General features: G+C 40.0%; 6 protein-coding genes across 12 annotated transcripts; 5 read left to right on the top strand and 1 right to left on the bottom strand.

The window, feature by feature from the left end:
- Positions 1–51,211: 51,211 nt before the first annotated feature.
- LOC129092555 (arginine vasopressin-induced protein 1-like) lies at positions 51,212–54,841 on the bottom strand. Its single transcript, XM_054600541.1, has 3 exons — positions 54,716–54,841; positions 52,977–53,352; positions 51,212–52,859 (listed from the first exon to the last, which is right to left on the bottom strand). The coding sequence occupies exons 2-3, from the start codon at positions 53,324–53,326 to the stop codon at positions 52,610–52,612; spliced, it is 600 nt and encodes a 199-aa protein (XP_054456516.1). The 5' UTR covers positions 53,327–53,352; positions 54,716–54,841; the 3' UTR covers positions 51,212–52,609.
- A 1,149-nt stretch (positions 54,842–55,990) lies between these two features.
- marveld1 (MARVEL domain containing 1) lies at positions 55,991–56,751 on the top strand. Its single transcript, XM_054600544.1, has 2 exons — positions 55,991–56,086; positions 56,174–56,751. The coding sequence occupies exon 2, from the start codon at positions 56,248–56,250 to the stop codon at positions 56,743–56,745; it is 498 nt and encodes a 165-aa protein (XP_054456519.1). The 5' UTR covers positions 55,991–56,086; positions 56,174–56,247; the 3' UTR covers positions 56,746–56,751.
- Positions 56,752–64,820: 8,069 nt separating this feature from the next.
- Positions 64,821–68,873, top strand: LOC129092143 (phosphoglycerate mutase 1-like). Its single transcript, XM_054599956.1, is given in 5 exon segments — positions 64,821–65,095; positions 65,808–66,082; positions 66,851–66,948; positions 66,950–67,029; positions 67,240–68,873. Coding segments are annotated over 5 exon segments (762 nt in total). The 5' UTR covers positions 64,821–64,956; the 3' UTR covers positions 67,410–68,873.
- A 781-nt stretch (positions 68,874–69,654) lies between these two features.
- On the top strand, positions 69,655–80,849 carry slf2 (SMC5-SMC6 complex localization factor 2). 4 transcript variants are annotated; one of them, XM_054599963.1, is made up of 21 exons: positions 69,655–69,809; positions 70,478–70,512; positions 71,358–71,899; positions 72,063–72,311; positions 72,707–72,752; positions 73,399–74,771; positions 74,883–74,962; positions 75,065–75,178; positions 75,270–75,437; positions 75,881–75,986; positions 76,076–76,163; positions 76,249–76,390; positions 76,503–76,590; positions 76,732–76,908; positions 77,418–77,512; positions 77,625–77,712; positions 77,806–77,922; positions 78,058–78,135; positions 78,268–78,354; positions 79,094–79,162; positions 79,315–80,849. In XM_054599963.1, exons 1-21 carry the CDS (start codon positions 69,775–69,777, stop codon positions 79,855–79,857), a joined length of 4,320 nt encoding a protein of 1,439 aa, XP_054455938.1. In that variant the 5' UTR covers positions 69,655–69,774; the 3' UTR covers positions 79,858–80,849. The 4 variants fall into 4 exon arrangements, with proteins under 4 accessions (XP_054455938.1, XP_054455937.1, XP_054455936.1 ...); XM_054599962.1 differs by having other exon boundaries at positions 71,358–71,959; positions 74,886–74,962; XM_054599961.1 differs by having other exon boundaries at positions 71,358–71,959.
- An 816-nt stretch (positions 80,850–81,665) lies between these two features.
- Positions 81,666–92,439, top strand: washc2c (WASH complex subunit 2C). 4 transcript variants are annotated; one of them, XM_054600159.1, is made up of 31 exons: positions 81,666–81,939; positions 83,191–83,334; positions 83,517–83,681; positions 83,847–83,915; positions 84,076–84,249; positions 84,374–84,467; positions 84,553–84,614; positions 84,718–84,774; positions 84,868–84,975; positions 85,090–85,174; positions 85,351–85,410; positions 85,534–85,658; positions 85,746–85,836; positions 85,946–85,999; positions 86,083–86,283; positions 86,389–86,537; positions 86,665–86,775; positions 87,036–87,128; positions 87,212–87,313; positions 87,405–87,512; positions 87,605–87,777; positions 87,923–88,046; positions 88,322–88,741; positions 88,855–88,983; positions 89,184–89,285; positions 89,467–89,541; positions 89,768–89,827; positions 90,337–90,555; positions 90,663–91,370; positions 91,472–91,643; positions 91,741–92,439. In XM_054600159.1, the coding sequence occupies exons 2-31, from the start codon at positions 83,191–83,193 to the stop codon at positions 91,881–91,883; spliced, it is 4,377 nt and encodes a 1,458-aa protein (XP_054456134.1). In that variant the 5' UTR covers positions 81,666–81,939; the 3' UTR covers positions 91,884–92,439. The 4 variants fall into 4 exon arrangements, with proteins under 4 accessions (XP_054456134.1, XP_054456135.1, XP_054456133.1 ...); XM_054600160.1 differs by having other exon boundaries at positions 81,666–81,949; positions 85,537–85,658; XM_054600158.1 differs by having other exon boundaries at positions 81,666–81,949.
- Positions 92,440–93,203: 764 nt separating this feature from the next.
- Positions 93,204–107,437, top strand: zfand4 (zinc finger, AN1-type domain 4). Its single transcript, XM_054600224.1, has 10 exons — positions 93,204–93,441; positions 95,273–95,584; positions 96,705–96,780; positions 97,518–97,585; positions 97,750–97,936; positions 98,322–98,490; positions 99,017–100,255; positions 101,262–101,316; positions 104,312–104,429; positions 106,370–107,437. Exons 2-10 carry the CDS (start codon positions 95,401–95,403, stop codon positions 106,503–106,505), a joined length of 2,232 nt encoding a protein of 743 aa, XP_054456199.1. The 5' UTR covers positions 93,204–93,441; positions 95,273–95,400; the 3' UTR covers positions 106,506–107,437.
- Positions 107,438–110,746: the final 3,309 nt, after the last annotated feature.

The raw sequence follows: 110,746 nt of genomic DNA, 5'->3' as shown, positions 1-110,746 counted from the left end.
AGAGCAGCAGTAATAATAACTTTGTTACTAGCCGTCCTCCAAGAGCTCTGACAGTGATCCAAATCTTGTGTTTCTACGTGGGTTTTCATTTACAGTGATAGAGGCACATGAATGGATCACTTTCAGACCAAATGAGACTTACTCAGGCCCAGATCCTTTAAATCTAAGGACAAGAAAACTCCTGATGACCTCAGCCATTACAGATTGCATGAATTTCCAATTTTAAAAGCTACTTTCGGTTTGAGTCATGTGCTGTCTATAAATGCAGTGGATAGGCATCACTTCTTTTTTTTTTTTTTCAAACTGGTGGATGTGTCAACTTCAAAACAATCTTTTCGCGAATTCAATATAATCAAAACCTTGAGATGTGGCATGGTTACAGTACAGAAGGTAGCAGAGAAAAGAAAAGCAGCACAAATACTTTTAAACTCCTGCTGTGAAGTGAGGGTCTGTGCAACTTTGTAAATCATCTACTGTTGAAAACATTCCCACAGCACTGAATATTGATGTCAGATGAAGTCCGGAGGTGACAAAAAATTATCTCCTCTGTTGAGTTGGGTGACATGTAGATATTACTTTTTTTATTCTATGGACAGAGAAAAAAGGACAAAAATCACTCCCAAACCATGTAGCAGCCAATGTGCAAATACAACTGGGATGTAATTCAATGCATGCAAAATGTAAAACGTTGCATTCACTTGCCTTTTTGAAACCTATTGCTTGCGCATTTTTGCAATAGCGCTGCTTTCTAGTCATAGCTTCGTCTGCATTACTGCACATGCTTGCACCTGAGCAAAGAGGTCACCTTTACAACATCAAATTCATTCATCAAAAAATCAAAACCTTTTGATACCTAGAATTTAGACCAGCCACTACGGTTATAACACCCCTCATTTTGTGTGTCTATTGAGTGTCTGTAAAGTGAGTTCCAACAATGGTTTGTAGCGTCATAAGATGAACAAACAGATGACACGCTCCACTTTCCTGTGCTGGCACTGAGAAGCATTTCTCTATAAGCTGAGGAGAGGACAGAAAAACAAAACACTCAATGCTAAGCTATCAGCTGTTTGTTTTTTTCTCTGTAAACACATTAAAATGATTTTTTTATTTTGTTCTTTGTTCATTTCATGGTGAAGACAGTTAAATATGAGTGACCTGATTAAAAAAAGTGTTTTTTTTCTTCTGCACACATATTGATGATTAATGGTTTTATGCAATCGCTCTGTAATATTACCAACCATAAAATGAGGGTTTGAAGTGAAAAAGTTTAATAAAGCAAAAAAAAAACAGTTTGTGTAAATAAGCAGTAGCTGCAGGTGAAGTTTGTGTTTTAAGAAGAACAAGAGTTTTGTATTCATAGTGTTTACCTGCACTGGGTTACAAGACGAAAAGGGAAATGGGTTTATTATGGATATTATTGAAAAACACTAAATATGCTGGCATTTAAATAAGAATGAACTGTCTTTTGTTGGGTTCTGTTTCTGAATAAATAACCATCAGTGACAATTAACTCATCATGAACCGTAGAGTCAGTGATGATGGACCAAAATCCAGCATAAGGAAGACGTGATCATAGATCGTTTTCATGGGGACAACCACATTCACCACAGAGATCGTCCCTGAGAGAAACATCTGATATGTGACTGTTCTTCCAGTGGATTCATAAAACGGCAGAAAATGTTGATGCAGGACTACAAGCTGTTGGATTTTAACATGCGTTTAAAATAACCAACTCCTCTGTTGTTGGAAATGCCGTAAGAAAAACACAAAACAAGAATTTAGCTGGCTTGTTTGATGTGCATCATGAGTGTTTTGTTGACTTGAGTCCTTTCTCTCCAGCACTGGTGTATTCACAATAGACACAGCGTCTGTGTGTGTGCGCTGGATAACACAGTCTGTGCAGAAGATGACTGTGCCATAAGTCACATATTTCACCAGATGTTACATAATATATGACAGAGATGTATCTACGAGTAGGGATTTTGTGATATGATGCTTGCGGGTGTGTCTGTGTATGTGAAGCTGTCAACTGCTCTGGCGGTGGGAGACTCGTTGTGACCTGTGTACCATGAGCACATTTGTAAACACACCTGATGATGAATACAATGAAGATGACAACTATATCTATTTTCTCTTGCAAAACCCAGAGCTGTGTTTTTATTTTTCTGTGTTTGCACCACTGTGTAGATGTGTGAAGTTTGCTTTTGCTGGCAGCAATCATCTGTTACCAAACATGCAAAACCTCGAGCTTTGCAGCATCAACCACACAATAATACATACAAAGTAGATTATCGATCTTAATAATTAAAATAGATTATTATAGTACCTCCTCATACTTTGAGTATCTCTTACACTATCATATGGCACCTCAGCCAAAAGTATATTAACAAAAGATATGAGGTATGAAATAAACAGAAAGCAAATGATAGCAATGAATATTTGTAGTTTTAAATTAGGCATTTATAAGCTGGACCAACATTAGGAGATGTGGACAACTTCTGGTGGCACAGAATGTAGATAAGTAATGCCACCGCCACCACAGACGGCAGACAGAATTTTTAAACATCCTGCTAGTCGGTGAATTAATCTCTCTCAGAATAAAAAATAGTCAGATCGCAGCATAGCAATGGAAAGAGGTAAAAAAAATAAGACAAAAACAATAGCATTTATAGTGGCTGATGAAGAACCACGAAAAACCTAAACATGGCGGGAGGCAGAAATGCAACTAAAAAGCAAAGGTGAACATGGACTGTGTAACCCGTTTATGAGGATCTTTCCAGTTATGAGCATATTCAGGATATGATGTTTACTTGTGCACAGAGAATTCGTGTTATTCATATCCCTGCATACATGATAAATACTAGTAAACCCGATTGAACTTGATAACTGCGTTTGATTTGCGCAGTCTCTGTTATGTTTACAAAAAAAACCCAGAGATGAGAGTGACAGATACATTAAACAATACATTGTACTTTTACTACCACTTGAAATTTGACTGCTAAGTTCTTCTCGACTTCGTTGAGATCTCATAGTCACGGTAACCTTCGTTGCTCCAGAAGAGAGTCGCTGTAATAGTGCAAGAGTATCCCGGGTTTCTTTCTGAGTGCTCGAGCTAGCATATTCAGATTTCTCATAAACCTGATAGGTGCTTTACATGTGCCAACGCATAAACAGGATATTTTATAAATGGAACATAAACGGTTCATTAATGTCCATCTAAACACAATGATGGAGAGGATCTACAGGACATTCTAGACTTCTTAAAAGAGAACAACCGCCAGGTAGATCATACTAACCACAAGCTTTTCTATACAAAGCAGAGAATCAGGGAGGCAGAAGGCCGCATTGGAAACCGGACTGCAAACAGTGGTGAGAAATATGCTTAAGGTTCAAACTCCAAATGAGTATCAGCTCGTTGATCAAGAAGGAAGATCAAGGAGACAGAATATAGAGAAAATATATCCAATCTAAATCATCATTACCCAGCTATGATACTGAGCATGTTAAAAGAATACAAGGAACGAAAAAGAGTTTTAAAGTAGAAGAGAATCAGTTTCCAGACTCCCAACCCAGCCAAGGTTATAAACAGAGGTACCAGTTGAGCAAATGAATCACCAAGTAAGTCACACGGTAGGAGAAGGTTTCCAAAAGACAAAATAAAAACAAGTCGGAGGTTATTTTTTGTGATGGAAATATATATTTTATGGAGTAAGCTGTCATGGATCGCCCTGAGGCTCAGAAGCCAGAGGTCTGCTCTGGCCAATTAAAGTGTCAGTTTACAGAAACCTTTACTTTGGAAGCTACAGTTTGGCAAATGATAGGATTACTGCATGCTGACAGTTACATTAGTTCATGTTATCATTCCTTCTACCAGAGAGGTTGTTAGTTTGGATCTTTTTTGGCAGTTTGAGTTTTTTTATTTCATTGTAAAGACGACACGTTAAAAGCTCAGTATAGTCTCCTGCAATGTTAATGGTATTCTTAATCCAATTAAACGCAGTAAGATTCTAAATAAAAAATGGGGGTTGCCATCTTTATTTCCAAAAAGATTGATTTTGAACAGACTTTTGAATAGAAAGATAAGGAGGGCAGATTTATTTTTGCTAAGACGCCAATAGATGGGACTGAAATCACTCTATATAACATGTATGCTCTTCAAACAACTAACTGTATGTACTTGGTATTGGAACAATACATTAAACTGACCATGCACCTATATATATATATATATATATATATATATTATATATATTAGGCTGGATAAGAACCTCAAATCGTACTACATGGGTGATGTTCTCTTTGATTTAAAAAAAACTACATCAATCGCCTTTGCAGTAGGTCTGTGCAAACATATTGATATAGCTTACTATCGTGAAAATGTTTTAAACTATAGTGTATCGATATAACCGCACCTAGTCTGAAATCCTGTTTAAAACTAATTTAAAATGTCCATTAAATTTCATTGAATCCCTGTGTGTCAAACAATCTCCTCCTCTGCTCCTATAATGCCTATTTTTGATTTTAGCTCAATCCAGTCACCTCTCGGCCTGTCACATGACCCAACCAAAATTACAACATGGCATCTCACAAGCAGCGGCTTACTATAGAGCTGCGGTATGTGAACCCAACTCATTCCTGCCGACACATGATGGATGTAGCCATTTAGTGTCTAGGATTTACGAAGAGGTGACGAAACATGTCAAAGCATCGCTCCCCTTGCAGAGAGAGTAGCCCTGACGTGCAATGCTAGACTACTAGACCACCGAGTCCAATGTTTCCATTACGTCCCACCACATCAAGACACTCAGCGATGTTTCTGTCCATCGCTGAGTTTCTAAAAACTGAACCATGGATTAATGGGATATAAAAGGGAAGGACCCAGCCATAGTGATAAAGACCTTAGTGGACTTTATTTATGATGTCTATGTTAAGAAAAGAATACAGTGTGTATTTTATATTAATATGAATTTGTAGTACATTTAAGTGAAAAAGTGCTCAGTGAAAATACAATATGCACTTTACTTCATATCATTTTTATGACATGTGTATTTCAGTTCAATGTGTTCACTGCTGAGTGACTGTGTGCAATGCACTTTTGAAGTAATTTAGCTGCAATTTGTCCGCTGAGATATCAATATGTGATGTACATATCAGACTATCCAGGTGGTACACAGCAAGTTGTAATTTCAGCTCTATTTTCATTAAAAAGTAATATTGCAATATGTATTGTATCGTATTGTATCGCAATATATGTGACACGTGTATTGCGATACGTACTGTATCATGAGGTGCTGGCCAATAAACAGCTCTACGGGATTGTCAAGCCGCAAAACACTACCGTGAGTTATGGGATCGCCAAATATTCAGATTTACTTGAAAGAAATACATAAGGCAAAACAGACCAACTTTAACACACACACATATGCAATTAGATATCAAAACCGATATATGTAGGCTGTATCTCCCAAGAGGCAAATGGTATTGATAAATAATTAGTGGGTATGTTGCTGGCATCAGGGAAAAAGCTCAAAAGATGGATGGTGCATGTTAAGGTTAAGAAAAATCTGATAGTGATAGAAAATGCAATATGTATTATTTTTACATAAGCTTTTTATGATCAGCATTATGAGTCACTAGAGACTTATTTATTGTAGGAGTTATATGATTCCCCGCAACGTATTAAAGTAAAGGCACATCGCCACTGACAACAGGAGAATGTATTACACTTTTATGAAATATAAAATTAAGCTTCTAGGAAAACAAGTTTAAACCATCTTGTTTATAAATTGATGAAAAAACAAGATGCATCAAGATCAGTCTGAATCAGCTCAGCAGGTGACAGTGATTGATCGTTCTCATCATACATTGGCTTTGCAATATTAATCAGAGCAGCACATCACGATCTCAGGAAAACAGACAACCTTCTAAATTCTTAAAAGTAAAAGTAAGAAGAGAGTAAAAACCCTAATTAATTGTATTTATTTGAAGAATGTGTTCCAGCGTTTATTATTAAAAGTGCTCTGTAATGGCAACACTGTTTCCAAATTAGATTAAAAAGATAGCACACAATTTCTTTAATTCAACATTTTCTTACATGCGATATCAAGACATCTGTAACAAGCTAAATTCAGCTGATGCATCATTCATGCTTTAACGTATAGCACCATAAAGCTATATGATGATTCTTTATGGGACCTGCTGACCATCCTCCAAACCACCTTCACAGACTCACAGTATTGATTCAAATCTCATATAGACTCAGCAGGAGATGTTCGTGTCCCTGTCATAACACTGGAGTCTTACACACACACACACAGACACACACACACACACACACACACACACACACACACACACACACACACACACACACACACACACACACACACACACAACATTAGACTTTCACCTTGGTGATAACTTATCATTAATTCATACAGAAAAGTAGGTAGCACATGAAAAGCGACAAGCCTTCAAATGTGTGATCTGAACTGTGAGTGTTGTCATGTCTGTTGATTTGACTTGTTGAATAAAAATCTTTCTTTTAATTTTCCTTGAATGAAAACCAAACTGGTTCTTTGAAAAGAGCAGCTCGGTAAATGCTTAAAAAAAACAATTGCAAGAGAGAGAGAAGAGACAGACGCAAGAGGGGGAGGAAATCAGTGCCAAGAGGAGATGCTGTGCGCCCTTAATGGCCCTCTGTAGTCAACAGGAGATGAGCTAAATAAAACATTAAAGCTGGTATTATGTCGTTTCCTCTGCGCCATCCAACCTCTGTGTATCATAAGTCAGTGGGTGTGAGAATACTAGGCCACCACTCCACTTAGCCCACAGTAGGGCATGTTATCTAGGCTCATCCATATTCATGACCCTATCACTCTAACCCCACGTTCTGCTGGGATGTGCCTCTGCAGAAGGTAATCTCTCTCTCTCTCTCTCTCTCTCTCTCTCTCTCTCTCTCTCTCTCTCTCTCTCTCTCTCTCTCTCTCTCTCTCTCTCTCTCTCTCTCTCTGTACACGAGCTGCAGTTCACAGCTCGGACTCTTGAACTCCTTCGTTTGACAACATTAGCGTGGCTTTGCCTCACTGCGGAGCTCATACTGAATGAGGAACGGTTGATTGTGTAACTGTTTCACACCACATGAAGGAGTATCAGTGAGTCACAGTAATGGTACCCAGAGAACCAGAGTATTGGATGTTACAATTTCCTCTATGTGACCCTGTACAAATGCATCATTATGGGGAGCATTTGTTGAAAATGTCAAGATGGAGATATGTCTTCAGTTGACATTTTAAAAGGACAAAAGGGCCACAGGGGTCACGCAAAGCAGAAACTACAGCGGACTGATGATTTCATTACTGTACAACACTGTCTCTTTATAAGGGTGGAGCGATCGTAAACACTGAGTCACCCCTCCTCACGACTGGTAAATGAACAAAGAAGAATTACTTTCAGACGGGAACAACGCTGGCTGCTTATATTTCTGAACTTCTCTTTAATTCAAGTGTACTTTCATTTAAGAGAGTAATAACAATGCCTGCCAAATGGAAATGGATACCCTGATGACGCTGGTGTAGAGAGGCTGATTTTAATTCATAAAAATCTCTCTAGTTACTAGGGGGAAGAAAGATACGGCTACTAAGGAGTCTGTTGTCTTTAAAAAAAATGATCCTGTGCTCGTTGATTATGTACTAGAGTCTAGTACATAATCAACGAGCACAGGAGAATTTTTCTTTTGGTCTTTGGTTAAACATAAGATACATTAAACCTGCACATTTTAATACTCCCTTCCACAAATCTAAAGACAACAGACTCATTAGTAGGCATATCTTTCTTCCCCCGTCACATGTTGTGTCTGCATGCCCCTAACTGGCTGTTGCCATCAGCAGCGGCGATGTGACCCTAAACGGCCCAGTAGCGACAGATTTCCACTCCGTTGCTCTGCTCCATGCAGCAGGCTGCTCATTGTCAGAGCCTGTCAGAGCTTCCCTGTCAGAAATCAGTGTCGCCATCACAATATTCAGCCCCACAGCCCGGGCTGGCATTTTAGACAGAGGATCACAGGCTGGCGGGTGACACAAGCAGCCAGACACATATGCAGCATGCAGCACTGAACACATCTGCATTAATACCAAAGTACTTTGCAGATGTGCTAATTGTTTAATAGAGAGATGGGATGTTAGAGCAGCAATGTAATGTCTCTGCAAAAATTCCTGACCTGATTGGGTTGATTTATTAATGCAGGGCTTCAGGCTGACCTTAGACCTGGCACACTTCAACTATCCTTTTAAAGGTCAAGGCAGCTGAACCAGGTGAGAAGTAAGATCGAGAGACTAAAATGTTCGGTTCTGGATCACTGTTGTCACAGATGGGACCTTATTAAATTTAACAAAAGTTTCTGATCCAAACCATAATAGTTAAGAAATAAATTGGTTCCAATATGTTGGTTATTTCCATTAAAAACATTAAAAAAGTACTTTCACTGTAAAAAAAAAAAAAAACATGCATTCATTTTTATATAATTTAGTGAGGAAATAAATTAACTTTTGTTCATAATTTGTCCTGAAAAAATGTTATGGCCAATGCCGATAAGTGTAATAAAACCAGAGTCTATAGCAATGTTAGACGCTTTGCAAAATGTCATTATAGTGATAATTTGAGGTTAATGCTAACACCAGCATGCTAACATGTTCACAATAACAATGCTTACATGCTAATGTTTAGCAGAAGGATAGCATGTTCACCATCTTAGTTTAGTGTTTAGGCACGCTAACATTTGGTAGCTAGTACAAACCACAAAGTGCAGCTGAGGCTGATGGGAATGTAATCAGTTTTGTAGGTTTTCAGTCATAAACTGAAGTATCGGACAAATAAAAATGCATGATATATATCTTGCCCGATAACATATAGGGACATTTATATTATGCATTATTCCCATATTTAAATTATAGCCTATAAATTGCCGACCGATAATATGAATCTTCATCAAAGTGCATCATCTTCATGCCCTGAAACAGTAAGTGTTGGTATGCACCTTTAAAGTTGGTGGTGATTCACCAATAAAAAGGCCAAGTCCCACCCTTCACGGTAGACCAACATTGGACCTTATTTTGGAAAAAATCTGTATGGTAGTCAATGGTGAGAGAATGTTATGATCCAGTTTAAATTGTGCCATGAATAACAAATATGATGTTTGTCAATGTAAAAGATAATTTCGCATCAAGACTGTTGCATTTTGTTGTATAGCTGTTGAAGTATAAGACTATGAAAATAGGAAATTAGAAAGACTTCACACTCACACACAGGACAGAATCAGCCTCTTTATTGACACACATACACACTATGTTTGTGTAAAAGGGTCAGCCGGTATTGCGCGACATCACACACACTAGACCTCGACGCTGTTATGTGTTGGCATCACGCCGGCATAAGCCAGTCCTAAATTTAAATCACATCACATTGACAGATTTGTTTTCCCTTGCAAGGAACATGTGATTCAAAACTCAGCAGTGGACCGAATGGTTTGAGTGACAAATACAACAATTTTACAGTCCAGCAGTGTTCAAGGTCAACTGAAAGATTAAAGTAAAATAGCAACACTTATGTCAAATACTGTCTTTAAACAAATGTCCCTGTTGTAAATGTGTGTCCTTTCTGCTTTAGTGGCCATGGCCACAATAGTGACATAACAATGAAATGATATCATGAGTAACCCTGAAAGATTACTCCAGTATTTTTAACCTTGTTTTAAGCTCAAGACAACAAGGCTGTAGCTCCAGTCAAGCAGAGACATTGTTGGGCTTCTGCTATAATTCAAATCTGTCTCTTGCTGTTTCTGAAATGAGGAAGCTTTGCCAATCGCCAAACAGCAAAAAGCTTTTTGGTGTTCCTGCTCCACGGCTGGACAGAGAAGCTTTAATTAAAACTCTGATCTGACTGTTTCAGCACATGATGCAAACAGTGCACATTTAGAGGGGTCTGTATGTGTGTGTGTTATATATGAAAAAATGTGTTTGTCTGCGTGTACATTTGTGTTTGTGTTTAGATCTGTGTTTTAAGATTTATGTTTATTAGTGTTTGGGAAAATATCTCTTCTGATGTGCATGCCGTGCAACCTAAAAAACTCATTACAAGATGCACACTCCATCTAAAATCTATTTCACCATCTGGAGACTCTCATGACAATCAATCTTGTTCGTTCAACGAAAAAGTCATTCAATTGAAATAAAACGAGGTGTCTTCGCAGACCACAGACAAGTTAAAATTTGATACAAAAAAAGGAGAAATTTACTGTCTACCGAAAATCAATTTACCTAGTTGCTCCTTTGCTCCATGATGTAGTTGCTGGATTCTGGGTTTAGATTAAACAAAAATGGATTGCTTGTAGAAAAGGGATCTCCCACAACATTCTTCCAAACTAGGCTTTGCATAAACTGGGCCAGTGAGGCAGCATTTGGCCTAATACCGTATGTATCTGGGCCTCGGCTCAGGAGGGGGGGACAGGCAGCGTAATAAGTCTGTCTGTCAGCTACATCTCATAGTTTCCCCCCTGTGACTACTGTCATCCCAGCATCCTGCTCCCAGGCTGCAGAGCGCGCCCCAAACCGGGCATCTAAATCTGTAACCAGCATGCAGACATACAAACAGATTCATGCACAGACAGCCTGTCTGCCGCTGGAATTAGGTTGTCAAAGCTAACAGGATGCTAGTCAGGTCCTTTGTCTCCCTGTCAACCAAATCCAATCAATAACTGCAATTACTGGAGCAGATTTGCAATGGCCTAAATGTATCTATGAATATTAAAGGGGGGGGGTGTAACTTGTCTCATAATCTAGGAAGTCAACATTTTATTAAGGGTTTCTGAATTTTTTTTTTCCTCCACTGGGGAGACACTAAGGCTTAAAGAGAACTATGTTCAGGGAGATTTTTGTTCCAACTGTCAGGTGCTTGTTAACTCACCGCTCATCAGCTGCATTTAGTTGACTCATTCTTGACTGTCTAAATTTAGCCATCTGTCTTCATTTATCTGACAAGATGGCAGCAAAACTGCGTATCCAATCCAGAATAGGCCCATACTTTTCAGGTCATACTATTCTTCACACTTACATATTTTAGTAGTCAGTATGGGGGAATTAAATGTGTTTTATCATTTTTTTAAACATAAATACAAATAAGATGTGCATCAACAGACTGCAGCTTTGAAAATGTGCTCTGATCAAGATTTAAAGCAAATGTTTTTCCAAAGACATGTCAGAGTCACATTTTTTCTTATCTCTGAGCTGTCTCACCGCTAAATGCAATTTGTCTTAATCTTTTATCTAAAAGCAGCTGCTCCTTTTCCTTAATTGAGTCGTGGGAGAATAGTGTCAATCAACACCACTCCCAAGAGTCAGTCAAAATGTATTACGTAAAGAAACATCTTTAATACACACTGAATATAAAAAAAACACAGAATTAGATTGTACCATCAAATTGGGATGGAGATTCAACATTAAAACATGGATTAAGAAACATATGGGTGATGTCAAACATGCTACTTCCATGTTTTTCCATACACAATATATTACACATGCTACATCTGGTTAATGTAACTAATGAAGATTATATCAATGCACGCCTTTCTTGGTTTGGTGACTTTGCAAAAAATCCAGTTTCAATCAAGAGTTTCAGCTAAGCAGAAAATTACCTTACAATCATGTACAGAGCCAAATTAAAGGTGTGCACAGTAACAGAACAATGCACCGGTTTTATTACAAAGTCAGCAGTATGAGACTGGTTGAGAAAGAAAAAAATGGGGAATGGTCCGGCAGAGAAAGAGAAGGCCTAGCTGTATTGGAATTATATGTAAATTACATATTTTCAACATTTTGAGCTTTTGTACTCCAGGCACATTACATTTAAAGTTTTAAAAAACTTTGAGGTAAAGTGCTGACTTTCAGCTACTTACTTACTTTGAACCCAAACAGTGTAGGAATTGTAGCAATTTACATTTTCTGTTCATTTAAATTTTAATGTAGCAGGATAATGATCCTAAACATACAGCAAAAGCCACTAAGGATTTGTGTTTGTTTATTTAAGTTTGTCTCATACCTTTCGATTCTCTAAAACTGGAGAGAGTATCACAAAGGCTGCATTTTCTACTCCTCTAAAATTAAAGCTGAAAGTCTATACTTTAACCTCAGACTCATAGTTGTGTCAATCCTAATCAAATTTGTTGGAGTACAGACTACGAGTACATCACAACAGAAATGTGTTACTGTGCCTGCTGCTTACAGTGTTTACTGCAGCTGAGCAGCAACAATGAAACTGTTCTCTGGAGCATATTACTAAGTCCATAACAAATGTAATAAAATGAATCATTACATTGACTCAGTGTGAAGCCCTTTACTATATGATTCATGTGTTTAAGGCCTTAAAAGTACCACAAAATGAATAATGAAACGCTTAAATGGATGAACCCTATGTATCTAACGATATACAACCTCTCTTTTCTTTAAAGCAGAATATTAATAGGTCTTGGCCTCAATCAGCCAGAGTTGTAAAAGTGAACCGGATGAGACGGAGTATAATGTAGAGCCATTACAACACTAAAACGCACTTAGCCTTCATTAGGAGGAAAAAGTGGGAAATGACTGCCTGGCAAGCAGACTCATATTTTGTGCTGGAGCTGGGCCTGAGACTTAACGGGCTGAGCTTCCCATGAGGAGACATATATAATCTTTTAGGTCACAAACCAGAGGGCGGCTGTCATCACAATCGCTGTGGGATAAAAAAACACTGCAAGTGTTTGAATAGACTGCTAAAATATCTCAGATCCCAAGGGTGAATGATGTTATGCCTGAAATCTGCAGCTGATCTGACGTCCATTCGAAGGCAGTTGACAACAGCACATATGAATCACAAGCGTCAAACCAAAACAGTGATGCTGATTTGGTTTCCTGGGTTAATCCTAATTAAAATGATACTATTAAGCAAGAAAGCCAAGAAAAGTTTGCAAAACACTTCCTTCTATAAAAACAGTGACAACTGATATGAATGAAAACCTGCAGGATGGTATACATCTTACTCATGCACTGGCATTCTTGCTAACATCATCAGAAAATGCACACACACACACACACACACACACACATATATTAACAGCCACTCCATGACAGGTGCCATCTTTCTGAGTCAAAAGATCCTCTGAGACTAACTGTGAACACGTCAGCTTACAGGCATTATGGCTACCTCCCTGTTCAAAGCTGTATCAATTACAGCCTGACCTTGAACAAAAGCTGCAGTAACATTGAAGTTGAACTGAATCTCATGTGTGACTGATTTTAAATGATCTAGTTTGACGATAAATGAATTAAGGTGAGACCCTACAGACAAAACATTTTAATGCACTGATCAATTTAGTGATTTTTGGGCTAATTTGCTTTCCATGTCTTCTTTCAGACCAGTGGAAAGAAAACAAACCAAAAATGTGCATTACAAATGGCTCATTAGCATATTTAAACATAACATTTCAGAAAACTAGAGGCTAACTGTCTTAATGTTTTTCATTTATCATTCAAAGCCTGATTTAGAGAGACTTTATTCCTAAAAACAAGGCAAAAACATTTATTTCTATGGCTGTAGACATTATTTCTGATTTATGTAGTAATTAGAATAGATACACAAAGATCCTCTGTAAAAACATTTAACTGTAATATTTCAACAAAATGAAACAGGATTGTTGAACCTGGCATTATCCAGTGTCCATAAGTCTGAACTGGAAATGTATGCAAATGAGAACATTTTCCTACTTTCCATATTTTAGCAAAAAATGTCAAAAAACTTGTTATAAAGTATTCAACTGTGGAACTAATACAGTGATATCTATTCGAGTAGTGTCTCGCCTTAGTGCAAATTCGTACCATCATTTGTACCACAACAATGGTAAAACAGCTCATCAATGACAGCATGTTTGTGTGATTACATCTTCTTTTCCAGAACACAAACGGCTAATTGCAAGCATCTTCTGCCAATCATGCCTTTCATTGAAAGACAACTGTTTGGCAACAAGGAGTAGGCAGAGGCATTCATTTGAAAAGTAAACAAGAGGCTCGTTACTCTGGCTCTGCAAATGTGAAAAATTTGCATTAAACAAACACAGCTTCCTACATACTTCTTAATAACAGCTTACTTAAAATGCTGAGCACAGGATTGAGGGAAATTGCATCATCATGTGTGACAGGTGATGGAGCTGCAGAGAGACACGGAGGCAGACGGATGGACAGCAGAGGAACTGTTACTGATTGGTCCGTTCACCCCGTGGGTACAAATAGCAGCAGAGAGCGAGCACGAGAAGGGAACGGAAAGTGTGTTTTCGCATTACAGTTCTGGCCACACACAGGTTTTCTATTAGATGACAGATGACACGCTTCACATGCTGCACACTGCTGATATCACTCAGTACAGCCCTTACCTCCTCCTCCTCCTCCCTCCATCCCTGCCTCCTCCCTCCTCTACCTCACCCCTCCATCTGGCTACTGCCTCATTCACTACCCAATTTTACCCCCTGCCAGGCACCGTCACCACCACCTCACATACATTCATACTATCTCTATTTCTCTATTAGCGTGTTTTCCTGTTCCAGTACAGAAGCTCTAGCCAGGTATGTTAATGAAGTTAATCGGATTGTCGCCTGCGGGGAAGCAGCACAACTTTCACAAAGTTCCCAGTTAATTGTACCTTAATTCAATCAGCAGTTGCCTGTCTTCCTTCCTCTTGTGTTTGTGCGTGTGCATGCGTGCGTGCGTGCGTGTGTGTGTGTGTGTGTGTGTGTGTGTGTGTGTGTGTGTGTGTGTGTGTGTGTGTGTGTGGATGGACGGACATGGGGTGTGTGAGTCTTTGTGTTTTGTGTCTATGCCCTTGGACACATTTTCCACCCTGAGCCGCATTACCAGCAGTGTGGCGGAAATCATCGATAATCATATTTGCCGCTCTCCCTCTTCGTCCGCCGCGAGCAGAAATGTGGGACAGAATTAGCAGCAGGTTTCCTTCCCAGTAATCACACGTCTGTGCTCCAGTCTCCTGACAAAGGAGGAGGCTTAAGTGTCGACACGGACCACTCTTACGGGTTGTGTAAGCGCTGATGAAGGCACTCTGAAACTGACACTGGAGTACATTGCCACAGAATTGCCACTCAAGACATTTAATTGAAAAAAATCGCAAATGTGTTGACCTTGTCTGAGCTAGTCACCGCGGCCGCTCAGTAATGAAATGGACCAGGTGTCAGAGGTCACTAGCCAGACAGCAGCATTAGCTCCCCCATTCCGCCATGCTTGGCAATGAGGGAAACCCCCCTGGGGATTGTGTGGCCCAGAGAAAAGGGTGTTACATATTTCACTCGCTCACAAGTCACCAACACATCCACGCTGCATACCTTTGTCCCACCGTGGTCCTTCACCCCGTGGCCTTGGTCCCCACTGTGCGAGTGTGTGTGGGGATGACCGGGGTTCACTATGTGCCACAGATTTTATAAGCACTGGCAGGTCTCTTCCATATTTATTCTCCCCTGACAGTGACCTTGCTGGGCTGTCCCCCCCCTTAGTCTGAATGCCAGTGCTGTCAATCAAGCAGCCTCCTCACTTCCCCCCAGCGCTACCTGAGGGGCTATTCTAATGAGGTCCATGTTGGTATTAAGGGACAAAAGGCTCCCTGTGAGACTGTTTCATACAAGGGCAGTCATTACAGTGTGTGTGGAGAGAAAAAAAGAGATAGTGATGGCAACTTTAGTTCAGCTGATGGCAAAAAAAATTTTTTTCTCTCTAGTTGTGCAAAACAGCACATAACAAGAGGGCCTATGGCATAGATTTGTACAGCTTTCTGTGTTTAGATTGAACGATTGAGAATTTGGACTTGCAAACCAAATCCAAATTGGTTTGCAGCTAAACATTTATCTGCAAACCAATTTGGATTTTTCTAGGTACAATCCATAATGTCCATAACTATTCAAAGTTCAATATGTTGTCACTTTGTCTCCTCTAAGACTCGGTTTCTGCTGCCAAACATTGTTTTGGGAGACTTGGCATGCATGAGTGCGTTTGTGGATCCACATCACAAACGGTGAGACGGTGGTGCCAGCTGTTTGCAGTCCAGGCATACAGAGGAACAAGCTTCCTGGGAATTAGTGGCTATACTGTTCTCTCCACACACACACACAGCAATTCTCAGACACACAATCAAAGAGGATTTACTGTTGGGAGTGTCAAACCTGCTTTACATTTTTTTTTTTCTGATCTCTCCACACACAAATGGCTCACATGCATGCTCTCACACACACACCGACACAGACACACATAGACACACACATGCACCATAAACTGCATCTTAAAAGGTGGTCGATCAAACATTTAATTTTCCTACAGTGCTGACAAAGGCCTCTCGCCAGCAAACAGAGACAAGCCGTTTTTATCGACTGGCGTCCAGAGGGCCCCAGCAGCTATTATAGCAGCAATGAGTGACTGGCCCAGTCAATAGACTTTCTATTAGTGGACTGCTCCCTCAGCCCCACGCCAGCACACACACAGTGGAAGTGAGAGAGTAAGGAGGAGAGACTTGGGAACTCCATGAAGGTCGGGATAAGGAGCAGCAAACCCCCCTGAGGGAAATGTGTTTCGTGTGAGAGATGGGGGACCAAGAGTAGTTCAATAAGAGGAATAAATAGGCACTGACACAAGGCTCCGATATCAGAAACATGGAAACTAGCAACTCCTAAATACATGGACAAGTCTTTGCTCATCACACATGCATGCAAAAACAAACAGATAACACCATTATTGACACATTAGTGGAGGATGAATGTTATCCACCCACAAAGTCATGTTTATACTGCGGCCCAACGGTCTTAGCTCTTACATATAGTAAGCAGTATGTGAATGTGATGGCAAGGCTTCAGTGACCTTGGATCCCGCCTGCCCGAGGCAAATTTAGACTGATCTAGATGAGCTGTGAGGTTCTCGTACTGCTTCGCTCTAACAGAGGGAGTAATAGCCGAGGATAACACCCACATTCATCTCTGAGCACCTCTCATAATTCCACCTATCATCAACGATGCTACACTGCTTAAACAGACGAAGATTAATCAGGCAGATTAGGAATGAGAGAGGGAGTCAAACAGATAGGAGCTCTTCAGACTTTGAATCAAGCTCCATGCATTGGAGTTTTAGGGCAAGCTGGATACGTTGATATTGTAAAATGTGCTCTTTAAATATGAATTAAGTTGTGTCTGGATTCACATGAAAATACCGAGATTCAAATTTTCACCTAAGTTCATTTCGGATAAGGTAATATATAACTTTATTCATACTGAGGGGGGATTGCTGGAAAATTTCAGTCAGTAAACTCATGGAACAGATTATCATGTGAATAATTAATAACAAAAATCTATGAGCAGCCATGCCACTGTGGACAATCTCCCAAATCTCTTTAATATATAAACAACTCTGTTGCAAATGAAGTTGGAGAGAAAAAGAAGCAAGTCAGCCAGATCATGTGTGAGTGATGGACACTATTGTATCTTACCACAATATCCTTTAAGTGACAAGCCCCTCCTCTGAGTTTTGTTCAGTTTTTTTTTTTAATTTACATTGCTTTAACAGTTTAACTGATAGCATATTTAAACTGTACATTTTTAACATCCTTACTGCTAACTATGCTCTATTTGCATCAGGAAAAAGCAAAGAAAGTTGAAATATTAGCAACAGCATCATGCTGTATGTTTAACAACAACATCTGATATAAAAAAAAAACATGATTTCAAAATTATTGTTAGAACTGTAGTGGTATTATTCATATCGTTACTCAGTAATGGCAAGTACTTAAATGTATGTACTTGCACATGGTCTGAAAAAAGTGGTATCTGTGCATTCCTACTATTTATTTATTTACTTGTTTTAATTTAGAGCTGTTAGTTCACTTACTAAGGATTGTATGTACCTACAGTAGTTAGCAATAGTATTCGTTAAAACAGACAGTTATGGATAATTGAGTCACAAAACCAAATAAAAATAAGTAAAGAATCAAAAAAATAATAATATATATATATATATATATATGAAACACAAGTTTTTTATTTTTTGGATTATCATCCACTATCATTACGCTACCTAACAACTACGCTTCCTTTGATTTTGATTCAGGGGTTCTATTATTGTGTGATCTATGTTTCATAAACAGCAGACATTTTGGCTTTTCGGAAAAGCACAGGCGTTACTGATAACATTAGAGGTGTCCAATCTTTTCATTGAGCCTTAACAGTGCAACAGTGAGGCGGCGTTCACAACAACATGGTCTAAAACTAAAGTAGCTGAACGAACAACACAATTTCAAACACATCAAATTTAAACTCAAGTGTCTGTGGTTTCATGTGGAGAAAGCTAACACCTTCACGGTTTGACAGTGTAGCAGATTCAATGATCATGCTCCATTGTGCCTTTTCATCCGAACAAATCAATTAATACGACATATTAAAAAGAAATGCTTCAGCAAAAGAGAAATCCAGGGTCGACCACACAAATGGAGGAGGCAAAGCAGCCAAGGTCTTTAATAAATAAACGGGAAAAATGTTCCCACACTCAAAAGGCCTTGGCCAAAAAGCGATCGTCTAAATCAAACATTGGGACTTAAAATCAAAAGCTAACCAATTTACTTGAAAAGCAGTAACTCGTGACTAAAACTGATAGAAAATAGATGTGAGGATTTGGAGAAGCACAGATCGCTGAATCGTTGTGAAGCTGCTGTCTCTTTAAAGCCTCTTGATACTTCAGTGTTTGAGACAGATGACCAAAGTCTGACCAATGATTTCAGTCTGTAGATGTAAAATGTCAAGCTGGGATTAAAATACAAAGAAACAGACTGTTGCATTTCAGACTCCCTTCTATGTCCCTTCTGTTCTCTGATGTTGTGCTTCTCTGTGTACAGAGCAATGACCACACTGATATTTGTCACTTACAACTTTTGGGGAATTTTCTTTTACTTAGAAACTGCTCTTCACTATGCAGCATGTGAGGTATTCACTCTAGTGCTGAAAATGGGAGGAACACAACAACCTTGTTCTTGATGTAATTACAATGAATATGCATTTACTTTCAGGGGCCATGAGTGTTTCTTTTACACATAATCGGATGGGGCAGCAAGGCAGCTGAGCACAAGGACAAAATAAACAGGAGCAACATTAGGAAAGACGGAGAGGAGAGAGCTTTCACTTTCGTTTGGATAAGTTGGGACAGTCACCCAGAGCTCTGATGCTGTGAACATACAGCTGCACACAGGACTAAAATAATAGTACTCCTCAAAAATAGAAATGCAGTCATCTGTTCAACGCTGGATCAAGTGCTTTGAACCAAAACATTCAATCAGAGTGTCCTAAACTAATGATACAAGGAGGAAAAATCTGAAATAATTAGATTTCTTTAAGTTACAAATATGAGATATTTAAAGAAAAGTAAAGAACATTTTTTTCCCATTTAAAAAAAAAGGTGGATTGAATGTCTTGGAAAGTGACCTACTGTAGAATTTGAAAAGGATATTTTGAAGTCTGGAGTTTAGGTTTATGCATGTTTAAGTCTCAGTCAGATTTTAGAGCAATCTAAATTTGTGCAGTGACCTGAGGGGAGGTTCAGTGGGACAAATAGCAAGGACAGATTCATGTGACTGGTCCAATCAGGTGACCTGTTATCAAGAATATTCCAAGTTGCATTCAAGACAGTCATTAGAAGAAGAGGAATTATTATTAAGGTAAGTTATTGGTTGAAATGAGTTTGAATCTGATAAACTATCTATCAGATGGCTTCATCTGGGGGTTTCCTTCAGCAGTGTGATGAGACTCAGGAGGAGACCCAAGGAAACATTGGAGGGATTACCAATGTCATTTAGCCATGGGAACACCTCAGGATCCTCCAGAAAGAGTTGTGGATAAGGCTGGTGAGAGGGAAATCTGGGTGACCCTACCAAGCCTTCTACCACCATGACCTGGACTCAGTGATTGAAACGGTTGATTGGGTGTATATCAGGAGGTTTCTGAAGTTTTCTATTGACCTTAGAACAGTCTAAGGGTGTTTCAAACCCATAGTTCATTTGCTCTGGCCCCAATCAGTTATTTAGTTTGCACACAAAGAAAATCACATCAAGTCAAAATACATGAAAGCCAAGTGAGAATGTTGACTCCATTCATTGCATCTGCTTAAATACCAAGAAGGCAAGGTACTTTATGCTTGTCAAGGTCAAACAACGATTCATTCTCCAGTTAGTTGCTAGCAACTGCTGATCACGCTAATCTGCATCCCATTATAGAAAGTCCACCTGAATATGGAAGCCATTTAGAGCAAACCTGCAGAGTACACACTGTAGTTGGTATAAAAACAGGATACAATCACTTTACCACCTGGAATAAACTGCTCAGAATTTGTACTGTATTGTGTTCAGATCTGCCCAAATGAGCAAAGACTGACTAAGCGACTAAACAGCGCTTGTGTGATAACACAGTTATTGGTTCTTGTAGCCAGGATCTAGTGGCCTTTAGTGGACCAGTATCAGAAGGAGACTCTGAGATCGAAATAGTTCCAGTTCAGGGGTTCAATCTTTCTTTTTTGTTGTTTGTCTCATACATTCTCATAAGTTTCAAGCGAACTGTGAGGTGGATAGATAATGAGTGAATAAGAAGATTTATATTTTTCATGTTCATTTCTTTTAGAACCTCCCATCCAAACCCTTTGAATATTATACATGGGAGCCTGGATTGACTCTGGTCTCAGAGGGGTGAATAGCAGTGGTAATCTGCTGAGGTGTTTGGTTCTGTCTGTGTATTCATCTAAGCATGATGGTGCCAGTTGAACTGCCAAAATTAGATATTAAAAGGGAGAAACCACTTGGGAGATTAGCAAACAGATGGATATCATGCCACCTGACACTGGAGAAGTGTTTCTATGGGAGGGCAAGGATAAAGATAACTGTGAAGTACAACTCTGTCTTCAAGGTTTTGTTCATTCAAGTGGCATTACTCAAACACTGGTATTAAGGCAGAAACACACACACACACACACACACACTGCTGCACACACAAATGCTGAAGGCAGGTGCACAAATACAACACTTGCTGAAGTGGTGTTATTGCCAAGACATAAAACATTAGCATTCAGATGGAATTCACACACCGCTAACAAGAACAAATCACACTGTTTTAAACACTTACAATCACAAGGCAACTATAGAATTGATTGAGAGAGATTTATTGTTTTCTTATTGGTATATTCACCAGCATACTAAGAGGAAAGAGTGCACAAACTCACTTTCTCCCCCTTTCTCACATAAACACATAAACACACAGTCTCTTACTGTGTGTGCATATTACTGCAGGCAAAGACATTAGCAGCAACCTTCTGACAGCTTAATCATGCGTCACAAAAATGTGACAGACTCAAATTAGAGGGACAAGTCAGGAACATTGACTTCACAGGACTTTTTAACATGTGGGTTCCTTATGCTTCATTAACACAGGCACCTTACCATAAACACATCATACACACACTTTAACCCCTTACTTACTCTGTGTGCTCGCAGCTTGTGTCTAACTTCAAGGACGTTGAGCCTAGATCTCTAACCTTTAGGTGTTGTAGATCATTTAGGGTAAGGATTGTGGTTTAGAGGTTCATTTTAAACAATGAGCACTGAGATTGGCTTGTTATGTAGAGGGTTATTAAGATCTCTGGGAGTTGGGACAGTGGTTTATGTCTAGCATGCCATTGCAGACTTGTGTGCCTTCAAACATAAAATTGAAAGAAAAAACTTTGGATACACCAAAATAAATTACGGTTATTTGAACTTCTTAGTAGCCAAATGAGTAATGACAAGTCCAAGATGCTCATGCTAGCACAATGTCATCTCATAGCAAACCTCATCACTTTCTCCTTTTAACTTGGTGCCAGGTAGAACAAGTCTTTCTGCAAGTTTTTGCAAAGTCATCATTTCAAGTGCAAAGTCAGCTCAAAAAAGGCAGAGCAGGCTGGTTTGAAAATCAAATTCAGTTATCTGAATTTAGAGAATTTCTGGTTGTGCAAAAAATAACACCCAGCCAGACAGCACGTTGCATTATTGCTGTTTGAACAAGTCATCATACCTTAACAATGAAATGTGTCATTTGTAGGGGAGTTCTGATTCCTGCCCTGTTTGTATAGATTTTAACAGCTAAACACTTAAGTTAAGTTAAGGATCAGATCTGCATCATGTTTTAAGGAAACCAATGACAGTTAACAGCTTTGCAAAAGGGCAAGCACATACAAAGTCACACACTGTGCTGATTAGTGATGGGTGTTTTTTCTTTCCCATAATCTACCATTTTTAACTATTTTCAAAGCTGATTTAACATAGAAGGCATCTATTCTTTAGAGCGATTATCTTATACAGGGTTTCGAGGCCTGGACTTATCCCAGCATGCAGCTGGGTGACAGGCAACTGAGTACACCTTGAGCAGATCACCTGTATATGAAAGAGGTAACACACACATGCTGATGCATTCACACTCACATTCACGACTATGAGAAATATCGCTCTAAGTTTAGCCAAAGTCCAAAGAAATTTGCATTTCTTTGGACTTTGGGAGGAAAGTGAAACAATGACGAATCCACTGCAGACTTGGGGAAAACTTTCTAAATCTAGAAAAATTGAGAAACTATTATTTAAACCAACTGACACTACTCACATTTACTCTGTCATGTGCATTGTGGTCAACCTGCAAACACATCAATCAAACAATGACAATAGGACAATCTTAAAAAAAAAAGAACTGTCAAATCCTGAGGGGTGTCATGGAAATGAATGTGCTTCATGACAGTCTTCACAGGAATACAAATACTAATACAAAGAGTAAATATTTAGGCCCCTTGTATAAAACCACAGAGCCCTTTCCTGAGCTCAGCTGTGACCGCACACTGACAGTAGTTGCCTTTGCTGCTCTGAGAGGCAGTGTACACCACCACTAATCTTGAATACCACCTCAGCAGCTCTCTCTTATTATGGGACACTGGCGGCTGTGCCCTGCTCGGGAAAGTTGGGGGTAATTGTGGTGGGTGTGGGGGTAATCCTTGTGCTTTTGAGACAATTTCCAAAACCCAGATTGGCTTGGCAAAGAGATGGGAGACACTGTGAGCAGCAGGGATTGTGTACGAGTCTGTAAGAAAAGGCATGAAGGAGAAGAAAGGGAGGAAGAGAGACAGAATGGATGGGAGAAAGATGAAGCATGGGCTGCAGAAAAAAAAGAAAGAGCGAGTAGATAGAGAGGTGGAATAATGGGAGGATGAGGCATCCGACAGATGGAGGGGAGAAAGAAGAAAGAAAAGATATGAACAGGAAGAGGGAGCATGTGCCATACATGCACGTGCCAGTGCATGTGAAGTGTGTGCATCTGTGCTTGCTTGCCTGCTCTAGCTTGCGTGTATGAGTGTGTGTGTGTGTGTGTGTGTGTGTGTGTGTGTGTGTGTGTGTGTGTGTGTGTGTGTGTGTGTGTGTGTGTGTGTGTGTGTGTGTGTGTGTGTGTGTGTGTGTGTGTGTGTGTGTGTGTGTGCACCAGACTGAGTAAGCCTCCCTTTATTTGCTGTAAGGATTAAGAGGACAGCTCCAACACATGCACATTCTCCGGCTTAACGCGGTGCCAGACTCTGAGGCACACTCACAACTGTGGGTGTGTGAAAAAACTATGCACACACAGGCAGAGATGATGAGCACATTCAACAACTCTTGTTGAAGGCTCCACCACAGGATCAGAAGTGAAGACAAAGACAGTTTAATACACAGAGCGGGACTCTTAGAAGGCCAATACATACTGTCGACACTTCAAGAGGGTTGTGAAGTGATTAGCATTGGTGTCCTGCGGAAATTTCATATCTCCATTTTTGAAATTGGGGGCTGTTGAGCAAAGTTTCTCCTGTCATCTGATTCGTTGCTTCCTTGAGGAAGAGCTTTGGGCTCCCGCGTGAGGAAGCTTAACCAAGTATGGTCACACAGGTCAAACACTATCATACCAATTCCCTGGGTTTGAGTAGCTGATAATCTCAGCTGGCTCGGGACTGGATTATCCAATTAAAAAACCCTGACCCCTGAAATGACCCACTCAGCACCTAAGCACAGAAGCACATACAACTGTCACTATAAGAGATAAAGGCACCAGGATTGGATTTTTTGGGGGAAGAACAGGTAGATATTGGAAAGATTTTCAGTAATTACGTTCTGCACCGTCTTGGAGATAAAGTGGGTGAAATTGCATCTGAATTTGTTTTCTTGAAATAATTATTTCTAAAGAAAACAAAAACATTAAACATTTAGCGATGAAAGGATAAGTCGATTTAGTCTAATCATCAACTAAGCTGCAATATTTTTATTATCACTGTTAATGATGGATTATTGTGTGATTTTAAAAAAAATCACATGTTCCAGATTCTTCAATGTGAACATCTGTGCTAGTTTCTTCATTTTTAATGATATTAAATTGACTATGTTAAAGCTTTTGGAATATGGGTCAACCCAAAGAAAACATTTGAATAAATCAACATAGGTTATGAAATGATGGGCATTAATCACACATAATTGATGGATCAAGAGAATAATCTGTTGTAATTTTCCCATGTATTTATCAATTCCATTCCAAAACCATTGATAATCATTTAACAAGAAAAGATGGCAACATTTCTGGTTCAAGCTGTTAAAATATAAAGGATGTGCTGTTATTCTCCATTCTATATTATTGTAACTGACATAGTGATTAACTTTCTGTACACAAGGAATTTTAAAGACTCTTTCCCAATCTTAGAGCCTGAACTAAAAGTGGCAATCCTGGAGATTTCACTCCTGGTTGATTTAAATATCTATTTGAGTGAAAACAAAGGAATTGCACTGCGAGTTTAGCAGTAAGGAGACTTGGGCTGCGACCAACATTCCAAAGTAATATGCTATTTATCATAATAGTGTGCATTGTCCCCATTTTTTGTGTGTATAAAATGAAGAAAAACTGAGCCTCCCTTCTGGCAGTGTAGCCACAGACACCCGTTTCTTAATACTGCAAATACATAAATATTGCAATACTTTCATCAGTGAGCCATAGGCTCAATCGCTGCGTTTCCTTCTCCCGCGATAGATAGTAACTTAACAGACATTTATTTTAATGAAAATCTCAAAGATTGCCACTAACTAAGACTAATCGTCAGTTGCAGCCTTACTTATTATCCCAAAGCCATGGGAAAATGTTTTATTGAGCTTTCACTGCAAGATTTGATCTTTGATGTTATCAGTGCGCAGCTTCACAGATTATGAAAGAATAACAAAGGGACTAATCCTCATAAACAACATGTAGGCTGATGTTGTGGATGTCACATCTGAGTCTTGAACTTCAGCTGCAGCAAGCTGCTGCAAAAGTGGTTACAGATGGAAGCTGGTTACATTAGGTCTGAAGTCTGTACTTGAATGAAATACTAAAAAAGGATGCAGTGACACCAACTAATAAAGAATTCTAATACATACCATCTAATCAATGTGTACCAGGCTCGACATGAAAATATTGAAACATTTAAACAGCGGTTACTTGATTAGCTCAACTTACTCATTTGCATAATTTTAAATTCCATCTCTTCATGTTAATTATTTTCTTTTGCCTAAGTAGACATCATTGGTCATCTGTGTCCTCGCTGATTTGATCAGAGGAAATTGTTTTCATTTTAATAATCCAAAACCATTTTCAGAGGCTTCCAACCGATTCACTAAAAGGCTGCTGCTTGCCTTCACTGTGCACTGATGTTTGTTTACTGCATTCACTTCACAGTGCAAGAGATTTGTCAGTCAGACACACACATCATCTTTTCATAAACACAAACTCATATCTGTAACCTATATATATAATTTGGCAATGCAGAAACTCCTTCACCTCAGAATACAAACAGACTGAGCCTCTACGCTACCTCCTAGAAAACAACATCACTGTTTGTAAAATCCTTCCTGATATTAATAGCCATTACCAAAAGATTCATTTCATTTAGAAATACACAAGAGAGAAAGAGAGTTGTACTTTCTTCACTGCTGCCACTATGGGACAATGCTTCTTCTGAGTGGCATTGTTGTACCGTGTAAAACAAATTCAAATTTAAATGATTGCACTGTCTAAGGAGGTGTATTGGTTTTACAGATATGTCCTTCAGCAGCCATGAGGCCTGACTCAGCACCCGAGTCTGTCAACAAATTAGGAATAATTGAGTGTATTTATATAAAATATGTGCAAAATGCAGTTTAATACACAGAGCGGGAGGGCTAGTTCGGATCTGATTCTCATTTTCATTGTACTACTCATACATATCAACGCCCGCATGTTGAACTCACAGCCCACATATTCAAATACAAATTAAAAGGCACTAGGTAGAGTGCAAACCTCCGGCAATGCTGAACAGTACACAGCATCCCAAAACAATTCATGTGTGTTCACTATTTGACTTCCTGACAAAACAACCCTGGACTGAAACGCTCCTTGGCAGCGGACAAAAAAATGATCTGACGTCAGACTTTTCCCAAAGCACACGTATGATAGTAATGGAATACGAAAACTGTAACCGTGTTGTAGCAGAAATCTCATCAGTTGCTCTTTTAGGCCAACATTAAGGGATGAAAATGTGTTTGTGGGCACAAATAGAAACTCAACTCAGGGAAAAGGTACCTATGCACTCTGTCAGGGGCGTGGGCCCGTTCAGCGAGCAAGTTAAATGTGCGCATGAGAGCGTGTGTGTGATGCAAGCAGGATGTAAGCAGAGCTGAGAAGTTTCCTTTAACTCAGAGTGTCATGCTGGCTTCTTGTCCCACACCTTCTTGCATCAGAGGCGAGCCAAGAAGAACAGACGCATGAGATGATAGGGTTGAGAGCCAAAGACAAGAAAAAAACAAAAAACAGATGCAATGCTTTTTCCATGATGGATAGCTTAACCTCTTTCTGTGACTACTGCCAATTTTAGAAACAGCAAGTACAAATACAGTTTTGCTTTATCCTCAAGGTCAATGTAACTGCAGCTTGATAATAGATTTCAAAATAAAGATTTTCCTTGGTAGTTTTTTGAAGAACAGCACAAGCACATGATAAAAAGGTGAGGAAGCCTTTTTTTGTATTAGAGACACGAACATAATATTTGATTAGAGACAAAAATGTGTGCTCTTTCTTCTTAAGGTGCCTTTGATTTAGCACCTTTATAAAATATAGTATTGTAGTGAACAAAGCTCGGCAATTGCTTCCAACCTCTAGTCATAACTGGAGGATTCCTTCCAGCAAAATACGTCTGCCAGAAATTCTTTAACTTTCACTGAAGGTCAGGCCACTCAGAATGAGTTTCAGCCACCTCACAAAGCCCCCAAATAAAGACACAAGTTATGGTTTCTCTATTTTTTGGGGGTCACTGCTTTTATGAGAGCAGGTTTTTGCCCTCGAGGGAAAGAGAGGTAGGTAGTGGACGGTGAACAAAGGAGCCGGAGAACAAATGAATAGAGCAGCTGAATAATTTAATTTGGAGAACGGAAATGTCATCTCAATTAGACCGTGAGATGAACTCAGCACCTCACACGCATACCCATACACACACACGCTGAGTAGCATGTTGCGGGAGATAGAAGTGACCTGAGTCGGAGGGATAGAGGAAAACATTAAGAGAGAAAAAGAGATGGAGAGAGCCATCTGCCTCTTACATTAGTGCATTGGGAATTACAGACTGGCTTCAAGAGAGCAGTGCTTGAAGATAAAACAACACTCACACACTCATCACTCTCAACTGAGCCCAGCACACTAGCGCATCCATGAACACAGACTCACATTGAGAGACCTGTGAAAGCATGTCCAGCCCTCCAGTAATACGCCTCTATTTGACATCTCAGAAACCACATTTACACCATCTCTATCTCTCTCCATCCCTCTCTGGCTTTCAGAGCTCGCTGCAGTATATTTTAGGCAGAGGGATGAGAGGAGCAGCAGAGGATGAATCCTCTGATTAATGCAACTTTCATCCCCACTCTAATCCCTGATTCAAGCACCTGTCAAAACAGGAGATTTCACACGCACTTGTGAAAACCTCCACTTATATCACATACACACACACAGGAGTTCCATATACTGGCTCAACAGATATACAGGGCTGCACACCAAAAGACACAGGCCTAAGATTAAAGGCTTTGTGCGGAGGAGATAACATGAATTCACATCTTGGGGCTACAGAGTTCACCTGGATGTCAAAACCAGCTGACCCTTCTCATCTGGGGCTTCACTTTTATTTATTTAAAAAAAACCTCAAGGGCATTCTCCCTTCATGAATAAGTATTGACACCTTTATTTCCACCAGTCCACGTCCCATTAACTGACCTCAGGAGGGTGTGTGTGCAGAATCCTGTGTAAACACAGGGCAAATCCCAGGCTCTGGGGCAGATTAGAGGCAGGTTACGTTGGCTCCTTGGTGGAAAGGCACAGTAAATCTGAAGCTTTCACAACCCAGCTGGCACATGGTCTAGATCAGTGATGGCCTAGCACAACATTTAGTGAGTGAATTTATGGCCTGGCTCAACAAGCAAGAGTGACGGGGACTTTTGTGCTTTGTTGCCCCCAGCTGTTGACCTTTACATCTGAACATGATCAAGAGAAGAATGCAGGATAGGAAAGCCAACTGAAAGAGGTTAATGAGTATAGAAAACACGCAGGCCATTTACATACCGTTAAGCAACCTCGTTATTGTCAGCTTACTAATGTTAACCAATTTCTTAAATGTCGTGAAAAATCTAGGAGTTATTTGGATAACATTTTGAGTAAAATCCAGACACACACATCTGGAACATGAACTTATGAGCTTTTGTGTAAGGAACACATTGCAGAGTCCAAGTGTTGGATTGTCAGATACATATTTCCCTCCCGAGGGCCATAGCATTAAAAATGCAGAGATTTATTTTTACACTTATTGTTTAAGACGGTTGCTGTAGGAAATTAAAAGCCAATAGACAATAGTAAATCGAGTTGCAGCTCTTCTTAGGCAACTCAGCAGAGATGTGAGAGGAAATCTAATTTATTATTTGTAAAAACCCAGAAGTGATATTCATTTTGCATGCTAGGGGTAATAAACAGAACGGTCACATTACACAAAATACTGAAAACAAGGTTATGAGACTGCCAAACTGCAATATTATACAGAATCTCAAAGAAACAAACGATAAAGTGGAATTACCAGAACTTCTGTTTAGTTGTTTTTTTCTCTGTGATTATGAGCTATAGCGGATGTCACCATGCGGGAGGTGTTTCAAAAGGAGGGGGATGGAGAAGAGAGGGGGAGGGGGGTTGATTTCATGACTAAAACAAGCCCCCGGGGCTCTCCAGATGCCTCATCTGAATATATGAGTCCTTTTAATCAATAAGTCATCTACCCTCTGTGAAGGGTACTGAGGCTACACAATCATCCAAGATAAATACACATCTCATATAAAAGACATTCACGCTCGTGAGAGAAATGCAGACTGCCAAAATCAGAGACAACTGTTTTTATCATGTCAGTGTCTCCCAAGAAAAATGAAGATCCTATTCATATGACGGGAAACAGTAGCTATGGAGGTAGCTTCTCACAAGGAATAATTTTCTTTGGATGATTTTAATTATAATCAAACCTTGTGGGTAGCCACAAAATAGGGCAAGCGCTGTTAATCAGAGCTGGAATTAGAGACTGTAAATAATCAGTCAACGAATTCCTAGAAAAATAATATGACAAGTTCAAGTTCAGTTAAACTCACACAGGGTATTTAATCATTGAGGACTCCCTCACATGTAACAGGCACCACACAACAGCAATTTCAGCATAGCTTCACCCACCTCCTAAGCAGACGTCTATTCAGCCACAATAAATGAAAACACCTGTGTAAATTATTGGCCTTTAGTAATCCAGCTAAGGTGGCCTATGGACTAAAAAGAAAAACGTAAAATGGAGAAATCTGATTATGTTGTGTTTGTGGTTTTCTACATTGATGAATTAACAGAGCACCTTCCTGTCTGATAAATTATGATTTTAACACAAAAACAGGCTAGTTCATTGATAAGGTAGTTTTCAGGTTGTCAAAACAGAAATGGTACTTTCGTAATCTCTGTATATAAAAATATAAAAAATATCAATATGAAGACATAATGTATGATCAATTAATACACATCATTTAATAGTGGGTGTATATAGTATTCATGTGTTTAACAGCTGTTACCATCATGTTTAAATTTACTTCATGTCATTGCATATAGTTGAGCTAGAGTAAAGAGATTGCTCAGGAAATTTTACAACATTTCAAAATTTGAGTAAAGCGGGTATGCCCATTTGATTAATTTCTCAAATTTAGCAGTGCAATCTTCCATGGAGGGCTCAACCTGATGGCCTTGGGGAAGTTTAATGGCTTGATTCTGGACCCGAATGGGGCGATCAACAGACTGAAGTTAACCCTTGATTCCCTGACAAAAACAGGCTTTAGACACAAGGAACATTTGTCATGAGTGATGGCAGAGCGGGTGCTGGACAATCCATCAGCTAAGACACTTCATGTCTTGGACACAACGGGCAAACAACAACATAAACCAGGGGATGTAAAAAGTTAATCAACACCGCTCAATAATTGTAAAGAGTTAGCTCCCCTTCACCTATGGTCGCTCTAGGTTTTATGGAAAAGTAGTTTTCTCCCTTCCACCTCTCTCCTTTTTTTATTTGGGCCAGTTAAAATATACAAGGGTTCAGTAAATCTGATCTACTGGGGTCCAGTCGGTGAGAAATGTTAAGTTGAACACTGCAGGTACAGATATTTTGCCATCTTACAGGTTTAGCAATGGATGGTCAATGCACAAGCTGAAAAACTTGTGACCATCTGGGCAAACCAGCCATCCTTTGCGTGCTGAAATTCAGGAAGACATGGGGTCATAGGGAATGTGTTTTTGTTATTGTTCAATTGAAGTTCAGAATAATGTTGAATGAGTCAACTCATTTTTTTATTTAGAGGTAAACTCAACTACACTGTGTGATATTTTTCAATTAGAAAGGTTTATGATCATCATGAGCAGTTTTTTTTTTTCAATCATCTTATCATGATATAAATACAGCCGTTAGCAAATAAGCCCTTTATTTCCATCAGGTTACAGATAATAAATATATTCTAAAAATGTATTTATAATATACAGTCAGATTCCCCCCATTAATCATCCATTAAGGAAATGTATGACTGATAAACATGTTGATTTCCTTAAATTAAACAACTAATCTTTAAATAATGTCTCCACTACTTCCTTTGTCAGAGTCCTGCATTATCACTTCTAGCTCCACTGGTACTTTAAAAGGAGGCTCTGCTCTTTATTTACCTGTTGCCATGGTGAATCGTAGTAGCAGAGCTCAATTAGTAGCGTTTTCTTTTTATTCTCCACGCATGTGCTTAACTTAGAGTGAACATACTCAGGGTTGATGAACGTATCCCTGTCTGATCAGCTGTTCTGAAACCCAAAACTCTGAGTTTCCCATCTTACCCAGTGTTACCAATATAAACCATGACAGTTTCATGGAGCCAGCACACACAATTTACAAGGACCCTGACACTGAAGCAGCTAAATGGAATTCAGCCATCATTAATTTTTATTATTTACACCTGTGCTTCTCCTACTTTGACATGTCAATATGTCTCCTATGGAAAAGGTCTGTTTGACTGATAATATCCCCCTGCAGGATTTACAAACTAACACCAAAATAAACCAGGCCAAGGTATAAACATGCCAAGAATTATTAAAAAGACGAAGAAGCAATCCACCTTTGTACTAAATATAATAGGGGTTGTTTTTTTTATTTTTATATTTCACTATTATTTCCAGTAAAAAAAAATGTGGTTTCTGGTTTTAATGACAGTTGTATTAACAGAAGCATCGTGTTCATGTTAAATCATTAAAATACATGTAAATACATTTATTTATGCAATATTATTGGAATCAGAATTGACCTTCACTGAATAACTTATATTCACCACATTGTTTTTTAAATAAATACTATGACAACAAAAAACATATCTAAGATTTATCCTTTACTATCCGACCATGTTTGTTTACTAAATTGGGGTTTTTTGAAATCACAATGATTAAAAAACATGATTTACACTTTCATTTGATTAAAGAGTCAGCAAACTGTGACTGTGGAGAATTAATATTCCCCTCTTGGTGTTTGGAAGAACTTTTCAGTGTTCCAGTATAATGCGGCTATTAAACTGAACACAGCTGATCTACTAGTTGAACCCCTTAAAAAGCACTCAGAGTCCTCCATATACTATCTCCCCATAATGCAGCAGCTCCATGGCTTTAAAGCTATTTTGCATTTAATTCACCTTCAGTTTGTCAGCTGGGATGGTGCAAAATGTTTTTTACTTGCTGCCATAGAGATATCACCAATAGTCCTGAAGTGACAGCTGCCGGGGAAACAATGGAAAGAGAAGAAGAGAGGAGGAGTAGGAGAGGAGGAGGAGGAGAGATATGGCAAAAGACAGACAGTTTTAAAAGAGGTAAAGGGATGAGCTATTTCTCATAGTCTGTTCTTTTGTTTCAAATGGCCAACAGGTGCAAGAGGATTGCAGCTGTCAGGAAGGTAAGGCACCAAGGAAATGGAGGCTTGTGTCAAAATGACAACTGTTATCTTCCCCATCCTCATCGCTCCCTCTCCCTCTCCCTCTCTGTCTCCCTCTCTCTCTCGCTCGCTCAAAGAAAGCGCTTTATATTCATAAATATTTCATTTTCATACTTCTGCAAAAGAGAAGTGTGCCGTTTGTACTTCCGCTGCTCTGCATACTAACGAGAAGCTTTTCCCTTTTCGTGAAAAAAATAAAAAGAATCTGGTGAAGTAAATGGATGTGATGAGGAATGAGGATGAGAAATGGAGCAGGGGAGGGAAGACAGGGTAGCCTCATCAGTGAAATCATATTTGCACTCTGTACCACTGATGGAACAACTTTGCAGCATTAATCTCACTTTATTGTAAAGGTAGCCCCTGAGTGAAACCCTTCCCTGCCTGGGAGGGACGGAGAGTTTTAGATGAAAACTCACACCTCGTAAATCTCCAAGGCCAGTTTAAACAGTCCCGGCTTTGATTGGGATCATGCCCCGTCTGTGTCACGCACAAGGACACTGAGCTATCTCCCTTTTGCTTTAAATAAAATTCAGGGAGAGTTTTAACTTTAAAAAACTGCAATCCATCACTCTTGTGTCAAGATGAATGCAGCCTTTTTTTTTTGAATAAATCCTACCTTACATACATGCACTTACTTATCAGCAGTAACCTTCGTCTCTTGGTCAATCTGAATGAGCCTTTATGTACAAATCTTGGAATGTAGGAGACAGCTGTTGTAATTTCCTATCTGCATTTGACCCCACTGCAAGACTTTTTCCCCTCTAAATTATGTTCTAAGATCTGCCTTTATTCCCTGTACACTTTTCTTGCAAAGCACTCATCTTATTTCAGAGGTATTAGGAATGTGATTCATAAAACATCCAAGGACATCCCCATGTGTGGGTGTGTGCGTGTGTGTGTGTGTGTCTTTGTGTGTGTCCAAGGAGAAGACCAGCATGGTGCTGCTGAGGCCGAAATCTGTCTCTAACTCTTAATTAAACCCTGGGCTCCAGTGGCCCTAACTTATTAAAGAACCAGGGTGTGTACATCCACACGCACACATCTAACACACACGTACATGCAGAAACACACACACACACACACATAACCAGGCCAACCTCCTCAGACACTTCCTTTAAGCTCGCAACATCCCACCTTTAAGCTACGAATGATTTAATACATCTCAATATTTCACCTTCCGCTGCTGCTTAGTGACCCACTTGCAGAGAAATAAATTATTTCCTGGACTCTTTTAGCACTTGCTCAAAATATCAAAAAAAAGATTCTGCAGGATGGTTACTGGGTAGAGTTTGCAGTATTAATGGGATTTGTGCTTTTTTTACAGAGCTAGGAAAGTAGCAAAGAAAAATAATAGAGATGGAGAGTATATAACAACCTTAACCTGTACAAAAACGCAAAATATGATTATGGAAAAAGGCAATGCTGTCTAGATGCAAATGTCTATGTTCACTTCTAGAAAGAGGCACAGTGACAAACCAGGCTACCAAAGGCAAAAGCCTACCCACAACTCTTACCTCTCACATGTATGAATACGACCATACTTCCTGCTCTGAAACCTAATGTTGCCATTTAGGTCAATCATTACTGCAAGAATACATTTTTATTCAGTGCCCACTCTTAAATCAATCCACAGGAGATATAGCTTATAATGGATCTACTGCTGCACACTGTACATTAAATACAATTTCCTTCTGGAGTAACAGTGAAATAGCATGTGGTAATATCATCAGTTCCAAAGCTTCAATATTCATTCAAATCACATCAAATAACATGATTTATCTGCTTCTTGACTGTCACTATCAGCTGCAGTTAGTTACAACGAAATCTGGAAATTTGAAGAGAATATCTTTTACACGTACTCACTGCTTTCTTTGTTATTGTATTATTAAAATGAGAAACTTATCCACAAACTTACATAGCACACTGTTCAAACAGAACTTTTCTGATATTATAATGATTATTAGTATAATTTAAAGTAGCTCTCAAATCAACAAGATCCTATGAATCAACAAGATGAAGGCATATTTAATCTCATAAAGCCATCCCTGAGAAAGATGCAATGCAATATAATGAAATTACTGAAAGTGCCCACACACTTTAAATATCCATATTGTGTCCTTGAAACTGTAGAACAAAAAAACACACAAAACTAGAGCTGCCCTGATGTCCACTTCATTTCTGCAGAGGCCATCTCTAAGGCTCAAATATAGGAGATGAGGTTTGCCAACCACAGCTCAAAAACACAAAGCTAACAAACACACACACACACACACACACACACACACACACACCGGTAACGTCTACCTGACACTGATAATGTTATTAAATCCCTGCTGTTTACCAAAGATAACATACAATACAGCTGCGTGGTGCAAAAACACATCCAGTGATGTTTTAATAAAGGATTTAATTTGTAGACTTAATTCAGCAGCAGTGGACCATCAAAGGAAACTTCATCTATACACACCGGTGAATCAGTCACCATACATCTGTTGGCAACACCTCTGTCAAACCTGAAATACACTGACAACTGTGTACATAGACAACCAATTAGCAATGCATTTATGACAGAGACAATACAGCTTTTGCACAGCTCACGAAACCAGCAATACACATTGAAGCACTGTAACAGAGCGGGCTGTCTTAGCTGAAACAAGGTGTTGGAAAAGTTGAAACTTTCATCACAGGTAGATTTCACTTGTCACCTGTCAACAGTGCTAATGTTAGCTAACATTAGCTAGCATCAATGGAGGTTAAAGTTATATTCCCACCACCTCGTTGTGTTGATTCTTCTTCTTATAGCGCTTCTTGGTCGTTTCCTAATTTATTTATTTTAATTCTCCAGCTAGCATGTTTCCACCAACTTGGATTTAGTTAGCCTGCCAACTGAAAGCAACCGGAAGTTCTTCTTCTTCGTCTTTTTCGTGTTCTTTGTCTTTTTCGTCTTTTTCGTGTTCTTCGTGTTCTAATTATTCTTCTTCTTCTTCTTCTTCTTCTTCTTCTTCTTCTTCTTCTTCTTCTTCTTCTTCTTCTTCTTCTTCTTCTGTTTCTTCTGCTTCTTCTGCTTCTACCTACCGTACAAAAGTGTTTTACCCTATTTCTTAAATTCTTTTCACCAACCAGCAGATATGTTGTAAAAGACACAACAGTAAAAACACAGGTGATAATAATCAAATAATGAATTCCCTATTTCCATTAAGCTGCTTTTTTGGCTAAATGGCTGACAGTACTGGGACATTTTATTAGATCAGAGCCACTGTTAATTGAATGTGAAACACCTGTGCCTTTCCTACTATGTCAGTCAAAGCGACTGCTGTGAAAAACGCTAATAGAGGGTTGTACCTGGTTTGAACAGAGACAGCATGCAATTTGTGCTGTATTATCTGAAAATATGCATTCTTGGATGTGCAGCAGCTTGTGAGTTATTACAAGGCATATATTACATTAGGCAGTCAGATGTTATTTATAACACAGCACCTGTCTAAACCACAGCACACATCTTGACTACAATGCACATGACTATCATAGCAACCAAAGGTGTAATTAGAGAGTTATGTGATTGCTGAGCTTTTACTCAGGCACATGAATGTAATGGATTATTGTCATTGTAGTAGCCCAACACCTGTTATTTCCCTGCTGTAAAAAAAAAAAGGCCCAACAGTGAAAGAAATCCATTCATATTTATCAGTATTGAACAAGTTAAACTATGTCAACTTTAATAGGTAAAAGTACCACAATAAATACAGAAACAAACGTGTTTTAAAAACCCCATTCACTGCATTGTTCACTCAGCCAATAGATACATTTGCAGGTTATTATAAAGCCATCCAACCGCATGCCAATCAAGTGCTTCTCTAGTTATAATTGCCTTTCAAAATAAACGTTGCCCCTTAGTATTGACCCTCTGCTGAATGTGTAGTAAATAACTTGATGTCAAAGGATGAAGGAAGATGTCCAGGTCCGCTGATGCAGTTTCAACAATTTCTTTATTGAATCAATGCATCAGAAATCATCCTGCGCAGAATGGAGCCCATACAGAGATTCAGCATAGACTGAGGCTCTCAGCCTTCAGTTTGGACTTATATCTGCGTTGTGCATCCCTCAATGTACACAAAGGCATAAAACATGTTGAGTAGTACATACATCATTCAGACATCTTAAAACATACACTTTTTAAAATAGTTCCTGAGAACCTAGACTCACTTCCATCTGTGTGAACATCACTATAACAAGGTTCTCATGTTCGTTTGCGTAAACATCACCATAAACAAGGCTGTCATGCCATACGTTGGTCATGACGTCATTGTTAGGGCAGCTCTTAAGAACCCTAACTGGTCAACATCACACAGCATGCAACAACTTCATGGCCTCATTAAAAACAAGGTATAACAGAATATGATAAAATACACTACAAATGCCTTGTAATTCAGACAGCATGAGGCTACCAGGGATGGCTGTTCTGTGGAAGTAAACTGATTTAGTACTATAATAAGTACAAAAACTGAGGCCTTCCTCTATGAGCAGGCTGAATTATTTTTACAAATTCTACCTCATTAAACTGGTGAGCACAATCAAGTGCAAGCAATCAAAACTAATCAAACACTATAATAAAGTAGGACACATACAGTGGGTACGGAAAGTATTCAGACCCCTTTAAATTTTTCACCCTTTGTTTCATTGCAGCCATTTGCTAAAATCGAAAAAGTTCATTTTTTTTCGCATTAATGTACACTCAGCAACCCATCTTGACAGAAAAAAACAGAAATGTACCCACTGTACATGACAAGTTTCAAAGGAAAGGGTGTGCCAATCTAGATAATCTGAATCACATGTTGCAAGAATATATTAATGTTATTGACAGAGAAAAAAGTGAACACAAATTTAAATGTAATGTGTAACCCCTCCTGGGCTCATCAATAATAACCTCAGCTCATTTATAAAAAAATAAAAAAAAACTCCAATCTCCATTCCAGGAATAACACAAACACATTTTAGTATTCATTAAACTTCTGACAGATTTGCAGGCTCTGATTTCCATTTTCTCATTTTAAAATCAGTCGCAGCCAGAGTGTCAAAGGCGAGAGAGGAGATGGAGAGACAAGGAATGGGTCCACAGGGAAAATTGACAGACCCAAAGATGAATCATCTTTGCACCAAGAAGGAATTGGCCATTTAGCTCCATTTGTGTTGAGTGGGGATGCTGTTTGTGTGTTTATGTCTGTGTGTTTGTGTGTGTCGTGCTAGTGCTAGAGGAGACAGCAGCATTTGCCCCGTGACGAGGCCGTGCAGATTGGTGTGAAGTGAGAAGCCAGTTCAGATCTGCGTGGCAGCACTGTGCATGTCACATTGGATCTGATGGCATTGAGTAAAAGGGGAAACAGTGGGGCTGTCACATTTAATAGCCCCTCAGTTCTGCAGATGAGGATGGAGGGATAAGTTCAGCAGAATACACACTCTGTCCACCAGGACAAGCCGGAGGTATGAACCTCTAGAGCTGCAGACAAGGTGAAAGAGACCAAAGTAATACAAAATAAAACTGTTGTAAGCAGTGGTTGAAAGTAACTAAGTAAAGCTACTCAAGTAGTAGACAGAAGCAGAGGTGCTGGTACTTTGCTTGAGTTTAATTTATACCTCATTAGAATGAATTACTTTGCAGATTTTGCACAGTATAAAGTATTTACAATCTGCTCCTCCTAAACCAGTAGCAAAAGTATAATCCTCCATTCATCTGTAATATTAATACAATAATGTGACATACATAATAACACTCTGAATGGGGCCATTCCGTATAATGAGTACTTTTGAGACTTTAGGTACATTTTCCTGATAACATTTTTGTAGTTTCTCTTTACATCTAATAATATTCTGCTTTGAAAATAAACTTGTCATATGAGTTTTTCCCAGAAAAGTTTGAAGAACTATTCTCCTTCTCTGTCTTCCCAGAACTTTTGGGTTGGCATCTATTTATTTTTATTTTCTATTTCAGGTTAAAATAAATCACTTGAGAGATAAATGTATATATCCAGCATCTATTCCAAGCTTAACTGTCAAAAGTGCAAAGCTGGGGAATCATGATGCAATTATGTGAAAGCTCACAGCTGTCAATCATACCGCTGACAGAGAAGAAAGAGATTGAGTTGGAGTTAGAGGGAGAGAGAGAGAGACAGAAAGCTGAAGAGACTGATCAAAGAGGCATAATGGAGGAGGAGAGAAGAGAGCATCAGTTGTTGTGCTGACTATTCAGATATGTACAGTGGAAAGTAACAGAATGTGAGCAGCTGATATGAGGCAATGGGCCCAGCTGCAATGCAATCACATGCTGGTGAAAAGAAACCACTGGCTCTGCCCTGCTGGTGTCACTGATCAGAGTCTGAAGACTCAAGATCACTCTGATCGTATAAACACGAACTGAAATGAGCTGGAAATGCACCATCTATAAAAATTGTTTTATAAATGTCCTTCACGACTAAACTGTTTGTATTCAGCCCTCAACCTTGTTGCGTTTGTTGTGTCCTCTCCTTTGAGGCTGGCTGCTTCCCTCTCTGTGATTAAAGTTGTGAATGAACTGCTCCAGCTCCTGCCAGAGAGCTAATGAGGAAAGAAAGTTCAGTATTCATGTTCACTTGCAGACCCGTGGTGATGCGTGCCCTCGTCCATCATTTGACGACATCACGGCCACTACACAGACGGGGGGGACATTGAGATTTCCTGCTCTGCCAAAACATCCTCAGAGAAACCCCGGAGATTTAATTAATCTTCATTTCCCTCCTGCTGGCTTGTGCTGTGTCCCCATCTCCCTCCTCAGCATCACCTCTCTCCATCTCTGAAATGAAATCTCATGTGGAAAAACTTCCCGCTGAGTGAGGTTGACACACGGTGCGTGTTGGTGTAAAAAAGAACCAGCCTGTGTGCATGCATTAGCAAACTTGTGGACTCACATCACCGAGCTGGTGAACACGAGCCATGAGTCTGAAGCAGTCATTTAAACACACTTCTCAGGCAGAATTACAAAACCGGATCGGATTCAAGAGCGTGAGGACTTTGTGCGCTCAGAACAGGAGAGAAGCTAAACATGGGAGGAAGTTATTAGTCATTGCTAACAAAAATAGCACCTGTCATCTGAGCGCAAGGGTTTAGTCACAACATTAATATGCATGTAAGTCTCAGCGGCTTTCTGCTTCCCACCTCATTAACTATGAGGACAAGCAGCAAGAGAACAAAATGAGAAACTCAACCCAGTTCTTGTCACGCCTTCTGACCTTTCACCTGCACCTTTCTCACCACCTGAGAAACTAAAATATCCATCACATGCGAATCAGATCCTCGGGGTTCACCACTGCATCCGTCTCTCCACCCTCTCGACCTGACGTTGCCGTCTCCAGTGTGGAACCAGACTGAATAATTGAACAGTGAGAAGAAGATTCATGAAAAGATTGTCTGCCAGAGCGAGCTCCGGGGGCCCGATGCTCAACACAAATCTCCAGAAACTGTGAGAGAAAGCAACAAACTCATCCATATTTACTGTCTCCTCGCATTGCTGTTCGCTCGGGGAAGGAGAGGGCTGTGTGCTTCAACGTATGAAGGTACAGGTGATCCGAAATTCTAAAATACGCCGTGTTAGCTCTCCTGCTAAAGTTACTTTTAGCTATCTATTTACAAACATGACCACATGTTCAACTGTCATATTAGTATTTTGTCCCACAAAACTGCCCTCTGATCTCCGCAAACAATGACAGTTCTACTAATCTGACTTCTCCATTACGAAACACGACAAACACAGCAAATCCACAGGTCAAAGATACACAGCAAGGAGATCCCACCAGAACAGGCGTACGGACTTCATTCGAAGTGAATGGGAGAAGGTGGATGGAAAACAATGCCAGCTTTATTCTTATTGTTTGTGCCACTGAGAGATGCAAAAAGAAAGCAGTGATTATGAGAGACGGATTGAAAGAAAAAGAAGTGGGAAAGTAAAAGAAAGACAGCATGTAGAGAGGGGGCAAACATCTTGCCACCCATTAGCCGATATTTTTGTTCCCCTCCTTCAACCCCTCTCTCTCCTCCCCTCTGTTTATAACCCATGATCAAAGTTTGGCCCCCTGAGTCCAATCCACACATAGCTTTTCAAGCTATTTTTCAAGCTATGTGTGGAAAGCACATAGCTTTTAAAGGAACTGAGCTTCATCATGTTTCTTCTGCTGATTCACAGAGTTTAATGAGCCACAGTCAGAAGAATAAATCATTCACACACATACAATTTCAGTATATTTAGAGCGGATCTGGTGTGAAATGCCACAGTAATGGAAAGGTGTCATGACAGAAATTTAAGAGGAGAGAGACATATGGACAGAGAGAGTGAGAGAACGCTGACACTGTCATTTGATATTTTGGCTTTGCATCTGAGTGTGAAGTCAGTCAGGCAGAGTTACTGCTACTTATGAAACCAGCTAGCTGCCTAAGTTTAAAGCTTATGGCATGTGTGTGTATATTTCTCAGTTTGTAACTTTATAAAACATCTTTAAATAGCTCACACTTCTGTGTTTCTATGCATAAATATCAGACCAGTATAATGGTGGGAAAGCAAATTATAATGAGAAACCGGTGGAACCCAAGTAAGCCCTCTTTTCTGGAATGGTTCACATAGTTTGCAAAATTGGCATCAAATGAACAAATATCTTCTAGCTCGAAGGACAGGACTGAGAATGAGTGAGTCCTTGAAAGACTGTGTTAATGTTGACGGATCTTGGAGTAAAGCACACACCAACACAGAATGCTCACATGAACAACACACACACACACACACACACACACACACACACACACACACACACACACACACACACACACACACACACACACACACACACACACACACACACACACACACACACACACACACACTTTTATTTGTCTGATAATTTGTTGCTTGTTTAATGGATTAGATAATGGTGCAGGATTAATGTGGGAATATATTATTATTAATAAATGAACAAAATACTAATTTAAACAAAAAGAAAACAGAAAAGGGACAGGTTTGGGTTCAAGTGGCCGGAAACAAAAGTTGTAAGCCTCATTGGCGTTTTGGGAAAGTGTGGATAGTAATGGGCTAGTTCATATACTGCCAGGCTGATTAGGGAAAGTAGGAGCAGGTGTGTAATTGGGCGTGGAAGTTCAGGTGTTTGAAAAGGCGGGAAAGGGGTAAATGCGATGCAGAAAGGAGTCGCTGTGTCTGAAGTGACAGAGGACCGGGACAGTTGAGAAAGTATGAGGGCATCTGGTGGATTGATGGAGAATGGCCATGCAGGCGGCTGGAGAAGTGAGAGTGTGGCTAAATGGAGGGACTGAGGACGATGAGTGATAGTTTTTCAAACTCGAGAAAGTGTACTGGAAAAAAGAGACCAAGCCCACTCAAAGAAAAACAACATTATTGTCATGATATAAGCTTTTAATTGACACCATTAAAAAGCATCAGTTTAAAATCCATTCATATGAACACATTCTTCACATGATGGCCTGTTGCAATAAAGGGGGACTTGAGTTCATCTGATGGCTCTGTGAGGAAGCACCTGCCAAAAACAGTTTGGGAACCACTGCTTTAAAATGATTTATTCACAGAGCATAGAAATGTTATATATTTTTAATATTCCTAATTTGAAGACCTACCGTCGGTGAATGCGCATGTTCACTGATGCTCATGATCAAGGACACTTGTTCAGTGGTTTAACTGAAATGACTGCTGACTGGCACTGAATCTGGGACATTTGAGTTATGCAAGTCTTTCATCCGCACATTCTGTTAATAATCACGATACATTATTTGTTGAAAAGCACAAACTCCTCTCACTTCATTCTATTTTCTTTTTTTGTGAAGCAATGTGTGAAAATGAACAATTATGAAGTCCTAAGTAAACTTGCCATTGACTAATCAATGCAATGTGTAATTTCTGTAATTGTGCCTTGCTCATCAGCCACCTACTCGTTACTGCCTGAAACAGGCCATCAGTCGCACACTATTGTGTTTCAGGGCAATTCAAAAACACTCAACGCCATCACAAATTATTCTCTTTGTGGGATGACAGACTGAATTGAACGCGATTGGATTTTTTAACGTCTCTGCAATAGGGGAATTTAATAACATTTCAAGAGTAAAAGTAATTCTAGCGCTGTTTGTAGTGAAGACGTAGTTATTACTTGAGTTGGTTTGAACACAATATCTTATCTTCATAATAAACCAAATGAAATGCTGCAAACCTCCTTGTAGAGAAGCTGATAACTGCTCATGGTGAAAACCTGCTAACCTTGAAATTACTGTGAGATGACAGCTTCCTCCATTCCCTTTAGTCCTCATTCGCTGAACATGCTAATGTCTTATAGGCCTATATGATAGCTGAGTCTAATATTGATTGATGCAGCTCACTAAGAGCTACAGAATAATAAAGTAATTGTCATAATTAATGCAAGGATCCATTAGAGCCGTCTTAGTGGTGTCAAAACTTAGATTACGGATGCATTAAATCAGTTCTACCAGAGGTGATGAGAGTTGAACTGGGACATGACCTACTCTCTTTCCAAATGATTCTCTAAATTATAAACCCACCTGAACTCCTGCGGCTCTAAATCCTGATAAAAAACAACAGCAGACTTTCTAACAAAGCTGTGCAGTTCAGTTCCAGCCCTCGTCTGTCAGTTATTAGTTACACTGGACACTTTTTTCTCTTCTTTACAGATCAGACCGCTCACAAACAATTATATGTATCACATGCGACATTCTGCCAACCTAGGCCATTTACTGTTGTTTAAGAGCCATTTTTGGCACCAAACACCCACTTGTCTTCTTCGCTGCATCTCAAATAAGTTCCCTTTCTCAAAGTGACAATGCCTGCCGGGAAGTGTGCTCAGACATATTTGCGTTTGTAGCATTTGAATTAGCCCCTTTGAAGAGAGTAATGTAAATGCAAAGTGATGGGGAAGGAGAAGTTTGCAAAGGTGCAGGCTTTCATCTGCCGCACATGTTCTCCGTGTCCTCACATCGGATCGGGAGAGTCGGAGGGCTTCAGGGGTCTTTTTCCATTAAGGATCTCATTCGTTTTAGCCCTCCGTCACGTCCTTCTTTGGAGCTACGGATTGACTTCAAAGCTGCTGGTGGAAACCGTCTTAACTGGGTTATATTCTTGAACCTCTAAGTGCTGGCTTAGCATGTTATAGAAAACACACTCACACTCAAATATTTGCTCTTGTTCTTATTTCTGAAATGAATTAGAAGTCTGTATGTGACAAGAAGAATGTTCACTATTATATAGCTTCCTGCATGCGTTGAATTTACTTCCTCAGACACAACAATGGTGAGAGCAATGAGTGGCTATATGATCCCACTACGTGTTTAAACACCTTGTTACTCCCCATAACAGCACAGAAGAGACTGAGGAGTGACCTGAATAAATCCTTTAAAAAAGCATCAGAGCCTGACACCAACCTCTCCTGTTCTAATTTTTGCCCCTTACTTACTTATCATCTCATAATTTTATTTATTTATATTTCTTTTTTTATATAGTTCCAGTCTTTCCTTTGTGTTGTCCATGTAAATATGCTCCTTCAGAGGCACATCTAAGAGCTGTAGCTCTGGAGTATAATATAGAGGGATAATGAGATGACAATTATGCCATTCATTTTTTTGCTTTGTTCTTTATCTATTTTTTCTGTCTTTAATGTTTGTCCTTGTCTAATGTACTTCTGGTTTTGATGTAGAGATTAAGGCGGTGATGTTTAAAATGTGGGCCAGACAAAAAAATATCTGGTGTATTGGATCCATGCTCTGTCTTATGGTGTACAGAAATACTGCAAATGGAGAAGGGGGATAAATGAAAAACAAAATTCTCTGTGAAACTGCTTTTTATGTTTGCTACTCTCGTCTTTTCCCATAAAAATATATTGCATAAAAGGAAGAAGAAGCAATGAAAATGAGACACCCCTCTCAACCAGACACTTGAGTCTGCCAGTAAGCACTTTCCGTTTCAACTATTCAGCTCCACTCCCCTCTGAAAAAGACCTAAATCATCACACCTACCGAACCACTGCAGAGCTGTTTTTGTACTCACACGAGTTCATGCTTATGTTTGGATGAATTTGTGTCACTGGGTGGGTAGGTCTGCATGCAAGCATCCACTTACTGTATGTGCGTTGCAAAATGTCCCCATCGCTGTGGTTTCGTTGCTGCGACAGACTCTGGAAAATTAAAAAGGTCACTGAACAAACTTCTGTCCTGTGTTGTGCTGTGCTCTGTCACATGTTGAACTGGTATCATCCCCTCCTCAGGAGAAAACAAAGTTAGAGGAATGCTGAACTCTCTTATATAGCATGAGGGTGTGAGCTGCATGATTTGAAATCTGTTCACCCATGCATGTTACTGCATGCGTGCTAGCAAAGGGCACCGTGCCTGCATGCCACGTTCTTCATTAACTCCAGGTTACTCCGTGAATACTGTGTCACTGGCTGTGAGGTCTGTTTTGAAATGAATTATTCAGATGTGCATTCCCTCTTAGTTCCAACCCAGTGGTATATGTTAATGTGAAATTAGTCCCACTTTACCGTGCTGATCTTTATGTACACATGCTGTTATTGCACATCACAATAAACCAGCCCCTGCAACCAGATCTCTAAATAAATCAAGTTTGCATCATCTCCAGTTGTGTGAGTTGATTTGATACGAGCAAGTTTTCTCCTGATGTTGTTTCGCCTGAAACTATTAGTGCCGGCAGGCAGTTAAGTATGTTAACTATTCAGTGTTCATGTTTGAAATTAACACAAAAACAAACACCATGAAATGTAGTGTGAATTAAACTAGGGAGGTCACACAGGGGTATTGCACTCTGCACTGTTATTCCACTATGAGCAACTCTCCTCTGTTAAAATATAAATCAAAAGTACAGCATGCACACCAACAAACTTACTGAGTGCCTCTTTTTTAAATCTAGCTTGAGCTGAAGGTTGTGAGGCTCAGGAGTGATTGTGCTTGGTATTCTTAGAGACCTCAGCAGCATAAGGCTCTATGGCAAAGGAGTCCAAGAGCTAAAAGTGTGCCAGAGTAAGACTGGAGATGATGCTTATTGAGTAACATGATTCATTATATAGCCCATGCTGCCCCCACATGTAGAAAATGGACCCCATGAGAAGCAATCCAGCAGGCAAAGGTGCCACTCAAACACCTGTTCTGGTTTTTGGAAGTGTGTCGTCACCACTCGTGGCATGTTTGGTGGGGTGTTTAAGCTTACTATACAAACAGTCAGGGATTTTCAATGAGCCAATGTTCCTTACAAAAGAGATCACTTTTAGACAGAAGAGAATGTCATTCGTGTCATTTATTTTGGCTCTTGGTGTGAATACTAAGGTCTACAAGACTTGTATGACCAGATGTGATTTAAAAAAAAAGGAGAGCTTCTCTTTACCACAGATATGCTTCTCCATATCTTTACCACCAGTGATTCAATGCATCTTGACCATTAAAGTTTACTATCTTAAGTTGCACATTGTTAAGTAACATATCCAGCCGAGGTCTGGGGCTTAGGGTGTGATTTGTTCACATACAGTGCTCTTGGTCTTAGATATGTTTATATATAGTTACCCATTCAAATGCTGTTTGGAGCTCTTTACTAAGGGTTGCAGTGATTTTCTTTACTGTGAGTGCACACATACAGAGTGTTTAATTATCTGCATACATAGACACACATGCTTCTTTAACAGCAAGTGGAAAACCATATACAAAAATATAGAAGAGCAGTGGTACAAGCAAGGAATCCTGCAGAATCCCACATTTCCTGTCTTACATTTGAAAAGCTTTCATTAAAATAGACCATCTTTTTTCAATTCGTTAGCTAATGGCTTTCTATCCATGCTAAGGCAAGTGGAATAAAGCAATACCACTTTAAATATTCCTCAGATGGTGTTATAAATGACATCAAAGACAGAATTAGCACTGCTCCTACAATATTCTTTTGATCAACATATTCCAGCCAATCATCTGTCATTTGTCTGAGTGCTACACAGGTTGAGTGCCCTTCACTATATTCTCGAGATTATTCATAGAAATATAGCCTGGTTTCTGGTCAAACACAATTGTTTCCATAATTTTGTAATTATAACGAGTAACAGGCTAATTGGTCTGCTGTTGGAGCAGTAAAGGCAGCACGGTCCTCCTTAGGTGAGGGAATTATCTTAGCCTTGTTCCAGTTTGGCAAAAATGTAATACTATTAAAACACTATTACACCTCTTCTGCAGTCACTTTACAGAATTGAAAAGTGCCAACCAGATAGGTGACCACTCTTATTTGCCACTCATTTTGCCTCATCTCTCATTGTAATTAGCCACATTAACATCAAGGCTACTCCATTAGATGGGAGTTTGAGCCAAGCCCCACCTGCAAACAGTCAATGACCTCAAGCTGCTGAAAATGGCAAATCAGTGGATTTGGATCAAGAAAAAAGGACTCCACCTGGGCCACAAGAGATTGGTGGCATCTAGGAAGTGAGCATGGAAGGCAGAAAATCACTGCTGAGATCCCTGAAGGTGTTGTGGGCAAAACATCAGTGAAACATAGTAAAGAGGGGGCCCACTTGATAACCTGCTATTGCTCATCCAGGCAACATGCAGAAGGTGTGCAATTTAAGGGAAACCAACAGCTAGTCCTAGAGAACAGACCTTCTTCTCCCCATTTTATGATCAGAAAAGACGAGTACCTAACAAAAGGAACAATTGCATCTTTAATGTGGGTTCAGAAAAAGGACAAAGAGCAAAGCAGCGACACAACCACCTGACACGTGACCCTATACCTATAAAGGTACAGGGACGCTGCTTTAAAAGCCCTTCCTCCCCTGCTATGCGAATGGCTCAGGCTACCGGTGAGGGCAATGCAACGTAATATGATGTGATGTGAAGTTGGCTCTACGTTTTTCTCCACAGCCCAGAAGGCAGCAAAGCATTAAGCCAGACAAAAAGGTCTCAGATGTGGAAAGCAGGTTGACCTTGTGCATACATATCGAAGGCACAGGGGTTGGATTTCATTTTATATTGGTTTAATTTCATGACCAATGGTTCAATTTCAGCTTGAAGTCTTGTTTTCATAGTTTCAAGGAAATGATCTTTCTTCAACATCAATATAGCAGTTTTCATTTCTAAAGAGTTTTTGAACTATGAGTCCCTTTAAATCGAGTAAACTGAAAAGGTGCTGGCCCCGGCTCAGCAGGACTCTCTTGTTGAATCATGTTTGATGTTGTGCGTTCACCTCAAAAGGGGGGCAGGGAGGCAGTGTTTTGAGATGTCAGAAGCAAGCGAGAGCCTGGGTTGTACAGTACTGAGAAGAAGAACAAAGGCACACAATGACACGGAGGAAGGAATAACAATGAGGGCCGTGCCGCAGTGTTGTGTGATTCTAGCGTGGCACAGGGGTTTGGGATTATTATCAGAGCAGAAGGAGCATGTACTGTATATATCATTTCACTAATTACTGTTCCGCGCTCTAATTACAATGCAGCAGGGACACATTCAACTCTCAGATCCTTCCTAATGTAAAATCTCCATACGGCTTCCAGTTGTCAATCATACACAATCCCAGACACGATCCCAGAAAAACCCAGAAAAAAAGCTTGTTTCTTCTTCCCCCTGTCTTTCTTTTGAATATCAGATTTGCTCCCCGTGTTCTCCGTACAGCTGTCACTCCTCTCTTTCTTCATCTTTTGTCAGCTTTACCTCGACTCACCCTGGCTGAGATATCTGGAAAGCAGTATCAAAAAAATGCGATAAGCATATATGAAATATGAGAAAAAGCTTCTGTTAAAAGGACAAAAAACACATATTTGGCTAATTTAGGGGACAGGCTACAGAATCTATATATAATACATGATCACCTAAAAAAGAGGATTCAATCAAGATGCAAAGTAAATGTAAAGTTGATGGTTCACTGCAGTTTTAATGGATAAACTGTAACCTGGGCAGCGAGCTTTAATCATATTCTGAAGAAGCTGACACGAGGGACATGAGGCTGCAGACAAACACAACAAAAGATCTGATTAGAAATACATATATTTCACTGCACAAGCACTGAAAAAAGCCTTAATAACTAATTTTATATCCCTGTATTAATATGTGTGGACAGGAAAAGGGCAGAGCAGAACCTGCAAATACTTTGTTTGGTTTTGGCCAAAATGGCAATTGTTAACCACAAAGGACTTGACTGGACCCTGAGTGCCAGAAATTCATGTCATTTAAAAAACCTTTGCACAGAAATTTCATCTTTTATTAACTACCAAATTGGCCTCATAATTTTAGAAGCAAAAAGACATTCATTTATATGCACATAACTTAGAAAAGTGCTAAGATGTGCATGTTGCCTGAAAGGCAACAATGTACCACAAAGGAATCTCAGTTTGCCACCAAGCTGCTGTTGTACACATAACTATAATAGCTACAAGTACAGAAGTCAGCATGATTAGATTATTTCTGCAACTCTGTTATAATTCAACCTAGATTTAGATGCTACTCTGTCTCCATTCAGTGTGACTCAATGCAACGTTTCGATTTAATTCTACATCTACATCATTCTACATCAGATTAATTCCTCAAGTAAAAGGACCAGCACCACTATGTTAAAATACTCAGCCAACACTCACATAACAAAGGTCCTTTATTTGAAAAAAAAGTACAGAATATTGTAATAATAATAATAGCTAAATGTACTTAAAGAATGAAAAGTAAAAGTACTAATTTGCAGAGAAATGGCTCCTGTGAGTATGCTTTTTTATAAATCGTCATATTTAACAATGCCTTGTAAGCTTATTTGTTTTGGTTAATGTAAAATCTTAATTTAGTGACTATAGCTGCCAAATACACGTAGACGAGTAACTATTTTCTACCACTGAAATGCAGTGAAGTAGAGTGAAGTAGCATAATGTATATTCTCAAGAGAAGCAGCTCAGAGTTTCCACCACTGAACAGTGAAGAATGAGCTGAGGCACAATGAAAACCACTATTCCAGCTACAACTATATTACTGCTGGATCATCATTCCACATCTATAGTCATAAGATTTATGGAGTGCAATGAAAAGTTAAGATAAACTATATGGGCACTAAAATGAGTTTTTTTGTGCAATGAGCTTATTTTACACAACAAGGTGAGGCTCAGCGATTTGGGGATTAACTCAGAGCCAATCGGCTGCTTTCTCTGCACTGAGGGAGCCTGCTGAGGATTCAGCACATTATAAAGCTGCCTTACAGATGCCTCAGTTTGCCATTGCACCAGTCTGGTACTACTGAGTAGATCCAGAATACACAGTAAGGGCTTTAGCTCCCAGATTGCCTGTGATTCACTTTGCATCACCCAGGAGGAGATGGGGGAAACTGAACATCTGGTGGATGCAAGGTAATCCTAGCCCAAATATGCAACTTCACAAGTCATCTAAAAGATAATGATATCCTCAGTAGTGCTTCCTCATTTCTCTGCTTTCTGACCTGACTGGGCTGTAAGAAACTGGATGGAAGGATGGATGAAGTATCATTTGTGGCTGCATGTACTGATCAGACTTGTTGAAATAAACCAAAACAGCTTCTGAACCTGAACTGGACAGACAATAGGTCCGTACAGTCTAATATATTGTTCAGTTACAGTGCTGCCTGATGGTTTGGACATTAGCAGTGGGGATGAAAGCTTTAAAACATGTATAGATATAATAACGTATTCAGGTGATTTGGTAAACCTGTAAGAAGTTAAACAAGCAAGGATCAACAAGATCACCTATGTGTCTATTAAAATGATTCTGCCTTTAAGCTCCCATTAACTCGCTGTATTTGTATACTTTTTCCATTTGAAAGTCTATGCTATGCATGACAAGTATGAATCTTCCCTGACTCAGTGTAGCAGTTTGCTTTTTTCCAAAACAAAACCTTTTGTGCCATCTAGTGACCACAAGACCATTCATACACAATTACATCATTACTAGACGTGGCCACTGGAGGGCGGGATTTGTTTTTAATGCAGCACTGCCAGATGTTACTCAGCAGTCCTCTCCTCTTTTTTTTTGCAAAGTGTAATTTATTTTAGTGAGAAGCAGCTGGAAATGGATTGGAAAATGGAAATGCGTAATGCTCTTCTGTTCATCAAAAACAAAAAATGAGGTGCCTCTTGAGCAAGGCACTTAACAGCCAACTGGTCCAGTGGAGCTGCTCAGTGGTTAAATGTGGCAGACTGTGGTGAAAGCTGCAGGTCCTGGCTGTGAATGTACGTAAAATGAATGATAAGATGCAGGAAATCAGTGAAAATGAGCAACAAAAAACAACAGACTGATGAATGCTCTGCTTATACGATAGAAATAGATGTTTATAAGAAATAACTGCACATGCATTTAAAGCCTTTTGAGTAAAAATATGCTAAGGCATTTTCATTACTTTGTGCAAATGTTTTACTGATTTGAAATGTTTAATGTGTTGTAACTTTATAAACGACAAGACAAACAATCCAAAGACACACTTTTTTATTACCACATATTTAAAAATGACACAAACAGCATTAACAAAAATCTTCCAGCAGTCTGATAAGTTTGATGACATACAGTCTTCTTATATTCACACTGTGACCATGAACATTTCAACATGAAGTCATTACTTCAAGTTTACCAAGACAGCAAGAGTCAATTCATTATTTTTGGTCTCTTTTGATCACTTGACACTTTCAATAACTACAAACCAGTGACTGGCAGAGGTTACCTTTACATGTGGAATCATAAGTTTGAGTCAACATCTCTGAATGTGCAGTAGATGGACATGTATTTCTACATTGTATGTCACCTCACATTGCTCCCATTGTAATCCTAACGTTTTTTACTGTTGCGTAACGTACGCACTGACATAACCAGGGACTTACAGTAGCAGGTAGAACGGTTTATAAGTTCATCCACAGTGCAGGCATACATATTGGAATATTAGTTCTTTCAGCATTAGGTCAAATGAAGATGGGGACATTTTTAAAAGTGACTTTTTGCCTCATTAAACTTATTCACCTTTATATACACCACTGAACAACAGTACTACTTAAAGCATCGGTGTGTAACATTTAGTGGAAGCACAAATGGAATATAATAATAATAATAATAATAATAATAATAATAATAATAATAATAATAATAATAATAATAAGTATGTTTTCTTTAGTGTATAATAACCTGAAAAAATAAGAATCTCTCTGTTTTTGTTACCTTAAAATGAGCCGTTTTTTATCTCAATAAGGTGTGGGTCGTCTTCACAGAGTACGCCATGTTTGTACGGGAGGAGCACAGAAGAGACAAACCAACCACTGGCTCTATATAGGGCCATTCACATTTTCACATCGACCACCGTGGTTCTCCTATTCTCTTAGCACACCGTAGAAGTTTCAGTTGGTTGCAATCTGACACCTCTCCGCTAGATACCACCAAATTCTACACACTACACCTTTGAAAGTCATATCACCGTCCATCATTATCAGTATGCATGATAAGTGTGAGTGGTGGGCGGAATTTAAGAAAACACATAAGGCAGTTGATGAGAGGTAACGACTACATAAAGTTGTGAGATAACAGGAGTCATTGACAGTTTTGTGCTGCCTCCATTATTCAGGTAGAGATGTGTCTGCGACGAGTAACAGTGCAGTGTCCGTATATACAGCCATCAGATCAGTGGCATTAAACGGACAGACATTACAGCATCATAAGAAACTATTGAACCTGTAATATTACAATTGTAACTGTTGCTTTTCCCCAGAAGTGAATTGTACCTAGCTCCAGTATGTGAACACGTCAGAACAGTATTCAGGACAGGTGAGCAGGCTGTGCAGACTGAAGAACTGGTCCACTCTCACACGAACTGCCTTTAAGTTAGTTTTGCATCTCAGAGGTCAGTGGAGTATTCTGTGGAGGTATCTCTCTGAGTTGTTCTCTCCTCCTCTCCTCAGTCCTGAGCTGGTTCTAGCTGGTCTCTCCGAGGTCCCCTCAGGGCCCTGGCTCTCAGTTAGTGCCACTGTGGCGCCTGTTGTCGCTATGGAGGTGTGTTGGTGTGGCTCTGGACTGCTGTGTGCTCCTTCTGCTTCAGAATCACTCCCCTCCCCGGGATCCTTCCCCTGGCTGCTCTGCGAGCTCTCTCCGATCCTGAACAATAGAAATGTTGTTGAAAAACAATATGAATGCAACATCATTTTTAAAAAAGTCACCATTATGAAAGATCTGAATGTGAATTAAATCAAATCACACCAGCAGTTTTGCTACCTGAGGTGATTGAAGGCTCGTAGCCAGTGTGAGCCCAGCACCTCTCTCCCGTTGGCCCTTAGTCCTCTCCTGTGACTTCTGGCCTTCAGTCCTATCAATGCCTGAGCCAGATCAGCCTCATCTCTGTGGCCCCAAACCACCTGGGCCCTCTGCTCCGCATCTTGATCTCCCCCTGCCTTGAACAGTCTCTGTAGCTGCCACAGATTCACGTCGCTGAAAATGTTTGCAGAGCCGGCCTTCCTACTCCTCCTATCAGCCAGCCGCCACAGCGAGGAGGGGCCCGCCACCCTGAAGGAAGGAGGGGAGGCGGGTCCTGTATCCATCCGGAGAAACACGGGTAGCGGTGGCATACGCTGGCTCTACTCTGTGGAGAAGTCTGACAGAGTTTCCACTCATTAAGATGTGTTTGCAAAGTGAAAGACGCTTCAAAATAAACAACAGAACATGACATATTTAAGTACATGAGGATAGATTGCGTCACAACACCGATAGACAGCTGCTGCAACTGAGCCACAAGTCTTCTGCCCGCTTTAATCCTACTTTAAGAAGCGAGTGACAAGCTGCGCTTTAAAGCCCATTAGACTGCAGATGGCAACTTTATCTTTCTTTACCCTGGGACACCAACAGATAAGGTATTAGCTGAGCGACCAAGATCATGGCCGCATGTAAGTCAGTGGTCTGGTCACTAAAACTACTTTCTTTCAGTTTGACAAAGAAATCTCAAGTAAAATGTCCACCTACTAGCTTCCTCCAGAGCTTTCTACAGCAGATTATGGAGTTAACGCAGATTTACTCCTCTGAAGAAGACCAGGAGTTGAGATAATTTCGTCAAACTTACTATTAACTAAGTCAGGAATGAAGATTCACATTCTCTTTAAATTAAGCTTCATTCTGCAGGTTTAAAATGTCTTACTTTACTCATTACATATTTACTATCGGTCCTGTATATTTCACATTTCTTTAGAGTAGATCTTTCTAAGAGTAGAGAGGGAAATAATATGCTACATAACAAACAACTTATGAGCAAAAAACAGTCATTTACTGAGCCACCTAAAGGTTATTGTTTAATTTGACCTTAGTTACATATTAGATATGTTAGATATTAGATATGATGGCACAATGTTCCTTAAACATTTGTGACCTGTATTGCTAACTTTGTCTTTCTGGAAAGAGGACCACAATGGAAATAAGAGATCTTATAACTTTCTTGTGTTATCCTCAACATTTCCAATGGTTATGTATTTGGCACAGTTTGTGTACATATATTTTTGATATGTCAAATAAATATTATAACTCCAATACTAAACACTTAGGCAGTTAGTTGAGGTCAGGCCTGTGAGTCTGTCCATATATTATCATCTTTGTTGGATGCAGCTCTAAAAACACAAAAAGTTAAACATTCACAGACCTATTTTGTTAAAAGGAAGCCTTTAGGTTAACACCAGAGGCCTCTCCAGTATTCCCCTCCCTCCGCTGTCTTGATAGTCTTCTATTTGCATAACAAAAACAGAAACCGGATCCCTTGCTAAACTAGTAAGTCTCTGTAAAAACAAAGTATGAACTCGTCTTTGAATTAGACTTATTCGTGGTCCGTTTAGAAAGGACAATACGACGCAGTGGCTCGATCACCGTACAGGACAGTCTGTGCTGGGCTGCATTGTGCTGTTACCCAGTACAAAGGCAGCAAACAGGAATCCCGTGAGAGTCATGAGAAAAAAATTAAAAAAAATTCTGCTTACCCGAGTATTAACTGATGTATTCAGTGCGCTTTGTTCCTACACAGCATCTCACTGTGCACCGATGTGGGTTTTTTTCTCTTATGAAATCTTCCACAATACTGAAATGTAGCAGGTCAGTCAGTTTCACCTGAAGCCAATTTTCTGTCCTTGAGCCGACGGTCAATCACAAATCAATGTCGTGAAAATGACCAATTAGGATGGAGAGATCCTCTGGTCCCGCCCACCTGGGTTAGGAAACAGCTCTTTTTAGACCAATCACAGGTTGGGGTAGAGGAAGGGGCGGGGCGTTGGGCTCCGCCCTCCTGGCCACGTAGGGTGTGTTTGCTAAAATCCATTGACGTCAATGAGCCTGGCTCATGTCAATTATGGAAGAGGGAAGTAACATGTGAGCATCCTGCGCAGACACGCAGACACATGACGAATGGGCTCTGTAAAAAACAAAACAAATAACACTGCTTCTTTGTTATGTTTGTCAAGTGTAATAAGAAAAATATTATTTTTGAAGTTAAGAATTTTATTGTTTCAGTTAAAGACACAAACATATTGTCTTATATCTTAAAGCATGGAAGCCTAAGAATTATCATTTAAGATAAAAAAAAAAAAAAAATAAGATAATCCTTTATTAGAAATGTACAGGATTACAGCAGCATAGGTTATAGTGCAAACAAGAGACATAGTAAAAGAAAAACAAGATAAAATAAAATAAAAGTATTATAAATAAGCAATAAAAACAGTAAAGAATCCACAATAACTGAAATATTCTATATACAGACAGAAAAACATATTGTCTTATATCTTAAAGCATGGAAGCCTAAGAATTATCATTTAAGATAAAATAAAATAAGATAATCCTTTATTAGAAATGTACAGGATTACAGCAGCATAGGTTATAATGCAAACAAGAGACATAGTAAAAGAAAAACAAGATAAAATAAAATAAAAGTATTATAAATAAGCAATAAAAACAGTAAAGAATCCACAATAACTGAAATGTTATATATACAGACAGAAAAACTATTATAGCTATAATTGCACAGTGTATTGTATTGCATTTACGCATTTCATACTTCAATTCCATTAAGCCTCTGGGACAAAGGTCACACTCCCCGGGGGACGACGACCACTCCACCTTGGGGACATACAGGAGCAGATGAGCGGACATGGATGAATCCAGCAGAGGAGCAGAGGAGCAGAGGAGGAGCAGGCTTTGGATTACAGGCCGCCCCCTCCCCATCACCCAGCCCCCCAAACACAGACGACACATTCGACAGAGGAAACGGAAAAGACGAAACATACAAGACGGTTTTTCATTTCAAAACCCCGGGGCTGTGGAAAGAACAGAGAGTTCCTTTTATATACCGAAACTTCACTGTCAGACCTAAAACTCGGCCTTACACCTCGTTTTTTTTATTTTTTATTTTTTATTTTTTTTTAACTTTTGACCATTCTTTCCTCCAGCTGTTTGCAGCTGGCATAAAAGCACCCGCCCTGTTCGCGAAAACGGGACCGAGAGTGACCGGAGGAGGAGAGAGATGCCACCCCAACCTTCCGAGCCGCAGGTGAGGAAAACTATCCTGAAGTTCCTCCAGAGTTTTTGGGGAATCATCCGGATCCTGCAGATCGTGTTCGGAGCCGGACTGTGGGTCACAATCGCCGCGAACAAATACGAAGGCTCCATCCACTTCGTCCTGTTCGTCGCGGTGCTCTTCTGGCTCCTCACCCTCGCTCTCTTCTTCATCACCGTCCTGGACAAGCAGGACCTGGTCCCGCTGCTGGGAGGGGAGCGCTGGTTGTCCACCAACCTGGCGCACGACGTGGCCGCCGCCGTGCTCTACCTGCCGGCCATCGGCGTCATGATCTACAAGACGGATCGCAACTCGTACTGCAACCTGGAGCAGTACAAGCACCTCTGCCTGTACAAGGTCTACCTGACAGCAGCCGTGTTCGCCTGCATGTGCTGCCTGGCTTACCTCCTGTCGGTTGTTTATGGAGCTTGCAGGAAATGTAAGGGGGAGCAGACGGTCATCTGATGGGGACTGAAGGGGGTGGGTGGGGGGTGGGGGGTTACCCCTGTAGTACCCCTTATTCCTGTAGGGTTACCACCCTACAGGAATAAGGGGTATCCACAGCAAGATGAGGAATAGTTAACTTCACTGTAATTTAACTCAACAGCTACTCTAACCACAGGTTTGTCTCTATTGTCTCTCCACACCAAAGCTTTCCATCCACAAATTACTCGGTCAGTGTCGCTGACTTCAAAATACCAAAAGCAGCTCTGGGCACAAAGGCCACCCAGGATGGGAGTCTATTTGGAAATGTGTTATGAGGTCCCAAGGATTGTACCCTTTTATCAAGGCTTAGGGTTAGACCATGCCTCCACCTCTTGCCTTTTTTCCCCCCCAGTAATTTAATTCAATTTTCCCTCATAAGGGATCATTATAATATTCCTGTAAGTGCATATTATGTTCAGTGTTTACAATACAATGGCCTTAACATACACTTGTATATTTGTGTCAGTATACTGAATAACTGTCCATCTAAACCTCACATAGGATACTTTTTTTTTTCAAAATGGATACTTACTTTTTTTTAAAGTATATATTTTTTATGTGTTTAAGTATTTTTTTTTTATGACAGCAAAGCTATACTGAAGTAGAAGGACTACAAGACTTGTGGATCTCCTTTTGCCCAGCTCTGATTTTTGTTGTGTCTGGCTCAAATGTTGCAAACCGTTTTATCAGTGCCTTCTGTCAGAATGCTGTATACTCAACAAGGTTGTGATAACAACAACCCGACAGGATGGGTGTGATTGGTGCTACAATGTGTAAACTGAGCAAAAATATTCATTAAGTGTTCATTATGTAAAGCCAAAGAATAAAGACCAGTAAGTGTGAGTCTGTGATATGTTTCTTTGGTTATGAGCGTTTATTGGTATAGAAGTGTTTAAACAACCCTTTTGATTTGTTTTAGTACTACGAGTTAAATGTGGAGAAAGAACCGGGCCTCTTGAACTGTGCTTTTGGTGTCTTTTTTCAAATGAGACACAGATTTAGAGGGACTAGTCTCCGACGTTGGGAGATAAAAGCCTTGGCTATCAGCAGGGAGCATTTATATGCTTTGCCAATTGACCACATGAAAGACAAAGACCCCCAGATTTATCTGTATCTCTAACAGAAGATGAGAGAGTCACTCACACACTGACAATGTGCGCTACGATAGAGAGAATGTGAGTGTGTTGCATTAGAGTTATCTTACTTTTGGAAACAACGTGTTCGTGTGTGTGTGTGTGTGTGTCTGTTGTAATCTGGGAAGAGGCTTGTTCTTACCGGAACAGTCTGTTGGGGTTCTGGAGGTGGGCTGACATTCAGCCAATGAAAATGAAGCAAAGCAGAGGAAGATGATTCAACGTTTATTCCAGTCAGCATGCTGGTGTTGAAAGCATGATACAGACAAGTTGATTAAACAGCACCCAAAGCCACTGTGATAACTCTGTTTGGTTGCCTTTATACAACAGTTTTGTAGTTCTCTGACAAATATGTGTTTATGCATTACACACTTGCTGTTGCTGGCATGTGTGTAGTAAACAAAGCTGCAGATTACTCGCACATAAACACATACTTTTCCTTTTTAGGCATTTCGCTTTCTCCTTGTACACTTCAAGTAAATGCGGTGAGTTATATTTGGAAAGGAGAATTAGAGAACAAATGTTGCTTTGTCACAACTCCAGATTCACAATCAAGAATCAAAACAAAAATGCAGAGATTATAATATGTAAACAGTAGTTTTATAATACAATAATGAAAGAAAAAAGGTGAGAAATATGGTTTTACTGTCTTTTATTGCTTGATATACATATAGACTTATTTAGTGCTACCATTTCAAATGACCATAGAAAGACAGAGAAAAATCAAACTGCAATCGGGTTAACTTTAAAATTCTTTGTCTTTTAGTATTTAATTTGGGTATTTTATTCAGTCTGTACTTCCAACTGTACAATATGTCATCCCTGGGGCACCGGCCTTTCTATGCAATGACAACAACAAAAATACAGTGCGTGTGTCGAGTGCAAGGTGGCCACAGATACAGAAGTGGAAGGGTTAATGTTAACCATCTGCAGGATATAAATCTAGGCACTTCTAAAGGAGGAAAGGAGTCCCCCCCCCACACACACACACACTACCACCCACCCACTTCCCCTCTGAGACTTCCACCCTAGTGTTGTCCTGTCCACGTGTCAGCGCCTGTGGAAACACACTGCTGTATACAACCAAATGGAGGCAGTACACAACAGCAGCCCTGCGTGCTGCATAAACAAAGCACTGAATCCCGTGTTTCAGTTTGATATTGAAGGTAACCATGACGAATCATTTTAAGTTTTGGATGACTCACAACAAGTTTTGCGTATGCTGACAATTAAGGCCAAAAAAAGGGATTCTCTACATTTAGCCTGAAAGCCTTTTTGAGCCCACCACATGAACAGGCCCCGTATTATTACGCAGCCATCAGTTTATAGATGTCCCGTCTGTTCACATTTGTCAGTTTTGTGTATGAGCCCATTTTGCATTTAATCCTTAGGCAATCACATCCCTGTTCCAAACATGAAACCTGTATAATCACAGGTAATAACAAGAATTTTGGAATCCTCCTTTGTTACCTCCTGACACTATTAGAAGGGTGTGGCCACCACATGACTGAGAGTGAAGAAAGCCCAGACAACTTAGTATGAGGACATATAGAGTCAGGCGCTTCTCTGGAGTGCCAACTGTTTGATATTTTGCAACTCAACCAAAGAGACATTTCCTGTATGCGCTCTCCCAGCAGTCTGCAAGCGAGCGACCATCCAATACAGTCATCATAACCCCTCTAAATGGTTCCTCTGGCCTCCCATGAAAGCACAGCATCATGCACACTGTTACCATGGACTGATGTCAATTCACTGCTGCCAGAAAATGTAGAAGTGAGTTCTGAAGTCAAAATGGATACCAATGACATGACTGAATGGCTTTAATTAAATCACTGGTGAGGTTATCATAGAGAAATGGTAGGAATGTTTTTTATTTCTTTTTTTTTATTACTTGCCTCCCAACACAATGGTGTAGAAAACGCGATGTGAGCTGCAGAAAAGCATCAATGAAGATGGTAGAAAACACTTATTCAGCTCTTTTCGCCCAGGCAAGATGGCTGTCAACCATAGTATTCAATTCAGGTTTTCTTGATAAAATAAAAAGTACAAGTCTTCACATTTTTTACCACTTGGTTGCTTCAAGATTTATCATTATTCTAAGTAGAATTAGTTGATTCTGTCATAAACATGTAAACGTCCCAATATTCACAAAACAAAAAAGAAAAGACTCCTGATCTTTAAGTCGAGGTCAGTTCCTGAAGTGATTCAAATGTAAGTGATGGGGACAAAATCAACGGTCATTGTTTGCTAAAATGTTTTCTTTTAAACCAAAAGCTATTATGAGGCGTAAGCAGTCTGAGTTATTCAAATCAAGTAGGTGTTTTCCGAATTGATAGGCTTTCTTTCTGTAAGACTTCCTCTGCAGCTCCACTGAAGCTCAGCAATGAAACACTGTCTGGAGAAACACAGGGGATGTTACCAGCTTGATATGACTAACTGCTGAAAAATCATATGAGCTTCAGAGGAACTTCAGGAAGTACTTTTGCACACAAGGACAGTGGCTTTTGTCCCAAATCTCTTAAAATGAAATAACTGAAATGAATCTCTTCATAACCAGTATAAACAATTACAGCAACCAAAAACCCAATCAATGTAATGTCAGCATTGTTTTAAGACCTACTACAAAATATGTGAACTTATCCTTTAAACATGTTTGGATTTTGTGTATGCTCAGCATTATTCAAGAGGAAATGTTAATATTTAAAGAATACCAACACTATAACCCACAACTTTTTCTATCCAACCCCAGTGTGTCTGCCTCTGTTTTTCTCCAGCTGACAGACCTCGTCTCCTGTCTCATTTGGCAGGCCACATGTACGCACATGAAAGATGAAAACACAGACACGTGCACACAGCAGTGCCCTGTTAACCACTCTTTCATCAGATACTGCTGAGATGCACATTCCACTGCAGAGGAGAGGGAAATATGGCAAAACAAATGGAGACTGACGGACAGAACAAGTGAATGAGCAGAAAAAAAGCAAGAGTTGATGTGCAAAAATGTCCTTACATAAAGGTCCAAGCAGGAATCGACACAGAGATTGACATTTCCTGTCTGTGTAAGGCATGAATGGGCACAGTGTTCCAGAGCATGTAGTTTGCCCCTGACACTCTCTGGTCAAAAGTTTCCTAACATAGTGACTCGGATTACTGATTCCACATCTGTTGCAGCAGCTTTTGCCCACACTGTACTTGTGAATGGGCACAGTGTTCATATGCCAGTGGTGGGAAATGATGATAACTATTTATAGAGCCTTGAAAATACCACTGCTTCCTTCACTCTGCCATGTTGTTGAGAGTGTTTCACAGAGTGAATGAGGCTGACAAAAGTAAGAAAATAGAGGGTGGTAATCTGACAATAACTGATTACTGTACCAGATAATTACCAAAACTTTTGTCATTCACCACCTGGTATGTTTGCCCCACTAAAATATAATATTAAATAACAAGTTAGAAGTGAAGTCCCTCCCGAGAGGGAAAAGTTTTTTACGAACATTGCATCTTTAGGACAGCTTAAGCTGAAACACCCTGTAAAGTAAAACAAACATTCCTTTCAAGTGTGGATCATGCACTTCCTGATAATAGATAGATATTCCTTTTTATTTATCCCCATGGGGGAAATTTGGGTGTTGCAGCAGCTCAAGTACAGAGTAAACAGATTAAGATAATAAATAAAAGATAATAAATAAAAGATAAAAGATAAATAAAAATAAAAATAAAAATAAAAAATAAAAAATAAATAAATAAATAAATAAAAGTAAAAGTAAAAGTAAAAAAATAATAATAATAAATAAATAAATAAATAAATAAATAAATAAATAAATAAATAAATAAATAAATAAATAAATAAATAAAAATAAAAATAAAAATAAACAAGCAACTTTTTCCCAGCGCCACTTTTCCCACAGTAGCCCAAATTCTCTCTGTTACGTCACACTGCAGTTGTGAGGAAATACAGCCAATTTAAAAGCATAATTTCTCTAATTATATTCCATTTATTTATTCTGGTCATAACATTGAATAGTACATCTCAAGCCTTGATACGTTGATTGGTATTCTTACACTGCATTGTCAAAATAATGCATAGCAGTTTGGTAGAAACAGCAATATAAAGTCAAAATAACAATGTCCTATATCTAGAAGAAGAAATGTAGGAGAAACATGATCTAGAAAATCCCATATATTTAAAGTCTATGGCTCATTATTATGCAACTGACACACCCAGACTTAGATATAACATTTCACTGTGATCCAATAATTCCTGACTGCTGAAACATATAAACTATGATTTCATTTAACCACTAGGAGGTGTTATAACGTTTCACAAAACATTCATTTGTCTATGTCACATTTGGTTCATAGCTAAGTTTTAAATGTATTTATTTGATTTGCCCCCTAAACAAATCCACTGACCTCATACCTGTAATTCAATGTATTTTTTAAATCCTTCATGAGCCTGTAGAACCGAAAGGAATGTTAAGTTAAATACGTGTTCCTCTGTCAGTGGTTTGCCATAATAAAAGATAACATGATACATGTATATATAAAGAAACTATAATGTGCTCTTCTAAAGGCTTGATGCATCTCAAACATATAATTTGCTTCACAATATTAATAATCTTCACTTTCACCTGGCCTGCATTTAACAGATCAACTGTTCAAAACGGAAGCTGATAATGAGTATCTTTTAGACAGCAGTTAACAGCAGAAAATCACCTGCAGAATCACTTAAAATATACAAAATAGGCCAAAACAATCTGTTGCAGCCGTACAATAGGCCATTAAAATGTTTATGTAGCAGGTCATATTCTGCACAATACTCTAATGCTTTGCCACATAGTAAAACAGTTACTGTGCAATAGCTTGAACAAAATTTGGTAATGTGTCAATAGAAGTTAGATCATTTATCCCAGACATGGTGAGAAGCCAAACACTAAAGTGATTTTATGTAAGCTTGCAACATCAGAATTACTGGAGTTCAACTGAGACATTTTTATAGGTAATTTTACCTCAAGAGGTACTGACATGGTTGATTTGCTGTTTGTTTTCCCAATTTTCTGATACAACTCAGTCTAGTTTGTAAAGTATGGTTGAAAGCTCAAGAAAAAGCTAGTGAGTGGACATCAGTGGTTAGTTTTGTCAACCCCGCTCTTTGAATGAACGTTCATGTTGACCATTAAAAAATTTAAGAATTAAAAGCCCTTCAAATGAAATCTAAGTGGCCAGAAAAGCAAGAAGGAAAAGGACTGAGAATGTCCCCATTTAACTGGTTTACCCTTTCTTGGAGTTCACCCTATTTTATCATACAATATTTCATTTGTTGAGTTGTTTTTTCACAACTGCATGTGACTACTTACCCATGCAGACCATCATAAATGTGTTGTAGATGGAGTGAAGAATTAATCTTTTCACTTGGAGGAAAATGGAGCTGTGAATCAAATATTGACATCATGCAGTCAGTGGTTAAGTATCATGAGATCTCTGGGAACAGCGGGTGGAGTCCTCTCCTATATAGAAATGTGCAAATATACTGTATTTGCAGGATTGCAAATTTATGTGTTACAAACTGAGATCTTGTTCATCAGTATGTTATGCAAATGCAGTACCAATAAAAGCTCCTTCACAAAGGGGCCAAATTGCCTCCACAAATCTGAGTAATGCTCCTTCCTTTCATCACTTATATCTGCTTAAACCTGGATCTTTAATGCTCTATGATATTGTATTTAACACGTCAAGCACCCCCCATTCTCTCATATCTCCCCCTAGTTCTTATTTCAAATTTACTGTTTCGCCTCAAACCTTTATTGCTTGATTGCTGCTTATTTGTAACTACGGTGTTTTAAGCTTATGATAGATTCTGGGCTCTAGTAACTACAGCAGTAGTTCAATGTTTTACAGGCCAAGGTCACCCTCTACAGATGAAAAGGAGGAAAAGCAACAATTAGTTCAGCTGATCTTTAAAATACCTCATCCGCATACTTCTGTCATCTTAAATGTTTAACTATAGGTCCAAATACCTCTTTCAGGGGTCACTATGGTTTAAAGAAAAGTCTAAAAGTCCCTTTGTCAGCAGCTTTATTTCAGCTTTGATTGAAGTTTTCAAACAAACTTAAAAAACTTAGATAGATAGATAGATAGATAGATAGATAGATAGATAGATAGATAGATAGATAGATAGATAGATAGATAGATAGATAGATAGATAGATAGATAGATAGATAGATAGATAGATAGATAGATAGATAGATAGATAGATAGATAGATAGATAGATAGATAGTAATTTGCCTCTGCACTATACTTTTGCTCTGGTTTATGCTTTAAGATGCTTGTTTAAGAAAGGAGATGCACTTATGACTTCTGGTGACTAGTAGTTCTCTTGAATACCTATGTTGAACCCACTTATTGTAAGTCACTTTGGATAAAAGCGTCTGCTAAATGACTGTAATGTAATGTAATGTAATGTAGATAGATAGATAGATAGATAGATAGATAGATAGATAGATAGATAGATAGATAGATAGATAGATAGATAGATAGATAGATAGATAGATAGATGATAGATAGATAGATAGGTAGGTAGGTAGGTAGGTAGGTAGGTAGGTAGGTAGGTAGGTAGGTAGGTAGGTAGATAGATAGATAGATAGATAGATAGATAGATAGATAGATAGATAGATAGATAGATAGATAGATAGATAGATAGATAGATAGATAGATAGATAGATAGATAGATAGATAGATGTGGTGTAATTGAGAAACACAATGAAAAGTCAATAAGGTGCAATGTACAGAATGAAGGTCAGGGAAATGCTGACGCCCGCCGCTGTCATTGGTCAAGAAATGAACGTCATCTACTTTAACGGAATCTCATTGGATGGGAAAAACCAGGAAGTGGGGGAGTAACCAATCCACGGGATCAGAGAAAAAGTCCTCACCGGTCTGACAGCAAACGAGTAGACCTATTTTCTTCTCGAGTGGAGAGTTGTCAATTTAACATCCTCTGCATCCATTCTGAAGAATTGTATAATTGACTTGCCTTAAGGCATATTATAATCAATCATGGCTGCCTACAAGTTAGTGCTGATCCGCCACGGAGAGAGCAGCTGGAACCAGGAGAATCGGTTCTGCGGCTGGTTCGATGCGGATCTGAGTGAAGCCGGGGAGAAGGAGGCAAAGAGAGGTGGACAGGCCCTGAAAGGTAAAGAAAAACGAAATAAATGTGATCCCATCATAACCCACTGTACTGTAGCTGAAATACTGCCGTGTCAATGCATGGCTCCGATTGCATAATGTCCTCTGCATCAGACTGTCGACCGCCCCGTGAGCGTGTCAGGACTACGTGCAGACATGCAGAAGTGATGCCTTTTATGAAGCTGCTCCGGTACAGTGCTATTAAAGAGCCAAAGAGAAGAAAAGGAATGAAGAATTGCTCATAAAAAGGATTTATTTTTAATTATGTGACCCCAGAACAGCCTGCAGAGAGTGATACATACAATACTTAAGAAAGCAAAACAACTTGCAATCAAATTTCTTAATCATTTTCTTAAATGACCTTCTTGCAGGTGACTTGCTCTTTTTCAGCACATAAAGGTCCACTACACTGAGAGTAGTCTCATTAAACCAGACTGCAATGTAGCTAAATCTGCCTGCAACCATTAGTTGATTAATGAAGTAGTCAATGAAAAGGGAAAAAAGCCAAACATTTACTGGTTCAAGCTTCTCCAGTGTGATGTGTGATGCAGCCTCCAATAATGCAAACGGTTAGGCAAGACTGCATTGCTTCTTTTTATGTTTTATGCAACAAGTGCCTACTTGTTATTCTCAGAAGGGATGCGGGTTTTAAAGAAGCAGTCACAGTTTCCAAGTGGAAACAGTTGCATTAAACTGCATTGTCTCTTACTGACTTACAGATGCCAGCTTTGAGTTTGACATTTGCTACACCTCCGTGCTGAAGCGGGCCACCAGGACTCTGTGGCTTGTCCTGGACAGCATCGACCAGATGTGGGTGCCAGTGCATAGGACCTGGCGGCTGAACGAGCGCCACTACGGAGGCCTGACTGGGCTCAACAAGGCAGAGACGGCCGCCAAGCACGGAGAGGCTCAGGTGAAGATCTGGAGGCGCTCGTTTGATACCCCACCTCCTCCAATGGGCCCAGATCATGACTACTACAGTGTCATCAGCAAGGTAAGATATGATATCTGCAGTACATAGACACAACCATGAGCTCTGTTGGCCTCTGAGGAAGGACATGGTTTTGTACATATTGACCAAACTAGCTGCACAGAGGCATAACAAAGAAAGCACTGCTGTCGTGCTCTATAACAACCTGTGTCACAATGAATGAATGAAATCAACACAAACGGCCAAGTGTGTGGAGTGAAAATAGTAAACTTTAGGTCATTTTGTCCACAGCACAGTCAGCTTGAATATCAAAATGTTTTACACGTACAACAGCACAAATAATATCTGACAGCCGTACTGCACAGTGGGGATACAGTCAATAACCGTTTGGCAGCATGTGCCCTGATGTTGTTACCTAATAGTACGTCGTAGGTGGGTTAATATATGACTGGTAGAAATCATGCCTGCTAGGTGCAAGTTCAAAGTTCAGTCCAGGTGAAAACAAACTGATCAGAGGTCTGCAGAGGTATGCAGAATTTAAGATGCAGTAACTCAAAGCTGGCTGATGGTGGCTTTTAAAAACTACGTGATCAGCAACATGTTGATAGAGTTATAAGAAGAGTGTCATAACTGATTCTGTCATGCCTGCAAATGAAAATGAACAAGTCATCATATTGCTTTAAGTTACTTACTTAATGCATTTAGGCTCTTAAATAAATGTACACTTAGTATTGATGGAAAAGGGTGAAAGACAAAGAGATCCTGTACTTTTTTAATGTCTCTATTCTGATCTATTATATATTTTACAAACTGAGATTACCCTCCCTGCAGGACCGTCGCTACGCCGACCTGACTGAGGACCAGCTTCCTTCCTGCGAGAGCCTTAAGGACACCATCGCTCGGGCGCTGCCCTTCTGGAACGAGGAGATCGCCCCAGATAAAAAAGGGACAGAGGGTGCTCATCGCTGCCCATGGAAACAGTCTGAGGGGGATTGTCAAGCACCTGGAGGGTGGGTGGCACTATAAGATTTTCAGCACAAGCAATAAGGAACTTCAAGTTGTTTGTCAAAATGCAATTTACTTAAATTCCATCACAATAGTCTCAAGGTAAGGTAAGGTTATAGTGTGAGAAGAGTGACAATACATTTATAATGAAAAATAACGACCTGTATATTCACTAACTTCTGTACGTAAATGTTTATATGTGCTTTCACCTGTAGGAATGTCAGATGAAGCCATCATGGAGCTGAACCTGCCAACAGGCATCCCCATCCTCTACGAGCTCGACAAGAACCTGAAGCCTGTGAAGCCGATGCAGTTCCTGGGAGATGAGGAGACCGTACGCAAAGCCATGGAGGCCGTGGCTGCTCAAGGAAAGGCCAAGAAGTAAAGACGCAGAAAAGCTCTCTTTATGTATTACAGAGTAGGTTGTCCCCAACAACTGACCTCAGTTAAGTGTTGTTCCCAAATCATAACTTATTTTGGATTGTAATACATGATGAGTACACTGTAGATTGCTGTCAAGGGCAACCTCACTCTTCTTTCACAGTGCAGGGATAGTAGATGTTGAATGATCAGGATATATTAGGGTCAGCGGAGCAACAGCTCTCAAGAGATTGTAAATATTTTTTTGCTAAAATGGCCCATTATTGTGACAAACTATAAGGTTCAGAGATCAAGGTTTCATTTATTGTCACAGGGTTGTGCAACGAAAATGAGAGAAAAACACAAAAAAGCAAATCTATCCCACTCTCTTTTCCGATGTTGATGAGTATATATCTGTTATAAATGCAGCAAAGTTTGTGAAAGCTACGTTAACATGCACCGATGTAGCCATGAATCAGTTCCTGTACTGTGCCTTTAACAGTCAAGAAGGTGTGGCGTTCAACTGAAGTGGATAGCATTGCTGATATAGGCAGTTTCTTATCTGTGTACTTGAATACTTGAGTAATATCCCTATCAATATAGGACATTTATTCAGTTTGCTTATGCTCAAACTGAATGTCTCTATGAGATACTGTCTTTCAAATGCACTGATGGTAGTGAGGAAGTTATACCAATGTGTGTCTGATCATACTGTCTTCATCAATTAGTTGCCCAGGACAACATTATTATTTATTGGATTGGATATTCTATTATAATTTAATTGAAACAAGACTTCATGAGACCTTTTTTAATGAAAGGGACCACTATTAAAGATGGACAACCTAATTTATGTATTACCTTTTAAAGCTATTCATTAATGCATTCCATTGATAATAAGTTCCCAATCTCTTGAGAGCTGGATGGGACAGTTAGGACAACTAAACAGTACTTTTCTCTTATTGTCTCTGTATATGAATGGTACTTGTGCCGTGTCCTTGTATGTTGTTGCTGTCTTTGTTGAGTCCGACAATTTTGAAATTTTCCTTATTGTGTTACATTAAGTTAAGTCCAATTTCAATGGTGCTAAACCCTGCATTGCTATTAGCATTGCACTGTATAAGGGATAAATCCAATATTTGGTTTATAGCCCTACCAGTGTCACAGTACTATTGTTAGGCATGATTAACAGAGGATAAAAGTTCTAAATTGATAATATTTTGTTACTTTGTTACTCTCCGCCTTTGGTCTTTCTTCGCCTCTTGGTGTCATAGTATTTATGTGCCTAAAGCTCCTATTCCTACATTGAACGCCTACAGCTGCCCTCACTGCCTAATGAGGAAGAAGTGCTGGTTTTACGGAAAATGTCTGCTAGGATTTCATTTGAAATGTTGCATAATGTCCTACAGTATTTTTCTTTTGCAACTGTAATTCCCTTTGTGTTGGTTATATGTATCTGAAATCTCTGACCGTAATACATTTACAAATCAAATGCTGTTGTGTCTCCTTGTTTTGTCGGCCATAAATATATATATATTTTAATCCACACAGTGATTTGAGTTACATGCTAGAATCAAGTCTAGCTTGTGGTCAAACTATTAACTTGCCATAACTCGGATTTACTTAATGACCAAGTTTCAGCAGGTTTTTCTAAACTGATCAGTTCATTTTTAGACTAAAAATGTACTAGTATTGGGGGCCAATCTCACTTACCTTTTTAAATCAACAGTATAATTCTAGTAATAAAAATTGTGAAATGATAATTGTTAAAGAAATGCATACCAGCTGTTTTGCACCACAAAATGAAAAAGTTGATATATATATATGTACAGTACCAGTCAAAAGTTTGGACACACCTCATTCAATGGTTTTTCTTTATTTGTATTTTTATTTTTCTCTACATTGTAGATTAATATTGAAGACATACAAACTATGAAGGAACACATATGGAATTATGTGGTAAACAAACAAATGCTCAACAAACCAGAATATGTTTTATATTTTAGATTCTTCAAAGTAGTTGAATGAGAAGGTGTGTCCAAACTTTTGACTGGTACTGTATAGTATAAATATATAAATTAAATAAATGTGTTAAATTAACAAATCCCAACCACCTCAAATATATAACCATATGATAGGGAAGGCTATTCCAAAAAACATGAATATATACAGAAGTTTTCTGTGGGAAGTTAATCCTCAGTGTATTTTGGTGGAATATCCCTTTTAACTTAGTAAACCGCTGAACTCCAACTCCCACAATGCAACTCGCGCAGCATTGGTCGTTTCGGCTGCAGGCGGGAGAGGTTCATACCGCTGAGATGACTTTAACATTGGAGCTCCGTGTCCGTCATTATCGCCTTCAGTAGCGACAAACAACCGGGTTAAGCCTCAAAATGAGAAGAGCAACAGAGAACCAAAGGAAGCCCCAGTAAGAGAAAACCCCGCGGACTTTGTTTGCACTAGTTGTGAGCACGTTAGCACGCTAACGCTAGCTCTACAGGGCACTTCCTGAAACACCGACCTGCTAATATACAATGTTATTCTGCCAGCCAGGCGCTGTGATTAAGATGTAGGCGACGTGACGTCAGCTACTGTCAGCGTGTAGGCTGTTGATGTTTGCCTTGACAGCGAGCCAAACACAATGTAAACACTTAATGAGGCGTTCACTGTCACACAGCTAACACAATGTAAACACGCTCTGCATGTCTGTTACCTTGCTAGCATTAGCCATAGCAGCTGGCACTAGTCTAGTGTCACTTTGTTTATTATTGAGATATTGAAGTGGTAACAGTACTGTTGCTCATTAATAAATGGAGACTCATTATACATACATATATATATATGCAGTATGATCAGAGTTATCCCTCTGCTGCACTCATGTTGTCACTAACGTAGCTAAACGTGATTGGCAGACACTGATAAGCAGGTGTCTTCCTTGTGTTGGCTCAGGCCGGGTGTGTAGTCTCTGCAACATCTCCATATATTCTTATTTATTTGAAAAACTGCACTGCTAAGTTGCATTGTTGTCGCCTTGGTGACGCGACTGATTTTGATTATCCAAACATGATCAGTTCCCCCTCTCTGGCTTTCTTGCAGAACACTTTCAGAATACTTTCCTCCGAGGAACAAAGGTGGGTCAAAGTGTCCCACACTGCGCCAATCAAGTGTTGCTGTCTTGTAAAATAGCAGTGTATTTAGCAACATCTACACTGTGATGCTGTTTTCATGGTGCACTTTAAATATATGTAACTACATAGCTAGGTGTTGTATTACTGCTGTTTAATACAACACCATTGCTATAAATACGAAGAACATAGCCTATGAACAGGGCAGTTATGGATGTGATGTGATGTGATATGTTGTAATGGTAAAGTGAATTGTTCAAATCATGTAATTATAATTTGCATGTTGCCTGGCCTAATACACAGGCTGCTACAAATCTCAATTCAATCATTGTCACTAATTGTGTGTTTATCTGTAGACTCCAGTAGAGCTGTGGTTGTGGAGAAGCCTGTTTGAAATGTTTTAAACGTATTAATGCTAACTAATAACACATCTGTATATTTAGACCCTTTTCTCCCCACAGTAATACAAAAGAGTTTTGAAGGTTTGTTATCTGGTATTATCCTGTTGTTGTTTTTTAGTTACACTTGCAGCAACATCATTTGGTGACAATGAACAACAACAACAACAACAACGTAATCAGTTGATTAAGTAGTGACAGCATATAGCATATGGAAAGAAATGATGGAACTGTTTCTGCTAAAATAATGCAACGAAAACCCTCCTTGTGTCTGGCAGCATGACAAAGAAAAATGTCATACAACTGATGGAGAAGCCACAGCTATAGAGTCATGGCCCCTGGATGTCTGACAAATGACAACATGTCAACCTGTTCATACTTGAGCATTTCGAGGCACCAAATCTTTTAGGAGACGTAAGATCATAATGCACAAATGTTTCTCTTGTGTTTTAGTGAAGGACCTCGGATTCCAGCAGTCCCGACCCCATTTCAGACCTTTTCTCCCGGAGACTCCAATGAAACCCTCTCAGCTCCCTAACCGGCTTTCTCACCCACCTCCCAGGAGAATGTTGCCACTTCAAAGCCCTGAGCTGTGCCACAGGGACAGACTAGGTCCACCACAGCATCCGTTTCCACCACCGCACCTAATTCATCCTGCGGGACCAATCCATTCTCCAGGGTTTGTTCCAAGCAACCCAACTCACATTGGTTCCCCAGTGAATGGGTCCCATCCCATGGCAGGGGTCAGACTGGCTCCTCTTCAGCACCAGAACCATCAACCTCCAGGGTCTCTCTGCTCGTCGAGGTCTACTCCAGTCAGCCCAACTAACAGTGGTACTACAGCTATTAGGCCACAGCCTCAGCCTCAGCCTCAGCCTCAGCCTCCGCCTCCGCCTCCCGGTATCTTTCATCCTGCATCTCCACAATTCATGAAGGATTTAAGCAACCACTCCCCGTCATCCCACATCAGGGGAGATCAAGGGACTGAATCCAAGGTCACTATGTCTTACTCAGGAAGCAAAAATGTAATGCCACAAAGACAAGCTCCAAGCAAGGTAATTTTTTATGTCATTAGTGAAAACAAGATTTGTTCAAAGAGTATCTTGTGTATGACCTGTGATGCTGAATTGTTGTTTCCATTAACCTTTACTTTGCTAGGATCAATCCAGTGATGTGAGCAGTTCCATACATACTATCCAGCTCCACAGGCCCCCAATAACCCAATCATTTTACACCAGAGGTGTGCAAGAAGGTCACCCACTGCCCCTCTCAGACGCAGAGCATTGGATCACGGGGAACAACCAGTGGTCCTCATGGGGCTACCAGCCTTCTCCCATTACCCCGTCTGCTGACAGGAGTAGTGGTTCCAGTGTACCCGCCATGCACAACCCTGTAGTCCCTTGCCAGGTACAATTTGTCATTTTTAAAATCTAGTTTGGATAATAGATTTTAAGCTGTTCATTACTCAAAAAGCCGAGTCACAAGCCAGTGTTGCGGGGTGCGTGTGTTGTTCTCACCCTTTGTTATAGGATTTTTTAAAACAAAGATTCAGGTGATATAGCTAAAGAAGATCAGATATATAACATAAGTTAAAGAACATTTGCCAGAATTTTAGCAAGTCAGTGTATTGATATGTATTTATCTTATTATCTCTTGTAAACATGCCAGTGTGAAAATTGAACACCTAGTTATTTTTGAATTACTTGGTCTTTTGATAGTATTTGATGCATATTGACGCTGTTATTGCTGTGTTCTTACTTAAGAAACCTGCTGCTTTAACAGTCACTTTTTTCTTTTTTTAGGACCAACAACATAAACATACACCCTCAAGTGAAAACTTAATTCCAGGTAATGTTGTCAAAGTAAATCTGCATATTTTTCATTTTTCCCCTTCTTCTTGAATCATCTTGGCATTGAAGGGACAACAGGCATCAGGTGTTGAGTTCATAAATGTCATTGACCTGTATGTTATGTGAATTCCCTTTACTTGAGAATGAAGATAGATGGCACTGGGAATTTCAACTGGTTTGGCATGTCTTAAAAATTTGATTCTGTCCAGCAACAGGGCCATTTTTACTCTACCATGTTTCACTACAGTTGACCATAACGGATAAAAACATTAGACTATAGACATTAGAATTTTATTAAATATATCAGCCTTAATCTTCCATAAAGTTCCCGTCTCTCCTTATCATTTATAGATATGTTTTCTCTACCACAGTATTCATAGGAATTACTTACTATGTTATTTTACTTGTTCTTTTTACAAGTCGCTAAATTCCTTGAAACACAATTGTGAGCTTGAACTGTTTGGTAGTTACAGAAGAAGCTTTTACTTTTACATGCCACATATTGCTCTTGGTAAGAGATTACAGTATATGGGTAATTCTCTGAAATGAGCTGTATTCATATGGACACTGACATTGGAAGATATTTGTTACCACTAACCATTAAGAAAATAAAGTATATTTTTGATGTTTTTTTCTGTCTGCAGCAGTGGATTTGAATTACACATCTCAGAAGAGGCAACGGGAGATTGAGGACCACGACGACAATCCCAAGAAACTGTGTCTTTCCGATACGAACTCTGGCAAAGCACAGTCACCAAAACCCACGGTTGGCAACTCACTCAGCCCGTCGCAGCAGTCTCAGCCGTCAGCGAGACATCCTTCGGTCTTGGAACAGTTACCCAAAACCACAAATAGCCTTCTGTGCACAGAACCAGCATGCGGCCAATCAACATGCTCGGAACTCCCATCCACATATACACCCACCCAGTCGTCCTGTGCATCACCGTCATTCAAACCTTGTGTAAAGAATAGACCACCGATGGGAGCAAAGCAAGCCTATATAAATTCCAGCCAGAATCAAATTTTGAAGTTAATAGAGTTAAGATCACCTTCAAAAAATACAGGTGAAGAAAGTTTAAAGAAAAGAAGCAAAGAAAACGATAAACGGGACAAACCAAGCTCTTTGTTCTCCTCTGAGCTGCCCCAGAAGGACACAGGTAGCTCACCTTATGTCCAGTCAGGCAGCCACCACTCTGGTCATACTCAGCAAAGTACCTCAGACTTACCAGTCAAGACCTTGAGCAGAGGTGATCCGATGGAGGAGAGCAGAAAAACGGACAGTAGCACTCCCAAGCCATCCCCAAAAGCAAATTCTGCTTCTCTGAGTTGTCGCTTGGTAGAACGGAATAAAACTGCCCGTCCACGAAAACCTGTTGCAGTCCCGAATGACATAGATGAGCTTTTCACGCCTGATCCCATGACCTATGTAGTCAGCTCCGGCCATAAGACTGCAAAGCCCAAGATGCTTGGGATCAAGTCCCCCACCTCAGAGAAAAGCTGCTCATCCAGCACTGTGACCAGCTCCAGTGCTCCAGTTTATGAATCCTCTTGTCACACAACGACTTCCCCTCATGCAGTAGACTCCAAAGTCTCTTCCTTGTCATCAGCACATCACGCACAAGTCACCTTGCCAACTGTTGCTTTAGAGCGGGTAAAACTTGAAAACTTCAAATCCATTTGCTCAAAAGACGGTGAATTCAAACACAGCTCCATCACTTCTTCAGGCAGGCGGCGAGAGAGTTTTGATTGTTCTCATTCTCCACTGCCGGAGAGGCGGACAAGTGAAGGGCCTGGAAAGCCGGTTATTGAAGAGGATCCTATAGATGTGGAACTGGACCTGGGCCTGAGCTTTGCGTTAGATTTGGATCTAACCCAGAGCTCCCAAAGCAGTGAGGAGGAGCAGCTTCTTTCCTTGCAGGAGATGATGGATCGTGTTACCAAGCCTCCAGCTACACCAGAGAAGATAGCCTTCTCCGAGCCTAGTACACCTGGACATCACAGCAGCCAGTCAAAAACGGTAAGCTTGAAATGGCTTGTCATTATTAAACATAAATTTATAAATGTATGATAATCAACTCGCTGAGCGACCAGTAAGACCATTAAGTGTTGTCGGTTGTGTTTCCCACAGCAGCCATTGCCAACCACAAAGTCAGGCATCTATAAAAACAATCTTGACCAGATGCTGAAGGAAATTAACACCAATAAAAGGTACAGTATGAGGAAAATGTCATTCCCATCACCTTTTAATTTGAGCTACAGTAGCTTCACATGAGAGGAGTTAACTTTCTCCACAATGTTTTCACCCATCAGGGCGAAAGAGATTGAGACACAACTTCTAACTGCGTGTAAAGAGGACCTTTTGAGAATAGCTGAATATGAGGAGGCTGAGGAGAACCGGGAGGAGGGCGTCTCCACTGAACAACAGTAAAGCATGCAGAAGCTCACAGACGCATTATACCATGTCGATGGCACACGGTAGCTTACTCATCTGGATGTTTCTACGTGTTTTATCTAGGGAATTCCTGCAACGCTACTCTTTGATGTCCAACGCCATCAGAGAAGTGCCTCCTGGAGAAGCAGTGTTCAACCTGGAGAAATTTGGCCAGATCTTCAACCAAGATACGCTGCAGCTCAGGCGATGCATGGTCAATCCACAGGGGACAGCGCAGAAAACGCTTCTTTGGTGAGTTGTGTTTGGATATACGCATGGAGGTTCAGAGCAACAGCTCATTGACTAAAGACTAGATTGCCATGAAATCCATCATTCTGGTTTTTCCTTTGACCGTTCATCCAGTCCATGTTGAGTGTAATATATATGGTGTTAAATACTGTATGTGTAACATCAACATCTAATTAGCACAACACATTCATGCTTATAGGATTAACCTTCTGTTTTGGACACGCCTTCCACTTTCCTCTTTCACAACCCTCAGGCCAATATGTGAACTTGTATAAGAGGGTTCATGTTATCTACTCAGATGATAGCCCATTAGTGTTCACAGGGTTGAACCCTCTTGAATGAAATGACATTGGCGTTTCCTTTAGGCCACCCTCAGGACAAATTACTTTTTTTATTTTTTTTAATGATTTCCTCTAATCTTTCTCTTTCCTTATATGCCACTACAGGTCCAGCCCTGCTCAACTGAGACTGCATGTTAATATTGGATTGTTCCAGGAAGCTTACGACTGTCGCACGCCCTGTCCAGCTCAGGTTACCCGTTTCCTATTCAAGGTGGGCCCCACACACACATGTAGCATGTCAGTAGTGATTTATGTCCACATGTCTGAACTTGGGTAGTAATTCTTTGTTTACTCTGTCAGATGATGTCAGTCCATAGTGAGAGACTGGTATCCGAAAAGATACTACAGGCTCTCTGTGACATTGCCTGCACTTCTGCTTATCAGATAGGTAAGTGCGCTTATCAAGTTTTGTATTTCCTCGCTATTACTAAGACGTGCTAACATGTTTTTTTCTGTTGTGTATGCTTCCTCAGTGAAAAATGGAAACCAGCATTTTAAAGTGTGGGTGCCGAGTCTGGCCGATGTGGCGCTGGTTGTGATGAATATGGGAGTTGCGTTTATTACTCTCTTCCCTTTTGAGAACCTGCAGCCTCCATTCAACGAGGGAGATTTGCTGTAAGTTGCTTTCCTGTTTATAAGATTACTAATTCATTTCCTTGTTTCCTATGTAAAAGTTAGGTTTTTTTTTTTTTATTTCATGCAGTTGAATTTCTGTGTGTTTGTGTAGGGAGGACATTTTTATCAAAAGTGAGAGTCCCTCGAGTAACAAGGAACAGAACACTTTCCCTGAACACAACTGCAACAACATCTTGAAGGTTAGAACCAAAAGCATACGGATCTCTGATCCGAACAGCTGGCTGTCACGTCTGCTAGAGAGAGAGTTTGGCAGAGAAAGCACAATTTCTCCATTCATATCATTCACTTTTTGGCTCCTTCTCCTGTGTTCTCCTCTGCAGTACCTGTCATACTGCATGGGCCTCTGTCCACGAGTGTACAGTGACGATGAGCTGCTGTTGCTGCTGACTATGGTGGGAAAGGTGGGCCTGGACACAAGGCTCATCCTCCAGTCTAGTGTGGAACTGTACCCTCTACAGTACAAAATTGTCAACAACTTCAGGGACTGGAACACCATGGTCAGTTCATGCATGCCTCGGATTCCTTGAAAGTTAGAAATTTGCATTTTTCCAGGCTTGGAAAATGCAAATGTATGCAAAACCATGTGAAATAATCTAACTTAACAACAATACAGTGCACATTGTGCCACTGTAATGCTAAATATCAGACAAAACTCTTTAAATGTGTACAAGAAAATGTTTAATACATGTTTGAAGTAATGTTTTTAGTCACACTTTGCTATAAGTCATTTAATTTGGCAGCTTTATAAAGTTTATAAAATAACATGATTTAATCGTAGATTCACAATGGGAATTATTGCGGTTAATATATATTGTGTGGTTAATATATTTCATGCATACACAGAAATCACAGAATGTTTGGTCAGGAAAATGAGTCTAAAGGCATGTAAAAATCAATAAAATCCATCGGCCAAAGTGTTCATGGCCCATGCTCACCTTGATTTATAATATCATCGATAATTTTTTGATGTAATTATTTATTTATTATTCCTCTAAAATGTTCTCAGCTGCCAAGAATCTGTCTGGCCCTTACTGATCTGACAGATGACCACCACAACATGTGCCTGCTAGTTCAACTGCTGCCTGACAACACACGCGGAAAGTGAGTCTTTAAAAAAAGAAAATCCTGCTTATCTCCGTTCTTCCCACACAATTAGTCATTTTTTTATTTTATTGTATTGCTCATTAAAAAGTATTCACTTTTGTTTATACAGGCAACTGCGTCGACATCTGAGCCTGTCCATGATCTCCAAACTGTTGGACGGAAATTGTACTTACAGACCTACAGAAAAGGAGTTTCAGGTAATCTCTTTTCAGTGTGTAACCTAAACCTTTACGAGCAGTTGAAATATGTACATTTATTTTAATTACTTTCTCTTACACTGCCATGCTTAGCTCTCTGAACTGAGGCCCTACCTGCCCCGTATGCAACCCTCTACCATTCTCCGAGGCATGATGAGCTCCTTCAGCAGGAGTCAGAAAGATAAAGAAGAGGACACCCTCGACCAACAGGTGAGCATCTGCCTCAGCTTTAAAATGTTCAACTCTGAAATTTATTTTACTGTTCTGTTCTTTTCCTGTTTTGTGTGTCTGGTATTTTTTATTATGTGTAAGTAAAGTTTTTTTTCCACTTATTCTTTGTGTCAGTCTTACTACCTCTGCTATAGCCTTCTGACCTTGGCAAATGAAGCTTCCAATTTTCAGTTCTTCCCAGCTCATCAAAAGGTATGACTTCAATTTAAGTTTTTGGGCCACTGGTTATTGATCATTTGGTTGATCAATGTCTGAAGATGGTGAGATCCATCTGCCTGTGAGAGTTATGTTAATGTTCATTGCCTTTTTTCTTCTGACCTTCAGAAACAGCTGCTGTCGCTGTGCTCTGAGCTGGAAACGCATGTTAAGTGTGACATCAGAGAGAGTGAGAAATGTCTTTATCGGAGCAAGGTGAGTTTGATTTCCAAAACTGTGTACTTTGATGAAGATCCAGATGCAGTATAACATTTTTCTACAACACCATTTAAAATGTTCTTCAGCGCTTTCTGAATGCTTTCAAGTTCAATTTTGTTACCATCCCAAAGGGAATTTGGTTTGCAGTCAGGCATTAAACACCAGAGCAATATGTTAATTGAGTCATTAACCAGCTGCTCAACAGGATTAACAGCATGCAAGACACTGTCTCCTATGTTGCACATGCCATTTAAATCCATTTAATTCATGTTGTTCCATCCAGACTTTTAAGTTCTTATGTTCAAGTTTGGCCCATTCAGTTGTTCGTGCAACATCCTAACAGAATAAGCAGTTTTTTACCTTTTAACTCCTTAGAGACCCCAAGGCTTAGTTTATGGTAAAAGGAATGTATCACGACATCCACACAAAACATTACATCGGTATACCCCACAAAATGTAGCTTATCAATGCTTTTAGATGAGTCCTGAAAGACAGACATGTCTGCATATTCAATTTACTATAATAGAAGACAAACAAAACAGCCAATATCCACACCATAGGAGATGGAATCATTGGAGCTTAGGCATTTTTTTAAATTTGAATTGTTGATGATACGTTGATCAATCATAGCTGACTTGGTTTCTAGATGCAATCTTGCAAGCCAATCATTTAAACTAGGATGTGCTCTTGAGAAGTAGTGAGTTTGCCAACGTCTACCTCCCTTCTCTCCCTCCAGGTTAAGGACCTGGTGGCCAGGATCTACACCAAGTGGCAGATGCTCCTTCAGAGGACCCGGCCTCTCCATGTACAGTAGTCTTATACAAACTAATATTAATACTTTATTTGCATCATGTTTTCCTCGGACAGATAAAAAGAAGGAATCAGTTTCAGAGTTCTCTAATGAAGACAAAAGATTGTATCATTCTGATTTATCATTTTTATATTTTCCTCCTGTAGGGTAAGCTGTACGATTATTGGCAGCCTGTTGATACGTTGACAAGCAGCCAAGAAGAGCAGGAGATGGACAACAGTGATGATGGAGAGGGGCCCGTGATGGAGGAGGATGAAGACGAGGGAACCTTTGAAACCGAAGAGGATTTAACGATCGCTGAGGAGGAGGAGGTGAGGGAAGAGGGAGACGATACAATGGATTACACAAACGAGAAGGGTGACGACGTGAAAACAGAAGAAAAGGTGGAAGACGATACAACGGATGAAACAAACAAGACAGGGGACAACGTGAAGCCAGAAGACATGGAGGCAGACAATGCAATGGATGACACAAACGAGACGGGGGACAACATGAAGCCAGAAGAAATGGAGGCAGACCATGCAATGGATGACACCCACCGGGAGTTGAACCTACAGATGGAGCCTAAAGCACATGAGCAAATAGAAGCTGGAAACATGAAGCTTACTGAGGTGGAGACTGAGAATCTGGTTGATACAAGAGAAACTTCTAACCAGAACCAGGTTGCAGCAGGTGATTTAGTGTCATAGAGATTTAATTTTTTTATCATCAGCTTGCCTTAATGTAAAGTTCAATTTGCACTATCTCTATCCCTAACCCCCATTGTTAATACAAATACTAATTGTATATTTATGAATAAAACCATTTAAGGAAAGAACAGAAAGTAAATTTTTGGTTAGTGTTGCACAAGAAAGAAAATGTTGTTTTATTATATCACTGTTGTTTTTTTATATTACGTGATACAATCTTATGTAAATGACTTCTCGCTGCGCCTCTGTTTTCACTTCTTTAGTCGTCTGCAATGTGTGAAAATGTGGGTATTTCTGTTATGTATATAATACTGCAGTTAAGTGCCCACAACAACCTGTGTTTGATTGCAAGGATTTTTCCTTTACCTCTTTGTTGTCTTTTAGCTGTGTTCATTTGTTGAATCTAAATAATTTCTTGCTGGGTAACTGAAGCGCTCATGTACCTTATGTATGACTTTCTGCTGCAAAACAGTCTTAAGTTGAAACATGTGATACAATGTTGGAAACCTACTTGACTATGCAACAGGTTTACTGTAAGTTATCAGTTTAGAAACCAAGCTTGTTATGGGGTTTCTCAGCCATTATGTTTTGTTGTTTTACCTACAATAGAACCTGCAGCAGGCCTTTTATCCACAGCAGTCTGTTTATTGTAGGGAAGGCAAAGGCATTACCAACAACAATGGCTCTGTTCTTCTCAAATGTCCCAGTAAGGAGTGACAGTGTGACTGAAACTGAAGGACCTAAATGGAATTCAGCTATAATTCATTTTAATATTTACACCTGTTTTTTTTTTTTTTTTTTTCTTACTGTGATCTATCAAAAAAGTCAGGAAAAACCTTTTAAATTAACTGTAAATAATTTCTAGATACACATTATCTTGTTTGTTGAGTTATTGTTGTAGTTTCACTGTTTTGTTGGATGTGTGCACTTTGTGAAAATCCCCTTTTGGGAACCTATTTTTCTAATGATTAATTCTTTTTTTAAAGCTGTTGCCAAATATAGAAAATAAACTTTGTTTACATAAATCTTTTTGTTAACAATATCCTTTTTTATAAAACACAATATAGTCTTCTCCCACCAATATTGGTAAACAATAATGTATTTGTAAGAGTCTGTCTGATGTATCAGCTAACTTTTTTGTGAAAGCATCCACAACTTGCAAATCCCAAAAAGTCAAAAACTCTAAAGAAAAATGCCAAAGAAGTTGTAAGCATTTTGGGTAAGCATTGAAAGATGCATTGAGACAGACTCCAGATTTTACAGCTCTTAATTCCCATATTCAGTCATTATGTCACTTTAGGGGTTTCTGTAGTTTCAGGTTAATAATGTGGCTTCCTATTTCTGATGCAAACAGGAGGATGTTACAATGAAAAACGTTGGTGAGAAGCTTTAGAGTATTTGATTTATTTATGAGATAATTAAGTACATTTAGATACAATGTATGAGTTAGATTTTGACAGGTAAAAAAAACAACAACATATAAGACAAATAATGCATCCACCTATTAAGTTCGTTTTCACCATTTCAATTGAATATCATAATTGTTTAATTTGTATTTATGGCGGAGACTTTATTTCAACGTCTGATAGTTCACGCTGTGCGCGTTCCCGCGACTCGAACGCAGATCCCAGTGGGGGCAGGGCCAGACTCAACCTGGCCCAACGGCAGCAGCGACGCCATGGAGGAGTGAGGAAGTTAGTGATTTAAAAACGTACTTTTGAGGACGTTGTAGCAACACACAACCACTAGGTTCTCCCCAGCCCTACACATAAAAACTCAATGTTCAAATGATTTGTTTCAGACGGCTCTACGTGGGTATGAGTGAAAGTCAAAGGCCTGTTTGATTTCTCGGTTCCACAGCCGAGCAGTTTGAATTCTCTTTGCTTCTTGGTTCGTTCCACTCCGCCCCACTTTCAATGGGTTGCTAGGCGACGGTAGTCAGGTGACTGTCTGCAGACAGAACATGGCTGACCTGTCAGAAGACCAATGAGGGAAAGGCCAAATTTAGCACAATCGATCTTATTATTTTTTTTACGTCGTTTCTGAGCACAGTTCGCCGTCGTGGACAGCAGTTTGAGCAGAGTGAGTCAAGGTAAGCACAGGAGCGCTCACATTGGGGGGAGATATGTTACTCTGTGTCGCCTGGAACAGCTGCAGCTAAGCTAGCTAAGTTTGACTAGCTGCTAGCCAAACAGTCCCCGCTTTCCCTTTCACAAGTCTGTTTCAATGTGAAATCCTGTGGGAGGGAAATAACACTGAGACACTTCATTGACGCAACATGTTTTGTAACCTTATTTTCACTGCCAACGCAGAAGGTTAGGTTGTTGTATCGGAAGTGTAGCAGCAAAAACTACAACTACGAGTCAGCTGATGTGTCGTTTATTGAGGGGCATTCAGGGACTCTTTAACCCAAAGTCAACACCGTCACATTGAAACAGAGACCTCCAATGAGCAGGAAACCAGGGCATCAGTACTGTGAATGTATTGTGTCATCAGTCTTTGGTGTTGTTCTAGTCACATTGAATCAGACTCTTCCAATGCTATACGCAGTAATAACAGGAACACATCACACATACTACCACATTGGGATGTGTTACAGTGGGGGGGGTTAAACCTTTAACTGGTTGTTTAGTTGGTTGGAGTCATTATGTATGATTTATTTGACCAGAGGGAAGCACTTTCTACTATTTATTTGGCCTCTCTCTGGAGGAATGCCACAGTCCTGTCACAGACCTTACTTTCTCTGTAAACTATTGGACTTGTTATGTTAGAGCTAAATACATAAAATCAAGTTTTGGATTCCTTTTTAATCTAGGTTTATTTTGAACAGTATTTAGATGTTTGCATAGTGTTTCCTAAGTTTTTTGGAGGAACTTAATGAACGGCATCTATAAGAAATTGTTCCCATATCCCAGTGATATCATTATCTGTGCTGCAACAGTGTAAAGGGGGTTGTTCTAATCTTCATTGACTATTGGGCATCTCCATTACTTATTTCTAGATGATATCATCACTCCAGTTTATCTTGGGCTTGAGCCACATTCTTTCAGATATGCAGAAGACCGCTTGTTGTTGCCATTTAAAGTTGATATAAATGTTATTTCCTCCCAACAAGATTTTATATTCAAACTGTCTCTAAGCTGTTTACATCAGGCAGAGATTGTGTTCTAATCATAGACTATACACATATTATAATAAAAAGGATATGTGAACCATGTTGTTATACAAAAAGAATAATAATTTATTTCTAAGTGGAGTTTTCACTGTAATAATTTATTAATGACAGATGTTTAAAAGCCCTTCTGAATTTTTAATAGACTGATCTGATTTCAGATGAGCGGGTTGCCGGAGGGAATAGCAAATGGCCCAAACAGGAGTGAACACCTGGGGAAAGATGCTCATGTTTGGGAGAGACCCTGGACTCTTGAAGAGATGCGGCAGAGCAGTGCCAACTGGTCCTTGGCAGCTGACTCAGGGGTAAGTCAGAAGCTTTGTTCCCAGCTTACAAAATGGCCAAGTAATTCATCATCATCATCTATTCATAAAAAGTCAGACAAATCCTGCAGAAATCTGAGTAGTTGAGGAGATGGTAAAATGGCTGTTATGCTTTGGTGTAAGAAAAGGAGCTCTGCAACTGTCATTCATTTTTTTCTTCACAGCTCTTCCTGTTCCTCCAAGACTTCTCCCAGAGAATGCTGTCGAAGACACATGATATCGAAAAGCAGTTGGACAGTCTGATCCGTGACACCAAGGCCACAGATAGCTGCTTGCACTCTGTCTTCAACGACTTTCTCATGCTTTCCAATACACAGTTTATAGAAAATGTAATGTATATAATTTAAACTTTTTGTTCTACTTCAGTTTTGCTTGTTATACTATAACCGTGACAATTCACTCTACTTTTTTGTGTACTTTTGGACCTAAAATGTGCAGATAAGGTAATATATCTGGTAATAGAAAACATCTTTTTACTTTGTGTCCTGTTACAGAGAGTGTATGATGAAGAGGTGGAAGAGACTATTCCCAAGGCTGATGCTTTGGAGAAGCAGCCAGAAAAGGTATAAATAATTCATCCTTCCTGTTCTTAACATTTGATGTTATAGAGCACAACACTGAACAACCAGTATAATACTGAATAGCGCTTTTCAGGGATAATACGGCCACATTATCCACAAGTTTTGTATTGCCCTGTGAAATTCTTTATTTTTTTATATAAAGGAGAAGACTCGAGAGCAGAAAGAAGCAGAGTTGATCCCTAAGATGCAGGAAGCAGTAAATCATGGTCTGAGAGTGCTGGAGTCAGCCTTCGAGCATCTGGACATCAAAGCTGGAAACTCTGATTCAGAGGATGAGGAGGTCACAGACAGAGTGGAGGCCATCCTGGAACCCAAGGTGTGTTCTCGTGCTTGAAGCAGTGATTTATGATTACTGCAATTACTCCAGTAATGAATGTGATAATGCATCTTTACATGAATGTTATTTATCCTGTGTGTCTGTTTTTGCCCTTGTCTTTTAGGATCTTTATGTGGACAGACCACTTCCATATCTGATAGGTTCCCAGGCCTTCATGGAACAGGAGGACGTTGGACTTGGTGACCTCTCCAGTGATGGTAGTATTCTCATGGCAGCTTCTTCATGCGCGCCTATATTTTACTGTTTATTTTTCCTCATGTATCTGTATGCTTCTCTTTCCAGAAATGTCAGTTGACAGTGACAGAGACAGTGTAATTGAGAGCGAAGATGGCAAAGACGCAGTTGTAAGACTTTTTCCCTTTCTTTTACAGTATTTTTCCAGGTTTCTAATTTTGCATATTGCACAGGCAAATGAAACCTCAATGTATGCATTTATTTACTCAACAGCATTCAGATGATGACTTTAATCAGGAGGACGATGAAGGTCACAATAGTATTAGGAAGGTAAGCTTTGCTGCCTGCCTACTAAAACACATCAAAGGTTACATTCATGCTGAACAACTCAATAATGTGGATTATCTGCCTACACTCACTTAGAAGTCATCCATGATGAGTTATGAGGATGATGAAGAGGAGGAAGATGAGGATTCTGACATATTTGGAGAATCAGACAGGGATGAGGATGATGATGATGACGACACAAAGGTATGCCTGTTATAACATTGCTTGAATACTTAAGAGATATGTTTTGTGAATGGGTTAGTTGTTATTTCAGTCTGAAATCTGGTGAATATCTGGTTGTTTTTATGTCACATTCAGAACACTGGCCCGTCGTCTTTTGCTGACGAGCTGGCAGCCCGAATCAAAGGGGAACCAGTTAACAAACCAGAAGGAGATCGCGCATGTAAGTCACATTCATTCTCAACCAACTGGCAGTACATCATCTCACTTTTGTTACTCCCAACTTTTCACATTTATTTTAAGGAAACCACAGCATCATAGTTTTTGAGATTTAAGTAATGACATTGTTGCATGTGCATGCTCATGGTTTTGTGTATCTACCATGTCATGTCTTTGAAGCATTGACATCTAAGAAGAAAAGTAAAAGCAGGAAAGAACCAAAGCCTGCAAAGCCACAGGGTAGGACTTTCATTCATCATCAGAACAATTCAAACTGTTGGTTTCATTTTGCATTAGTTATTTACACAGCAGGCCAATCTTCCTCAGTATGCTCATCAATACTGTTTATGTACTTTGTAACAGCAGCTGAAGAGGACAGTGATGACCTGTTTAAGCCACCGGAGATGGATAACGATGACTTCTCCCCATTTGGAGGGAGAGGTGGCCTCTTCAGTGGAGGGAAAGGCCTGTTTGACGACGATGAGGAGGTATATTAAACTATATGATTTGCAGAGCTCCCTGTTATTCAGTCCCATAAACTCTGGACTGATGCTGTATTGTATTTTGCCATTCAGGGTGATCTTTTCTCTGACGCTCCTAAACCTCCTGTGTCAGAAGAAAAAAGGGTGCTGAATGAAAGCATGAAGAGCACACCTCAAAGTGCAGGTAAGACCTTAGTTCTTCAAGACAAAGACTTGTACATAAGATCTGTACAAACGTATAGAAAAAAACTGGACTAGCAGATTGACACATACCTTTTTTTTTTCCATTCAAGAATCTGACAAATCTGCAAAGAAGATTCCAGCAGGTGGCATTTCAATATTCCCAGGTAGAAGCATTGACTTGTATAACAGCTAATATCATGCTCTTGTCCTCTTCATCGTCCTCAACCGAACAACTTTCTCTCCACAGATAACAGCCTGTTCGGTTCAAGGAACGACTCTGATTCAGTGGAGAGCAAGGAGAATGGGACTCCAGTTCCTAAGACCAATGCTGCCTCTAAACAGGTTCCTACGGGAGCCCGTGTTGGTGGAGGAGGAGGGGGGCTGTTTGATGAGGAGGATGAGGATGATGACTTCTTCAGCGGTAAAAGCCTGTTAAAGTCCGACTCTGGTAAGTGAATGAGAGGATGGGCACTTCAGTGCTACAGTCCAGGTTCAGGTGGGATCCTCACCCTCAAACCCTCCTGTGTTGGTTGTGTTTCTCTCTTTTTCTCAGCTGGACACAAGAAGCCCAAGAAAGCTATTGACCTTTTTGATGCAGACGATGAGGAGGGTGACATATTCAGTGAGAAGTACAGTGCTCCAACTCCAACACAGAGCAAGACGGAGGTAGTGGAAGAGCAGGTGAAACAACCTGAGAAAAAGGTAAAGAACAGGGTAAACATGACATGATGAAAGTTTAATGAATTACATATTGTGTTTGGTGGATCTACATTGTGTTTCTGTGGCCTGTGGAAGAGTTCCCATGTTAATGATTCATTGTTATGTTTAGATGCCAGCAGGGGCCATCTCTTTGTTTGGACCCGGGACTCAAAGTTTGCTCAGTGAGGGCCTGAAGAAACGTCAGCCGTCTACCAGTGAAGAGTCTGAGAAATCTGTTGAGGTCTGAATACTGTCTAACAGTCAGTCAGTATCTTGATGTTTGCTCTGAGTGCCATTTTCGAGTGCAGTCTGAGAGAAAAAAGGCCATCATTTATTTAGTTTGAGTGTACTGCTGGCCTTTACTCTTGTCGATACGCGTTAGATCTCTTTGCTCAGTAGCAGTATTTTATTTCAAGACTAATCCTAATATTTTTTTAAAAGGAAGTTATAATTTAGAAAACTATTTATATTAAATGTTCATCTTGATGTAATGCATTACAGAATGGGCCAGCTCCAGATGCTGCTAAGGCTGCTGTCAAGCAGACTAAGAAACCCCAGACGAGAGGTCTCTTCTCTGATGATGAAGACACACAGGTCCAACTCAAGTTTCACTGGAAAGAAATTGATAACAGTAATGATACATTTATTTACACTTCATATGTATTTGCCTTCCATAGGGATCCCCAGTTATCCCTAAGAGCCAGTCTAAGCCTGAGCCTACAAGCCAGGGCAAAACCAGCAAGGCTCCTTTGTCATTATTTGTTGATGAGGAGGAAGAGGTGAGAAGAATAAACTCATATTTAACACACTTGGACAAAAATGAACTAGCTTACGCTTTTGCTGTCAATAATGTGTTTTTTCATCTTGCAGGATCTGTTTGCATCTGCAGCTAAGTCTAAAGCAAAACCTAATCAAGCTAAAGCCTCCACACCGCAACTCAGTAAAACTGTGTCCAGCTCCCTCTTCAGTGATGATGAGGTACGAGAACACATACTCATTTCACTGCTGCATACCAATATTTAATGAATATACAATGTGGTACATTATTTTCCTGAACATTTTGATGACAGGACCAGTGGGGGAGTTCTATAAGTAGTGCAGGGAAGACGGAGGTAAAGACAGGAGGGATGAAGCCCAGCACCAGTGCCCCCTCCAGTCTCACCAGTGCCAAAGTGTCTCTCAAAAGCAGCCTCTTTGATAATGATGATGACGATGACCTGTTTGCTCCAACAACAGGGTCAAGGTATGTACATGTGTATGGATTAACAGCGCAAAACCATACCTGCTCACTGTTAAAATTGGATTAAATCGCTTTCACAATTGTTTTTTTATATATTGTATTGTATTGTATTCTTACCTCTCCTCTTATTCTGTCTCTCTTCACATAGTCAGAAGAAACCTCAGAGAGTCGCTCTCTTGTTTGAAGATGAGGGTGATGATGATGAAGATAAAGGATCCCTCTCTGGCATCAAACCTGCTGTCAACACAAACACCGCAGACTCAGCTGCCAAAGTGAGTGCACTTACTCTTTTTTTTGTACTTCACATTTTTTGTAACTTGCCTCCAGTGGGCTTTAAAAAGGTTTAACAGGCTTGAGGAGTGAAATAATTAACTCATTCCCTAGAACACAGATGAGATCCTTCAATTAAACAGAAAACACCAAATTAGAAAAAGTTGGCTCTATGAGTTTCCCAACAACAGTGATATTTAAATCTTGCTTGCACCGTATCATTTGCATTATCTCCCACACTGAGATTAAATTAATATACAATACCTGTATTCTTCAGACACCGGCGGTGTCCTCTCAGTCGTCTTCCCCGTTGGAGGAATCAGAGGAAGCTGTAGTTTCTAGGCCAGCAGCACAGGACAAGCCTTCAGAGCAGGAGAAGCCGGCGGCTGAGACCCCTGAGGCGCTCCCATCAGCGCCCTCGTCAGAGATCAGCGAGAGTAAAAAGAAGCCTGCTGGAGCAGTCAGTCTTTTTGGAGGCATCAATGTTCTTGCCAACAAGCAAACAAAGAGCCCGTTGGATGAAGTTGACGATGATGACAGCTTCCTCTCCAAGGACGGCCCACCACCAAATGTCAAGAAGGAAGAGAAAGTGAAAACAAACGCTGTTAGTCTGTTTGATGATGAGGAGGAAGATGAATCAGATTGGACTGAGCCGATAATCACACCAAGTAAACCCACAGCAATCAACACACTAAAGGTTTGTATGATTATACAGTTAACCTAAGTATAGTGTGAACAGATGTTTCAGGTGCATTGGTGTGCTGTTTCACATGCAGTCAAGGTATAAAATGTGTGTCTTTTTACTTTTAGCCTACGGAGGAGCGACCACAAGCAACAAGCACAGGTGTGTTCCAGGATGAGGAGCTGCTGTTCAGTCAGACGCAGCAGAAGGACAATGACCCAGATGTTGATCTGTTTGCCACTTCAGGGAAAGCTGCGGTCAGTTTATTAGATCTCTTTATCTGTTTTTGTTTGTAATGTTTAACTCAACTGCATACTGTGTCAAAATGTTTCGTTTAGTACATTTTATATTTCCTTTGCAGTAGCATAAGAATTATAACATACCTTTTATGTACAAAGACCAGATGCTGATGTATTTTATAAGATGGTAAAGATACATGACTATGTTTCCTTTTCAGAGCTCCAAGCTCAGCTCAACGAAGCCAGTAACACAAAGTCTGTTTTCAGAAGATGATGAGGATGACCTCTTCAGCTCCATCAAGCCAAAAGCTCCTCCTCCGGTAGCAGTTTGATTCTTTTTCTAGTGATTAAAATGATGCAGGATTCCTGCTGCCCTAACATTGCATATGACATCAGCTGTGTAGATAGCCATTGAACTGAACTGAACTGAACTTTGAACTGAACCACAACAATTACATCAGCAGGAGAAATTCCATCTCTCTCTTTCATTTCTGTTCTCAGAAAGTAGCAGAGAAGCCCAGTAAACCTAATGACAGAGCCCCACTAGCAAGTCCAGAATCTGTATCTGAGATTCAGGTGAGTCTACTGTAAACATATACTCCAATAATATAATGGACTGTTTTTTTTTTTCTGTAAGCAATAAACACGTATACCTGTGAGTATTTTTGCCTATATTAGCTGTTTTTTTCTTTATGATGCTCTTTGATATGTTGTGATAGACACAAAGTGTTGTTTCTAGAGGAACAACAAGAAATGCCTTCAATGGATTTAATTCTGAAACTGCTGTAATCTGACCACACAGAAACCTGCACCAAGCCCTGTAAAACCTAAAGATTCCTCATCGAGGATTGGGAAACTTCAAGTAATATTTTTTTTTCTTTTTTTTTTTTATTGAATCAAAAGTCTTCATTCCTTTACATTTCACTCAGATTCCTCCTGAGAAAATCCTTTTTTCTATTTTCTCTTACGCAATTTCTCTTTCAAGGTGTCTTCTGTTTGGGCTTTTTCATATTCCAACTTAAAACCTTGGCTACGATAAAGCAGCATGACTACCAAAATAAAGATAATTATCTGTTTTGATTTCATTTTGCTAAACTGGAAGAATTTGCTCTTTCTTTCAGTTTCACAAGCTGTTACTGGATCTTGATCTTGCCTTTCTATCCACAGTCCTTTTTTTTCATTTTCCTTGGAAAGATCTTCTGCTTTGAACCACTCTGATAAACTATGAAAAGAGACCAGTTGTAAATGTGTAGTTAGGTGGAAAGTCATTTTAAATGGTCTTTGGTTACTGTTAAGGGTCCATTGTGCCTTTTTTTTTTTTTTTGCCTTGACAAATTATTGTATTGTTGTGTCTGATCTTGTCATATTCAGGCCAATCTGATGATCAACCCCGCTGCGTTGCTCCCTGGTGCTGTTCCCAGAACGCCGGGTGTACTCCCTGGCATGGATCCTAGTTCATCCTCAGGGGTGTCCAGCTCCAGCCTGAGCCCCAGTCCTGCCACTACTCCTTTAGGAGTCCAGGCGGACCGCGTGGGAGGGGTAGACTTTGACACCCCAGTACAGGTTACAACACTGGAGAGCACGCACAAGGTGGGTTTTTGATCCCTGGAGAATTAAATCTGTTATCTAAAAGTCTTTAAGTTGCTTTTCCGTTGGTTGGATTTTGATATTATGAGCTCAAATATTCTGTCATGCAGAGTCGTGCCAAAGGTTCTTCACAAAGGAGACCCCAGTCCAGAGCAGCGAGGCAGCAAGCGGCCCAAAGATCTTTAAAGGATAAAGACCAGACTGTGGATGGAGACGTTCCTGGGCCAAATCCGAGTCCGTCTGGTTTAGCCGTACCTACACCAGAAAAGTCCAGTCAGACGCGCGACAGTCCGCCATTACCTAACTCGGCTGCACCCGCTGCCCTGCCCGCCTCATCACCTTCTCCATCATCTGTCTCTGAAATCTCCCCTAAACCGCCTGTACTGACACTGCCAGTATCCACAAACACTGGAAAGAAAGACACCAGTAAAGACGGCAGCATTACCAAGGTGCTTCCATCTTCTGATGAGGAGGACCTTTTTGGCTCTGATGGTCTGTTTGGGGCCACCTCCGTCACTAACACACCCACCACCAGACAAACTACCAAGACTACACAACCTCAGGCCAGTAGTGGGGCGGAATTGAAGAAAGACAACGAAAAAAGTACTCTCCCATCCATTTTTGATGCCAACACAGGAGACCTTTTCCAAAAGGTCAAACCAAGGTCAACAACAAAAAAAGCCAAGGCCACAACCTTTTTGGAGGACGATGACGACGATGAGGACATCTTTGGAGTGAGCAACAGCTCCACTCCGACCTCCACAAGTAGTAAAGAAATCAAGAACAGCAGTAGTTTTTCAAAGCAGGACATCTTCCAGGTATATTTATTTTACATGGATGGTAATACTGTCAAAGTTATCTGTGTCATCATGAGAATATGTTTCATGTCTCTCTTCATCTTCTGAATTGCTTTTCTCAGGATGAAGTTTCCACCGTGCCTAAAGTTCACAAGAAGCACAAAGAGAAGACACTTGATGCCAGCTTGTTCGATGACAACATAGACATTTTTGCTGACCTGACGGACACTTTAAAACCAAAACAGAAGTCCAAGACAAAGGGAGAGACCAAGTCAATATTTCATGATGACATGGGTAAGAATGCAGCCATTCATGTTTTTGTTTTGTGGTCTACCTTTTTTAAATCGGCATATTTAACCAGACATTTTGTCCATTTCTTTCTTCTTTAAAGATGACATCTTTTCAAGCACAGTAAAAACAGTCAAGAAGGCTCCCCAAAAATCGAAGAAAACGCCACTCTCTCAGGAGCCCAGTACAGCGGCGGATTCAAGCAACATATTTGATGATCCACTCAATGCTCTTGGTGGGAACTGAACTGTTGTTTCTGAGTAGCAAGATTTGTTGTGGATTCATTTTTTGAATTATTTGGATCGCTGAAAGATTGGAGATCGGAAACACTGTTGATAAAGTATTTATTCATTTGAAATCTTATAAATACTGAGGCTTATTTTTGGCAGATAAAGATTTTCAAATGAAAATTATTCCATTACATCTTCTGACAGCACTTCCAAAATCATCTCAGTATCAGATCATATTATGTAACAGTTATTACTTACTGTTAATCTTTATTATACATATTAGCACTTTAAAAGCATACCATATGCTTAGCCTCAAAGCCTGCAGAAATTAACAGTAAATTGTTTTGTTTGTTTTGGAGATGTCTATTCTTTTGCTTTTCCATGTTGAGATTTCATGTCTTTGGGTTTGTGCCATATCATGGTTATGAGAAATCAATATGTTTACTTACTGTCTTAGGCATTTGACAATGTTTTTATTAATAAGAAATTCAGCAATTTCTTAACTTTGGCTGTGATGGAAAAAGGAAATTCATTTTTAATAACTAAAAAGACATATTTTATGCTATCTGAAATGAGTGTGATTATTTCCAAGTCCCCATGTCCTCGTGTGCGTCGTGTCTGTCTAGACTTAGACTAGACTTAGATATTGATCAGTGTCTGATGTGAGCAAGGAGCTCCTTCTGGAGAAAGGGAACTTTAGATCTGTAATATTTACACTATTTCCATCTAATTTTTGGATTATTGAGGTTTTGTGTTTTTGCATAGGTCAGTATTAATAAAGAAAAAAGGGTGAATTGAAGCTTATTAGCATTTAAAGAGAAACCCCACTGGTAATCTCCTAAGCAGTGGGGAAGGTTGATAAGTAAAAGCTTCAAAAACTATAAATGCGTAATTTGTAGGGCCATAGGGTGAAGATACCGTGTACATAGGACCAAGACCTTTTTGCTGGCATGGGGCTAAATATTAGAACTATTTTGAAAACAAGATATATTAGAAACGGTTCCACTTTGTTTAAAGAGATGTTTTAATGGTGTATAATAAGTGTTTTAACATTCACTTTGCATTTCTTGAATGTTAAGATAAAGTATGTTAATCACTGGCGGCCATGATGTACAGCGAGTTGTACTAATGGTGTAACCAAACATTTGATGATTTTTTTTCAAGCCTGTGATAAATACCGATAATAAACAAATATTTATTTTCGGACAATTTGGTTACAAACTTCTGAGGATGTGAAAGTGTCCGCCTATGATTCCCCCTTTAAACAACGTGACAACGTGTTGTCCCGCCCACTGCACCCTCCGCGTCGCCTATTGGCTGCTCTGTCTGTCAATCAAATGAGATCACAACTGTGTCGTTGATCGGCTCCTGACAGGTACGGTGATGTCGCCAGCCAGCGGACGACGGCTACCGACAGCGGTGGACAGGCCACCTTGTTCCGTGTCTAGTATTTAGGGTTAAGGGATGAAGTGCTGCTTCGGTCGGAAGGCAACAGCTAACGTCACACCGGACTGCGGAGGACCGAAGCCTACCGATGTAGCCTAGCACCCTGCTAGCTAGCCACGGAGAGAAAGGTAGCCATTGTTTAAGTTGTTGGCTAACATGGCAACGGAAGCTAACATTAGCAGCGTCGGATAGACGGGTGTTATTGAAGAAGACACCGGTAAGCAGGTTTGAGTAATAAAATACCGACTCTAACCAGGATTGCTAAAACTGTGGGAGTTATAAATCCCACTTGTGTGACCTTTTCTGTGCTAACGTTAGCCGCTGGTAACGTGTTTAGCCGAGGTCCAGCTCCATTCATCTCCGTTGCTAGGCAGCTAACGTTCGTCGCTAACGGTGACCTAGTTTATCTCGATTCGGCTGACCTGGCGTGTGACGTCACTGCGGTGGTGCGTTCGATCACCGTTGGTTAACGGCCTCGCCTGTAACATGACAGCTTAAGCGTGTTTGGTCCAGACAACGGCCTGCTGACGACCCTGACGTCTCTGAGTGGAAACACCCCAGGCCTTGTGTGCTCACAACCAGAGAGACAGTGTATCTTCAGTGCTATTCACCTGTCTGTGTGTCAGTGTGGTGACTTGAGCTCCTGTCAGGCACCAGTAAAGTGGAAATACCTCAGTTTAAAGGGTCTGTGTGTAATATGTGCTCCAGCTTGTGGTCAATTGTAACTACAAAACACAAAGGGACAAGATCATATATTGCCTTCATCTATCATTCTGGGTTCCAAGGAGAAAACATTTAAACATAAATATGTCTGTCGTTTGTGCTTGTAATTGACTGTAGAAGGACATAAGATAAAATAAGATAATCCTTTATTAGTCTTAGAAATGTACAGGATTACAGCAGCATAGGTTATAGTGCAAACAAGACACATAGTAAAAGAAAAACAAGATAAAAACAGTAAAGAATCCACAATAACTGATATATTATACATACAGACTGGTAGGGGAAACTATTATAACTATAATTGCACAGTGTATTTGTATTGCACAGGTTTTTAGTGTCATGTGTGGACATGCACACATAAACCAAGTTGTTGTGGATTGTATGACAAAACGTTTCAGATGTAGTGCTCCGCTTTGCTCCTCTTTTTAGACATCAAATGAAAGCATGATTGGACTAACCTGCCTCTCACACAGTGAACATTTTGTTGATGTTGATGTTGAGTCAAGTGACACAAGAGGTGATCTGTCAGAGGCTGCGGTCAGACACAGGACACTTCGTACCACTGATGGGCTTATGTAACACACCTGATCCCCTTGAATTTTGGCCAGGGACTTAAATGATGCACTACATTTTTTATGAGAAGTTTGCACACGTCTGCTGCCACTGATGCATGCCCCTTGTTCTAAAATAAGTGCACAGTTTCAATCACATTGACAGTTTTTTTTATAACATGCATGAGCACGTTTTTGTCTTTTACAACTGATCTATCCGGTTTGTGTTACCAACAAAACTACCTCATCAGATGCATTTCTCAATTGTTATGTTATTCATTATGTGAATATCCCTCACAGTCGTGCAGCGTTTCCCATATATACATTTGTGTGATTCACCCAAATAGATTTCCATCCACCCAAAAAATAGTTATGTCTGCACATAAAATGCAGTTGATACATAGATTGATTGATTGAAAAAGTCTGACAAAAGGGTGCATTTATTCATGCCATCAAAAATAACTTGGCTATCAGAGGTTAGGATTTGAATGCTATGTGAATACTAAGCTGATTTGCAAATTACCAATTTCAGAGCTCAGACTTTCATAAATACATTCTCGACCTGTGGGAATCACATACAGTATGTTTAAGACACTTGATTGGGGGAGCAGGGAATGTTTAAACTAATGAAACTTTTCAAAAAGTTATGATAATTACACCTTTTTGTTTTTGTTTCTACTCACAGCTGTGGTTGTCCTGCATGATGTGTGAAGGTCGTGAGGCTAGAGAGCAGTGCCTGTCCCTCTCTCCTTCATCTTGGGCCAGCCCTCCCGTTTAACCATATACCCGAAGTCTCTCGCCCAATCTGCCAAGATGACCGACAGGAAGGAGCCACCCTTCTTTAATGATGACAGCGTGGGAGCGTTTCACTATAAGCTCCCTTTCTATGACACTATGGAGCTCTTCATAGAGACACTGACAGGGACCTGTTTTGAGCTGCGTGTGTTGCCCTATGAGGCTGTCATTTCAGTCAAGGCAAAGATCCAGAGACTGGAAGGTACAAAGCACACAAATGTGTTGTTTACATGTTTGATTCTGCTGTTAGGGAATAGTGTCCATACTTTATAAGTCAGGATATTGCACTGAGTGAGACAGCAATCTGTATCAATTATTTGATTGACTTGGGATGTGAGGAGTCATTTGTTTGATTATTTTATATTCTGTCTCCTTAGGTGTGTTGCTCTTTGTATAACTGCTCTGGGGAGTCAGTTTTGCACAACTGTATAAGTTTTATATTGTTTGTGCTTTCGACTTCATCAGTAGGCGTGCAGGATCAGTGCTGCTTATGCTTAATGTAACTGATAAGTAAACTGATGAGAAGAAAACTCTTGGTTACACTTCAAGTTCATCTGAATTAAGTATCCGTTAGTTCTCATTTATTCTTTTTGATCTTGGCTGTCCTCTGAAGTTGCTTTTTTTTTGTAGATCAAGATGACCTTTTATCTACATTCATTGCTGCTGTTTTCAGTTTTGGCAAGAAAGGTCTCTCTGTGCTCTGTGTGTGAGGAGGTGTGTCATCCAAGCAAAGTGTGTTTGTTATGGAGAAAACCGCTCTGCAATGAAAAGAGCACCGCTCCCTCACAAACACTGGCTCACCTCCAGCGCCAGGTCAGCAAGTTCACTATGTGGGCACAGAGAGCTTCCTGACTATGAATACACTCCATCTCATTTCAAGTAGTGGCTCTATAAAGCCTGTGTGTTCTTTAGCCTCTCATCCCTCAACTGGAGTCTTGTTATTTTGGGCTAATTTACAATAATATTAGATACGATGTAGACCTATAGTCGTCTAGACAACCTCATGTATTTCACAGTTTTATATGCAAGATAACCTGTCTTTATGGTGAGGTAACACTGCAGCACAAGTAAAAGGAAAAAAAGTGCACTATTTTAATTATCAATGCTTCTGTTCTGTCATTTGCCATTTTTCAGCTGTTACATAGTTCTGTCTTTAGGGGGCAGCCATGAATCATCTTTAGTGTGGTATGGATGCTTCTGTTGGCAGCATTCCTATCTTGCCTTCCTGTCATATTTATGAACTTAATCTATGAAATATGAACAGGTCCTTGTCAACTTTGCTTGTTTTATGTCTCCTATTCTCTCTCCGACTGTCTGTAAAGGTATCCCTGTTGCCCAGCAACACCTTATCTGGAACAATCTGGAGCTGGACGATGAACACTGTCTACATGACTATGGGTAAATCTATTCCTGCCAACCCTTTCTGTCCTTCAGAGCACTGACACAGAGGCAAAATCACGGACAACACGCTTGTTAGACAAATTACTAGCAATATGTTTGAATTCAGCCTGCGTACATTTAGAGTCATTTACGTGTGCACCTTTTAAAAAGCCTTTCAGCTGTGGCGGTGACTCAGTCTTAATTCAGTTCAACATATTGTAAATGAGCCAGAGTTATAGAAGCGTATGAGCAAACTGACACACTGTTCATATTTTAGAGAGCTTACCCCTCCAATCTTGTCAGTTTATGAGATTCAGACCTCACCCTCCAGTGCTCTACTGGCTACAAATGGTGGAATTGTTATGGGTGCTTGTCACTTAATTTTCCACATGAACAGCCTCTGGTGAGATCTTGCTGGGCTTGCCTATCACGCTGCAGTATGCTTTTTAAGTTGTAGAATCAGAAAGGTAAAGTAGGCAATGTGACATCTGCTCATCATAAACAAATGTTCCAGTGGAATTGCCAGTCATGCACTTAAGTTCATCTGGAAATCATCCTGACTCTTTGAGTTCTGTAAACTTTATATTGGATCATCTCCCCTCTGCTTCAGAAATAAAGCATTTAACCCTAAATGGAAATTTTGCAACCTAATGTTATTTCCTTCTCTCCCATTACATTTACATACACTGGGGAATGCATTACAATACTCTTTAAGTATTCTCATTTATTTATCATCAGTCTGTTTATGTTTGCAGTATTGCAGAGGGCTGCACTTTGAAGCTGGTCTTGGCTATGAGAGGAGGCCCAATTAACACCAGGAGAGGTAAGGAAAAGACTAAAGAACTGTACATTTGCATGACCGCTGGACATGAGTAGTTTTGCATTTTATCAAAAGTTAGTTTTTCAAAGTAAATTCCCTAACACATAATGAAATTAAATGCGCGGTTTTCCTGTTTTAACCACAGATCCCTCTCTTTTTCTTTTTAGTAACCATGGATGATCCTATCAAAGAGGTTTCTGACCTGCTGGAGAGCACAAAGGAGGAGGGTTGGGAGAAAAGCCTGTCCAACAAGCAGGTTACGTTCGTGGTCTATCGAGAAAATGACCAGCTAAACTTCTTCCGAGTGGTCGACAGGGGAGATGGCACCTTGACCCCTCTGTCTGAATCCATGAGGTTAGGATATTGTCAAAATGTCCTTGTTTTAAAGCACAGTTATATCATTATATTATCTGTCCAAATAAAACTATGCACATAAAAGGAATTGGTTCAGGGATTGGCTCGTGTTGGTAATTGTTTAACATACAGTAACATCAGAAAAACAAAGAGGCTTAGGCATTAGGTTCTGAGTATTAAGAATGGTTAAAAAAAGAAGCGCAAATGAGGAGCAAATTAGTATAATTATCCAATTATACAGCGAGTGTGGAGTTGAGTACTTAACATTGATTAATCAGTGGTAGTTGTGGCAGCTGGGTTCAGTGAGCAGGGGCCACTGAAGAGACTGTGGACAGCTTTGTAGGTCACTAATAGGAAGTGTGTTTTTGCCTCTCATATTTTCCAGTGGTGGCTCGGTGTACAACGTGTGCGCAGAGGAGGAGGAGGAGGAGGAGGAGGAGGAGGAGGATGCAGAGTGTTCTGCAGCTACACAGCAAAGCCTTGAGAACTCCATCACCCTGAACAAAATGAAGCTACTCAAAGCCAAGATGGAGGACATGAACCTAAACAAGAAGGTTGGAAGCGACTGGGATTACAGAAACATATTAATTGTACTGCCTATCAGAGAGTGCAGAAGTGGCCTCTACACATTCATTTAACACCATTTTAAACGTAGGCATCTTGTGGAAAAACAGGAATTGTCGCCTTTCTTCCAGCAGTTTTTTTACATGGTTGTATTCTTTATCAATAAAATAGGGAAACCAAATTATGTTTAACATTTACACCACATAGAACCGTGCTTGTCATAATCATGTACTAAAAATGGTAGCCTGCAACCATTTTGCATAATGCAGATATACTGCGCCACACACTAATTTACATCTGTTTCTAAGATGATAGAGCCTTTCAATACATTAACCTGTACTGGCTCTTTAAATATTTTTTTAATGCTTTATTATTAAATACATAGAAGAGGCTTATACTAAGTGATAAAATAACCACTTTGCTTTTATAATTTTATGGAATGGAAAAATACAGAAAATGTACAGAACATTCCAAGAGTGTGCGGTGGTTTAATCTGTCTTTGTCTGTGTCCTCCAGCCGAAGAAGTCAGCAAAGGTAAAACCACGCCCCCCTGTCAACCCACATCCCTGCGCTGTGCCTACCAGCACACGACACCACCATCGCCTCTTTCGTTCTCTCTCCCATATAAACCAGCCTTGGCAGTCAAATGTACAACTACCTCCAATCGCGGACCACGAATCCATAGACCCCTTCCTGCCCTCTGCTGCTGCATCCTCTGCCCACTTTTCTGTCCATAGACGACCCCCTCCATCTTTCTCATCGCCATCTTGTTATATGCTTCAGGAGGAGGAGCCATGGGAGACATGCCCACCATTTGCAAAGATCCGGCCCCCTCCCAAAGTGTCCCGGTTGGACATTGGCAGCACCAGGTTGATGAGGGACTGTGTGTACCCTCAGCTCCCTCCACTGTGTATCAGAGGTCCACCTGAGGCAACCTTTGACCCAGCTGAGCCCGCAGGGGAGGCAGTAGGGCTGAGTTTGTTAGAGGAAGCTCCTGGGCTGATGTTGCCAGCTCAACCTGGAGCTTTGTTTGGGGAACTGTTGGACCATCTGAATCTAGATGTGTCCACCGAGCCAGAGGGAGGTCGTGGGTCACTCGAGGTTGGGGCTCAGCACCAGTTGCCGCTCTCCCCATCCCCACTCGGTACCTGGACACTTGGGACAAGTGATACTCTCACCAGCAGAGGTGATGGGACACTGCTCGGCACACCTTTTCATATCGACCCGCCCTCGCCATTGCCCGTCTCCCCGTCACCATCAACTTCTACCAGACCGCTGCCTCAGGCTTTTGATTCCATGATCTCCTGTTTACAGCCCAACCTACAAGCCCAATCTGCAGCACAAGTGAAGCCAGGTAGCACATCCCCTCACCCCTCCACCACCTTGTCAACTCATCAGCTAAACATTCGTGGTGTTAAAGTGGAGTCACCTGGCAAGAGGCCAGAGCTCATCACCAAGAGGGAAGCAAGAGGCATCACTAAGATGGCCAACCAAGCCTGGAAGGAGCCGGTTGGGACCCTGAACAACTCTGAACTCTTGGCATCTCTCTCCAAAAGGGCTCCAGCCAGCAGCAGCAGCAGCAGCAGGGATGGCCTTGGAGAGAGTCTGGGACTCACATTTGCATTGCCCCCTGCCACGGCCTCAGGACCGGGCAGCCTTGGCTCCAGGCTGCCATCCATCCCATCTAACAGGCTCCTTCAGGATGACCTGATAAGACAAATGTCACCGTTGCACCGAGCAGCAGCCTCCTACATGGTGAGTGCAGTCAGGTGTCAGTGCTTGTTGCCCAGATTGGATCTGTGGAGAAGCTTTTAATCACCAATTCATAATTTATTTATTTTTTATTATTTATGCTTTAATTGTCACGGCAATGTCTTGATATGACATTCACTGAATTGCCTCAATCAGGTTCATCACAGTGATTCAGATTGCTTTGTTATTTATTTTATTTCACCAAATAGTTAAAAAAAAATTCATACTGTCAAGTATTTGACATGTCACGCTGTGACAAATGTTTCCAAGATTCAACTGATCAACCATTCAGAGAAGATCATTTTTGGTCATGACATCATGATATGAGTTTTGCCACCAGATAGGATGATAATAGTATCTTCTAGCCCTAGAGTGAAACACACAATATGATGATAAAAAAGAGAACACCCAAACATTCCTTCTCAGTTTAATTAGTTTATTAAACTGCTGTAGTTGGACTTCATCAGACATTAACCCATAAGTGACACGGTGAGGTATACTGTACGTAAGGTTCAGTAAATACAATGTGAAATGGATTCCAGCGGAATTTAATATTTTTCAAAATGTGTCGTATTGCAGCATGACACATCATTCACTTCCTTCTTAATAAGTAAGTAAGTAAGCATTTCAGTCATGCGTGATGGAAAACAGCTGAACTATAAGAATCCACCTTGAAATGAACTACCCTTCTCCACCAGTTCTCTCAAAACCCAATCATTTTATCATTATTCCTAATATCTATATATTTTTTTATCTTTTGGAACTAATAGTTATCCTGCTGCATAAACTTGGAACGTGTGTGTGTGTCTGTGTGTGTGTGTGTGTGTGTGTCTGTGTGTGTGTGTCTGTGTGTGTGTGTGTGTGTGTGTGTGTGTGTGTGTGTGTGTGTGTGTGTGTGTGTGTGTGTGTGTGTGTGTGTGTGTGTGTGTGTGTGTGTGTCAGGAAAAAGCACTGCAACTGTTTTATTGATTTGCTCTAAGAATATTTCATGTTGCTGTTATTTTCTCAGGCCACCAACCCTCTGGCATCAGCCGGGGGAGTCATGACATCATTCGGGAGAATAGGTAAGGAAGACGCACAAATATCCTGTGGTTGTGTTAGACATTCTCGTAGGCTATCGTTTTGATGGACTGAGTTCTAAAAATTCTGTCAGTCGGTTATTACCCTTTTATTTCAAATTAATAATGAGTCCGCATCTCTCATTCAATATATTGTCAATATCTTCTCACGGGTCTGCTAGCTGTCATTTCTGTGTGTGCAATTAAAAAATATCAGCTTGAGTGTTCATACACAAATGTAAAACAAACAAAATGATCTGACCAAGCCACTACAGGGCTTTACCGAGTATCATCTTTAACATCCAAAGCTTCCATTGAATGAAGCTTTGGATGTCTGTTAATACAGGTGTCCGTTTGATGACATTTATCCTTTTCCAATCCATTTTGAGTTTTGGACTGATAAATGAGATGGCACCAACCATGACTTCCTCATTTTTTTATGTCAACAAACACAAAGCAGATGAATTATTATTTTTTCTGTACTTGCCTCGAATTGACGACTTCTCAGGCAGTTTTAATACCAGACTCTCTGAACGTGGGATTTCCAGATCCTGCATGCACTGGCTTCACTGGGAGGAAAAAATTCTGCACGGCAACACGGTCCAAAGCCTTCAGATTTTTGTGTCATTGTTAAAAAAAAATGCAGTCAATAACAGAAATGATTCAGTTAATGCAACCTCCGCAAACACCCTTTTTTTATATAAAGTCCTAGCATATAAAGAAAGTGTTGCATTGTGGTGTTTGGGATTGCACATTTGAGTTGTGGATTTTACAGCCATCTGTTGTACCAGAGTGCACTGTAGCCAAACGGTTCTGAACTGGGATGCAGTTCTTGAGAGGTGCAGTGGCATATAGAGGATGCTGCTATGTGAAAGCCTTCAATGCATGTGTGTGAGCGCTACAACAAAGCACTGCAAAGGTTTTAAATATTCATTATTTCTTCAACTGCAGAAGCAGCACAAACAAAATAAGGCACCAGGCCTACACACAAGCACACTCACTTATTTATGTCGACCACTAATATGCTTAGACTATTCCCAGAGAAAAAATAAATAATAATTATAAATAATAAATATACGTCAATGGTATTACTATTTTCTTCTGATACTTGGGACTTGTGAAAGATATAGATAATATCTAGAGAAATTATTTGGATATTTGAATGAGCTTTCTAAATAAATTCCATCGATCAGAGATGCTGAGAAAGCTCTCTGGTGTTCACACCTCCATGAGTCATTCAAAAAAGATTAATATAGTCCTCAAAAGATACATTTTAGAGGCACTCTTGTCAGTAATTATGGCTTTATTTATTCTGGGTAAACTCTATATTTTCAGTGGGTTTCTTGTCTGGATTCTGAAGAGGCCATTCAAGGACAGTCAGACTTAAGTTAACTCTGTTATTCTTATGACTATGTTGTTATGGTTGTTCTGAAAAGTGAGTCATCTCTCCACTGTGATAATAGATCAGCTCTATCAGACTATTTTTCCCCGAGAGTCTATATTTGACATCATTCATGATTTCCTGGATCAGGACATTCCACTTTAGTCTTATAAAAAGTCCTCACAGTGATGATGCATGATGCTTCACTGCAGGGATAAATAGACCAGTTGTAAGCAGCGGATGCAAAAAGTAGTTTTTGAGACCTAGGATAAGCAAAAGAAAAGAAATGCTCAGTCTGGTCATAACAATCTGAATGCACACAGTATGTTGGCATTTCAGTATTTTTGCTTTGTTGCGTCACTTTTGACAAACATTTCATTGTGCTACATTAAAACAAGCTGAGATTATTTGAGTTACATCATGTTCCTACAGCGCTGCTCTGTACTTCAGATCAGATCCTCAGTATAAAATGAGTCGGGTTAGGATTGGGAGCAAAAAAAAACTTGATTGGGACAACCCTTAATTCAATTTGATAAAATTCAGGTTCGGTCTACATAACAAGATCATGTGGAAAATGTGCTTGGGTCTGAATATATTTGTTTGTCTGTATGGCAGCAGATTAAAATGCATAAAACAAATCAAAATCCAATCCCACGCCCAGCTGCTTGACAGTGGGCTTCATGTACCTTCATTCCAGAGCTGTCAGTTTTATCTGCGTGTTCCTGTATCCCCACGGCTCACAAACCCTGCCACGCCGCATGCTTCCACAGACACGATTATCACAGGCACACGCTGACATGAACCAGGGTTCCTTGACTTAGAATATTAACTATTTGTTTACTGACGTATTTTCCAAAATTTGGACTTGGTAATGGTTCAAATGGCAAAGCCTGAAAATGTCCTGAAACTACTGTTTACATCTAGTTTAATGGACTACAGATATTTTAAAATGCACACTTTGTCATAAACAACGCTTGAAATGTATTTTCAGAACTAACAAAGAAATCCCAGATAAAAAGAAATGACTGTGAGAACACTGTTTTTGAGGTATTCGTTTATTCCTGTGGGTATCCAGTAACATAAAGCAGACATAATGCATGATATATGAAAACACTCTCCTTGTGCTCATTGAAATTATAATAAAGAAACTTGGACAAAACAAAGTAAAACAGTAACCGGTTTTTAAAAAATGTGCAGTGAGACTTAAAAGCGCATTGCATTTCTGGCCACACTCCAGTGTTTGATTTCACGGCAGGTGTTTTGCCCTTTTGACCGCTGCTAAAGCAAAACGGCTGCTCTGGTAAAAAGCACTGAAAAGAGAGAAGTGCAATTTTTCTCTCTCCGGTGATTCTTTGTTGATCTAACCTTTTATGGCTTTGTGATTACTGTGATGGATCTAGCTTAAATATATTTGACGTTTATGAAAATGTAAAGAAAGCACATATTAAAGCAAAAGTTGTTTCTAAAATCTCTGTCGTGTGCTGACGTCAGCACTTGAAATTATATCATTTATAGAAGAGAGCCAAGCTACATGATTGGGCTGTGTGTAGATTAATACAAACTTCTTTACTGCGCGGCTACTGAAAAGTATAAAATAAAAAATGTTTCTTCTATTCTCAGGCACTCCAACATACCACCTACCTCCAGTCAAGGCTCCCACAGGCAGCAAGAAGAAGAGCTCAAAGCATTGCTTCCTCTGTGGCAAGAAGACTGGCCTGGCCACCAGCTACGAGTGCAGGTACAAGTGCCTCCAGCAATTTCACCCATTCTGCTGCCTGACTCTAAATCGAATATCCCCCTATTCTTCATTCTTGTCCACAATGCAGCAGTTTTAGAGGAAAGTGATCTTTTACCATTTCACCATTTTGTCTCTCTCTTCGCCACCCCCTCCAGTGAAATTACATTACATTACATTACAGTCATTTATTTTATCCAAAGCGACTTACAGGAAGTGTATTCAACATAGGTATTCAAGAGAACTACTAGTCACCAGAAGTCATAAGTGCATCTCCTTTCTTAAACAAGCATCTTAAAGCATAAGCCAGAGCAAAAGTATAGTGCAGAGGCGAGTTACACGAAAACAATAATTGCAACAGACTAATCCGAATATAGTAAGTGCTACAAACTACTACGAATAGGATAAGTGCAGTAAACAAATACAAATTCAATAAGTGCAGCGAACTGATACAAATACAGTAAGTGCAACAACTAATACGAGTGCAATAAGTGCTCGAGGAAGGCTCAGGGTAGTACTTCTTGAAGAGGTGAGTTTTCAGCCTGCGCCTAAAGATGGGCAGCGACTCTGCTGTCCTGACGTCCATTCCACCACTGAGGGGCCAGGACAGAAAAAAGCTGTGACCGGGTGGATCGGCCGCAGGGACCTCTGAGCGACGGGGAAACCAATCGCCCGAGGCAGCAGAGCGAAGTGGTCGGGCAGGGGTGTAGGGCAAGGCCTGGAGATAGGAAGGAGCTGTCCTTTCACTGCCCTGTAATTTAGCACCAGAGTCTTAAACTGGATGCGAGCTCTTACAGGGAGCCAGTGTAGAGAACAGTTGTGTGAGAGAACTTCTGGGGCGATTGAACACCAGAAGCTTTCTGGACAAGCTCCAGGGTCTGATGGCCGAAAGTAGTGAGTTGCAGTCTGACCAGAGCCTGGATGAGCACCTGCGCCGTCTCCTCAGTGAGGAAGGGGCGAATCCTCCTGATGTTGTAGAGGAGGAATCTGCACAATGCAATTTTGCTGATTAGGGTCACACCCAGATTCCTCACAGTCAGATCATTGGTGATGGACAGGTCTCGGTGCGGGCAACCCTTCCCCGGGAGGAAGAGTAGCTCGGTTTTGTCCAGGTTGAGCTTCAGGTGGTGTGTCGCCATCCACTTCGAGATGTCAGCCAAGCACGCAGCAATGCGTGCCTCCACTTGGGTGTCACCGGGAGGAAATGACATGTTGTGTAGAGCGAGAAGAGAAGGGGGCCCAGAACTGAGCCTTGTGGAACCCCCGTAGACAGCGTGCGTGGTTCTGACACGGCCCCCTCCATGTCACCTGGTAGGATCGGCCTGTCAGGTAGGATGCAAGCAGGGAGAGTGCAGAGCCTGAGACGTGGAGAGGAGGATCTGGTGGTTCACCGTGTCTCTCCAGGAGAATCAGGACAGAGGAGAGGGAGTTCTCTTGCCACCCTCCAGTGAAATGTATCTCTGTTCACCGCTTGTTCTGCCACAAGTTATTAGCATTATCAAAGTTTCTCCTCACGACATAAATCCAGATCGCTTCCCTCCCCCGGGGCTCGTCCGAGGCGTACACCCTGAATCTGACGCAACAGTGCGTAACGTAGCGCTCCCTACTGTGTTCAAAAGACTAACTGATGCTTCTGTGATTAAATGAGTAATGCAATTTACTCAATATTAGTGCTTGTAAATGAAATGCATTACAAATAGTATATAATAGAAACCGTGTTGCTCTTTTTACAAATGGACTGACACAACTACAGAGATGAAAGCAAAGGAGGCTTTTATTCAAAGAAAGCTGTGCTATTAGTGAGTAATGTGACTCTCCATTTATACTGGGCAGAAAAGCCTGATGACTGCGAGGTCCTCTTAAGCAAACATAATGTAAATATATAAGTACTGTTTTAGATCTTTGCATATGTACCAAAATATCTGTTTATTTACATCTTTCAGGTGTGGTCACAACTTCTGTGGCACCCACCGCTACGCAGAGACTCACAGCTGCACTTACGACTACAAGGGTGCCGGACGGAGATTTCTGCAAGAGACCAACCCTCTCGTCAGTGCTCCTAAGCTGCCTAAGATCTAGATCATTCAACCCGTGCAGAGAGACGGAACTTATTCACCACTGTGTGCTTTTTTTTTTTTTTTTTTTTTTTTTTTTTTTTTTAAATCAGCCAAGTTTGCTTAAAATTTAGATAAAATATTCTGTAAAGCCAAGTGTGAACAAACAAGAGTAGACTGAAATGGCAAAGAACTGATTATCACTTCTTGACAATGTGAAGATGTTTATCCTTTTTATCTGTTACCAAGCTCTTTTTCCATTCCATAAAAACAAAACTACAAAAATGCTTGTATGTAGGTAGTTTTCTGCTAAATATAACTGCTGCACGTTCAGACATATCTTTTTTTTAGTTTGTCAGCCTTTTTAAAAAAAAAAAAAAAAAAAAAGATAGGACCGCTGATGACTTTTCATTCGACAAGTCTTTGAAAGATGCACTTTAGAACTATCATATTTATACATTTGACTTTCCTTATTGTGTCGGGAAAGAATACTTACATTTCTGTGTTTTGTCTTATAAAGTGTTTTATGTTGTCGTCACTCAGATTTTTATATTCTTCACCTCTAAATGTCTTGCTTACATGGGCACATACATACAGACATCACTAATGAAATCTTTCTCGATAAAGAACAGTACACCCGCTCATTGATGAAATACTTAATATTTATTAATGAACAGTACTTATTTAAAATTAAGGTTGGTTTTTAAGATACTAAGTATGCAATGTGTGTAAGTGTGAATGTCAGTTGTAATCTGGTTGCTCTGTAATTCTATCAAGTAAACTGTATTAGGATGGGGGGGGGGGGGGGGTTATGATATTTATGATGTGTCTACAGGTAAGATGCTTGCCATAAAAAATATTTTGTAAGTCTTTTTTATTGCTCAGCTGTTGCAAAAACTTAAAAATGCTGTTATAGTGTCTACAGGAGTTTGATCTAATAAAGTTTCTTTCCATATATACTGTACATCCCTGACTGGTGCGTGTGTGTGTTTACATCCAACACCTCTCTAATTATATTTTCAATTGACTGATTTTTGTTTTTACAAATTGTCCTGCTGTTATTTCCTGGTATCTTTTTTTGTTCCTTGTACTCAGGTCTTGCTGTTTCGTTTCCTCATTATTTGCACATTGAATGTTTGATCTTTCCTGCTGCTCGCCCCTTAATAGTTTTCCTCATATTAATGTGAAGTAGGTGAGAAACAGTGCTTGTTATCACTGACTAATTTTTGTAACATTAAGAACCATGTTTTCCTGATGCAGACCCAAGGCTAGTTCCTTAGCAACAAGCTGAAATAATGTTTGCACCTGTTGAACGCTGCACTCTTCAATTTCTAGCCAAAGTTGGGACAATTATAGCTGAGGACAACAACTTCCTTCATTAGCGCTGTCACCATCTCAAGATAAACTAAACTATCTGCTCATTTCTGTTCCTCAGCAGGTTGTGCGTTGTAAGAACCACAATAAGTTATCACCCTAAAAAAAAAAACAGATTGTTTATGGGACTGTCCACGGATAGATTGATCCCCCCTGGGTCTTCTGCCACATTTTCACAGTTCACATTTTCAAATGCAACGCCTTCGTGTTAATTTTGTCAGCCGGAGCACTTCAAAGCTATCGTTTGTTTATACGGACACATGCGAAGTACAAACTAATGGGAGTGGAGTGCAGATAATGTATCAGTAAATATGAGAACACATTGTGTAATCCAAAACATAAATATGTTCAATTTCTTTGCTGGTGAGTCACTGAGTAGAAAGGCTCATTTGAAAAATGGAGGCGCTGCTCATTATACACTTTGCTTTCACTTTGGATGGTGTTCCTGTGCAACAGACAGACCCTGACCTGAGTCATGTCTCTGTGTTTTTATCCTCACTTTCCTCCTTCATGTTGTCGGGCTTTGATCCAAGATAATTGGGTTGTGCAGCATATACAGCTGAAGCACTGCTGGCGGATAAATGCACTTCAACATGGAGAGGGGCACCTTTTTTTAATAAAAAAAGAGTTAGTTTACAGGCATCTTGGAATGAATTTAGAAAAATACATCATGCAGATTTTTTTTATCAAACTCCTCAGTACAGTAAATACCATTTTTATTATGTACATATTCTGTCAATTTGAATCTTTTCAGAATGTGGCCTACCAAAAGTGGTGAATATATAAAAGTACATTTCTAAATATGCAATTAAGTAAACTTACGAGTTACTGGGAATACTCCCTGGTGGAGCCAAAGCACTAAAGACTGGGCACTCCATTGGCCAACAAACACACCAACACCTTTCAGTTCAGTTTGTCTAATACTTTGGTTGATAACCCAAAACATCAGCCTCAGATGTACTTAAGAGTTCAAAAATTAGCAAATGTGAACATGATAAATGTGATATTGTCATTGTGAGCATGTTAGCATTTAGCTAGTAGTACAGCTTCACCGAGCTGCAAACATGACTACATTTTTTTTTTTTTAACCACAAGATAATAGGGGCTTATTTTTTAAACAATTACCCAAATGTTTGCATCCTCTAACCTTCACTCAAAACTGTGACTATTCTGGCCATTTGCTAGTAAACACAGAAGACACAAATGTCTGTGCTACCCACAAAGTAACACTGGTTAAAGTGTTGAAATCAGTGTTTTTTATGAGCCTAAAAGTCAAAATATCTCAGCTGCTGTTGCACCAGGTTTGACCATTGTTTTCTTAATCCTTGTCTAATGAGTCACTAAACTTTAAGAAAGTGCAATACTAGATCACTCTTTCAGGAGTGTACTCTTCATTCTCATACCATTGTGGGGTGTATACAGGTTTTGTCTGAGTATTTCATTTCATTTCCTTCAGTCTATTTTCTCTGGAACCGTCTTCCAACTGTTCCTGTGTGTCACATAACAAACACAATGCCTATTTTTTACTTTCTGTTCCTGGATTGTTCAGCTTGCAGCTCTGCCAAGTTCTTTGGGTCTATATTTTCCACGGAATGAAAAACATGGCTTTGAGAAGAAGAAATACAGCACAGCGGGGCTGGCGGTGGACATATCGAATACCAAAAAGTGTAAATGACTAAAAAAGATAAAGAGGAACAGTGATCACAAGTTGAAACTAACCTACATGAGTGTGACAAACACAAAGTAATCATGAGGTTTGAAAGATATGTGCAGATTTGAAAACAACTGAATATTCTAGTCCTTTTTTCCTTAAGCATTTGAAGTGTTTATTCCAAAGGTATCTGTGCCTTATCTGGAATCAAAACGCAATCCTTTTTCCACTGAACCCTAAGTGTTTTTCCAAATCATTTCTGGGCTTGTATCAGTGCCAGTGCTGCTGAGTCATGTGTGCACGTGGCCACAGGGACCAAAACACAGACAATCAAGCACTACCAGTCTTACAGGTTCACTCAGGTAAGAAAGCACCAAGAACAACTTTAGACTTTGACTGTCACTCCGCTCGCTCCCCTACCCGTATGTCCTGTAAATGTGGTAAAAAGGCTGTTTTAGTATCGTCAAGAATAGCTGTGTTTCACCTGCCTGCTTCTACGCACTTTCAACACAACAAACCAAATCCCAATCTTTCAATGCCATGCAGCAAGACCTGCTGTTGCATATCTCTCTGAAGCAGAGACGCATGCATGACAAATTGGAAGACTCTCTTCTGAGGTGCCCACTTCGTCCAGACAGAGCACAAAAGGCTCCGTTGTCCCATCCCAAGGACGGAGTGGCGGACTGTGCATCAGTAATAAGCTCAAACACAATGTCAGGTTTCACAGAGATAGAGCCGAGGCTTTGAGTCAACAGTGAATACATTCCCCGGTTTTATAAGTTAGCCTCTCCCAACATACTGCACTGTGAGTGGGGAGCTCTTTTCGAGTAGTTACAGTACATGGTTTGATTCACTACAGTACACTGCAGCCCATTCATAATCTGAAATAATGACCATTGAACCAGAATGTATTAATACTATTTGACTGGATTGAAGCTAGAGTTGTTCTCTATAGGCTTAGAACAAATCTGTTATGTCATTCCATTAAATCTAAAGTTATAATAACACATTTCTCTAATAATGAGTAAAACAATAAAAAGAATAGGTTTTATCATCATCACATCACTTTAGGGAAATACATTTAATCACTTTCTGGCAGAGAGTAAGCATAGAGACTGGAAACAGGAGTAAAAAGCCCTGTAAGTAAAGGTAAAAAAAAATCTAGCAGCACATCTAATGCTTATTAATCATGATTAATTAATCTATGCTGTTTGTTAAATCTGTCCAAAATATGTGATATG

Source organism: Anoplopoma fimbria, chromosome 6 (genome assembly GCF_027596085.1).
Source record: "Anoplopoma fimbria isolate UVic2021 breed Golden Eagle Sablefish chromosome 6, Afim_UVic_2022, whole genome shotgun sequence".
NCBI lineage: Eukaryota > Metazoa > Chordata > Actinopteri > Perciformes > Anoplopomatidae > Anoplopoma > Anoplopoma fimbria.
Note: the sequence above shows the minus strand (reverse complement) of the source record. Positions and strands in the feature narration are given on the sequence as shown.

What these genes read in the sequence shown, in the direction of transcription:
- LOC129092555 (XM_054600541.1), bottom strand. Translation starts at nt 53,326, where the DNA reads ATGCCACCGCTACCCGTGTTTCTCCGGATGGATACAGGACCCGCCTCC. An exon ending in CGAGCCTTCAATCACCTCAG is followed by an intron (nt 52,860 to 52,976) that starts GTAGCAAAACTG and finishes TCTATTGTTCAG; the next exon opens with GATCGGAGAGAGCTCGCAGA.
- marveld1 (XM_054600544.1), top strand. Translation starts at nt 56,248, where the DNA reads ATGCCACCCCAACCTTCCGAGCCGCAGGTGAGGAAAACTATCCTGAAG.
- slf2 (XM_054599961.1), top strand. Translation starts at nt 69,775, where the DNA reads ATGAGAAGAGCAACAGAGAACCAAAGGAAGCCCCA. An exon ending in AAAGACAAGCTCCAAGCAAG is followed by an intron (nt 71,960 to 72,062) that starts GTAATTTTTTAT and finishes TTACTTTGCTAG; the next exon opens with GATCAATCCAGTGATGTGAG. An exon ending in AAGTGAAAACTTAATTCCAG is followed by an intron (nt 72,753 to 73,398) that starts GTAATGTTGTCA and finishes TTCTGTCTGCAG; the next exon opens with CAGTGGATTTGAATTACACA.
- washc2c (XM_054600159.1), top strand. Translation starts at nt 83,191, where the DNA reads ATGAGCGGGTTGCCGGAGGGAATAGCAAATGGCCCAAACAGGAGTGAA. An exon ending in AAGATGGCAAAGACGCAGTT is followed by an intron (nt 84,615 to 84,717) that starts GTAAGACTTTTT and finishes TTTACTCAACAG; the next exon opens with CATTCAGATGATGACTTTAA. An exon ending in CACTGGAGAGCACGCACAAG is followed by an intron (nt 90,556 to 90,662) that starts GTGGGTTTTTGA and finishes TCTGTCATGCAG; the next exon opens with AGTCGTGCCAAAGGTTCTTC.
- zfand4 (XM_054600224.1), top strand. Translation starts at nt 95,401, where the DNA reads ATGACCGACAGGAAGGAGCCACCCTTCTTTAATGATGACAGCGTGGGA. An exon ending in AAAGATCCAGAGACTGGAAG is followed by an intron (nt 95,585 to 96,704) that starts GTACAAAGCACA and finishes CTGTCTGTAAAG; the next exon opens with GTATCCCTGTTGCCCAGCAA. An exon ending in ACATGAACCTAAACAAGAAG is followed by an intron (nt 98,491 to 99,016) that starts GTTGGAAGCGAC and finishes TGTGTCCTCCAG; the next exon opens with CCGAAGAAGTCAGCAAAGGT.